Consider the following 141,273-nt stretch of genomic DNA (forward strand, 5'->3'; position numbering starts at 1 on the left):
AAATTTACACTGCAAACATTGTGCTTTGAGAAACATTTAGGTTTAACGCACCCATTGGAATCTTCAGACATTTCAATAAAGGAATGAAAATTTAAATGATGTTCAAAAAAATTAAGCGAAACAATGTAGAAAAAATTCTATAGGCTAAATGACATTTTACTGTACAAACTGGGTCTTTTACCAATTCAGGCAGATAATGGATTCTGATCCCCTTCATAATAACAATGAATAGAATAATGGTGTTTTTCAAAGGAAGGCCAATTAGACATGTCCAAACTACAGAGAAATAAAGAAAAAAAAACTATGTTCATGTGTTTGAACTGAAAGTTCAGCACTTTCCTAAGTAACTACGTGAACACAAAACAAATCCACATGGTATGAAAGCTATTCTGCCCCCTAAAAGGGGCAGCAACAAAACACATTTTAAATTTTTGTTCTGTCTTTTCTGGAGGTTTTGTAACTGCTAGTCAGGACGTCAATAATAAAAGGCACAGTACAATAAGTTGTACAAGTTTTACAGGTTTGCCAAACTTACGTAGAACTTACTAATCATGAAAGCTTTAGCATATGAATCCTCACCAGGTGAAAAGCCAGTAATGAATGAGTCTTTGGAAGAGAAACAGACTGATCCTGAGTGATAATGAATGGTGTGCTACTCATTTTTTAGAAGCATCCCCTTTCCTTACCACATTAAAAGTAGTAGTTCTCAACTGCAGTCATTCCTGAAACCTTCAGAGATCATTTTTTAATGTTCCATGGTGTTTTTAGAGTCCATCTTTCTAAAGGCTGGTCTGCAGCCCAGCAGGGAGCATAGACACTGTTTCATACATTTCCATTGGCAGCCACTCCCCATGGCATGTGGTTTGAGAAGCCGGTGAAGAATTCTACTTATTTTTTCCCATGGGTGGAGTAGTGAGTTGAGATTTAAATGAAAACTATCATCAAAAAACTTTCCTTCCTCAGGTATGATCAACAATAACACTGGTACAATTTGAGTGCTAGAAAAACATAAGTAATGGCTCCCATGATACTTAAAAATACTTGAGGACTTCCGTAAAATGTTCTCTTTATCATCAAAATAAAGATTAAGAATGTATAAATAACCCTGGCTGGTGTGGTTCAGTTGGTTGGAGCATCGTCCTGTAAACCAAAGGATTGCCGATTTAATTCCTGGTCAGGGCACATGCCGTGGTTGAGGGTTCGGTCCCCAGTCGGAGCAAAAACGGGAGGCAACTAATTGGTGTTTCTTTCTCTCACATCAATGTGTGCATCTCTCTCCCTTTTCCTCTCTCTCTTTCTCTTTCTCTCTCTCTCTAAGCAATGAAAAAACAAATGTCCTCAAGTGAAGATTTAAAAAAAAGTATGAATAAAAAGATCATGACAATAACTGCAGAGCATAGAAAATTAATATTTGACTTTGTATACTTGATTGTCATACCTTTTCACATCATATCACTTGAGATGGTGGAAAAGGCCAGGATGATGCTAGAGCCAGGAGGGATTCAGTTCCTTTGGAACTAATCAAGGTCCAGAACTTACTCTCTTCTGAGTTCAGTTTCTTAGATTGCTATACTCAGATCTTAATTTTATTTTAATTTATTATAAGATAATAAATTATTAGCATTCAAATAAACAACACTCAAATCTCTTAATAACACCAAAATATTTTTTTCACAAGCGTACTTTTGTCAAGAAAGAATCAGAAAAGAATTGCCTTTAACAAACTTTATGCCTGACATGGAGGAGGAACAGTCATTTTCTTACATTATCAGTGGGAATGCAAAGTGGTATATAGCCTTTTAGAAGACAATCTATTAAAAACTAGAACTGCATGTGCCCTTTGATCCAGCAGTTATACTTGCACAAAATAAAACATGTATTCATTTATTCACTGTGCTAAGTCCTGGGAATATACTACTAAATGAAACAGACATGATTCCTCACTGATGGAGCTCACAGGCAAATGGTGGAGAAAGGCAATATAAGCAATCTTACCAAGAAATAACAACCTACACATTACTTAGCCCCAAGAAGCAATGGCTGATTAATAATAATAATAATAATAAAGCCCTGGATGGTTGGCTCAGTGGATTGAGTGCCGGCTTGCAAACCAAAGGGTCGCTGGTTTGATTCCCAGTCACTGCACATACCTGAGTTGCAGGCCAGGTCCCCAGTGGGGGGCATGCAAGAGGCAACCACATATTGATGTTTCTCTCCCTCTCCTTTCCCCCTTCCCCCTCTTTCCCTTCTCTCTAAAAGTAAATAAATAATAGCTTTAAAAAATTTAAAAAATAATAATGGAGATGACAGTGCTCATGTGTGGGTAGCAAGAAGACCTTCCTGAGAAGGTCACATGATGAAAGAGAAGCCAGCTAGAAGGGAGGAAGAGAAACTAAGTGAAGATCTGAGGCAGAAAAAGAGTTTAGGGTTTTGGAAGAACAAAAGAAGGTGCATGTGAGAGGGAGGGATTGTGTGATGTGGTTGGAAAGGGAAACAGGGAATGGATTAGGCTAGTACCTTATAAGCCATGACTGGCAGTTTTGATTCTGTTCCAAGTACATTGGAAGCCACATCCTTTTAAAAATAGCACTCAGACTGCTGAGTGAGGGGAGGATTGAACGAGGCAAGAAAGGAATAAGAGTTCAGTCACAGATCCATTGCCGGAGGTACATGAACGATATCAGGAATTTGGCTAGTGTGGACGAAGCCCAGGGAAAGGAAACTAGATGGATTCTAAATACGTTATGTCAGTAGATTCCATTTTTTAATTTTATCTGCAACAAATCACAAGAACCAAAGAAAAGCTTTTCCTGAAGAAACACTTTATTGAATGAGGTGCATTTGAAAAATTCCTCCTTCACCCTGTTTATTACCTTACAAAAATATTCCCACAAATAAGCAATTGCTTAATTAAACCAAGTCAATGCAAAAAGACTTTGGTTCAGAGCTTCAATAAAATAATTTTTTTAAATGTTTATTCACCCATATGTATCTTTCTGAAATTTGAGCTTGATTCAATATATGATAAAAATTACACAAATTTTTAAAGAAATAATTCCAGGAATCACAGGAGGATGGTGAATCTTGTTACATACAATCATCTACTGGGAAATTGAATTACCAGCCCTATGTTCACTAAGTATTAAAGTGCAGACTGTTATCTTCAGATGCACAATTAATTATTATATTCTCTGACATTCCTGGATGTCTTCAGGTGATGATCCTAATGGAAGAGGTGTATGATTTCCATTACCTTAAATAACCAAAAGTGATGATCACAACTTCTGAGGCCATTTCAGGATATATGCATAATTTTGTTAATGCATAATTTGAAGGACCAGTATCTTAATTCATGAATGTGTAGACATTCAAAGACATTTAAATATCAAAAGTAGTAATGTCTGACATATAAAACATATTAAATATATGCTTCCAGTCAAAACAAACAAAGACGAGTGAAGGCTTGCCAATGAAAGGCAAAGTCTTATTAACATTCTCTACTTGATGAATAATAGAACTGCTGCAGATAATTAGCACTGGAAACACCATGGAAACCTCTGAAGCCACTGTGTACTTGAATAAATATTCATTCTTACCGCTTCACTCCATATGTCATGTTTCAATTTCTAGCAAATTAAAGAATGGTTTCTTTAGCTTTTTAAAACTATGATGTGTTTTATCTACTGTCCAACTCTTATGCTTTCAATATGGTTCATGAAGAGAAGCACAATACACACATACAATGAAGCTCCCTTTCAATGACTATGATTATTACTGTTATGATCCTAATTTTTATTTCAGCCTCTTGAGTAAGAGCCAGTTTCAGGTTAGGCTTAGGTTTCCAAAGCCATTGTTATCCAGAGCATAAGATAACCACTCAGCAGAAAATGCTCCATTCTTTTCTTTTCACAAAATACCAAGTGAAAACACTGCAGTGACTTCCAGATTACCTTCCTGTTACCCTGTAAATGGAATACCAGCACCAGGATCCTTTATAACCCTACCATGGTCCCCAATCCTCCATAAGAAAGGACATGTTGGCTTCAAGCCAGACAGAAGAGAGCCCTGTCAGTCTATGGAGGGCGTGAGGCAGTTCGTCGTTGCTCTCTACAGCCCCCCTTGCTGGGAAAAGAAGATGAAGCCAACCTGCATCAGACCAAGAAGAAATTTGCTCTCCTGCATGGGTGCTCCATCCTTGATACAGCACACAACCAAGAATCCTTAGATGTTATTTCAAAATACTGTAGTGAAATACCAGTTAAATCTTTAACCTATGTTCAGGTAAGGAAAGAGTAAGATGACAATCAAGATTTTTAAGCCCTGATTAATTAAAATTGTCAAAGAATTGGAGTTTTAAGGAAGATATATCAGAGCAAAGTAAGCCATGTCTAGAATTTAGTCCACAAAGCAACATGTAGATATGCTAGGAATATCATAATTCTCTGCTATTGTTTTTTTAAATCCCTTTTGTCTTTAGCACAATAAAACTTTGAAGAATTGCAAAATTTTAAATAATGAGAAAGGTAGGAACTAAAAATTCATTACATTTTTCTCCTCTTCCCTGATCCAAAGTTTACATGTTATTTATAAAGGCTTGCTATACTCATATTATTTTTTAAATAACTTTTTAATTATAAAACTCATACAGTCTCACTACCAAAAAAATCAGAAAATATATACAGGCATAGTGAAAAAAATTAATTAAGTACAACTGTTGAAAGAAAACCCCAAAAGTCTAAATTCAGGATCAATTTTGAAGAAGTGACACATAGCCTTACTCACCTTCATAAAAGCTTTAATGGGAGAAACTTACCTACATGGACAAAGCAACTGCTTTCAGTGGTGGCGGGCCAGGAAGAATCCACATCCCACCCAGAACAGGGTCTCTTTTTATAGGGGTTTAATAGTAAAACCATATGGTGGGTGGTCACATAGACCACCAGAAAGAACAATGCATTCCTAAGTTAACAGACAATATCAGGCAGTTATTACACTCTTTCCTGGGGGCATGACATTTGTATTTGGTCAACATTCTGGCTTTCTGAGTAGTCAGCCAAGCCTGAGGTTACAGAGAGTCAAACACTAACAGATAATTAACAATCACAGAGAGTTCAACATTTCCCAGATGCCTGTGCTGCTGGAACCATATTACATCTCAAAAGTGAGTTCCCCTACAATATCCATAATAATCTCATTCAAAAAAAATAAGTTCTAGTATATTGTGGTGGTACCTTCTAGCTTCTGCCTATGCATATGCATTTCCTCTCATAATGTTATAAGAAAAAAAATCCCCAATATATAAACGTATAAACCAAAAACTCTCACCACTGTTAAATTCAAATACTGAAGTCAGAAAGTAATCAACATTACTCTACATTCTGAATAATTCTGCAGAATTCTGCATTACGCAAATCACTAATACATTTAATAATGTTAATCCAGCTTCTATCCCTCATATTTGTTCATTAGTCCAGTCACAAAGAAACTACTCCCTAATTCAGAAAAGACTTTTCCTTATGCTTCAGTCCTTCCACATTGGAAAGGATTCAGTAGTTGTTTACTTTCTGATTCTAATAAAAACCTGCATAAAATACGCATCCTGGAATTTAGAGGGACATCTTAAAAAAAACAAACCTGATCTTTAGAAATCCAAGTGAAAACAGATTTAAGATATTTACTAATTATTTCTCTATTGAAGTGAACATCCTTCAGATTTGTCACAGATGTTACTATTAATATATATGGCATCAACTATGGGGTCAGCAAACATTTTCTGAATGTAATTAATAGAGCAAACACTTTCTATAAATTAGTAAATATTTTTGGCTTTGTGACCATACAGTCTCTGTCTAACTGCTCAGCTCTGCTCAACTTTCCCTTGTACCACAAAAACAACCAATCACAATATAATGCATAAACAATTGGGCATGTCTGTGTTTCAATAAAACTTTATTTACAAAGGTCTTGTTACAAACACAAGATTTTTGGAGACAGAGGATGGTAATGGTTGCATAACAATATGAATGCACTTAATGTCACTTAGCTGGACACTTTAAAATAGATGAAACAGTAAATTTTGTTATGTACATTTGACCGCAATTAAAAACACTCAAACTGTCCTCCCTCCCCAGATTTTGCCTAGTGTTCTTTTCCAGCACATAGACAACAAAATCCTTTCTGCCTAAAATATTCTGTGATTGGATGGTTTCCCTGAAACTAAAAAGCTCCCAAAACCTGATGCACAAATATTTATAAAGATAAAATTGCTCTTCCATCAAAACTTTCTTTAAATATTCTGGAGCATTTAAAAGTGCTTCTAATTCTAGTGTGATAAGCAGCCAGAAACGGTGTTCGTAGTTTTTCGTTATCCGCAGCTCAGGCTGGAGCCCAAATGTTCAGAAGTGCACAAGTGCACAGCAGTGGGCAGGTGGTCTGCTCTGGGGAAAATGTCTTGAGTAATTAAAAGGCACAAAGATAACCTACTTTACTAGGCAAACTACCTGTTTTAAAAAAAAACTTATAAATTAAATGAAATACACCAGAAAAGATGTTATGGGATTACTATCAGAGCTCTGATTTTGCAATGCATTATTTATATAGTTCAAATACCCAAGGCACCAACCATATAACTGTTTACTCCAATTCTATTTCTAATTGTTTTCATTCAGAACTATTGATGTAGATCAATAGTTGCTTGATGTGGTGATTTTCTTCTTCAGATTTGTAGTTACTTTCAATAAAATATATTATTACTTAACACCTACAGTTTGCTTAACTTCATATCTACCCACATACAGGCAGACTAAAAAGAAATGTTCCTCTACGAGTTAGATTTTGGGGGATTTTTGTATTTTGTTCTGCTTTTCAGTTTTAATTGAAACCCTGAGAAGCAGCCAAGTGGATTCTTTTTCAGTGCAGTCAGGGCTCGCTTGTGCACAGCCACACCGTGATTAACTTATTATTCATCTGGTACCATCCCATTAAATGTGGTCTTTAGTCTGTGAGCTCTTCCAGCTCCCCACAAAGGATTTCATTGCTTTAGGAATTGAGGTGTGTCTAAGTTTTTACCTGGGAGCAAAAGTGATTCAAGCGTTGCTGGTAAGACCAATCCTTGGGTTAGGGCGGGGAGGAACCACATAACAGGCCAACTGTAGACTCCTGAAGACAGCAGACACCTATGCAGAGGGGTGGAAGGACTGAGGCGGCAGCTCTCAGGGATTTGTTCAACGGGAGACAGAGACAATGACTTCGCTGCTTTTCAGAACCACAGCGGCTCTGGCCATTTTAATGGTAAGTCCTACTTTTCTTCTAATAATCACAAACTTCCCTATTTCCTTCCTGATAGAGAATATCATATTTGATTGCTGAATCCCTTTCATAAAGCCTAAGAGAGTACAGTGGAAACAAACATTTTAAAATGAAATTGTGAATCCCTATTACAAAGTCTAAAAGAGTGCAGTGGAAATAAATATTTTAAAATGCAATTGTAAAGATTACCAACCTCTTCCTTTTGTTTCTGTTTTTTTATGTATTTTACATAGAAAAGTAAGCCAGAGAGGAATTAATTTGAAAGTCACCATTTAGCATTTCTTCATTTAATCAAATAACCCTGATCTCAGATCTATTTTTCACAATGCCTTTACTTTCTTCAAAGTAATGTTTTTAGTCATCTTTTTAATACACAAGCTATAACACATAAAAGAGAACAGGTCTATTTTCCAAGGTTACATATCTGTTAAGCATATGGCTAAGAATTATACATGCCTGGTCTTGATACCTGACATGTTTTTAAAACAGTCAAGCACCACTAAATTCAAATCAAAGCAGTGTTTGACTCTAGAGAAGTTGAGAGGGTTATTAAGAAAGCGGTTTATGTTTAGTCATTATGTGCAAAACATATCCAGACTTTGGGGGGAAATACATACATTTTATAAAACACTTTTCTGAGGAAGTGATACCTTTGTGGGTAGAACTCTTTTTATCTAAAAGAGAAGTGGAATCCAGAGAGCAAAACACTAGTCTGGATGTTACAGACTACTTTCTTTTCTAATGGTATTATTTTAGTGGAGAAAAAAAAAAGTAACAATATTATCAGTTACATGAAGATATCAAAATACTGAAATATACCAATGAGAGAATATTTTTAAAAATTCCTAATACTAATTGCCCACTTTAGCAATAATAAACTGGTTTAGCCTAGGCATCAGTTTTCCTCACTTGCCTATAAAATTGAGATAGCTGGACTTCAAAAAATTACAGGGAGATAGAGCTCAAGAAATAACTTTTTAAAATTTAAAGGTGTCTAAAATTAGAATCAGCTGCCTTGTGAGCCAGAGAGATTCCTAGACTTCCCTCTCATGATATTCAAGCAGAAAATTGGTATTATACTTTCTGTTAGAGTCTATTTCTATTATGACAATATAACTACAGTTGACCTTTGAACAACATGGTAGTAGGTTAGGGGGCATTGACCCCCACATGGTCAAAAACCCATGTATAACTTTTGACTCCCCAACAATTTAACTACTTGTAACCTCACTAATAACATAAACAGTCAATTAACACATATTTTGTATGTTATATATTGTAAACTGTATTTTTATAATAAATTAAGTTAAAGAAAAGAAAATGTTATTAAGAAATCATAAGGAAGAGAAAATATACTTACAGTGTTTATTGGAAAAAATTCCCACATTGTTAAGGGTCAACTGTAATTGTTTTGGTTATCTAATATATTTATTTGACCCAAAAATATTGTAAACAGAAATGTGAAAGTTGTATGACTTCTCATATTTTCAGATGGTCATTTCTGGACCAAACCACAGGCTGCCTAATAATCCAGATATCCAAGGCAATCACCAATTTAGGAAGCTAGGAGACAAAAGGCAGTGGGCATCAGAATAGTATTATCATAAGGACATAAAATTGGACCCCGACAAGCTTAGGGGAGCTCTTTCCCTGCTTTGAGGTATATCACTCTTATTATACCTCTCGTTCTAGAGTGATTGTGAGATCCTCATACTGAAGGCTGTCTCATTCACTTTTGTATCCCCAGGGTCTACTATAATATTTATCTTACAGTGGACACTCAATTGTTTGAAGAATGGATAAATGAACAATTGAATAATGCCTCTCTAAACTGTAACTCCCTCTCCTCATGAAACAAACATGTACACAAGCATGTTACATGCAAAAGTATACACAGACGTGTATATATAACAGAGTGGGTCTGAGTGAGTGGTCTAAGTGGTCTAGACTCACTCTGCCCAGAATGGTAGCCATTAGCCTCAAGTGGCTATTAATCCCTTGAAATGAGATTGGTTTGAATTGAAGTGTGCTGTTAAGCGTAAAATGTGCATCATGTTTTGAGGACTTTGTATGGAAAATACGTCATTAATAATTTTTACACTGCTGACATATTGAAATGATAGTATTTTGGATATATTAGATAAGATATATCTTATCTAATATGTTAAAATTAACTTTACCTTTTTAAATCTTTTTTAATATGACTATTAGAAAATTTAAAATTATATATATGATTCTCATTATACTTCCATTAGACAATGCTGATCTACTACTAATGTTACTAGTGGAAGGTATCAGTCAGGAGTGATGTAGGCAGACAAGGCTCCAAGGACTAGGATTTGATGCATATGGATGGGCCAACAGGGGTATCTTCCCTTGTTGAAACAAAGTGAGCAAATGGCATTTGTTTAGGGGAATTGGACACACCGGTTTGGCTGGAATGAGAGTTTGCATTGAGGAATCTGGACATGAGTGAGAAAAGCAGATGAGGGTCATATTGAAAAGTGCATTCTGTGACGGCCAATGGAATCCTTTCAGAAGTGGAGAACCACCCAGAGTTTCGAAATAGCGCAATGATGGGAAAAAAAGCAATGTTTTTAAAAGCATTGTCTAGTGAGGATGCACATCTTTTGTTGTGGAAGGGTGGAGCCTGAAAGTTGGAAGACGTGTTTGGAGGTTTTGAACTAATCCCACCATCCTATAACCACACAAGGGTTGGCTAGAGGTGAGATATAAAACAAAGTCACAGACTTCTGTCTACACCTGTGCTACTGACTCACTCCAGGCCTTATTTCCTCAACTGTCAAGAATAATCATAGACCACTGCCTACATGAAAGTGACCGTAGTGAGGAAAAAACAGTGCACAAAAAAACGCTTTGGAAAATATAAAGTGCTTTCTAAGACTCTGAAAGCTATCATTTGTAATATTTTAGTAATTAAGATGATTCTTGATAACATCTTAATATTTTGCCTTAATATTTATTTATCAGTTTCCTGTGCTAGTTTCATCCATTTTATGCAATACAAAATATACATTAGAGGGAAAGGATTTGTGATTGAAAAATGCTTATCTTCAGAGATTTAACCTTTTGAAAACAATGTTCGTCTTCAAAGGACACATTGTTCAATGCTTATAGTCCGCAAAATATGAAACACAATTTGTCACATAGCACTCCTGTTACCATCTAGACAATAAGCTTTTTAATTTTATGTTTCTATATTATATAAAAATTTACTCATTAGAAAACTAATAGACATATCTGAAATCCACATACCTTCCAAGCACAATGTTTTAAAGTTAGTAGTGGTAGGGCTGGGAAAAAAAGAAGTGGTTTAAATGTCAAGTTCTGGCAGAATGTGCTGTAGATACTGAGAAAATATCTTCAACCACCTTCTTCTATAGAAGAAAAAAAATTTGGGAAAACATTGTAGGCTGAATGACCCAAATTTTTAACAGAAGAAAAATCTTTGAGGTATCTTTCTTCTCTTGATTGATGAAACAATCTGGTTTCTAGTGCCAGTAAATGTATGAAAATCAATTTCCTCATGATCCTCTCTCAAAGTTAAGCTCCAGAATCAGAATAACCGTGGCAAGCAATACTGGCCAACCCTGCCTGACTTGAGCAGAAGTCAGGAAAGATGTAATTACCTCTACCAAGAACCACTTCCCACTTACCTAATACCTAAAACTGATTTTCACTGGGAACCAGGACACTCTGTACTCACTAGGTTTCCCATAAACCTCTAGCCTTTGGTTCTTCATTTCCAGTTAAGAGTCAATCTGATTGCCTAAGGTGAGGGCTTGCTTTGGGAAGTTCATCATAAGAAGAGTATGTAGGCAATTGGTTACTATCTATAACAATACGCTGAATAATTGAGTCTGTCTAGTATGCACATTTTTCTTGCATGGCAACTGTGCAGTTGGCCAGGCTGCACACTGCTAGAGATGCATTCACATAAACCACAAAGCCAGCAGCTCTCCCTGGAGTTGTGCAAGGAACAAACTGCACAGTTGTACAGAGGAGAACTGGTTCTTGTCTCTTCTGATGCTCCAGAAAGAGAAAGCTCTTATGTGCCTTGATGAAAATAGTAATAATAAGAGGTCACTGCATATCAAAGTGGCTTGTGCATACCTTTTTTTAAAGTTTGATGACAGAAGTGATTAACACCTATTAAGTAAATACTGCAGGCTAGGACTCACACTTATTAATGAACTTTACACCTATTAATTCATTTAATCCTCACAAGAAAACTACAAAGAAAATAGAATTATTATTCCTATTTAACAGATGAGGAAACCGAAAGATTAAGTAATGTTTCCAAATTATGCAGATGGTCCATCGTGAGACTGGGATTTAATTCAGAGATTCAGGCTCCAGAGTCTAATTTTCTATTAGTAGACTTGACTGCAACTTATACAGCATTTAAAATAAACACTTGAGAATATCCACGGGTATCTGTTTTTATTAGCATCTCTCTCATAATACAAGGTATAAATTTCAAAATTAATTGAGTGTACTCTAAAATTCAGCTACTGAAATTGAATTGTTCTAAATTAAATAAGAATTTCCAAGGGAATAAACATACCATTTTTGTTCAAGTAAGAAATTTGCCTTGATGAATACAAAGTTTATTAGAATTTGGGGTTGGGGGGGTTGTTAACTTTTCATTTTAAAAAGGAAAGATAGATAATTGGATATTATCAAAGAAATCACTCATTTCTTCTGAATTGTACCTATATAATTTATTAAAGATGCATTGAATGACCTCTATGACCTGACACATTAATGCACACACTGCATCTAACCAATTATAAAAATGATATCACCAACCTATATAGATTGCATAACTTTTTTTCCAAAAATAATTAAATACAAAATCATGTTTAAAAATTGGTATGATATCTTTGAATTATCTCATTCATTCTTCAAATTTCCCAGAGGTGGGTGGGTGAGGTCCTCTCTTATACCCATTCCAGAGATGGGAAGAGTTGCTATGCCCTGGGCCAGCTGGGACCAGCTCCATGAATCTAATGCATGGTCCAGCTGTCTATCCCTCCCCACACTGAAGCTTGAACTCCAAACAAATTTATAGCCAAACTAAGTAAAGTAGCTCCTGTTACTATAAATGGATTTTAAAAATCTAGACACTCATATCTTTAAAAATAATTTATTGTGTATCTATAATATTCAGTACAAACCTTTATGATATAACTATATACTTTTTAATTAGCAAATAGGGCATATGGATAGCAAATAAGTTTATTTCATGTTATTTTATTAATGTAACAATCTGATTTGATTTTAATAAAATATTTCTAATTCTCATCTATACCAATGTATTTATGCCATTCAGTGCTTTAAAAACCATATAATCAAAATTATCAAAATAAGCAGGAAACAAGAGGAAGAAAGAAAATAATAGGAATTCTCAAGTTAAGGAGTGATTTCTCCACATTGGTACTTCCAATCCATGCCACCAAAAGAGACAACTTAGTTGATTTATATTGTCAGGAAACTACTGAAATAGTTATTAAATGTTGAAAATAATATATTATCAAATTAACTATAATAATTAAGTAGCCACAGATAAGTATTAACTAAAATAATTAAGGTTTTTAAAACACTATTCTAAACAATGTAAGGTTACAATTATATTTCTAAATGTCTAAAGAGCATTTCAAATTTTAGAAGTGTTTCTTCTGAACTACTCCATATTCCAAGAAGAGCAAGATAATCACATTTTCAAAACACTCTCTAAAATTAGGGAACGCTCTTGATTTTAAAACACAGGATGAGAAAAAGTAAAGGTTCAGACTAAATAACTTCTCTAAGAACTCTCAATCTGTGAAAAGATTGAACAAACAAGAAACAACTGTCCGCAGTGTTCATCCTCCATAATTTCAGGTTTGTCCTTCCTATGCCTCCCAGGAAAACAGAAATTGCACTTCAGCGTCTATTAGAAGAACCACTCTCTGTGGGGCTAGTACAAACATGACTCATATTTTCTGGGTGACTGTTCCCAGTTTTCCTGTAAAAAGAAGCATGTCTGGTCAATGATCCCTTCCCTGAGAAAGGAGTAGCGCAGTTACTACACTGCTCTGGTCTTCTTTCCCACAAAACTCATGATAGTGTTTAGTAAAGAGCAGCAAAGCTATAATCATTTTGAGACCTGTTATAACAATATGTAATGGTCCGTTTTCATGACAATTTACACATACACTCTTGGAAATAAAGATTTCAAAGAAATTTTTAGAATGGAAAAGTCTTGGTATCCTATGTCTGATATAGTTACTCTTTTGGTTCAGACTTGAACTTATCTCTTTATTATATTTTTTTCAAAACAAACAATGTAATTAATCTATATTGTTTTAGGAGTAACCCCCAGCCTTTGCCAGGAAAATCTTAATTGAACTATTATAAAACTTTCTCCCTACCACTAGTATTTTATTTATTCATTTATGCCCATTTTGGTTAGAATCCAATGTAGTGGAGAGTGAGGTTGCCAACGTTCAAATCCTGGCTTTACTAGGTCTGTCGGCTGGGACAAAGGACTCATTCTCTTTGTCCATAAAACAGGGATTATAATAATAGAACCTCCTTCTGAAGGCCACTCTAAGTATTAAGTAAAATAAGAAATATAAAGCTCTTTGTACATCAACTGACACAAAACCATAGTGAACACTAGCTACTATTATTATTACTTTAATTTTTTTTCTGATTTATTTTTCACAGTCTTTCACCTAGCAGGTTTTCTTCAGATCAGGTGATCAGTGGATCAGCAAATAATTGTGAAACATCTGCTGAGGGACAGATATTGTAAGGGTTGCAAAAAAATAATAATATTAAAACACTGACCTGGAAAGTTTACAATTCTCTTGGCTTATACTATAATGCACATAAAACAATAAGAAATAATAAATTATGGCAAGCCATTATGGGTTAAATTGCATGGATCAGAGTATGTGTTGTACACATTTAGGAAAGAAGACATCAGTAAAGACAGTTTCATGGATGTTGTTGGAACTTAAAGAACTGATCTTAAAGGATGAGTAATATTTAAGTGAGTGGAGTGGGAAGAAGAATGCATTCCAGGCAGAAAACAAGATGGAAAGTGACAAAGATGTAAGACCCATATGCTCTTGAGGAATAAAGACCTTGGCTTGCCTGCCTTCACATTGTATCCTCATATAATTTTTTCAAATGAGTAAGAAAATTAAGCTCAATATTGAAATTGAACAGAGCAAAGATGAGAAAATCTGTGTCCCACTGCAAACAGTACTCAGGACTGGAATAGCATATCCTCACCTTTTATGTTCCATTCTCTAAACTAGACTAGTTCCATTCCATATGTCCACCCTTGAACAATAAAAAAACAAAAACAAAAGGCCTTATCCTGCAGCTAACTAATACAGGATTGCCTTTGTGCAAGTCAGTTGGGTAGGTCATGGTTTTTAACAATGCCTACAGGACTTGCTGAAGTTTATCACAATGATGATTGCAGTTGTTTGCCAAAGAAATAATTTCCATATCTCCTAGGAAGTATTTATAGAACGGTCAGACTTAAAATGTTTGGTTGCTACAACTGGCTGTTAAGAATAGGTTTTCAAAATCCAATATACTCCTTATATCTGTATATGCAATATATCCTGTATATCTTTAAAATTCTGTAGTCAGATTAAAGAACTGGAAGAACTTGTTCATATTGAGAGCATTTGCTTTTTCTTGTGAGGGTTTTACTCTTTGAATATTGTTTTTCCAAATCTACTTTTTCTGAAATAGAAAATATAATATGAACAGTAGAATGTGAATATCAGGATTATTACCTTATGTAGTTAGTGCTTATTAGAAAATATCACATTAATTTGACTTTATTTAAATGTCTGCAGGTGGTTGTATTGGTTCATGGAGAACTGAGAATAGAGGTAAAGTATGAAAAGTTTTTTTGTAATTAAAATAATGGCTTTGTTAAAAAAATTAAAACTATGTTCAGGAAAATAAATATTAAATGTTTTAAATTAACAACTTAATTGTGAAAATAAATTAAAATTCTAACAATTAACCCAATAATGTTTAAATACCAGCAATGTATAAATGTTATTAATATAATTTATCTTGTGCAGTATGTTGTATTCTCTTGAATTAACAGGTTTTAATTAAACAGGCCCTATGTGCCCAGAATAGTTAGACACTGTGAAATATATAAAGAAAATATAAAATATGATTAAATGCTATACTATAAATCACAGAGCTTTCTAATTGTTTCAGTTACTTAATGTTTCTTCTTTGACAAAGTATGAGGTAGATCAGCTAAGACACCAAACAGCCTTAGATGTCTTAAAACATAGGGGGCTCTTCATCCTGAGTGTCTATAGTCAATTCTCAAAGCAAAGTTTCCAACAATGTACACAGTAAAATGGAATCCCTTTTTACATAAGACAAAAGGACAGCATGGAGAAAATGGAACAGCAATACAACAAGCCAAAAGGAGATACAAACGTGAATGGGTGAAATTTGCAAGACCCTGCAGAGAAGAAGAAGACAACTCGAAAAGAAACCCAATTGCCAAAGTAAGTCATATGCTCAGGGGCAGTGTGAGTTTTTAGAATAAATATATTAGATGTAAATTAAAATAATATGGCGATTCCAATTAGCAAAATGCAGACTTGAGAGTCCACAAAACAAATAACCTGATATCTACCAAAAAAACCTCAATAATAATAATAGAGAGAGAAGTGAAGTAACTATGGTCCTAGAGTAGTAAAAAATAATTAAAGACACATGGACCAATTTCAATGGCTAAGCCTTATTTTGAGCCAGATGTAGCAAATAGAAAAAAAAAATATATATATATATATATATATAATACGGTTAAGACAATTAGAAAAATGGTTGGGAGTCACCATTGAATTGACTGTCTATTCTTAATTGTTGGAGCTGGGTGATAAAATACAGTGGGTTTATTATACTATACTAATTTTATATATACTTGAAATTTTCCATATTAAAAAGCTTAAAAATTATAATAGTAAGAAGCAATACATTTTAATACATATTTTTAACACTTACTATATAGTCTCTTTCCCTTTTTCTCTCCAGCTCTCCCTATTTAAGCTAAAATAAATGTCTTCTTTTAAATGTTAAAAGGGAGCATTCAGAAGTACCCTTGTCAATATTGTATCTTTGACTCTCTCAACCTTTTAATAGCACCATGGTGGCCACAATCTAAGCAAATATTCTAAAGCCAAAATGATTAACACATACTGGTCCATGCTAACAGTGGGAATTTATGTCATATTTCTAGTATCTATCAAGATAAAAAGTAAATAGCACAAAGTCAGAAAGGGTGAATGAAATTACCAAATGACTTAAGACTATAGAGGTGGAGGAAAAAGGGGGAAGGAAAAGGCCTGAGTGATGATCAACTTAACATTTTGGGTATTTTTGGCTGCAGATTACTTCAGACTTCCAGGCACATCAGACAATTTACTACCAAATTTCTGGAATAGGAATTGATCAGCCCCCTTTGGGAATCTTTGTTATTAACAGAATTACTGGAGAAATTAACATAACATCCATAGTGGATCGTGAAAAAACCCCAAGCTTCAACGTAAGTAGTGTCTTCAACTCTGGGACCCTTTTTACCCCTCATGCACGACTTTAGAAGATGACACTTTTGTACTGGTTAATTTAGAGAAGAGATAGTGCATAAATCAATCCACCAACAAAGAACAATATTAGTCCCTCAACAAAGAGCCTCCACTTGCAGTAATGCCCTGAGTACACCAGGAGGTGCATGAGTGAGCGCTAAACTCAAGCCTGCAGCTCCCAGGGGCTTCGTCCTGCCTTGAGTCAGCATCTGCCTGGAGGAAGGGACAGCGGGCCCAATGGCTCTGCCCAGGGTGGGTACTTTTTCCAACTTTGTCTGCTCTTTGGGGAAATGTTTTTCTCCTTTGCCCACAGGTTCTATACATGCCAGGACAGACCCAAAGGATAAAAATTAAGTTTGTTGAGTAACAGTTAACATTTTACCTTTTCCTCTAGATCATATGTCATGCTCTAAATGTCCAAGGAAGAGAAGTAGAGAAACCACTTACATTAACAGTCAAAATTTTAGACATCAATGACAATGCTCCAGTGTTTTCACAGAGCATATTCATGGGTGAAATTGAAGAAAACAGCCCTGCAAGTAAGTCTTTTTACAGAACCTACACCTGCTAATTCTTTTCATCTTTCAAATACAAGTATCACTATAGTACAGCATTTTTACAAGCTAATTTATTCTTAGTCTCAACAGTTTTTCAGAAAAACTCATCAAGACAACCTGAATCTTCTTTCTAATATTTGTAGTTAATTTTTCACTGCCATTACATTTCTAGGCATGGTTCTGTTACGAGGTCAAAGTATCTTATTCTATACATACAAGTAACATGAGCACCCAACAGTGACAAAGCTAAAGAGCTGGTCTTAGGTAGCCTGGATGAGTCAGCAGAGCCTTTTAGATTATAAGGATCAGAGACACATGCCCATTATTTGCATAATTTGAGGAAAGGGGAGAATCATAAGGCCATCCATCAACGGAAGAAACAAACACAGAAAATACTTTCAACCCCAACAGAGCCAAGGCTTAAGGAAAACTAGAAGATTTTTAAGGAAGGTAATACAGTTCTACCTGATAAAAACAGACAGCAAGCGACATGTAATATTTGTCAAACATGCATGTAGTTATAAGATCTTAAAAAATAAAGATTAATTTGAACTTGTGTTGAATATTTAATGTGAACGTAATATTCTTTAATGAACTTCTGTATTCCTAGACTCACTGGTGATGATACTAAATGCCACAGATGCAGATGAACCAAACAATCTGAACTCGAAAATTGCCTTCAAAATCGTCTCTCAGGAACCTGCAGGCAACCCCATGTTCCTCCTCAGCAGACACACTGGGGAAGTCCGTACTTTGACCAATTCTCTTGATCGAGAGGTAAAGCAAGGCACTTGGGAGCGTTTAAGAGTAAAGGGTTTTATTTAAGAAAGCCAAAAGAGGTGACTCCTTTTTACCTGAGAATGAAAGGAGAAAGAAAGAGAGGTTCCCGGTACTCCGATGGGCCAATCTAGGGATGTTGTTTGCATTCTAATGTGATTTCAGTGGGGTGGTACACGTACCTAGCACCTGCCCAATCAGTTGTACCCTCAATGTACAAGTGTCCGTATACCAGTGGGCCTTAAAGCGGGAGAGGAAAAGAAGGCATTGGTATACATGGGCAAAGACCAACTGTGACAAATTCCTCATATGATGGAAGAAAAGGAAATTTCATAAATGAAGGGAGACATTTCTGTCTGGAAAAATGACATCTCGATTACACACTTTTCCTCCTGCCTTCTTTTCATTTTACCCCCTGCGTCTAGAAGCTAAAGAATCTCCGTCCCCTCTCTTCCCTGTCATCCTACCACCACATCTCTCTCACCAGGCACTGCCCCCATCGTACTCTATGTTACTTTTATAGAAATGACTTTCTGAACAGACGGACAGGAAAACTGTATGTGAGCTTCCCTCAGACAAGCACCCCACCGTCATCATTGCCCATGTTCGTCCTCAGTGTGCTCTCTTCCCCTAAGAAGCTCACAAGAGAAAACTTATTCTAGTCCCTTAAAAACTCCTACCTAACCACCCAGCGCCCCACATACGTCCTCTCTGATGGAGAGAAAACAGTGCGCATGATCCAATAAACTATGAACTTGACTATTTTCCACTCCTTACTCATAGGAAGCAAGTAGTTGTCATTCATACTCTTGGCACTAGAGATTAATTATCTTTCTTTCTTTCCTCCAAATTTAGCAAGTTAGCAGCTATCGTCTAATTGTGAGTGGTGCAGACCGAGATGGAGAAGGACTGTCAAGTCAGTGTGAAAGCAATATCAGAGTGAAGGATGTCAATGATAACTTCCCAATGTTCAGGGAATTGCAGGTACACCCGTCACCACTTCAAGAATATACATATTTTATTATATACTTTTCCACCTTAATTCAGCATTTGCCCTCTTGTTAGCCTCTATTTAAGTTCCCTGCACTCTTCTTTTAAAAAATAATTAAGTTCTTGTGACAAGGAGGCAATACAAAATTTGAGAATTAATGATTAATACCATTCAGAATAAATATAATTAATTCCTTTTGATAAAACCTGACATGGGGTATTTTCGACATTGACTCTGAAGTTCTGCTTCTCTCCTTTTTAGTATTCAGCACGTATTGAGGAAAATACTTTAAGTTCTGAGTTGCTTCGATTTCAAGTAATAGATTTGGATGAAGAGTTCACAGATAATTGGCTTGCGGTATATTTTTTTACCTCTGGAAATGAAGGGAATTGGTTTGAAATACAAACTGATCCCAGAACGAATGAAGGCATCCTGAAGGTGGTTAAGGTAAAGTCTGATTTCCCTTCAGTGGCAAAAATATTCTCTATTAGCCAAAACTATTATTTCTACAAGTAAACTTTATGTCCTTTTTAAAAATACCACTTCTTTATAGAAAACATCATACACACACCACAAAGTGGAATAAACCAGGATATTTTTGCCTGGAAATTGCATAGACTAGGAAAAAATAACCACTACTTGGGACAGTAGTTGGCACAGGATATTGGGCTATGTGGAAACTCCTTTCTTTAATTTCTTCAGTCCAGCAGAATAACAGGACCGCAATATTCCCTTAACAAGGAGATTTCTGGAATACGGGACTGCTGGAAGTCGTGCAAGCCGTTCTCATCACTCCGCTTTTCAGAGAGAGGGCCACAGCCAGCCTCAGTTGCACGAATGATGTCATAAATTCCCAGGACTACCTGAGAATGAGATACTCCCTGCCTCCTGCATTTTTTGCCATTCAGTTTCCCAAACTAGAAACCTGGGCCTTCTCCTTTCATTGTGGCATTTCCTCACCACTTACAGCCAGTCATCAAATTCTACCCTAGGACCTGCCCTTAGAATACGGCCCTGCTCTCCCTTCTTCTCTGCGCTGTAACACGGCCTTGCCTCCTCCCTGCTATGTGACCACAATCCCTCCTGACAGATGTCCCTACCTCCTTTAGCTACCCTCCCTTTGTTCTCCTACTGCCAAGCCAGTCCACTACCACGTTTTTCTTAAAACCAATTAGGACCAGTCGCTCTCTCCTTTAAAGCTTTGTCGAATTCTCTGCTGGCTGTAAAGGTAGCCCTCAATTCTGACTGCTCATTTGAACCACCCGCTTCTCCTAGCCAGTGGGACTGTGAGACCGGCTGGTTCCCTTAGCCTGTGGGAAGGCCCTGTGGCGGTTCTTAAAAGCTCCCCAGGAGACTGTGATAGGCACCCAGGGTTAATGACCACCAGCCGGCCTTTAAGATGAGGTTCACCCTTCCGAGGTGAGGCCTCGTATCACTGGCAGCCAGCCCGCTCCCCACCACCTTCTGTAACTCTGGCGTTGGCAAGTGCTCTCACCTCTGCCTGAATAACTCCTCCTCTTCCCTGAACGCTCAGCTCACATGAAAACCTCTCAGAAGCCTTTCCTAACTCTCTAAGGACAGGTATTCACTCACTTTCACACACAGGCTCTGTAAGTTCTGCTATCACTTGCCCTTCAACTGGAATAACAGACTTTACCAGTGTGTTATAATGATCTACTTACAGATTTTTCTCTCTCCCTCCATTAGGGAATGCTTGAGCCCATAGAGCCAGTCACTGCAAGGTTCTTTTCAGTAATACACAAATGTAACCAAAAGATCATTTCCCTTATCTCATCAACCTCAAAAACTTTACTAGTGAATAGAAATGTTTTCCTGGGATTCCTCAGGCCTCTGTTTGGACCACCTCCCTAAGAGGGTCAAACAAATAGTTCTCATGCAAGACCACCTGCAAATGAGCCTACGAAGGGCCTATGGGCCACCCACCCACTGCTTTGCAGGAGCCTCTTTGCCAACAAAGTTTACGAAGATAGTTTGCCTTTGCCATCTAAGAACTTTTAAGCCATTATTGTACATGAATCCAATGATTACTCTGTGGATGGCCAGGACCGCCATTTATAGGAATGAATAAGGGGCCTCCATTTGTTCAGTCGCACACCAATCTGACGAGGTAAGGGATTTTTTTCAGAAGTGGAAAGTTGAGGATCAAAGATATTAAATACTTTGCCCCACGTTACACAGATTGTAAGTAACAGAACCGGGGTTCAACCCATGCTGCCATCACAGCTCTGTTCCACTGCACCTCACAGCCTGCATGCGCTATAAGGCTCTTTTGCTAGTCTAAAAAGATGTGCCCTGCTTTGTATCACTACCAAACTGAGGTGTCATGGGTTAAGAATTCTAAAGATTTCTCTATCTCACCATTACAATGATTTCTGAAACTATGTTGCTATTTCTGTGTCTACTTATAGAAATAGAAGGATCTATTCATAGCATATAAGAGTTTTCTTGTCCTCTTCTGGGTTTGCCAAGCTATATTTCTGTGACATTTCTTCTAATTTTATTCCCACTCTAGCCTCTAGATTATGAACAAGTACAAAATGCGCAATTTAGTGTCGCCGTCAAAAACAAAGCTGAATTTCATCAATCAATAATCTCTCATTATCGAGTGCAGTCAACCAAAGTCACAGTTAAAGTTGTAAATGTGCAAGAAGGAATTATATTCCGTCCTGCTTCCAAGACATTTATTGTCCAGAAAGGCATAAGTAGTAAAAAGTTGGTCGGTTATATCCTGGGAAAGTATCAAGCCATTGATGGAGACACTGGCAAAGCTGCCTCAAATGTCAGGTAAGATTATTTTAGTAACATTTTATTATTCCTTGATGTAGTCTTAATCTATAAATTATTACAAAATAACACCTAAACTATTATATGGCAAGAATACAAAGATATACAAAGGTGGCCAACTCAAGGAACTGGATAACTAGAGAAGAGATATATAGCTAAATCATTAGATGATATTGTACTATAAGCAAAGATTACATTAAGAATAAGTTAAAGTGTAAACTAAAAGAAAAATGCTTTAGCCTGTCTAGAGCGCTCAGGGAAAAGATTCATAAAAACTTTCAATGGAGTCTTAAGAGTAGAGGTTCCTCAGAAGATTATAGTGCAATAAGATAGAACAATCTATACAAAGACAAAGCGGGACCCAAAAAAACTGGAATTTAGTTATAAAAAATCATGCATTTATAGTTCAGTCACCTTCAAAGCACTCTTCATTTGATGTCATACATCTATCAAGATGTTTTTTCCACTGCTCAAAACAGTTTTGAACTCATCAATTTTGATGCTTTTTAGTGCTTCTGCTATTTTTTGTTTCACCTCTTCCACATCAGCAAAACATTCCTCTTTGAGGACCTTTTTCATCAGGGGAGGAAAAAGGTCACTCAGAGCAAGATCAAATGAACAGGGAAGGTAGGACACGAGGGTCACGTCGGTTTTGGTTGAAAACTGCTGAACACTCAGCACAGTTTGGCTAAGTGTGCTTGTAAATCTTCCATCTTGAAATGGGCAAACGCACAGAAAGAGTCTTCAAAAAAAATTCACTGAAACAGAAGGCAGACTCTCACAACAACACCAGTTGGCACACTGATACAGATGGGCGCCTAGAACACTCACCTAGTGAGGGAAGCTTGTACTACAAGGCGCCTGCCCCTAGAAGATAATTCTCGTTTTTGGTGGTGCTTTCCTCATATATGCCTAAAATCTAAGAGCTCCAAAAGTAGTTAATGTAGTATAAAGAGCAAAGACACAGTTAGGTTATTATACAGAGCATAAATGTGAAAAACCAGACTAATACATACGTAAGGATTATACAGTACTGTTGGTCATTGCTGATATGTTAATTTTCTGCGACTCTTTATAAAAATATATTTCAATGTCTTTTATTCAATATAAATACATTAAACATAAAATGAGTCATTTTCATTAAATAGATAACATCCCACATTTGAAAGAAAACTATTACATTTTTAATTATAAAACAGATATATCATGGGACATAATGAAGGTGGTTTGCTAAGTATTAATAAAAAAACGGCTGAAATCGAATTTGTCAAAAACATTGATCGGGATTCTACTTTCATCGTTAACAAAACAATCACAGCTGAGATTCTGGCCATCGATGGTAAGAAAAACTATGTCAATCACATTTTTAAAAATGTTACTCCAATTGCATTTATTTATGAATAGATGATTATGCTCATTTAATAAATTACCTTTATCACTAGATAAATGATGTTAGGGCCTTGGGTCTCAAGTCTGAGGCAGCTGAATCTAGAAGACCGAGCATTACAACCTTTCAGTGGAGTTTGTTGTACCAGTGAATTCTGTGTTCCGTCCTGTGTCTGCTTGTTATGGTTGGGACAGGAATTTATAGATCCACCAGAATTTCTGGGTTTGAGAAGGATGCATAAAGATTGTTACTGAAATCCTATCAGAGAAGCGCAACTCAAATATGACGTGCCTTTGTGAGTTCCCTATAAAATGAATTATTTCTAGAGACCTCATGTGCTTATATCATTAAACAATTAAATCTTCTGGGATGTTTTAAAAATATCCATTGAGTACATGTGTTTCCCCAAGTATAAAATTAATTTATGCTCAAGGTAATAAGCACACATAAAAATGAAACAAAAGAATGAATACCAAAAATCATACCATCTGGGAAAACAGCAAACAGCGTGAAGGGAAAATACAGAAACAACTCAATCCCACCGCTGAGAGATGTCATTTTATTGTTTTTGATTGTCAACATATTTAAGTTTTTCTTCAATACACTTTTATAGCCTAGGTAATAAAAATAAATCATTTCTTATTCCAAATACTTTGGCTCAAGCTTTAGAAGCAAAAATCTTTCACCCAGTGCTGGGATCATGAAGTGGGATACATTGAAGAAAACTATTGTTTTTATGTTGATTTCATTTGTAGTCAGTCAATTTATCACCATACAGGTCTTGGACCCAAGAATATTAATTTAATAGCGAAGGCTACAAATGAGAGATGCCGGCCAAGTTTATCCATTTAAATTAGCTTTTTACAAGATGTGGAGATTGTAGGACATTTTCCCTGGTGAGAATAACAAATACAATCTCTCATGAGAAAAAAGACACACTTAACTTGCTATGTGAAAGAGAAATTTAAAAGGTTAATTTTTTGGACAACTCGTTCTATTTATCTTTTTTAACTGTAAAATGTCATTCTTACAGAAAACACAGGTAAAACATGTACAGGCACCATATATGTGGAAGTACCTGGTTTTAATGAAGATTGCCCAACAACTGTCCTCGAAAAGCAAACGATTTGCAGCTCATCACCTTCAGTGGTTGTCTCAGCTATAGTACACGATAGGAGTAAATATACTGGCCCCTACACATTTTCACTGGTGGATGAATCTATAAAAGTGCCAGCTATGTGGAGCCTCACAACTCTTAATGGTGAGTAATGAAGTCACATCCATAAACAAAACTTCCTGCCTCTTTATATTTTCAGAAGGGTAAGAGCTCATGTAGGAGCAAGTTTTTTTCAAGTGCAACTGAAAAAATTCTCTGCAGTGAAGATGTGAGCCTCGCCTCATGAATTCCTTCTCTTTTCCAAAGAGGAAAGAAATGATATTGTATAATGTTAGCACAATTTAATATTTTCTGTTTTTCACGTGGACTCCAAATTTTTTTTATTTTTATAGGTTATTTCTACCTTCAGAGCACACCAAAATAACATTAAATGCAGGCATCTATTTTATTGCAGAGCTGTTTAGATTTCTAAATACATAAACTTTTCTTACTGGGCAGGCTGTGAACAGACAAAGTATGAGAAGTGTCGGCCTGCTCAAAGCTCATAGGAAATGCTTTTTAGCGTGTCTCTAGTCAGGAGTCACTAGCACATGGGGAACAGAAATTTGTAAACCCATTAGCCAGTAGGATAGAGCTAATCCATCCTTCCTTTTCTCTTAGCCTTTATCATGTTAATTTTACATTTCCTATCTCTTCCAAGAGTCTCATAGAAACAGCAATTAGACTTAATAAGACTCTCCTCCCTTTCTAAATTCTATAGCGACCACAAGGCCACCTTAAATCCCTTGTAAATGAACACACTTTTTTCTAGCTCTTTTCCAAACCAATCTTGCTTCGTTTCGTAAGTGTACTGTGTGGTGTCCTAGCCACAGGTATCAGTCATTGCTAGTGTCACCAAAGGGAACTTGTTCTCCACGGCCTTCTGTCCTGGGGCCTTACTGATCTTGGTGTAAGATTTTAGCTCCAAATTACACATGTAGCATTTAACTCTAGATCGTTTTACCAGACACATAGCTAATGAAAAGGCTGCAAAAGAAATATCAGAGAGAGACAGGACCTGGTACTAAACACACCTGCTCAGGTGAGGCCAGGCCAAACAACTGTGGTGGGACTGGGTGGACCAGGCGCACTGGCAAAGGGCTTGGTGGAGCCTGATTCAACACTAGGCTATACACCTGAAACTAATACAAATTAATATGAAATGTAAACTAACTAAATAAGACTAATTCAAGCAACACAGCCCTGCTGCTACCAAGAGCTGCGGCTAGAGCCCACTCAGAAAGGGACAACATAGCAACAGGGAATGGAGAGCAACCAATGCCCATGAGTCACACAGCCAACAGGCCTTCATGACAGGGAATCCAATACAACCAGCATTAGGCTCGTGGGATCAGCACTGACAGGGGCAGTGGGCGGAGCACCAGCCAAAGCAGAAATTCAGTTTTACTAAGTTAGGCTCAAAAATAGAGAGTTAGGCAAAAAGGATACACTCAGAGGGCCAAACAAGAGTCAAGGGGTTTGGTACAGACATACAGGAGAGTAGGTGAGCCCCAGAAAAGAAACGTCTGGGATTTAAATACTGTCTGCCACCCTCCCATATCCCCCACCTCCCAGCTTTGTGGGGAAATTCGGGGGAGGCCTGAGTCTTCATGAGAGAGAATAATGGGCTCCTCTGGGCCAAGGAGGAAATACAGGCCAATTTACCCACCTCGGTCCCTGAAAGCCCTCATAACTGCTCAAATCTCACGCTGCTCTTAGCCTCGCTATTTGTGACAGTGATGTCTATGGCAACTCTGGTTCTGTTCACAAAAACACATAGTTTTAAGAGCAAAAGACACCTTATCCTACTGTTAATTTGAATAATTGTTTCTCTGCAGCTACCTCAGCACTCCTAATAGGCCAGCGGCAGGTGTCCCCTGGAGTGTACAGAGTCTCCCTCACAGTTTCAGACAAAGAAAACAGGCAGTGTGAGATCCCAGAGAGTCTGTCTCTGGAGGTCTGTCAGTGTAACAACAGAGACGTCTGCGCAGCCCCATACCCTGGGGCCAGGAACGAAGAAAAGAAGTCATCTTGGAGGCTGGGGCCTGCTGCCATTGGCCTGATATTCCTTGGCCTTTTGCTGTTGCTGCGTGAGTATGCCAAATCTTCCTTCCTTTTTCCATGGCGTGTCAGCATCTGCAGAGGCCTTCACACTACATGGGTGATGAGCTCTGCAATGCTGAAGAAAGGTTCCCTGATTGTTTTCTAGGCAAAGCTGGGGAGAAATGGCATTTTCAGGAAGGATCTTAAATGTTTAAAGTTAACATATCACTTGCCAACAATCTATATTCATGCACAGCAAAGCAGGTCCTGTATGTTAGTCATAGCCTACAATGATAAGTGTTAGACATCAGCATAAGAACTGAGCAAGTCATAAATGTTAGACATTTAGAAAACAGCACAAGAGAATCAATCAAGAGGAAAAAAATAAAGCATGAACACTCTCTACACACTCCAGTAATATTCATCGTCAAAATAATGATTTTATCCATGAGTGAGACACTTTCTAAAATGTCTTCACCATATTCAAGTCTCATGAGATTCTAAAATAAAAAGGGAATCCTGGACAAATGAATTCAGGAAAAATAGGTTATCATAGCCTTGGAGCTTTACAATACACATAGGCTCAAAATAGCTTAACTACCTGAATTACATACCTCATTTAAAGTTTCTATATACAATATGATTAATTTTATTGGATACATTTATGGAAATTACACACATATTATTTTTAATAAGAGTATAACATATTTATTCAATAGGAGGTTTCTAAAAAGTTGCATTTAAATCAAAATCTTGTGCATCATATTTTTAATCTAAAAGAACTTTTGGTAAATTCTTGTATAAATAAGAAAAATACTTGATAAATTCACAATCACTTCCCTAGTTTACTATAAAACCATAGACTTTTAGAGTTAAAATGATTTTTCATTACGATCAAATACACTTCAACCCATTAACTTGAATTTTAATTTATGAAATATTTTTAAACCACACAGAAGTACAGAAAGTTACATGACAAGCACAAATATAATTATAACTTAGAATTAACAGATATTAATATTTGCACATGTATAGCCTTGTAACTATAATCACCACTAAGACTTAACAGATACTAATATTTTTGTATTTTCTCAAATCTCTTTTTTTAAAAAAGAAATTGTTATATATACATCTAGTGGCCTACTACACATGCCATATATTCTTCCTCTTTCCCCAAAAGTGTTTACTATTCTGAAGTTATGGTGCAGCATTTTGTTTAATAGCTGAAACACACAGAGTTTCAGTGTTTCAATATCATATTAGTTTCAACAGATTTTTTCAAGTGCATATATGTGAGTCTTTATTCTAGCTTCCAACTAAAACAGGAACTTGATTCTGGGTTTCATGCTGTTCACAGATTTATGCATGTCTAACTATATGGAAAAAAATTATGCCATTATAAAGTTGTAATAGAAGGGAATAAAAGGAATATTAAATAAGCGTTGCAGAATCCTGAGCCTTGGGAAATGAGTAAGATACAGTACATATGAAAAGAAGGAAAGGTGCTTCCAGAGAGTAATAGCGTGAGCCAAAGTCATGTCTTAGGATCAAACAGCCTTGGGAGGCTAACACATGGGGAAACTGTGGAGTGAAGACGAAACTGGAGAATGCTTTGGGACTACCTGGAAAGGGCTTAAAAACACATGGTGTTTGTACTTTAAGATCTGAGAAAGGGGAGTTGCTGAACATATCTGAATAAAGGGCTAGCATGGTCGTATTTATATTTTAGAAAACTAATCCTGCCAACAGTGCATACTATAAATTAGAAAGAAAAGAACAGTTAGGAGGTTAATGTTATAGTTCAGGAGAGAGAGATGCCAACTTTAGAGCCTTGACATGAGACTAGAAGGAGGCATAACAGGGGTACGTGGAGGGGATTTGGAGATGAATGGATGGAGAAAGTGGGTATGAAGTCCAAGAGAACCATTTCATTCAGTCGTTGCTTCATGTGATCCTAACATTTGCAAAATGTCATGTTTTTAATTTTGTACAGAATAGAACATACGTTTTTCAGTCTGTAGAGATACACTCAACACTTTGAAAAATTTGTTGTGGACACATATAAAAACCAAACATACATTGCACATATAGTGATAAATAAACAAGTTTCCTAAAACTATAATTGTGATGCCCACCTAAAAATACTGACCATATAGGCGTACACCACCTTTCGAAACTAATTTGTCAACTCATAATGTTCAATCCTTCCCAAACATTTAATAAAGTCATATAACAGAAAATGGCAATAAATAAAGCTTTTAGAAGTATCATTTATATGAAAATTCTATTAAATTTAAAGAAAATATAGCAATTACATCCAAACTACTTCATTTTATACACTTGGCCTAATTTTACATATATATAACTAATAATTTGCATAATTGATATGGCCCATCCAAACAACACTAGCAAATCTTTATAGAGCTCACTGCTGTCCTTTATGAGTACTAACTCACATAATCCTTACAACAGTCTATGATTCATTTGTCCTGGGTTCTCTTTTTATTCTAGAATCTCATGAGACTTGAATATGGTGAAGACAATTTAGAAAATGTCTCACTCATGGATAAAGTCATTATTTTGACCATAAATATTACTGGAGTATGTAGCTAGTGTTTATTTATTCTCTCATTCTTTGGATGAGTTACTGGACGCAAGAGAAGATGACATAACATCAAGCTGGTGATTGGTGGGGACACAAATTGAAACCTTAGAAGTCTGACTACTGCAGCTGTGCTCTTAGGGAAACACCTCACTAAGCTGCCTCTGTGTGAACTGAGTTCAAACATCAGACTCAAGAGGCCTTTACAGGCCAGAGGTAGGAGTGTGGTCACTGATAGCCTGGGAACCGCTTCCTTCACTAGCATGAGAGCGATATTAATCTTTATTGCCAAGAGGTGACAAGAGACATTCAAAAATTATACTGACCCTGGCAGGAAGGCCCCTCCATGCTAGAGGCTCTTAAATCACAAGAGAGAGTGTACTGATAGTAGATCATCACTCCACGTAGATCAAAAGAGAGTTTGCTGGTTTGACTGCTATTTACCAAGAGATCATTAGAGACCAGATTATTAAAACACGATGCCCACCTAAAATCTTGACCATCCAGACATGTATTCACTTGACACCATATACATAGCCTCAACAGGTACAAATAAATGCAATAATAATAAAAAATATATCACAAAAAAGGATTGAGGAAAAATGAACAGCCACCTTGATCAATCAACAAACAGTGCGTATTTTAAGACACCAATGTACATATTACAAGAATGATCTGACCTGTCTCCTTCATTTCATAATCATATGAAATACTAGTATGCTTAATTTACCAAATTTTATTTTATAGAAACTGTGCTTTCTATTACATTTTCCATATGTATTATATGAAAAATATTGCATTTTCTTTGTAACATTTCTGACACATGTCATGTCTGGTCATTTCCAAGTGATTCAAATATTTTGATATTATGTTTTCCTTTACCCCAGTGGTCCCCCTTCTGCTGCTGACCTGTGACTGTGGGACAGGTCCTATAGGGGGGACAACAAGTGGATTCATCCCAGTTCCCGATGGTTCAGAAGGAACAATCCATCAGTGGGGAATCGAAGGAGGCCAACCTAAAGACAAGGTGAGGATCCAGTTTGTAAAACATTTATTTCAACTATATAAAGCAAAATTCTATTTATATTCAGATAGGAAAAGAGGTAATGGGGTATAAAATAAGAGACCCCTTGTGAGTCAGTGCTGAAATGAATGGAGCTTTCTAAGGTCTTAGTTCTTCAGATGTCAAATCATAAAGATGGTTATTCCTGGAAGAATTTGAGTTTCTTGTAATGTCACCCTCTGCAAAGAGCCACAAAATCTAGTTGGTTTTTTAATGTAATTATTTTTTAATATGGTTTACAGGAAATCACAAATATTTGTGTGCCATTTATAAATGCCAATGGAACTGATTTCATGGAAAATTCTGGTAAGTGGATATCAAACTTATTTTTGAAAGTAATAGTGGGTTAAATAAGAAATATTGAAAAATAATAAGCTTTCTAAATTCTTTTCTTAATTATTTGCATATATGCATATATGCTTGGAGAGGGTATCATTGAAATAGGGTTTCAATGAAATGGCTTATTATTAGTTTATTAGTCAATTTTGTCACCTAGTTCTGGCTTCAATATGTTCATTTGCCCGCTGATGCCCCCATTTTTAATATCTGAAGATTTGTTTTACTTTTTTCAAACTTTAATAAACTGAACTATATCTCTCAGTCAATTATGAATTTTTTAATTAGAAAAGATTTTACACATATAGAAAAATGTAAAGGAAAACAAAACAAGTACTACGTACCTACCACCCAACTTTGATTATTCTTAACATTAGTACTATTTGCAGTAAAGGCCTCATGTGTACACATCCTCAATCTTGTTGCTTCTTCATCCCCCAGAACTAACAGTGTCCTGATTTGGGTTCAATTACCAATTCTTATTTCAATCATAAAGAGACTAGATCGCTCAAGTTGTCATATAGGTGAAATTATTTCTTTGGTTTACCAAAAACTATTTTGTTCATAGTATCTCAATGCCACAACTAAGACCTACACTAGAGACACAATAAAACCTAACGCTTAATATTAAATTTTTCCTAATTCCATACTTAGCAATAAATTGTTTTTAAATACCCAGCTTGAAAATTTTCATGAGATGTCCCCCAAAAAGAACTACCTGTCTTCCTCAGTGACCCCAATCCTCACCTGCTCTCCCACTATAATTACATAACAAAAACTATATTCAGAATTCTCTAGGAAGAAAGAACTTTCAGTGAAAGCGTAATGTAAAGGTAACAGGCAGAATAGTCACAACTCATTAAATTGTCCTTAAGCACCAAGGCCTCAAATTAACATCTGCTAATTTGCATGCTTCCTCTTTGGTTTTCCTATTGAGCCAATATGACAACTTAATTAAAATTTTTTTCCCCTGAAAACAAACAAACACTGCATTAAAAGCTGTCCATGACTGTGTGCTGAATATTTTGTTTTTACTTTTCCATTTCAGCCTATTATCCCTGAAAATCCACTACCTTTGTATATTTTTCCATTAGCATGTTTTCAGAGCTCCTTCATCTGCTAATATCCTGTTACACTCTCACCTCCTCTGTTACTCTTACGTAACAGACTGTGGGATGTTCCTATCACCTCTAGTCATTAACGGTGTTTTCTCTCACTGATGCACTTTACTTGATATCATGAATACCAAAGGCCAATAAACAGAAGAAGCACAGCATGAGATGTTACAGAATTTTCCCCCCTTTTTTTTTTGAAGTTTGTACAAACACATGTGCCAGAAGAAGGATGGTGGAAGAAAATTTGAAGACAGAACAGACCACCAAGCTTGAAACAGCTACAGGATGTGGAGCAGATATGGGATCTGGAGATGCTGGGGGATTTAGAACAATAGGACTTGGCTTCTGTTCTACAGAACAGTCAGGAACAATGAGAACAAGACATTCCATCGGGGGAACCCAGAGGGAATGTGGTGAAGGAGAAATAAACATGAATTTCTTGGAGTCCTACTTTTCTCAGGTAATTTGGTGAAAAAGTTTGTGGCTATGATACCTTACTTACATTAGAGATCTTTTTACTTGATTATATTTCAGTTTTGCAGTTCATTGTTTTTACAGCTTGTGAAAACATAAGAAAAAATCAGTGTTCTTTGCCTAAATGATACAGATAACCTAGGCTGGCTGCCCAAATTGGCCTACTGGTCAAAAGGGATAAAGGGTAAATAGACACACAGTGATAGAACATAGCAAGTGGCACCTTATCCTTCCAACTGGTATAACAACAGACAGCAAAATCTGCATTTCACGATCGGCAGCATCCTCCTTAGGAGTACGAAGCAGCTTATTTTGTATTTCCTATACCATAAAGGAGGAGGTCAGAACACTTGTGAATATATTTATATGAGAAAGGGTTATAGTATTCTTCACATTTTCAGAGGAGTGATATCCATAAAAAGTTGAAGAACCATTGAATCCATGACCCAAAAATAAAAGGGGGAAGAAGGAATGTGATCAAAGATCAGATGAACATAGAACCAAAAAGGAACAAAGGGTGCAAGAACAGAGGGGACTGTGGGAGGCAGGTTGCTGCCTCCTGATTGGTGTGTTGCCATTAGAACAGATCTCATAAATAGTTGTGGTATCAGAACTAGTAGTAAGTGCCAGGATCTTGCCCTTTTATAAGCGGATGAAGGCTAACACTGGTCTGAGGATAGACTCGCAGGGAGCTCTTGCTTGGGATGAGGGTTCTTGGGATATTCTGAGGTAGTGTCAGCTCTAGTTATAGGATAGGCACCCGCAAGGCCTGCAAGGTCTAGGCAAAGGCTGCAGTCTGGGTGAGAGCTACATCAGACAGTGCACAGTGGGATGCCTCCTCCCTATTCCCCAAAGACACAGATTAACACAAGTCCACAAAGGGACCCTCACACTTGGCGCAAGTGAGTAACCTGCAGGCTTCATACACAATTGTTTCCTAGGCCTCAATCCATGTAAGTGCCTTCAAGATCAGGACTTAGACCATGAACCTAAGCCAGGCTCAATTTTGAGGAAATGTCAACTACACTACTCTCCAAACACCAGATGATTTCTGTAAGAAGTTTGTTGTTACAAAGAGCATGTCTTCTATGGATTACCTCAATTATACAATCATGATCAAACTTTGTGTTCTAGGAATGGTATTATATTCTTCAACTGAGTTTCTTGTAAAATTTTTTTTCTACTCTTTTGCACCTTTAGAAAGCATTTGCCTGTGCAGAGGAAGAGGATGGCCAGGAAGCAAATGACTGCTTGCTGATCTATGACAACGAAGGACTGGGTGCCCCTAGCTCTCCTGTGGGCTCCCTGGGTTGTTGCAGTTTTATTGTCGATGACCTGGATGAGAGCTTTTTGGATTCGCTAGGCCCGAAATTTAAACAGCTTGCAGAGATAAGCCTGGGGCTTGATGACAAAGCCAAACAATCTCAGCCACACAACAAAAACAGTGGCTCTGGGATTGGATGCTGTGACCATTCTGTACAAATTCAGCAGTCAGAACCTTCTAGGTGCCAGATTTCCTCAGACAGTCAAGGATCTTCTGCTTTGTCTGCTTCTTGCTCTGTCCTCCAACCAGCCATTCCCATCCCTGATCCTTTGCAGCAGCGTAGCTGTTTGGTAACAGAGACTTACTCAGCTTCTGGCTCCCTCATGCAAACTTCTACTGCAGCCTTTGATCCACTTCTCACGCAAAATGTTATAGTGACAGAAAGAGTGATTTGTCCCATTTCCAGTAGTCCTGGCAGCCTACGCGGTCCGACTGAGCTACGAGGGTCATGTAATATGATCTGTACAGAAGATCCTTGTTCCCGTCTGATATGACCAGAATGAACAGGAACATCATACTGACCACATAAGGATATTTGGACCAAATTACCCATAATAGCATAGCAAGTCTCACAGCATCGGTCTAATCTGGCACTAAAGTGATCATAATTACAGTTTTCTAGTTCATATCCCCAAAGTGAATATGTAGCCACGCTTAATTCTCAAATAGTAGTAAATTTTAATATTTAAAAAAAATCTTAGTCAGTATGAAAATTTCCCAACAATTTTTAAACTTCTACTTTTACAGTGCCAAAGAACAGTGTTTATCCCTTTAAAATGCAATGAACTTTTAGTAAATTAAGCACTTGGAGTCAAGAATCCCAGTTCTTGTCTCTGTCGTCTTTTCTTGTATCATTAATAATAATGTAAGAGTCGTTAAGATATTTGCTAAAGTATTTTGAGCTGCTTGAGAAAGAAAACAAGAACTAGTCACAGTTGAACTTTTTCCATCTTCTTGGTGCTGGGAAACCCTACATGCATCTTTTGCTCAAGCTAAGGGCTATTGGCTTATGATTAAACTTGCTACATCTATATTCTTCATTTTCTAACAATAAGACAATTTTATCATAGAACACTTAAGAAAGTTTAGTATAGTGTAAATAGTATTTGGGGTTTCTTTAATCATCTTGAAATGATCTAGCCAAAGAAAATGTTTTACACTGTACTCCTTCTACATACGTCTCAGTAACAAATTCTGTGTAAATAGTTAAAAATGCTCCTTATTTTTTAAATGTCAGCAGGTAGATGTAACTTACACATGACATGCGTGATGTTTATTATGTTAACAATGTTTACAGACTTTGTGGAAATTCAAAACATGGCTTTTCTCATAAGCAGAAGGGGCTTCTGACTAGAATAGTACAAGATGAAATTTGTATATATGTATTATAAACAGCATTTCGGGTCAAATAGGATATGAAAAAAGGATTAGCAGGAAGCTCTTCTTTTTTTTTTTTCTCAGACTCCTTTTAAATTAAACAGCTCCAGCAATTTAATGCTTAACATTGCATAACATTGTTAGGTTAGTGAAGGTTTAGGATCACATGTTACCATGAAGACAATGCAGTTCTTCAAATTGTCTCCGGTCATTCAAGATCTCCAGCCTTTACCCCGTAGAGAGCACCCTATCTGCTTACCAACATTATTGCCTTAGCTGAGTCTTTAAAAGGTCATTGTCCAGTCCTATTATCTCTAATTGTATGTAAAATTCTCCTTTCATTTTTTTGCCATATTCAAAACTGATATTTGTTTATCCAGATGGAACGCAAACTAATAAAGTGTTTGTGTTTTCACCCAGAAGGGGACAGTCTTGAGGATACCTTGGGGGAGGGAGACCCCCTAAAATTTCTTCCATGTAGTTAGTATTCTTCCCTCGCCCGGGTGCCATGACTACCAGGAAGGCACGTGCGAGGACCGCCTGAGAAGCGCAGGCGGCCAGTTCTTCCGAGATAAGGCTGCGGCCGTAATGAGGCCCGTAGCGCACTTACCTTGGGGGGAGGGGAAGCTTGCCCCTACAGAGCAGTCTGCGAGGGCCCCAGAAGTCCCCTGGCCATTACCCCTGGGCACTTCTTCTCTTTCTTTTCAAAAGAGCTTTCTCTAGGATCTGGCACACACACAGTTGATCTGTACCTCTGTTTACACATAAAAGCTAAGTCAATAGTCATAACAACACTTATTTCAAGTTCAAAAGTGTACTCAGGATCCTCAAAGCGTTTTAACTTTGCCTCTTAAAACCCAGCTTATCAGAAATGGGAATTTTGCTGCACTGTCAGGCTGCAGAAGAAACCACGCCATTGTAGCAAAGGTTGCATAATGAAATAATTGAAATTAAATGTATTTTGAAACAAAAATAGATCAATCTTGTCTAGGAGGACCTAAAATTGATTTGCCATGTAAAATTAAATTCAAAGCAAAAACAAATGTATGTGTATATTTTCAAAAATAAAAATTATTTTAAGCAAATAAAAATATTTTAACTGTCTGTTTACTTGATGTATCATCAATTTTAAACAGTATATAGTAAAACTTTCATAGTATAACGTTATAAAAAAACTGGTAACAAATTTATGAGTGCTTCCTCACTAAAAGCTGAATTAGTCTCTGTAATTAATTAAAAATTTTGATATAAGAAAGTGACTTCTACATATGCTTTTATCAGTTATTACATTGTTTTCTAGCTGATACTTATTCTGCATCCTTCCAGGCAGGAAGGAAACTCTTCTGCAGTTGGAACTAGATGGTGCTGGATGAGGTGGGGGCAACTTTTTACTACCTGGATGCTTTAACTCATTTATTATTTGTTTGGTAATTTAGCATTGTCTTTCAGGCAAAAGTTTCAACATTCGATGATGACTCAGAGAGAAAAGCTGGAATAAAGAGAAGGTCAGGCTTCTGGCCAAACATGATGGAAAACTAAATGGACCACGGCTGTGGGGGCGACCGTTAGCCACAGCGGTGGGTGTGCTCCCCTGTAAATGCTTGCTGTCATGTCTTTTTTAAAGAGATGCCACAAAGTCAGTCCCTTCAGAACTCAGCTCTTTCTTCTGACTGAACTTCCTCATTTTTAAATGCAGACTTGGAACCGGGGTATGGGAGGCAGAAACTGGATGAGAGTGGATGCTGAGTGAAGAAAAGCGGATGGCTTCACTCGCATGTTCCAACTCCATTTCAGGAAAATGAAAACCAAGTAGGTAAATTCCAAAAATATCTCCAGTTTCTTCTATTCTTAGAAAAGTCAAGGAATAAAAATCTTAACTTTTAAAAATCAAGATTGTAAAAGGAATGCATTCAACTGACTAGCTTCAATGCAACAATTTAAAAACAAGTAAAAGTTCAGGGTCTTTCCTTCTTGTCCTTGGCAATTCAGCATTTTCTCAACTCCTTTAATGGGTGTACAAAGAGTAATTCTGAATCACAGATTATGTGGTTTAACACTAGTTCAACATGGTGTAAGGCTGTTTTATGTAAGGGGAATAACTGGTCAGAAAATAAGACAAACAATCATTTAAATTCCAGGTGACAGAAAGGACACATTTTCCATGACGAGTACTGAGGCTCCTTCTCCTTTTCCTGATCCAGGCTGCACTGAGCTTCTCTCCAGGACAAGACATCCGGACATTGGCCATTGTAAGGTTGGTGTCTTTACTTTCTTTTTTGTTCATACTTTGACTTTTTTCCCAAATGTAAATCAAACTATCTAAACACAGCACTGAGGTAGTTAAAGCTCAAGAGAATGATGGTCTAAAAGAGCAAATGTAAATGAATGCATTTACCGGAGTAGGAAGAAACGAGACCTGGGTAAGGGCCACCTACCAGGTGGCCAGAGTTACATATTCTCATTTAATCCTTAAAGTAACTCCAAGATCACAGTCATGAAAACAGAGCATGGGAAAAGCAAAGTAACTTCCTCAAGGTCATATAACAATGTAACGCAAGTGTAAAGGTTTAACCTATAATTCATTCAGCGTGACTGAGTACATGAACACCTTTTGACCCCCTTCACCTGTTTTCCTACCCACACCCCTTCACCCTGGCCTCTGGCAAACACTAATTTTTTTCTCTGTAACTATGAGCTTGGTTTTTGTTCTGTTTTACAAAAAGATAACGTTAAATGGGTTCATTCATCTTAGTGTTTCCATGATTATTTATGGAAAACAACACATTTTAACAACTGCAACCATTATTTTACTCCTTAAAGCCATCTCCATTCCTCCTTTAAACTCTTGAAGTATCTGGAACCCTTTTATTTTTAATTGTATGTCTCAGAACATCTCTGATGTTTTCTGTGTGCTGAGAGTTCATTATTAAATTAGGAGGCAGTAAATCTCATGTGAAAACACAGAACATCAAATTATGATAATATAAGCAAAACATTAACACTGAAAGAATATGTATGTCCTCATTTTCTCAGAAGGTACAGGAAGTATTTATATTGTTTCATAATCAAACAAGGATTCCAAAAAGCGTTCTTAATTATAAAGCAGTACAGAATCAGGTAATCCTGTATTTATTCAAAAGGCATAATGACATGGTTTTCACTCCTGCAAGGAGGTGTTTTCACTAAGCCAAAAATAAGTATCTAATCAAAAAATGTGAGATTAACTTCGGTCATGTCTTCCCATGTCCAACTGACTAGTACTGATAATAAGATTTAGATGCTCCTAACTAGTAGGTAAAACACACACAAACACACATGCACACTATTTCCTTCAGGTAGCCACGTAGCTTGTTTTAGCTGAAGCAGTGTCTTTCCATCTTCAAATCCATGGGCCAGACACTAACACTTAGTGTGTGTTGTAGATACAATATTTTTACATGCAAGAAGCCTGCTCTCTAGATTTATATTCAAAAGAAAAGAATCACCTAGACTTTTTCCCTTTCTTTAGGTAAAGCACAATGTAGAGGTATTCTGGACCAATCTTTTACTTATTCTCATCCAGGACTGACATCCACAACTTTTGATTAGTGAAAAAAATTGTATTAGGAAATGGAGGTATTAGCCAAAGGGTACAAAGTTTCAGTTAGATGAGTAAGTCCTAGAGATCTACTGTACAGCATAGAGTCTACAGTTAACAATCTTGTATTGTATACTTAAAATTTTTCCCAGAGTATAAAACTTATATTAAGTGTTCTTGTCACAAAAAAAGAATAATAATAACAATCAATAAGATGTGGTAAGGAAACTTTTGGAGATGATGGCTAGGTTTATGGCATAAATTGTAGTGATGATTTCATGGGTATATACTTGTGTTCAAACTCATCAAGTTGTATACATTAATTACATACAACCTTTTGTATGTCAAAAAATTAATGTGTAATAAAACCTTAGTCTAATAAGTTCTGATAATATCTATCTTTCTGCATCTTCTCCCTGCCTCTCAGCTCTTATAAATCACTATGGGTTTTTGCTCAGAAGATATTTTATTGGCTGCTAATAGCTGCACTCTAAGTTGATTTTCTAACTAGACACTCTTTCTCTATACACTTTCTTGGATCGTGGAATGTCATTTTTTGTTCTGGTCTTTCAATATTCTTTTAAAGATGCAAATGAACAACAAAGGAGCATGCTGCCAAGATGACAGAAGACCTTCTCCTCTGTAAAACAAAGACTCTCTCAGGGCCTCCAGGACAAGCCAACGCATGCTATTGCTAACTTAGCCAACCAAATCTGGGTAGAATAGAATGTCTCCATGAACGAACAAGTCAGGAGATGTTGTTGAATATTTTGATAGGAAAAAAAGAGTTGTCAGGAAAAGAAAACATGTTAAAGTTTGCAGAAAATCAAAACTACTACAGGAGGACCTAAGATAAAATTTTAAAATATCATTCCATCTATTAGTCAATCAAAAATAATGGTGTTAATTCTTCCTATCCATGAACACAGTATGTGCTTTCACTTATTTGTATCTCCATCAATTTCTTTCTTCAGTGTCTCATAATTTTCTGAGTACAGGACTATTTTATCCTTGGTTAGGTTTATTCCTAGGTATTTTATCCTTTTTGTAGCAATTGTGAAGGGAGTTGTTTTCTTAATTTCCCTTTCTGTTAGTTTGTTATTGGCATATAAACATGCAGCTGATTTCTGGAAACTAATTTGGTATACTCCTATCTTGCTGAATTCACTTATCAGTATTAGTAGTTTCTTGGTGGAATCTTTAGGGTACTCTATTGTACAGTATCACGTCATCTGCAAATAATGATGGTTTTACTTCTTCCTTTCCAATTTGGATGCGTTTTATATCTTCTTCTTGTCTAATTGCTGTGACTAGGCCTTCCAGTACTATGTTGAGTAAGAGAGGTGAAAGTGGACATACCTGTCTTGTCCCCAGTCTTTAGGGAAGCACTTGTAGTTTTTGCCCATTGAGTATGATGCTGGCAGTGGGTTTGTCATATATGACCTTTATTATGTTTAGTTATGTCTCTTCTACTTCCATTCTGTTGTGAGTTTTGATCATAAATTGGTGCTGGATTTTATCAAATACTTCTTTTGCCTCTATTGACTTGGTCATGTGGTTTTTATCCTTCACTTTGTTCATGTGGTGAATCACATTTATTGATTTGTGAATGTTGTACCAACCTTGCATTCCCAGAATAAATCTCACTTGATCAAGGTGTGTGATCTTCTTTATTCATTCCTGGTTTGCTAATATTTTGTTGAGGATTTTAGCATCTATGTTCATTAGGGATGTCGGCCTATAATTTTCTTTCTTTGCAGTGTCTTTATCTGGTTTTGGAATTACGATAACACTGACCTCGTAAAATGAATTTGGGAGACTTCCTTCCCCTTGAATTTTATGAAATATTTTGAGGAGAGGTGTTAGTTCTTCTTTGAATGTTTGGGAAAACTCACCTGTGAAGCCATCCAGTCAAGGGCTTCTGTTTGGGGGGAGTTTTTTGATTACTGTTTCAATTTCACTAGGTGTAATCTGTCTATTCAGATTCTCTGGTTCTTCCTGATTTAGTTTTGGAAGACTATATGTTTCTAGGAATTGATCCATTTCATCCAGGTTGTTCAGTTTGTTGGTATATAGTTGTTCATAATATTTTCTTATAATCCTTTGTATATCTTGGGTGTCAGTTACTATTTCTTCTCTTTCATTTCTGATTTGATTTGTTTGGGTCCTCTCTCTTTTTTTCTTGATGAGTCTGGTTGAAGGTATGTCAATCTTGTTTATTTTTTCAAAGAACCAGCTCTTGGATTCATTAATCTTTTGTATCACTTTTTTAGACTCTTATATTGTGTTTATTTCTGTTCTTATCTTTGTTATTTCCTTCCTTCTACTCACTTTGGGCTTTGCTTTTTGTTCTTTTTCAAGTTCCTTTAAGTGAAAAGTTGGATTGTTTATTTGAGCTTTTTCTTGTTTTTTTTGAGATAGGCCTATAATGCAATGAATTTCACTCTTAAGATTGCTTTCCCAATGTCCCACAGATTTTGGATTGTTTTATCTTCATTTTCACTTTTTTTTCAAGGTACCATTTGATTCTTTTCTTGATCTCTTTGTTGACCTATTCAGTGTTTAATGACTTGTTATTTAGCTTCCATGTCTTTGTGTGTTATTCAGTGTTCATCTTGTGATCAATTTCTAGTTTCATTGCATTGTGGTAGAGAATATGCTTGATATGATTTCAATCTTCTTAAATTTATTGACACTTGTTTTGTGTCCTATCATGTGGTTTATCTTAGAAAACATTCCATGTGCACTTGAAAAGTATGTATATTCTGCTGTGTTCGGGTGAAATGCTCTGAAGCTATCAATTAAATCCATTTGATCAAGTGTGTCATTTAAGGACGCTGTCTTCTTGTTGATTTTCTGTCTGGAAGATCTATCTACAGAAGTCAGTGGGTTGTTAAAATCCCTGACTATAACTGTGTCTCTGTTGATTTCTCCCTTTATGTCCATCAAGGTTTGCTTCCCATATTTAGGTGCTTCTATGTTGGGTGCATAAATACTTACTAGGGTTATATCATCTTGTTGGACTGTTCCCTTTATCATTATGTAGTGTCCTTTATTGTCTCTTACTACAGCTTTGGTTTTAAAGTCCATTTTGTCACTAATAAGTACTGCTACCCTCACTTTTTTTTCCTTTCCATTTGCATGAAATATCTTTTTCCATCCCTTTACTTTTAGTTGGTTTGTATCTTTCAATCTGAGATGGGTCACTTAGAGGCAGCACATATATGGATCTTGTTTTCTTACCCACTCAGCTACCCTATGTCTTTTGGTTGGAGTATTTAAGCCATTTACATTTAAGGTGATTATTGATAGGTACATATTTAGTGCCATTTTATTATTAGACTATTTCCCTCTGGGTTTTTTTTTTTTTCCCTTTCTCTTTTTCTCTTCTTCTTCAAGCAAGACCTTTAACATTTGTTGCAATACTGGTTTGGTGTTAACAAACTCCTTTAGCCTTTTCTTGTCTGGAAAGCTCTTTATTTCTCCTTCGATTTTAAATGATAGCCTTGCTGGGTATTGCAGCCTTGTTTCCGGTCCTTGTTTTTCATCACCTTGAATATTTTTCACCACTTCCTTCTGGACTGAAATGTTTCTGTTGAGAAATCAGGTGATAGTCTAATTGGTGCTCTCTTGTAGATAACTTCTTGGTTTTCTCTTGCAGCTCTTTAATTATGATGTGTCTCAGTATAGGCCTCTTTGGGTCCAACTTGTTTGGAATTCTCTGAGCTGCCTGAACTTGTATGTTTTTTCCTTTACCAGATTAGGAAAGTTTTTGGTCACTATTCCTCCAAATAAGTTCTCAATCCCTTGCTCACTCTTTTCTCTTTCTAGTACACCATGCTGTGGATGTGATTATGCTTCATGTTGTCCAAATGTTTCTTAAGCTCTCGTCACTTTTTTTAATTCTCTCTTCTTTTAGCTGCTCTGCCTGGGTGTTCTTTTCTACTTTATCTTCCAAATCACTGATTCGGTCCTCTGTCTCATCTAAACAATTCTTTATTCCTTGCAGTGAATTAAAATGTCTATACTGCTCAAAGCAATCTCTAGATTCAATGCAATTTTTCTCAAGATTCCAATGACATATTTCACAGAACTAGAACAAATATTTCAAAAATTTATATGGAGCCACAAAAGGCCCTGCATAGCAACAGTGATCCTTAGAAAGAAGAACAGTGTTGGAGAAATCATGCTGCCTAATATCAAACCATACTATAAGCCCATTGTAATCAAAACAGCATGGTACTGGCATAAAAATAGACACATAGATTGGTGGAACAGAAAAGAGAGCCCAGAAATAAAGCCACATCTTTATAGTTAATTAATATTCAACACAGGAAGCAAGCACATACAATAGGCTAAAGATAATTTATTCAATAAATGGTTTTGGAAAAACTGGACAAATATGTGCAGAAAAATGAAACTAGACCACCTTCTTATACCACACACAAGAATAAATTCAAAATAGATCAAAGACTTAAATGTTAGACCCAAAACCATAAAAATCTTAGAAAACATAGGCAGTTAAAATCTTGGACATTACTCATAACAATATTTTTTGGATATATTGCCCCAGGCAAGGGAAATGAAAGAAAAAATAAACAAATGAGACTACATCAAGCTTAAAGATTTTGCACAGCAAAGGAAATCATCAACAAAGTAAAAAGACAACCCATGGAATGGGAGAATATATTCGTCAATATATCTGATAAGGGGTGAATAACCAAAATTTATAAAGAACTTACAAAACTCAACAGACAAAAAAGAAACAAACAACCCAATTAAAAAGTGGGCAAAGGACCTGAATAGATACTTCTCCAAAGAGGACATACAGATGGCCAACAGACATATGAAAATATGCTCAACATCACTAATCATCAGAGAAATGCAAATTAAAACCACAATGAGACATGATCTCACACCTGTCAGAATGGCCATCATCAATAAGTCAACAAACAACAAGTGCTGGTAAGGATATGGAGAAAAGGGAACCCTCTTGCACTGTTGGTGGAAATGCAGATGCGTGCAGCCACTGTGGAAAGCAGTATGGAGATACCTCAAAAAATTAAAAATGGATCTGCCTTTTGACCCAGTAATCTCACTTCTGGGAATATATCCAAAGGAACCCAGAACACTAATGCAAAAGAACATAAGCACCCCTGTGTTCACTGCAGGGTTATTTACAACCACGAAGATATGGAAGCAGCCCAGTGTCCACAGTAGATGATTGGATAAAACAACTAAAGACATTTACACAATGGAATACTACCTGGCCATGAAAAAAGAAGAAAATTTTACCATTTGTGACAGTTGGATGGACCTGGAGAACATTATGCTAAGTGAAATAAACCAGTCAGAGAATGATAAATACCATATGATTTCACTCATATGTGAAATTTAATGAACAAACTTGAATAGCAAGGAAAATGGGGACAGTCTCATAGATGGGGAGCAGGATGACAGCTGGTGGGGGGACTGAGCAAAAAGGAAAAAGGACTCATGGACATGAACAACAATGTGGTGATTGCCGGGGTGAGGGGGTTATAAGGGAACTAAATGGCAATGGAAAAAATATAATAAATATTAAATAAAAAATAATGAAAAGTGACTAAAGTAATGGTATGTTATACATATTTTAATGATTAACAAAAGATAAACTTGAAATGCTTTTTGTTTGGTTTGGTTTTTTAATCCTGCATTTTAAGTTAATGGTTAAGGTTTCAAGCTTTGGAGACAAAGTTCTTGAGTTCAAATCGCAGCTCCACCACTTACTAGCTGTGTGTCTTTAGGCAAGTTACTTAACCTCTTTGTATCTCTTTGTAATTTATAACTTAAATTTTCAAAATGAATTCATTTCAAAGTTAAGAGTGCTGATATCCAAACAACTGAAACCAGACAAACTTAAAACACCTATATTATCTGATCTAAAGCCTTGTTTTATAGAAGCTGAGAAAACAGGCTAAAAAGTAACTTGTTGATCAAAGGCAGAGTTAGGAATTGACTCTATGAATTCTCTTTCTGCAACTCCAAACTGCAACTGTGGTTTTTCTTTTTCACTAATCTTCTTCTTTAGCCATGGACTTGTTCTGTCTAGTCTATTCTGCACTGGAAATTCCTGTGACTACAGAGATAAACAGCCAAGCTCATGAGAATCTTCAATTTTCAACTGAGCTTCCTTGGAAAAGGGCAGAGTGAGAGGGGTTTTTTTCCCTACAAGTTCTAATTATGTTATTTCTACCAAGTAGAACAGAGCAGCCAGGTGGCTTTGGTGGGAGATGGGGGGAGAAATTACTTAAAAATAAGCATGAAAAGAATGATGCTATTGATCCAACCTCCAGTAGGACATAAATATTAGGTAATGCCACTAGAATAGCAATTACTGTGCGGGCGTGCGCACACGCGACCGTGCTTTATTTTCAGTTTCTATGTGATTTGTAGTGCCAGCTTTCTGGACAAGTGAAGAGTTTTATTTGCAAAAGCTAGTTAACTCCATATAAAATGAAAGGAAGCGAAGTTTGTCTTTGCCTTTGCATGTACTTTTACCTTATTTCTAGGACATGATCTGCCTAATGTTTTCATAATTACTACCTCCTTCTTCCTTTAAAAATGTGACCATAATTGGCTGATAAATTTTTTAATTAGTTGATAAATTCAATTTTAATAAAGTATAAATCACACAAAGCACTTTGTTACTCCTCTTTGGAGTAAGTATCTTTAATACTTAAAATATCTGTTGACTCAGAAAACAAAATTTTTTTATCACTAGGTCATCAGTCAGGAAGCGGAGTGTTTTGTGCATGGACATTTTCCAATATTCTTCAAATCCCATATTTGGCCTCTGTCCATGTAGGACCACGGAGCATACCAGGGACTCAAGTTTTCCATTCTGACCAAATGACCTAATGCATCTAGTTCCCAAGAAATAAAAGTAAATAAGCATATTCTATACAACTTCCATCCTCTTGTTTTTCCTAAAAGCCAAGAAGCAACAATCTTCCTGTATTTGTTTGTTTGTTTGTTTGTTTGTTTTAGATGGCTTGGTCATACATACTTCTAAAGTGAAAATCCAAAGTACCATACTCTGTGAACTTATGATTCTAATTATTGAAAATTCTGTGGCTTGGACTGATTCCCCACAGTGCCACACAATGGAAACTCACAGTGACACTTTTATGAACCATAAAGCAATTCTTCATATGAGCTTTCACATGGATTTTACTTTGTTCAACTCTGTCCTCCCAGTAATACTGCTCTGCTTAATTTGCTGAGTTGTCATCAAATTTACTGATTATTTAGGATGAATTTTCTAATCCTAACGTTAAGAAAGAAGTGCAATGAGACACTCTCTTCCTCTTTCATACCCACAGGAGAATTAGTCACAAGAAGTCATTGTTGACTGACTTACCTTTATTGTGATAACTAATTCTGTATAAAATGGGTGTGACTCTCCAAAGATACAATGTTATTCAGGTCCAGCTGGAAAAAAAAACAAAAGTTAAAGTAAATTAACAGACAATTGTATAGTAAAATAAGAGGTCTACTTTCAGGAATATAGTAATGTTCATAATGAATATTATCTTTTTTTTTAAAAAATCTTTAAACACAACTGTCCTCAGACAAGCTGGAAAGGGTCACTGTGATTGTTAGAATGACATTAACAAGAGCAATTTTTTCCCTTTGTCTTAAGGAGGAAGAAAAACAATTTCCAACTTAGAAGGGGGGGAGGAAAACTATTATATTTTTCTTACTCAATAACCCTCATTGTTACAAAGTTGTACTTAACTGGTTTGCTTAATATTTGAACATATTTCTGTCTAATAAAAATCTCTATTTTAAGTAGGAACTAGAAGAAGTAACGAAAGGTCCACTGCAAATACAAAAAGAAAAAAAAATTACGGTTCAAACAAAACAGGTTTAAAAACATTTTCCTGAAATGCTCAATCACTAGAGACATTTTGATTCTCTTCTTTATATCTGAAAACTCCTTCAGCACTCCAGTTCCCTGGGTGTGTCTAAATGAAACTGAGTTAATTAAATTACTATTTATCATCTTAAAAGATTTTCAATTCCCTTTGATACAAAAGTAGAGTTAGTACATAGAAATAATTTGCCATTCAAAATATCTAATTTGGGATTCAAAAATAACAATACTATAACTTTTGGTCAGCACGGCTCCTACAAGTTTGTCCTCCAAAGTAATGGTCCCCAGTATTTTTTGTGCAGGACGCCTGTGACAGAGAGCATGCTGGCGCACGAGGCCACACGCGGGATCTGTTCACCTTCTGGCCCAAAATCCACCCTCCATCTGCATCCAAGGGGGATAATGTCAAAAATGTGAGTGAGTAACATCATTATCAAATAACTTTAAATGTGCTCTAATCATTGTAGCAAGCAAATAATTCACACATTGATTAACAGATTACTCCATTGACTGGTATGGTACTGAAATAAAAACACCACAACCAATTTTGAAAGTAAATTAAAATGAGTAACGGAATATCTTTGAATCCTTGTTTTTACTTTAAAATGGAAATTGTTATTTATTTTTGAGATGCCACTTCTCTATGCTAAAGTCATTATTCTGAATCATTTTGAAAAGATCTAAGGATCTTTAAAGCCAGGACTTTGATTCCACATTTGCTCTCCAAAGCTATCGTATGGCTTCTATTTCACTTCTTTGTTATTCCTAAGAATGTCACTTGTCTACATGCAAAAGAACTGCCAAGAAACCAGCACTCTTTTCTGTCTTCTAAGGGGTTTTTTTTCTGTGTGTCTCCCAAGGTCAGCATTATGGTTTCTGTCTGACACTCTGAGTAAACACCCCTATGCCTGCTATAAACCTGCAAGTCCTGTCATGCAAACACCGAATTCCAGTTCAGGGCTGCTGCTGCAACCTAACAATCTTGTTAGAGAGCAACCGAACAACTCCCAGCCTCTCTGCCCCAGCCACTGCCATTGCCCTTATCTTTCCAAGAATTCCCGTAACAAACCCTAGGGTGAAACCAGGGCCAGAGATTCATTTTGAAATGGAGTTGGGTAGATAAAATTGACATTCCCAAGAGTCACACTCCCCTAATGAATGTTTACTTTGTTCAGCTCCGGAGGGAATGGGGACTTGTCATAGAGTTTATGGTTCCACACTTGTTGCCTCTGTAAAGAAAGGAGCCTTAATGAAATGGAGGAACACAGACATGTTCTCCATAGGCCTCGGAACTCCTCCCACTTTATTCTGTTCAGGCAAAGGTGAGGGAAGGGGGTGTTATCCACAGTGAACCAGGCCTCCCAGCACACCCCCACTCGGTTTGGTGACATTTACTCACATCCTTCCAGGAATATGATAGCCTCTTGCCCTCTTCTCTTTACCGTCATTTTACACACAGACACACACACAGACACACACACACACACACACACACACACAACCTATCTTCCAAAATATATTCACTTATTCATTTAAGACCTTCAATCGGTCAAGCGCTGTTTTAGGAGCTGGATACATAGCAGTCCATAGAGAAAAACCCCAGCCCTCATGAAGTTTACATTCTATCGAATGGCAACGGATAATAAATAAGTAAATGCATAGTCTTTTAGATCGTGATGTGCCACGAAGAAAAAAATGAAACAGGGAAAGAGGGTGGGGAGTTCTGGGGTAGGAGTAATTACAGTCATGAAATGGGTGGCCAGAGAAGGCAATGATAAGGCAGAATTTGGGGAGGGGCATTTGGAGGGAGGAAGTAAACTTTGTATATGCTTGGAGCAGAACTTTCTAGGGAGAAGAAACAGAGTGCAAAGGCTCTGAGGCGGAGCGTGCCTGGCGCATTAGGTGTATCACACTGTGATGTAAGTAACTGATAACAAGCCACCCTTCCAGTAATATGCATGTAACATGGGAGCCTTCAGCTACAGAATTTTAGACATTAGTCAGTAGGAGGGACATCGAGGCCTTGCTAAGATTTCCGAGATAATTGAGATAATTGCTGCTTTGCATACATGTCAATCCAGCATTACTATAGTCTTATCACCTTTTAAAACCAGTATGATTTATTTTTTAAAAATCTCTTAAGATGTGTTCAACATTATACTTAGATCCAAGAATAGACAACTCTGTTTTCTTTGCTGGGCTAAATCTTATTTTGCACCTATAGCATCTTCTTCTAATTTTCCTCTGTTCCATGAACAAAGTTAACAATCTCCTTAATGCATTTTGGTTCAGGGACTTTGCATCCCAGCATCCTGTTCTCACAGTGACTCACAAGGAACCCACGGGGAACGGCTCAGCCTGACACCTGACTCGCTGCTCAGGGCTCCCTCATGCATTCAGGGCGCTGGTCTGTGGCTGTGCTCTCATGGCTGACTATTGTTGTCCCCAAAGTGTGTGACTTCATTAAAAATATGCGGGCTTCTCTGCGATAGACCATATAGAGCTTGCAGCCTGCTCCGCTTCCATTATTACTCTGTAAGTTCTAGCTCAAAAAGGCAACAGTTTTTCCCACCCTCTTAACATAAGAGGACATCCCCCACCTCCAAGTTGGCCAAAACTCCTCTCTCACTGCCTAAGGTGGAGGCGACTTGGTTCATCTAACCGCAGAGTCCATGAGAACCTCAGCACCCTGATTCCTGTCTCTGTGGTGTCGCTCTGGCCTTGGTCTCTGTGAAAAGGGGCCACGCCCTTCCCCTCCTCCGTTTCCCTGCACCTGATGTAATACACTGTCTTCTCAGCTGGCCCTGAACTCCTCCGGCTTGGCCCTGCCCATCTCTTCCGCCACACTCAAGTCCATGCCTATCCCGGACACCTACACCTCTTAACTATCAGCCAGGCCACTCTGCAACCCTGGCTCACACCTACCAACTGTTATTCTTCTCCTGCTCCTGGCTTCCATGGGGTGGGAGAAAACACGTATACAAACCAACACAGGTACACGCGCGCGTGCGAATATGCATGTACGCACCCACACAGTCCCAGACCAACATTTTCTGACCAGATCCACTACTAGCATATTATCCACAGTGGATATTCCAAAAACCTTTCTTTGCAATACTACTTTTCATTTATGTTTAATTCCTTCCAGTACGTGGGCTTGTTTCAACAAATTTCTATTGAACATCTCATATGTGTTGGATATAAGGGGCTGGGCCCCGTCAATGCGATATGATCTCTGCTTTCAAAGTATTAACACTCCTGAGAAAGAGGGATGGGTGGAGTAGCAGACATGGATGAGGTAACCACACTCCACAGTGTGACTGCTGCTAGGCCGGTGTATGAATCATTTTGAGCAGAGCCACAAAGGGAAAGGAATGGGGGAAAGGGCAAGTGACTGGCTATGCAGAGTACAGGGAAAGAAGACTCGAAGGCGGCTTCCAGGTGCCTGGATTAGCTGGCCGAATTGACAAGGCATATGATGAAGAAGGAAAATTGAGCTGGAGGAGGGGTGGAGGGGTGGAGAAATCTTTTTTTTTTTTCCTTCAGTATGATGAGTTTGCTATCCCTATGAAATTATTATGGTTGTTTGAGGACCCTATGAAATACCCAAATGGTAATGCTCCATGTTTGAGGATTGGGAGAGAAAGCTGTGATAGATTTGCACGATGGGAGTAACTATGGATTCATGCTTGGTACCAAACAAGAAGAAAAGAAGGAAAAAACTCAAAAGCATACACATTTAACAGGTGGCAGAGAAAAATAAATGAATTGAGAAAGCACAGCCAGAAAAATAGAAAATTAGGTGACTGTTTCTGCCTCCTACATCAATCTGCAATTGTGTTTTCCTTCCCATTTCAAACCACTTACTTGACTTTTCTAACTGGATATTGTTCTAATATCTCAAATTCAACTTTCACCCCCAAAAAGCAGAAAAACAAAAAACACTTTTACTTCTGACTTCCCTTTCTGTGTCAGTAAGGTAAAAATAATGCTGCTTTTTTTTCCCCATGGATAAATCTGAAACCCCTGACTCTTCAGCAACAGTGTCCCTGCCTTGAGTTACTCTGTCCTGGCAAGTTCAATGTCTCCTTCACAATTATTCTTTTTTTAAGAGTCAGCTCACCATACCACCCTGCTCTACCCCCCAAAAAGCTTTTTCTAATCTCATGGTTCAAAGTGTGGGTCTGGGACTCCCTTCCTTATGATTAAATTATATCCCACATATATTTCTACCATTCCATTTATAAGACTTTACAGATAGTTAAAGACACATTATTTCATAATATAAGATCTAGTTCATAAAGATCTATTTTTGTTTCTTTGAAAGAAGAAACATTTATTTATCTTTGCATCCCCAACAAAATTAAAATTAAATATTTGTTGAACAGGAACAAATTAAATGTTGAATAAATGAAGGAATACATGGGTGAAGCTAAACTAAAAAACAGATTCCTCCCTTCATTGCTGTTCTCACATCGCCTAGAGATATTTCATATTTTTTTCTGTATCCACACATGTTTTATTAATCAACTCTCTAAGAGTAAACCTCCTGACCACAATAAACATTTTTTAAATATTTTAACTGGCACACATTACTATTATTTGCTTCTAGGGCATTTCATAGGGTAGCAACCAGATTTAGCTCCTAATTCTTTGATGATGTTCTAATTCTTACCCTCATGGGGATTTTCAGTGGAATCAAATATCAGCCATCTATCAAATCATTAGCCAAGAACTGTTGATTTATAAATGCTATAATGCATTGAGAATAAGGAGGTTACTATGGTAGGTAAGAGTCACATTAATTTTTGTTATTCTTTATGAAACTTTTTTTACAAACTTTTTATGTTTGAGATAATATTAAGGGATGACACTAATAAGCTAATCACTTTAAGCTTATTCTTACCCATGTGTATGTATGAATTCAGCAAATTATTCTGGGAAATGTATTTCAGGTAGTTATTTTCAATATATGTAGATGTTAAAGCCAATTATTTGCACAAAGTATATTTTGAACTCATGCATTATAAGTATGTTTCTTAAGAAAAGGACATTTACCATAATGTTTATGTAATTTAGAGGGAAAACCTGTAAGTTAAGTCTTTCACATCTTGCTAACACTTCTATTTGTTTTAAAGTGATAATTAATCCTTTGTTGGTAATGGCCACATTTGTTTCTGTGCACAGAGATTTATGAAATAAATTTACTCTCATCCCAGCAGAAGCATCGTGAGCCAGAGAACTAGCTGTGTATCATTTGACTTTCAACAAGCCTCTTCAACTGGCTGTATCATAAGTTTCAGAATTGTAAAGAGGAACTAATTCAAGAATGACACACTGTGGCACTAGATGGTGACACTTTTTCTCAAAGCCTTGAAATAAGTTTTACAGAAGGTATCCTACCCTGAAACTGATCTCGAAAGCCTCCGGCGGAAGCTGAGTAACCCAACAATAAAATTTGCATTAGCTAGTTCTCATTTTGGAACCTGCAATTATCCTCGTTAAATGGAAACCAAAGTCTTGATAATGAAGCATAAATACTTGCCTATAAGGCTCACTTATAGAACACTAATTTCAGATAGGACTTCTGCATAGTTTCCCGGAATGATTTGTGAAAGTGGTTTAGAAAAAGCTAGCCTTGTTTAATTAGTTTTCCCAGCACAATGGGGAATGAACATTCTCACCAAGGTATGCTACCATGCATGTCTAACTCAAGTGTAGGGAATAGAAACTAGAAGACATACTTCCCTCCAAATTAAACTCTGTACCCCTGGCACTCAGCACTGCTCTAGGCACTGGAAACAGAATGGTAAGCTAAGCACACACTTTCTAGATACCAGTCCTCAGCTAACTTCACCACCATCACAATCACTCAGCTGTTACACCCTAAACGGAGAATGTGGTTCTCTCAGCTCAAAGAGGGACTGGTCCTCAATGGCTGGGGAAGACCTGGGCTAGGGAGAGAAAGGTCGGAGATCCCGGGGGAGGGAGAGGAGGGCACCTTTGACCACAGAAGCAACTCTGCTATATTAGCCAAATTTTTCTAGTAACAAATGAACCCTTTATATTTTTATAGGTTTTCCATTACTCCAACACCAATAATTAACCTTCCTTAGAAGTTCCCTAATTTGGTGCTGATGCTAGTGTTTTTGTTTTTTAAGAAGAGTTCAAGTTAACATTTACATTTGCAATAATAATTATCGTTATTACCACTATCATTTATCGCACCCTTACGCGCTAGACACTGCAGAATGCTTCACATAGATTTTCTGATTTAATTTTTAGAACTATTAGTCCAATATGACACATCTGGAAAGTTAGGCAAGGAAAGGTTGTCCAGATCAACCAGCTAGTAACTATTGGAGCAAGGATTCTGAACTCTAGTTACTCTTTGTGTAAGAGATTTTGTAAATCATATTGAAGAGGGTACCTTTCCCCTTAACACCTCTAGGGTTTTGTCCTAATCGAATCTAGTTAACAAGGGGTCATAGAACTGTCCGTTTAGATCATCTGTGATTTTTCTAGTAACTGCCTCCCTCAGCCAAATAAACCGCAAACCTGTTGGAAGCAGTTAAGGGTCCTTGGGGAAGAGGTGAAAAGCCCTACGGAGAGAGCCACCTGAAACCCTGCTCCAGAACCTCTGCTCCCTAAGGTTGCGCCCCACGCACCACCTATGCAGTGAGGACTAGGGTTCCCACCTCACTCGTCTTTCATCGGAGCACCTGAGCTCTGGGCCCCACGCTATTCACAACGCCCTGGGCCTTTGGGCGGCCGCCGACCCAGCGGGCAGAAAACACTGCAGGTCTTCACCGCCGACACTGAGATTCTGCTCTAGGGCAGAGCAAGCCCTGCCTGGGGGCCCAGAGTCCCGGCCCCTCTCCTGGGAGGAGGGGTTTGGGAGGGGGGCGGGGCCTGCCTCGCGTTGTCCCCAAACCGGGACGTCACGGTCCAGGTGATCCACGGAGGGAGGAAGTCATCGCGAGCTTCCTTTCCTCCCCCAATTGCCCACCTCAGAGCCAGCAGCGCCCGCAGCCCAGACCGCGCTTGGGGCCTAGCCTGTGGGCAAGCGCGCGGGCACCGCAGGCGGGAAGAGGTGGGGCGGGGAGAGAGTTGCGGGCCTGGGAGAAGCCGAGCGCGCGCTCGCTGTGACCCAGCCCGGCCGGCGGCGCGGAACGAAACGAGCGGCCGGAGGCGAGGGCGCGGCGGGGACGTGGGCGCGATGGCGGGGAGCGCGGAGGGCGCCCTACTGCTTCTCCTGGTAAGTGTGCCAACCGGGACGCCGAGCCCGGGCAGGCCAGGGCATCGGCGGGCGCCGGGCTCGCGTCCCGACCCGCCCGCTCCCGCAGGAGCCTTCCCCGCCCGCCCGGCCTTCCCTTTCCACGCCGGGAGCTGGGAAAGGGCTGGGCAGGCGACGGCGAGCTCGAACCCTGGGGCATTGGAAAACTGCTGGGGCTGAGTTGGGTGGATTGGAACCTTCTCCCATTTCACTTCTTACCGCCATAACCAAGCCCAACGCCTTTTTCTATCAGTGATCTGCGGGATATAGAGGGCCCAGGAGCGGGGAACCCCTTCCCTGGATATCTGTGGCTTTGTTTGGAGTGTTCTCCTCCGGAAACATGGAGGCAAATAGAGGCAAAAGACGTGCTTTCTTCCAGGGTAGCTCAAGTGTTCTACGATTCCCCAGGTGCACTGGTGCACGTTACAGAACCCGAGAAACCGCAGAAATGCCTGTGTTCTTAGAGTGCAAAGAAAAAAAAGAGGGGAAAGGCTTAAATGTACTTTTTTGTTTATTAAAGCCACGTTTTTTAAATCGTCCACACAAAGATAGTTTTAACTTAAAGTTCACAAAGTTGGCGTTTTAAAATAAGCTTATTTTTTTACTTTAACAATTTAATATTCTTATTGTAATTTGACAGTAATTGCTCCTTTAAAAAATGATTATAACTAGCTGAAGCAGAGCAGAATTCTGGAGAGAATGGGTTTTGTGTATCTAAAGGGATACAATAAAAATACAGTATAAAAAAAGAATGTGTATGTGCACTTTGGGGATCAGGGGAGCGCTGGCGAGGGAGGTGATTTTTGGAAAGGAAGTGGGCATCAGGAAGTAGTCACCCTCCTTTGCGGGAGGGAGGAAGAAGGGGAAGAGGAGAGAAGGAGAGAGCAGAGATCCAAAGAGGCCCAGAGAACTACATCTGCGGTGAGGAATGATAAAAGGGATTGGGGAGGAGAGAGAAAGGAACAGGAGTGGGAGGAAAGAGGGAAAGGGAAGTGGAAGGAAGGGAAGTGAGTCTGTGCACACATGTGTGTGCGGGCCTGTGCGTGGGCACATTGCAGGAGGGCAGCATGCTGAGAGCCTCTTGTATTTAAACCACCCAGAGCTAGCAGTAAATTCAACACCCTAGTCAGCCTTTTCTTTCAAAACTGCCAACAAACTTTTTGCTTATAACCCATTATAATCTTATGAAACCACCATCATACATGTGTGGTCCATTGTTGACCAAAAACATGTGGCGCATGACTATACAGTGTTGAGTGGTAGTTACTTGCCTTTGGGATCACGTGGCTAGCCGGGGGACGCAGCTCACGGCTGCTGCCGGCACCGCAAGAGAGTATCCCGTCTTGCTAACCTTGGGAAAAGATCAAAATTCAAAATTTGAAGCATGGTTTTTACAGAATGCTTATCACATTCTCTCCATTGTTAAGCTGAACCATTGTAAGTCAGCAGCCATCTGTACAGTCAACTCATCTGACAAAAGTACTTCTTAAAGAAACGGGAACTTTATAGAAGGGAATATGAACTGTAGTCTCTATGGGTCAGAGTTCAGTTGCAGATAACAATTCATACTAGCTAGTTAAAGCAAGAAGAGATTTATCTCAGGACATTAAGTTGATTGCATAAGTGTAGGGAGGAGAGAGGAAACAGACTGCAGTTTGTGTTATCAGTAATGACCTCGAAGCCACCAAGTAGGACCCAAGCACTTAGGGAGGGGCTGCCTCTCCTGTAAACCCGAAGCACTGACACTGTCACAGTTTAGCAGCTGCCAAGATTTGGATACTATTGCTGCCAGCTCCCAGAACCATGCCACAACTGCCAGGATCCGTGCCGGCTAAATATTCCTGTACCCTGCTGCTTGGCACCCATAAATCTAGTGGTGGACACTAGCACCATAGTAAGACTGCCTCAAAAGTCCAGCTATATCCACATCCAGGCTTGCTAGTGGAAGCAGCAGACACAATGGCTTCTGCTTCACTTCCTTCATTCACACTCACATAAGTACTGATTGGTGGAACCTAGAACATGTTCAGAACCTTAGCTGCAAGAGAATCTGTGACGTGTGGGTTCAGCTTCCCTCTGCAGTTCAGAAAGACACACCAGGAGGAGATGTTGAGAGATACCCACATTTAGACCAACTCTATCTACGTGGAAAAAGATAATTTTGTGAATAAAGGCAGAGAATCTTGTCTCTTCAAGAGTTCTTTCCTTGGGATCTACCAACGTCTAAATGGTCCACAGATAAATTCAGAGCATCCTTAGACAGGGCTGCGAATAAATTAACATATCTATTTTCACTAACCTGTACCTGAAAGTTAGCATTTCTTTAAATTCTGAGTGTAGGAAAGATACTACAATAGCATTAACAGTACATGTGACTTTGTCAAAAGAGAATTCACCAATATTTTCACATCATACTGTAGTTACCTCAAAATACCATTTATTCTCATCACTAATAGACTTTTTGCTAGATCTTATTAATGTGTTGCTAATGAAGTACATGATATATCACTATAACAAATATGGTATTCTGAGAAGTATTTCAACATAATTGGATTCATTCATAATTCAGTGGCTTATGAGAAGTATTTCAACATAATTGGATTCATTCATAATCCAATGTCTTTTTAAATATTATTTTATAAATTGAAAAGCATTATTCTGAGAAGGGGTCCATAGGCTTCACTAGGCTGCCAAAGAGGGCACTCAAGGGAGAGGTTTTTCATATTGTCACCTCAATTTTGCCTTGGACAAATGAAGCTTGTCCTTTAAAATCAAACTACATTTTAAGGATTCAATGATAACAAATTGTACTGTGAAGAGTTACCTCTACTAGTGTGTTAGTTTGCTGAGGCTGCTGAATCATAGTACCAAGAATTGAAAAGCTTAAAACAACAGAAATTGGTTATTTTATAGTTCTACATGCTAGAGGTCTGAAATCAAGGTGTTGGCAGGCCATTCTCCTTCTGATACATGCAAGTTCCCTTCCTCGCTTCTTCCTCGTGTTTGGTGGTTTTCCAGTATTCTCTGGCATTCCTTGCCTTGGAGCTGCATCGCTCCAATACTCTGTCTTCACATAGCATTCTTCCTCGGTCTGTTCCTGTTGTCTTCCTTCTGTGCATGTCTGAATCTGTATCCAAGTAGCCCTTGTTTGTAAAGACACTGGTCCTACTGGGCTCACACTAATGACCTTAATTTGGCTGAATCTTCAAATACCCTGTTTCCTAATAAGGTCACATTCTGAGATACTAGGGATTAGGACTTCAACTTATATTTTTTTAGGAGGCACAGTTCAACCCATAAATTGTCAATAAAATCAGAGTTATACAGAGTTGTAGTGTTCTAATATGCAACTTGATAACAGATTTTAGAATAAATTCAAGTATAAATTAGATGATAAATATTGAAACCTATAAGAATAATCAATTATCATATCCAGGAATTTTAGAAACGCATAATTTCACAACTGTTTTTTTCCTAAAAATTAATAGGTAATTGGAAAATGGCAAGTCTTAACAGAAGTTTCTTTAATTACAAACTTAGAGAAAGTACTTTACGAGAAGACGTGAGCATTTTTGATCTGAATTCTCCTCGATCATTAGAAATACCTGGTAAGCTAAATTTAAATCCCCAAGTCTGAGATCCAGAAATATGTATTGATAGAAACTTGCCATTAATCTCATTATGAGACAGGTCTAAGAGTGATCATTACCCATCAAAATTTTGCAAAATAGTTTATTCATGGATGAAGCATACAAATACTAATATGGAAAGAAATTAGACATTAAGTAGGAATTGGTATTCTTAAAACTGCCCAATTGTAGTAAAAATCAGAAAACTTAATTGAAATTATTAATGAACTTCAAGTCAACTTGATCATTTCTTTATCACAGTTTTTTTTCCCCCTGTTTTTTAAGGTGCCACAAATTTTAAGAGCTTATAACACTTTCAAACGTTTACTTTATATGTAATGAAAGATTATTTTCTTAGCTTAGTTTATCTTCAAGTATCAGATGTATAGCACATATGACATGCTATTTTTATTTATTTCAAGTTATTTTGAACATTTATTGAGATTTTTATCATCTGTAAAGCTTGGTGATAGGGGGAAGGAAGCTGGAATGCCAGGATTCATACCGTTGTCTATGGTAAGATGAGTAATGCCCACCAAAAAAATAAATTGTATGGAAACTAACCACACATGACCGCTATTTAGTGATTCCCTGGTTGGTGCTAGGCAATGTGATAGACATTGGGAGATCACAAAAAAGTTAGACATGTTTTGTCCTCATGGTGCTTACATTCTAGTAAACAAGCAAATGGCTCACTTCCAATTGGGTGACAGAAGGAAGAGTAAAGATAAAACAACACATAGAGTCACGGAGCATAGAGAAGGAGCCCCAGCATGGAGCATCCCTGCCAAGATAAGACAATAATTATAAATTAGTGAGATGATGTGAAGAGAAGGAGGGAGAAGAACGTTCTAGGTAGAGAGAAGAGCATATGCGTAGGCCTGAAAACACAGGTGCATGGTTCCTTGGAAGAAATTGAAGAGTTCATTGTAGCTGGAACATAGAATATAAGACAGCTCTTTATCACATGCAGAGCTTGGTGATTGGGGTGAAGGAAGCTGGAATTCCAGGCTTTATACCATCATCTAATGGTAAGATGAGTAATGCCCACAAAAAATAAAGCCCAGGAGGGAGATATGCAGTACACACATCATAAGGAGACATATCAGACATGCGTGAGAAGCAGGTTGGGCAACAGCAGTGGCTGAGAAGGTGCTGCCCTTAGGACATCGGACAGGCAAGCCCCCGCCTACCTTTAAGCCACAGCTCCCTACTCTCTATTGTCTAGTAGCTTTCCTCCCTATTCAAAGGACTCCCCCAGGATCTAAGCTTAACATTTCTACAGTCCGTGCACCGAGAATTAGATCCTTCTAGCCACTCAGATTTAAAATTTTACATCCTCCCATCCCTTCTCCAATCCCCTCCACACAGGGCATTGCCAAGGACTGAATTTGGTCCCCTAAAGACTCTTCCTTCCACCCACCCCCACCCACCCTTGCACCAGTACCTTTTGCCATCCCCATTACACCTCTGGCTCCTTACTGTCTTCCGCCTTTCAGCTCACACAGTACTGCCAGGAAATCTTTATGAAGGTCCAGTATTGTGAAGGTCTCCTAGTACCAATCAGAAGCTGTCAGTGACTCCTCATCCCTTTTAAGATTGGTGAAGATCCCTAGCCCAACCTTTCGGCTTTATTTTTATTTGCCCCCGTCACATAGTCTAGATGCCAAACTGTAAGACTTGGTCGTGGCCCTCAGCCTCCAGGTGCCAGCAGGCGCTGCCTTTCCTGATGAGGCTTTTCCCTCCGCCTGCCACATGCGCTGCCGCAGATTCCGCTCTCCAGGGCCAAGCCCTTGCCGCCTCCTGCCCTAAACCTCTCCTCGTTTCCCTGGCAGGAAGAAATTTCTGCCCTTTCCGAGCTCCCCAAAACTGTTTTTGCGCTGTCATTCACACAATTACGTTTTTCTACCTCATAGGATAGTAGTATAGGTACACTTTATGCCTCTTACTAACCTAGGCTGTTTCAGAGCAGGAACTGCCTGTCATTTAGAGAAGCCAGAATCATCATCTGAATTTCACTTGTTTACAAGAAATAATTAATGCTCGGATAGGTTGAGTGATAAATGTTTGTTTGACTTTAATACACTCATCAGTTACTACTGTGCTTTTGCTGTATGCCAAACAGTCTTCTCGGTGCTCATGAACTTGTCTCGTGGTCGGGAAGCTTACAGTGAGGGAAGACAAGTATGGGCGAGAGAACTTGACTTTTTTTTTGTTTTTGTTTTTTGAGCACCCACTAAGTGCCAGTCTCAGGATTCAGTGGCTGTTATTAACGGGTCAGCCCAGATAGAACCCAGATCCCCAAACAACCTCTGTACCTTGTCAATCCACAGGTATCACTGTGACCTCCTTTTACAGCAGTTTTCTGTGCTTTGTCATCAGTAAGGCCTAAACTTCTGGGACTAGATAATTGGTTTAGTTTCATTACAAGTTAGAACGCTAGAAAGGAAAAAAGAAGAAATGTAAATTAAGATTTGTCTAGTTTCACAGACACAGTCCTGCAAAAGTATTCATACAACTTCCAAAATGCCATTGATCCACACACTGGGTTCATTGTGTTATCCACTTATCTGAGGCCAGTTGAAAATGCCTGTTTCAACTGTCAACCTGGGAGTTAACTATTGGCCAATTTCTAGTAGTTTCTGAAGTTTGCCTTCTTGATGAGCCAATGCCATCTAATGGTGAAAAATGGCAGTCCATCGCTCTGGTTTCTTAAATTGGGGCGGGGGGGGGGGCGGCATCTGTTTTTCTTCGTTCTATTTCTTTAGTGTAATTTTCAGGACTATATTGCAGCAAAAATGTGGAAACAGCCCATCACTTTTGTCTATCAAATTATATGAGATGAATTATATAGATTTACTTATATTTTTCCTTATTCCAAAAAAAAAAAAATACTAATAAAATGATATGTATTATGCTCAGGATTGGACCTGGCTGAGTAGCTCAGTTGGTTAGGGTGTTGTCCAGATATGCCAAGGTTTAGGGTTCAATCCCCAGGCAAGGCACATACAAGAAGCAACCAATGAATGCGTAAATAAGTGGAACAACCAAATTGATATCCCTCCCCCCACTTTCTGAAATCAATAAGTAAAAAAATCTTTCAATGCTCAGGATCAAGTAAAACAAGCTAGAAGAAGCAACATGAACCAAGTGAAAGCACTACTTAAAGCAGTTCTTTTGTAGTTGATTATTAATGGTAAAGTGGAAACATCTTCTAGTGATGGATGGGAATAACTCAGTTACTGGACTTCCTGATTTCAGAGTCCATTGTTTCGCACATCTCTCTAATTAAGGGTTCGTTATTCAGTTTATGAATTAGCCAGTCTCCTTTCTTTTCCTTTGCTACTCTGTGATTTTACACATCAGTTTTCAAAAGTGATCCCTAGACCAGAAGCATCAGCATTACCAGGAAATTTGTTAGAAATACAGATTCTTCACCACCCAGACCTGCTGAGTCAGAAAGTTGGGTGGGGCCAGCAACCTGTATTTTTAACAAGGTGATTCTAAAGCCATCAAGTTTGAGCATCTCTGTTAACATCCCTATTAGAAAATAATTGGGAGGAAAAAAGAAGATTTGATATTAAAAAACTTACTTTTAATAGTCCAATTAATTACGTGTCTGACTTTTTTTTTTCCAATGTTTTAGGGGCCAAAGAAATCAACACTAAATAAAGTAATGTTGACTTTTCCAGGCCTTAAGTTAATTGTCCTTGTTTCTTACACGAAAGGACAAAATAGAAGCTCTTCATGATTGCATAAAACACCCTGAAGTTAGAATGTACATGATCGAACTACTCATCTGTAGCACAGCATGGCTAAATCTGTATTGTAAAATTCATTGAGGCAATAAACGCTTCCAAAGAAAATATCTTTTTAAATCTAATTTCGCTATGACTTGCCCAAAGTTGTATCTTTTATATTAAGATTAGCCCAACCATCTGAAGAGCAGGTGAAAGACTTTGATAAATCATATAATTTATTACAGTTAGACTTACAAGTATGTAGCTTTGCTACCTAAACTTCAAGTTCAAAGTTCAAGACATGAAGTTCAAAATTCAAAAACTTAAAATGCAAGTTCAAAAAGGCTTAGCTGAGTCTTTCCTAAAGTAGCAGCTGCAAAAACAAAAATGTAATTGTGTAAATTGACTGTTGCGTGTGGCATCTATGTGAATCATGTGTGAATAATCTTGAAGTTGGATTTTTAAGTTGAGATTTTCTAGATAAGTTGTGATGTTAGGCATAAAATAAGAAATTTTACAGACTCCTTCCTCGAGAACCTATCAGCTGGGAGGAGCTGTCATCCATTGCCTCACAGGACCTCCTGGATTCCACTCATTAAACTCTGTCAAGGTGACTTCAGAACAGGAAGTAATTTCTAAAGCTGCCGACCTTGTGAACAAAGAGTGCATTGATTGATTGTATTTTTGCGGTGATGTTTGACCTTCCCTAGCGCCTCTGCCAAAACCAAATTATTTTCTTGCCAATTACCAGGAAGGCCAGTTTTTACAAGATGCATAGGTTTCAAGGGTAGAATTTTTTTTTTTTTTTAATTTTTAAAACTTTAGTAAATTGGGAATGCCTTTGAAGGACTTCTGTGGTCCATCTTCCAGTCTTTGGATGCAGAGACTAGAAGCTTACTTTGCGTCTTAAAGTAATGTTGCACATGACATTTTGTAATGTGGGGCGACAGAGTGCGTTGCTGGGAGCGCGGTGCTCCAGGATCTGAGGGTTACCGTCTGGGGCCGGCTGAGCTGGGATCGGGGACTCTCAGTCCCACAGAGACCGTCCCGGGGGTGTCACAGATGGGGAAATTAACACAAGTCATCCCAAACACTTCTCTGTTTGCCAGGAGGGGGGACTTGGCACATTCCCCTAGTGGGGAAGGCCCAGAGTCCCTTTGTTCAAAGGCCTTTATTGAAAGGGTTATCAGTGGAGCTAGGTAACAGAACCGCACAGATTATCTCATTACATCAGTATGTTAATGTTCACAGGGAATGGGTGATGCTCTGAAGAAAACAAATGGCAGGAACACACTGATTTATATGGGTCTGAGAGGAAACTAGTAAACGCAAGAGTGTCTAAGAGTATAGGGTTAGGGTCGGTGAATAATGTAAATATCCTTCCCAGCATGAGCTGGCTATAGCTTCTGAGGGAAGAACAAAGCACACTTTAAAGAATTTACTTTTAGGCCTGATTTCCCTGGGAACCCCCAGATGTGGTTTAGGACTGACTCCAGCGTTGTTTCAAGCCTGAGCCAAGCTGTGGGGAGGGAGCCGCCAAGAGACAAGGAGATTTCTTTCGCGTAGAATGAGGACTCCGGCCATATCCAAGCTGAGACGTGGGGTGCAGGCCGTTTTGCCCTTTCTCCATGTCCCCCATTTCTGGTCTGCTAACCCCATTTCTTGTCTGCCTCCCATACCGATCAATGTCTGGCTTAGGTTGTTATCTTTGCATGAGATAACTTCCCGCCTAATCAACAAGCAGCCATCACAGGGCAAAGCAGAGAGGCAGAGCTCCGCCCCTGCCAAGGAGGACAGGTTTTGTCTCCTCAGCTGGCCTGTTTCTCCAAAGCCTCCCAGATTATTTCCACCCTTGGGGCCCTCCCACCTGTCGGCGGAGTTACAGTTCCTAAAACCAGACGGGGCGTTTCCCAACAGCATTTTTCTATCCCCAAGTTCCTTGTGAGAAAAAAGAATTACAGGTTTCATACTTGGGAGAAACTATAGTGATTATCTCGTCCTTCCAGTGTTGCAGCTTCTCCACAGCAACCCTGCGGGAGGTCACTCAGACTTACAGAGCTGTGGATCCTCAAAGGGAAGGGGGAAGGGGTGGGAATGGAGGGCAGAGATGGAGGGCGGCACTTGTTTAGTTTATTTTGCCTGCAATATGCCACCAATTTGGAAATTTACATAAATCCTCAAGGCCCTGTGGAACTTGTAGTGCCTTCACAACCCTAGTTATTACAGTAATATCCAATCAGAAACATGGTGGAGATCAGGATTTCTCAGCCTTGGCACTTCGCCCTTTGGAACCAGATAATGCTTGGGGGTAGAGAAGTGGTACTGCCTTGTGCATTGTAGACCTGTAGCATCTCTGACTCTACCCCTAGATGACAGTGACTCTCACCTCCCCACCCCCAACCCCCAGCCTTCATTAGATGACAAAAAAAGTCTCTAGTCGTTAACCAGACATCCCCAGTGAGAGGGTGGGAGTATGCAAAATCTCTAGTTGAGAACCAGTTTTCTAAATTAAGGATGTGTTTTACAAGATACAGAGTCCTAAGGAAATATCCAAATTATGTACTTTAGAAAAAAAGTAGTTAAAATCTTAACTTTTTTAAATCAAATAACCAGTTCCATGAATGACAGAATGTGAGTACAATTCTCTTGGGTTTTTTGTGCAATGGATGTGGAGCAAGTATTTCAGTCCATCTTGCCTTTTTTAGTGACTATGAAAACAAACTACTGCAATAGGTGCTTTAAAAAAAAATAGCAGTACTATTACATAGATTCCAAGACACACTCAGCTTTAAGATACACACAAATTTTTGTATCTGTTTAGTAGAACATATAGAAAAGTGCACATATATCACACATGTGCTGAATTACTGGGTTTTCACAAACTGAACACCATGTAACCAGCAACCAGATTAAGAAACAAGATTACCGGCACCCCAAAAGCTGTGACATTGACTGACTTTGCTCTAGCAGCACCAGCCTTGATCACGCCTCAACCATCCCCACTCCGTGGCCTGGCTGTTCCCCTCGCAGGGCTCTCTCTGACTTGCTCCCTCCTTCCATTCACGCCTGCAGATACATCCTCTTCGAAGAGCTTCCTCACCGCCCTAAATTACCCTCTACCACTCTGCTCCTGCTTCTGTTTTCTTTACAGCTCTTACTACAACGTATTTTTTGTCTATCTCCCCAACAACTAAGAACATTCTGTTAACTTACCATATTGTTGGAGCTCAGGAAATTGAAGGCATGAATGAATAAATCCAAATTTCAGAAATTTTAAAATGAAAGCCTTGGAACTGAGGATATACCATCATAATTCTATTTACTGAGTGCCTACTATGTGCCAGACATTTGCAATAAAGACACTTCCACATTATTTTAATTTGCATAATGACCATGCCAAGTGGGCCTATCAGGTGGCTTTCAGATATAAGTAACAAAAAGTGGATTAAATAAAAAGAATATTGAATATCCTAAGAAATGGATCAGAGATGGGGTGGCTCCATATCCAACCACTTAGTTAACTTAGAGATGTTAGAGTTTCAGTTTGGCTTCTCTGGCATTTTATGAGCTTTCTCCTCTTGGTCACAGATGGCTGTAGCCATTCCAAAAGGCACATCCTTGCTCAGCAAGTTCCAGAAGCGGGTGAAGAGGGGCTTTGCATATGCTTCTCTTCTCATCGGTGAAGATAATTTTTTCCAGAGTCTCCTGACATCTCATTGGCCGAAATTCTCTTACACATTGTTGTGGACTGAATGTTTGTGTTCCCACCAAATTCATATGCAGAAGCCTTAAATCCCAATTTGATAGTATTTGAAGGTGGGGCCCTTGGGAGGTAATTTGGTTTAGATGAGGTCAGGAAGTTTGGAATAATAGGTATGATAGGCATACAAAAGAAAGACAAAGATAAGACAGTCTTGTAATTTATGGTCTGAATGAGCACACTTTTGAGAATAAAAGGGTTGCTAACAGAGGACGTAGTACCTGCACCACAGGTGTTGTCCAGATTCTCTTGAGAAAGCATTAATATATGGTCACCCTAGAAACCAACACCAGCCCTGTGTAGGGAGCCGCTATGGAAGAGCATAGATGTGTGATGAATCCAATCAGCCACTGGGGCCCTCGTGAGCAATGTTGTACAGTGACAGAATCAAAGAGAATAATAGTTAAACATACAAAGTTGGGGCGCGGGGAGTGAGGCAGGAGTACTAGAAGGTCAAGAGAATGAGGGATCTCTGAGTCGCAGACAATATCTTGGAATGACTGGCAACAATGGAATACTAGCATTGTCCAATAGAGTTAGCTGCAGTGACGAATGTCTCTTCAGTGCCTTCAAGCCACTTACCTCATGTGGCTATTGAGCAAATGAATTTTTCATTACAAATTATTTGTCTAAATAACCACTTGCAGCTATCATATCAGAAAGTGGGCTAGTTTTATCTAAGCCAAGAGATAAGTGAAGCAAAAAAAGAGCAGGATAGGAGTTTATTGTACAGATTTTAGAGTAAACATAACTGTATTTAGTTCTGTGTAATGATGAAGTTCAAAATGTGACAGTGCTTGATAAGAACCAAAGAAAAGTATTGGTGGGACCAAGGACAGTGAAGAATGAAGTCTGAATATGGGTAGTCGCAAGGGACGACCCGCAAGGGACGATGGGAGATGGGGTGGGGGAGGGGTGTCTCACACTAAAGCCCTTGAGGAAAGGTAAGTGGGTTCCCCAAGAACATGAGATGAAAACCACAAGGTAAAGAAAAAAGCATCAGGGAATGGCTGAGATTTCAACAAGAGAGTTTTTTGGTGGTTGTTTTCAGATACTACTTGTGTTCCGAGTTTCCTGCAAAAGGCATTATGGATCAAAAAAGTGTAGATTCCTCTTATTAGGGCTGATCATGGCAGGGAGGCAAAGGGGAAAATTAAAGTTTGTTTCCTTTTGACAAAGGAGAATAGTAGTGGTTAAGCCTTTTGTTGTTGTTTTTAATGTTTGTAATATCTTTGGTTATTCATTGACAAAAAAATTTAAACTGAAGTGAGTGATAAATTGTATTTAACAATAAATAATTTTATTTTTCAGATCTGCTTTCACTTAGGAAATGCACTCCATTTAGAGGTAAGGAACCAAGGGGATCATTTCTGTCTTTTGGACTCAGCCGTAATTTCATGGAAGACAATTAGGCTGTGCCTCAGCCAGATTAAAAATGCACACTCCCTTAGACCCAGATCTTCCCACAGGAACATATATCAAGGGATCTTAATGCACCATTTTGGGGGCAGTCTGTTCATCAATAAAAGAATGATATAACAATTTATGGTACATGCAAGAATGTCTGTGATAAGGTACCAATTGAAAAATCAAGGGGCAGAATGAGAAGTGTAGTATATTCTGTTTTATAGGAAAAAAGACCTTTATACATGTACAACTGTATGGTCTTAAGAAAAGATCATAAAAGATATTCATTTGTCAAGTTGTTAACAGTAACTATGAAGTATGAAAATGTAAGTGGAAGTTTTACATTATAAACTTTAATATTATTTAATATTTTGTTACACAGTTTAATTTTTTAAGTTGTAGAATAATTGTTCAACTAAAAACAAAAAAATTCAATGATCTAATGATGACCAGTGTAAATATTTCTAAATAAAATACATGGTCTATAGAACTATAAAATGAGTAAAATGATAAACCTAGTAGAGTAATCATTTCTGATCTGAAGATACTAGACCAGTTGTTTTGAAACTTTCTTGGATAAAATATATATTACTTATTAAAACACAACTGAAACTTTATAAGATCATTTTCCACATAAAGTTTCTAAAAACTGAAGATGGACAATTTAATCCTTTGCCCCATCATTAAAACAATAAATTCATTAACTGAGACTTCACTAGTTCTAGTCAAATTGATGTCACTAAGGCACTAAGATTCAATCTTAAAACATTTAATAATTCATTTTAAAAATATGAGCCACCACAGAAATATTGAACTTCATTTTCAGTTAGTGGGGGGGGAAATTCTTATCTTAATTTTAATTTGCTCATTTGTATGGTCTCTAAATTATTCTTTAACTTTTAAACTCTTCACTCTGAGAAATCTTTTCTTACTAATAAAAATGGAACCCTACTGCTAGGCTGGTTTGGAAACAATCTGTTGAACGTCTATAGAATTTGCTAGAGTGTATACATTGCCTCTTTGAAAATGAAGCCTATTAAGAAATGTGAAATTAATACCTTGAAATTTGCACAGCTATCTTTAGAGTTTTAGTAAATCACAGGATACCATACTAATGTCTTAGGGTACGTAATAATTTTTATGGCAATATTTGTTGTAGGCCTTAAACTCAAGACACGAAAATAAGCTGCTTTCTAAACATACTCACTTAGTGCGGCAAAAGCGCGCCTGGATCACCGCCCCTGTGGCTCTTCGGGAAGGAGAGGATCTGTCCAAAAAGAATCCGATTGCCAAGGTACCTTCTAAACAGGAACAGAAAATACATGCGTATTGCTAAAATGCAGTGGTAGAAGACTTTTATGTTCTCTTTTAAATTTAAAGAAAATTTAAAAATAAATTTTTAAAAATATATATACACACGCACGCACGCACACAGGGTCTGGCATAAAGAAGGCCCCTTTTTAATTAGAAAATCATAAGCATGTAATTCTGTAACATAACAATATCACACTCAAGCACATCATACAACATTTTAGGTGAAAAGCTCAAGTTGCTGTCCATCTCATGTGAGAAATTCACATACCCTACCGACCACACTCAAGCAAGCTTACTTCTGCCAGACCCTGTGTATTGCAGATGTATTTGAAAACTAGCAAAGCTTACTTTTTAGCAGAAACTTCCAACTATAAGATCCTCTCTCTCTCATTTTGGAAAATGCAACATCATTGGCGAAGATACATATAATCCAGGGCTTTGATTCAGCTAAGAGTTAAGGGATCTAGCACCAATTGAATCTTTGTGTAACAAAGTATTACAATAACCAAAAGAAGATGATACCTATGTAGGGGACAGAAAATTCTTTTTCCTACTACCTTCCTATGTTCTCTGACGGGGGCCCTGTTGAACTGACAAAAGTAAGATTAACAAGAGAAGAAAAAGGTTTAGTAACGCATATATTGCACGTAACCCGTGGGAGTATCCAGAGATAAGTAACTCAAAGGTTTGGTTAGAATTAGGGGTCATATAGCATCTTAGGAAAGGAACAATAAATTTTTAGAGAAGTGACATGCAAAGAAAAAGGACCTTGAGTTTGTAGAGGCAGCAAACTGTGGAAAGGCAATGATATGGCAAACTAATGGTAGAAAAAGGTTAATTAGAAAAGTTTGTTACGTGGATTTCTTGTACCATCTCCAAACTGATAAGGGTCTGAAGTTGTTGGTGATGATTAACCTTTTTGACTTTGGTGGAGAGGGGAGAAAGATCGCCTTTACAGATTTATGTGCTGCTTTTAGGCAAATAGGAGGAAGGCAGAGGGCCTTTTTTTAATATCTGCTGCTTCTCAGTTGCCTTCGCCTCAAAATAAGCCTACACCAAAGTGGCATATTTTGATGTGGCGTATTCTGCCACCCTACACACAAAAAGTAATTTTCAAAATGAAAAGAACTGATACATAATAGATAAGGTGACCAGATATCCTACTTGACATTGTATTGATTTATGCCCATTGTCCTGGCCTAATAACTAATAGTTGTTTCTTCACTCTCAAAGGGTCCTATTTTTGATCAATTATATGGCAGTATCTCGTGTGCAAACCTGAAGCCTTGATTTTTCCGATGAAGGCGTTCTGTGTAAATTCTACCCATTTCAGTAAATGCACTACAGTTCCATCCCATTTTTCAAATATATAGCAAGCATCAGTTTTACCCCCAAAATATGTTACAGATCTGCCAGTTTCCCTCCACTGCCGCCCGCTAATCAAGTCAGTGTCATCTCTGACCTGTGTTAGCAAGAGTCCTGACCTTGTGTCCCTGCTCTCACTCTTGCCACCCCCACCCTGCCATAGATCACTCTCCCAAAAGCAGCCAGAGTGGTCATTTGAAAAGATAAATGAAAGCATGTTCACCCCCTTAAGTGAGGCCCTTGAAACAGCTTCCTGCTGCAGTGGAAGGAGTAAGCTCTTTCTCCCAGCCCACAGAGCACGTGGGCTTTATTGGCCTTGACCTCTGCCCCATCAGCCCTCATCTGCCGCTCTGCCACATCCCTTACTGATGTAAGCTCATTCCAGCCCTCCCGCTTTGCCCTGACGGCTCCCTCCGCTTCGAATCCGCTCCCCGCAGATATGTGCCGGGTCTCTGTGCACCTAGCCTCTGTCCCAGTGTCACCTCCTAAGAGTTCCCTTCCCGACCTCACCCCATCTCTCTGTCCCATCACTGTGTCAGCTTGGTTTGTGGCACAGTCAGCCATAGCCAAGTTTTACTTCATCTTTTCAATGTTATGAATGTCATACATGAGGAGTTCCCTCAAAGAAAGAGCAGCAACATAGCCAAAAGACAACCATTTCCATTTTCCAGCAGCATATTGTTTTCATAAAAGCCTTCTGAAATCCAGATTTTTAATTATGGCTTTACATAATAGTATGTATATAAGCAGTGAAGTTTTTGTTTTGGTTTGGTTTCCTGAGATATCTGAGTCATTTGCACATTCTGTCACTAGGTTTTGCTAAAATACAATGATTCTTTGAGGTTTAATATGCAATAACTCTTCTTACTAATTTTAGTTACACAAATTATTGAGTAAAATTTACATAAAAAGGAAAAATCCTGTTAAATTTCCCTAAATTTCTAAATTCTCTATGTAAAGGTAATATTGTCAACAGTTTAGTATCTTCTAGATCTTAGGAAATTCATAGGAATATGATTACTTACATACACTTGCATGCATATGTATATACAAACCAACAGTTATGCTTACGTAGTTTTATTTTTTAACATGAGTGGAATTATACAGTACATATAATCAGTACATAAAGATCTAGAATATTTATAAATAATTTGTGTGTGTGTGTGTGTGTGTGTGCGCTTGGCAAAAAAAAGAGAAACAGAAGCACAAAGATAGAGAAAGACAACCAGATTATGGACAGAAAACAGAAGCTCAGTGAAAAGCACCCTTGCAACTGTTCCAGTTCACCTTTTCACTCTGGGAGCAGAGCTGGTGTAGGTTATAAACTCCATCTGCCACTCCCTTGGTTATTCTCAGCAGCGACCTCCCAGCCCCAGTGCATGCTGGGAAACCTATGGGCAGAAAGTGTAATTCCAAAGTTGCGGGATGAAGAATTGACAAGGCAGGTCGGTGGTGATGGGTTCAGTGATGTCTGAAGGAGGAAAAGAAGGAACCAACTTCCTCCTATGGAAGTATGGCTTCTTACTTTTCAGAGGATCAAGTGGATTTATGAAGGGTTTTTTTTCACCTTCTTCAATTTTTACTTCTGTGCTAAATTTAAAATCTACCCCCCCCCCAGGTGTACGCCTAAGAATATCTTAACTTTACAACAACCTACGAAGTAGGCAGTAGGACCTCCACTTCACAGATAAGAACACTGAGGCACAGAGAGCTTGAGGAACTGCCTTGTGTCATCTAACTAGTGAGTGGCTGAGATGGGATTAGAACCAAGGTTTTCCGATACCAGCACATCCGCTCTTAAGCGCTTGTGTTCTCCCACCTCCCTCCTATCAACATGACAACTTCGGAAAGAAATTCTGTTTTTAAAATATCAACATGTTAGTTATAGACAGTTTAACTTGAGCTGTTCCTGTTATTTCTATGTTAGATACATTCTGATATTGCAGAAGAGAAAGGAATAAAAATTACATACAAATACACTGGAAAAGGGATCACAGAGCCACCTTTTGGTATATTTGCCTTTAATAAAGACACCGGAGAATTGAATGTCACCAGCATTCTTGACCGAGAAGAAACACCATTTTTTCTGGTAAGAAGAATTTTATATTTATTTAGTGTATAGTTTTTCTTTGGGTAACGGTCATGATTGTCTAGCTAGTTTTTGATATTATGGTCGTTTAATTACCATAGCTTAAATCTAATCTCTTCTATTATTTATGCCATGATTTCAGCTAACTGGTTATGCTTTGGATGAAAAAGGAAACAATCTAGAGAAACCATTAGAACTCCGCATTAAAGTTCTTGATATCAATGACAACGAGCCAGTGTTCACGCAGGATGTCTTCGTTGGGTCCATTGAGGAACTGAGTGCAGCAAGTAAGAGTCTACTGTTTTTATAAATGAGTAACCAAAGTCATTTAACCTCATTGTGTAACTGAACACGAAATCCTGCATCTTAGTGGAGGCTAAGTGTTAACCACAGGACATAAAAACCTATTGCTCCAGGTTTGGAATTTTTTGTGTGTACCATAAGTGCAAAAGAATTTACTTGACTTTTTTTTTTTTTTTTTTTTAACCCTCAGAACAGTTATGGTGACCAGCTGGCTTTGGCCCACCGACAGTAGTTGGCTGACCTTTGACTTATATTATTTCCCCTGTCAGGTTCAGTGACAATGTTGAATGCAGTGTTCTTCATGAACGCTAGCAGGAGAGATTTCTCTTTGATCATAGTGTAAAGAATAGCTGTGCTTCTGCTAAATTGTTGGAATTTTAATAAGCATCTTGTTGTAGCTGTTCCTTCTTCTTTCTCTGTATTCATTATTTTAATCATTATAAATAAGTCTGTGGCCTTCCTGTAGCAAATGTTCAGGGCTTCACCCTGACGTTGTATTAACCTTGGCCCTGGCCTCATCTTGTTTTTCCTACCCCTATAATCCACTCGCACTCATTTCCTTGTCCAATTCAATTTTTTAAATCTTGGTAATAAACTGATTTCGATAAGCACCTGAAATCCTTTTTGGCACAAGCTGGAATAATACGTAAAATAACATAAGAGTTTCATTTGGATACCTTTGTTTCTAATGCCAGATAAACTAGTGATGAAAATCACCGCGACAGATGCAGATGATCCCAGTTCTCTGAATTCTAAAATTTCCTACAGAATCGTATCTCAGGAGCCTGCTTATTCTCCCGTGTTCTACCTAAATAAAGATACAGGAGAGATTTATACAACCAGTATTGCCTTGGACAGAGAGGTAAATAATATTTTATGTTGCTCATCTTTTAAACTCTCCTTTCGTCTTTCAGGTTGTCCTCTATATTTCTTTTGCAGGTTTCCTACTTTGTTATGTATTTCTCATTCGTAAGCTAACTCTTGGAATTATCCCCTTACAGGGATGGACTGTCCGCTATGGTAGCCACTAGTCGTATGTGGCCATCGAACACTTAAAATGTGACTAGTCCAAACTGAGATGTGCTATAAGTGTAAAATCTAGCAGATTTGGAAGGCTTAGTATGAAAAAAAAGAACATAAAGTACCATCTTAATAATTTTTTTGTTGATTATATGTTGAAATAATAATATTTGGGATACCGTGGGTTAAAATATTTTTAAAATTAACATCACTGATTGTTTTGTACTTTTTTAAATGTGGCTGCTAGAGAACTTAAAATTCTTTGAGGACAGCACTGTGGTAGGGCCTCTCTGGTCGGGACTTAGTCCACTAGAGTGCTCCAGATCCATGCTCCTTAATTTGTGGTTCTGTAGTGAAACACCAGGAGCCTCTTCTACAAGTAATAGACATACAGAGTAATAGATATACAAAACGACAGAGGAAGGCAGAAAGGTACAAATAGCGGCCCTATTTGGGTAATAGGACTCTTTGTAAAGGGAAGAATTATTGTGAATCCCAAATTAGAGGAAAATTTGAGCAGGTTTCCTAGCCGGGCTGTCCAACCTTTTGGCATCTCTGGGCCTCACTGGAAGAAGAGTTTTCTTGGGTCACACGTTAAATACATTATGACACATAATCACAGAAAAAGAAAAATCTCATAATGCTTTATATAAATTTACAATTTTGTGTTGGGCCACAGTCACAGCCATCCTGGGCCACAGGTTGGACACTGGTGCTTAAAGGCAATTCTGTCAAACATTTCACATTTTTATTTCTAACTCAAAGGGAAAATTTTAGAAGTAAAAGGAAGATAGAAGATTTTAGAAATGCTACATACATGATTCTAACAAATGTGCCTGAGTAAAATGTTGATGGTGGCGAGAACACTGTGTTGTCATCAAACATAAATCATCATCCAAGTACAGTCAGTATATTTTGTATTACTTGGAAAAATGATTTCACTCTGCCCAGAGCGAGGGAGAGAGTGTGCCCAACTTTACTGTCAAGCTCTTTGTAAAATTAAAGAATTTTATTGCTCTTAAAATTCTACTCTACCTTTTCACATGAAATTGAATGGAAAAAGTATTATTTTGAAGTCATGTGATTTTTTTTTCTCCATAGGCTGCTGTTTCTGAAATATGGAAAGTAGTAATGGCTGTCACTTATTGGGCATTTCCATAGATTAACCCATTTCATCCACCAAGAAACCCTGTGAGGCAGGTCCATATATTATTCTTATTTTATGCAGAAGGAAGCCAAGGGTCAAAGGGATTAAGTGTATCCAACACAGCTAGTAGGTGACAGAGCCAGAACTGGAGCCTGGGCAGCTGACCCCAGAGCCTCTGCCGTCCTGCCTTTCCCTGAGTAGCTCCGCCCCACACAGCAGCCCCATCTCTGGCTTGGCAGGTCTGCTCTTCCTTAAACTCCACCCCGCCACATGGAATGAGGACCCATAAGGGGACCACGTGGAAGAGAAGGGTTCCCTTTGTCCTAGCATCTGAGATGTCGTTCTCTACGGCATCTTCTTTAAGAATCATTTCTCTCCGGAGGTCTGGACGAAGGTCCCAAGTTTTGCCTTTACTGGCCAAGTTTCCTTGGGGACAAGGCTTTCTTGGCTTACGTATGAGCTGAAAATGAAGTATAAGGCAAAAAGAACCAATTCCTGTGGCCCTACCATCACTTCCAAGGTGGAGCAAACTACAGTTTGAACAGCACTCTTGTGCACAGACTGTTCTAAGGAGAGGCTCATCTCCTGATGACATCACTAATGACTATTTAAGAATTGGACTAATATCACCAATGACATATTCAAGAATTTGACTATCAGCAACTTTTCCAGGCTTTTCTGCCCTTCTAGAAAGCTCTGAGAGCAAATAAACATCTTTGCACAAATAATAGCAGATCATGAAACTTATTTATGAATAAAGTATACTGTGGTTTATTTCCTTAATGATAAAGTGAACTAAAGTGAACAGAAAGACAGATTTGGGAGTGATTCATTTTCACCCCAGTTGGATATTTTTCATTGCTCTGCAGAAACACAGCAGCTATACTTTGACAGTGGAAGCAAGAGATGGCAATGGACAGATAACAGCTAAACCGGCAAAACAGGCTCAAGTTCAGATTCATATTTTGGATGTCAATGACAATTTACCTGAAGTGAGAAGTGAAATGGTAACTATTATTTTTATGACCAGTTTATCTACTTCCTCATATTTTAGTTCTACCTAAATATATATCACTTATATTTGTGTTACATTAAAATAAATATCCTGTGTTCATGTTTTGCAGCATGAAGTGATGGTTGAAGAAAATCGAGCCAATGTAGAAGTTATGCGCATAAAAGTGTTTGATGCAGATGAAATAGGCTCTGATAACTGGTTAGCAAATTTTACATTTGCATCAGGGAATGAAATGGGTTATTTGCGCATAGAAACTGATACTCTAACTAATGAAGGAATTGTGACCCTTATTAAGGTAAGTACTTGGTGTTCAAGAATGGGAGAAGTTGTGCAGAGAAGGATACTGCCATATTTTGGGCCCCAAACACTTGTAAATGTTTTATATACTCAATTAACTGGCACAATTTTTTGAGATGGGCTATTAGCCCAAGTCTATAATGAGTATGTGGTCACAATACAGTTTAAATTCAAATCATGTGGGACGCTAACCCTAATCAGATAGCATGATGCCAGCATCATTCCTGCTCAGCGCACTTCCAGTCTTGCTTGCAGCCTGTGCCTCACTGTAATATTCCTATGCCATGACCTTTTGCCTCGACTCAGTGTCTCCTAACCTACTATTTCTTACTTGATTGACTTAACAATAAAGCCAAGTCTTACTAATAATGTCTAAACACAAAAGCTATATTGACTTGATAAAGCTCTAAACCAGTTGTCCTAATACTTAAGAGTGCCTAGGAATTGCTTAGTAAAGCTACATGCCCAAAGTGCAGATTCCTAGGTCCCATCATCAATACAGTGATTGGGTGGGGCTCAGGAACTTGCCCTTGTAACAAAAATCTACTTGTGATTCTAATATAAGTAGTATGAGGGTCACATTTTGAAACATAATGTTCTAACCTCATGTGCTTAATTGAATCAGTGAACGAAAAATTAAATAGTCTATTAAGCATACAGGTCTTCTACATTTGAAACTCATTACCCACACAGAATGTTTTTAAACAAATTACAGGGTATATTTTTATCTAACAGTGAGTAAGGAAGAATATCGATGTATTTTTAAATGGTTTATGACAGAATTGCTTTATCAGATTTTGGAATAAAATGCTAAGCTACAGCTTTCAAAATACTAATATTTCATGAATCACACACTGACAAAAGTTGATTAAAGAAATTTCCAAATTGTTACAAAAACTTAATAAATGGCATAGTAGAAAAAGATCTAACAGTGGGAAAAGGAATAAGAGTAATATAAGTATATGAGAGAATAGAGAAAAATTAACCTGAAGTTTCTTGGTAATAATTATGGGCACCATTTATCAATAGGCTACTATATGCATATAGAGCATTTAGAGCAGAGGGAAATAGAATTAGAGTACCTCATGTTTAAAGGGAACACACCCGTTATAATTATTAAAGAAATGGATAGTGGCATCAGAGATGAAATCTATCTGCTTGTATAGAAGTAAGCATACTTTCAGTCATCAGTCATAGGTGCAACCATGTTAGGTGCCTGAGATAAAAAGCCTGTAACACACAAAGAAAAACAGTCACTTCGTGAAAAGATAGAAGTGTTGACGTATTATCAGTGTACCGTGGCAGCACAAAAAAGGACATATTTTTTTCTACCTAAGGGGACATGGACCAGAAAAAAAAAAAGAACAGTAAAATTAGGTCTTTGGCTAGTGTGGTTCAGTTGGCTGGGCATTGTCCCACAAACCGAAAGGTCACACAGGCTTGATCCCAGTCAGGGCACATGCCTGCATTGCAGGTTTGGTCCCCAGTTGAGATGCATACAGAAAGCAGCCATTCAACATTTCTCTCTCACACCAATATTCCTCTCCTTTTCTTTCTCATTCCCTCCCCCTGTCTCTAAAATCAAAAATAAAAATTAAAAAGAAAGTAAAATTAGCATAAAACAGCAGCCACAGATTGAGAACATTTCAGATTTACTGTCTCAGTTGTATAAAGAACTTCTTCCAAATTATAAGGGCAATAATCAGATCCCATCAAAAAGTTAGACAAAGAAGATATACACATAGCTAATATAGATATAAAAAGATACTCAACATGATTAGTCATTTTAAAAAAAAATTGAAAATTAGCCCTAACTGGTGTGGCTCAGTGGACTGAGCACCAGCCTGCAAACCAAAGGGCCGCCAGTTCGATTCCCAGTGTAGGGCACATACCTAGGTTACAGGCCAGGTCCCCAGTAGGGGACTTGCAAGAGGCCACCACACATTAATGTTTCTCCCTCTCTTCCTCCCTTCCTCTCTCTGTGAAAATAAATAAATAAAATACTTTTTAGAAAAAGAATGGCTCTAATCAAAAAGATTGACAACACCAAGTATCAGCAAGACTATGGAGAATCTAGAATTCTTATATATTGCTCATGGAAACAAAATGGTATAGTTAGAGTGGCAGTTTTTAAAATATTAAACGTAGAGTAGATAGGGACCAAACGATTTAGTACTAGGTACCCACCCAAGAAAACAAAAACTCATATGCAGATGTTCATAGTAGCTCTAATTTTTAATAGTCAAAAACTGGTAACAATCCAATGTCCATCAACTGATGACTTATAGAAATAAAATGTTGTATATCCATACAATGGAATACTGTTGAACAATAAAAAGGAATGAAGTATTGATACATACTACAACATGGATGAACTGCAGAAACATTTTGTGTAAAAAGCCCGACCAAAATGCTGCATATAGTATGATTTTGTTTATGCCAAATTTCTAGAAAAGGCGAAACAGTAGATAGGGCTGGGGTTGTTAGTGGTGATCGATTGCAAACAGGCACAAAGGAACTTTTGGCGGTGAGGGAAGTATTCTAAAACTGGAAAATAGTGATGTTTGCAAAACCATATAGGTTTACTAAAAATCATCATGCCGTACAATTTACATGGAGAAATTTCATTGTAGGCAAATTATACTTCAATGAAATTGTCCAAAAAAAAGATAAAGGAGAATAGATACTTTGAGCTGTGGAAATAGAGATAGTAAATCATCACATGAAAAATAACCTCAGCTGTGTTAACAAATGAGTTTAAAATCTTTACTACTACTAACAATGGCAAAATGGAAATTATAAATGACATTGGCAGTTATAAAAAATAGCAATATATGCCCTTATACATTGTTCTTGATGCTGAAAATTCTCCCACTCTTTTTGGTTCATTATGGCTGTGTATAGGAAACACTGTGAAACAGTTTTCGTTGCCCCTGTACCTAGCTCATTTATTTTTAAGGTTGTCATGGCCTTCCATGGTCTTTGAATACTAATGACATTTGTCTGGAAGATTTAATTTCTCATTCAGCATACATGATGCCATCAAAAACCAAGTATGCTAAGAAAAAGAGCAACCTAAAAAAAACAAAAAAAAAATCTTTCACAAGGACTACAATCACATAGAGTGTGTTCTTTGGTCATTTTCTGTTGTGTTCTTGTCCCAACACCGTAGTGATCCATATGATAAAGGGAGTGGGGGAAGTTATTACCCATCTAGAACACTACTGAGAGGAAAACAAATTTCATAATAAATCCTCCAAAAACAAAAGTGAACAACTTTACTGCAATCCATGTAAACACATGAATTTAATGTACTGGAGAAAAAAGCGGTAAGTCAGAGCATCTAAATGGTCAGGGCTACTACCAGTAAGAAGTAACAGGACTGAATAAACTTACCTTTTTAGTAGGAAGGTACAGCTCAACAGAAGAAAAACAATTTGTATAAAAATGTTCAGAGCACTATAAATTAAATTACATATAGCCTAAATGCCTAACAATAGAATGACTAAGTATATCTAAGTAATAGAAAACTGTAGAAATAGTTTTAAAAAGAAAATAAACAAATTGGAGCATAAAACCCGTATGCAGTGCCCAACTGATTATACAAAATATACTTTATACCACAACTCACAAAGAGCAGTGTTCGGAGGAAGGTCCATCCTTCATTGGCCTAATAGCAAAGCAGATATCAATAGACGTTATGCTAAAAAGGAGGAGGGTAGGTTCTTTGTTAAAACACATGTGGAAACCTGTGGGTTTGACCGTTAGAAAGTGTCCTTCCTCCAGAAGGCTTCGGATTTTCGATACGCTGGCGTGCAGTGAATGGCGGGGGGGCGGGGTGAGAGTGCCACCGCTGTTTATGTAGCCCTTTCCCCAGAACAAACCCACACATCTTAAGGAATATTAACTTCCATTAAATACCCATTAACTTGTTTTCATTAAGAAATCTCTTGAAGTTAAAAAATGTTTTTTCAATGATTTTGACCGTTAAAAAATAATTTGGGGTGTTTATAATCACCTTTAACAGTTATGAATATCAAATTGACAGACTTTTTAATTGCATGTTACTGTTACCAATGAGTTGGAATGCTCGGTGCTGCTCTATTCCCCATCTGTTCAATTGTTACATCTAACATTAAAGACGTGTGTATGCATGTGTGTATGTTCTATGTGTGTTCTAGTTGATTTCTCTTTTAAAAGAGTTGCCTTTCACTTTTCCTTCCAGGAATTAGATTATGAAGAAATGAAGCACCTTGACTTCAGTGTTATTGTCACTAATAAAGCACCTTTTCACAAATCAGTTAAGAATAAATATAAGCCAACGCCCATTCCCATCAAAGTCAAGGTGAAGGATGTGAAAGAAGGCATTCTTTTTAAAAGCAGCACCATCACAGTTCGTGCTAGCGAGAGCATGGATAGATCAAGCCAAGGCACCATAATCGGAAAATTTCAAGTTTTTGACGAAGACACTGGACAATCAGCCCATGTAAAGTAAGAGACAATGACCATATTTCCTCATTGTAAATTATTTTTAAATGCCTGTTTTCAAAAATTCCGCATGAAATGTGAACATTTCACTTCTTTTCTCCCAGCATTGTGCTCCCCTCAAGGTCTGTAGAGTACATCTCTACAGACCCCGTTCCCTCCACCTCGGAGGCGTGAGGCTGGCTTCCTCACCTCAAAAAGCCCTGGCTGGCCACGGCTGAAAAATCTTCTCAGATCTGTTTTATTTCTTGAAAGAGTATTGATGGTAAGAAAGGAGCAAATTTTATTGCAAGTTCCACCTGATACCAGTTTGGTTGAAAGAAATAGTTGCCTAATGTATTTCAGTATGGAGAAACCAGTTTCATTTGCACGTACTTCTTGGAAATAACTCCCCATTTAAACCATGCTATTTAGTTCAGGGACTGATGAACCTTTTATGTTTGTCTTGGTTGTGGTGACCTTTACGCAGACACAGGTATTGAGGACCTACTAGACGCCACCCCTGTGCTGAAAGGGACTGGGCTGTGACACCTCAGTTTAAATTTTCTAAGTAAATTCACATCTTAGATTACAGAGCCATGCCATGGAAAGACAACTCCACAGATGTATTACTTCTGGAACTCAGTTACAGTTATTCCAGCTGAATTTAAAGAAGCTCTGCCTGCCACCCAGATGCACAGAATTGTTTGGTTGCTTAACTGTCCTTGCGCCTGTGTAAGGACACTTACTATAGTGTCCCCGAGTGCCAACACTTTACATGTGCGGTCCACCATAGCAAGAATAGGAATGGGAACGTGAAGAAGCTTTTCAGCAATCTCTTGCCTTTCAGTGACTCTTCTTTTAATGGAATTCATCATCCAATAGTAGCAAATAGGCTTTTTCCAAAACAATATTAACAAACAGTCTCTACTGTGTTTTCTGCCATGTTTTGGTGACCTTTTTTGGCCACCACCCCTGCAGGAACCAACCCCACTTCTTTTGAGTTTTGTGTCCAGTTTTTATTTCCGCGGCTCTAACCCTAGCAAAGCAGCCCCTCACTGAATCCGCAGCACTGAGGGTGGATCTCCAGATGGTTCTTTCTCACCGCTGTCCACTGCAAGGCTTATCTGTTCTCATTACTTATCCTACAGTAATACTGTGGCTGTTTATTGAATGAATTTCTATTTCCTGCCTCACTATTTAATTTTGGGTGCTATTTTTATTACGAGTCATAAATATACCAAAAGTTATGTTCTGCCTGGAAAAATAATGAACCACGTTTCTCTATCTCTTTTATTCTTTAGCATGCCATTACAGAACCTTAGAGTGAGAAAGACCTTAAAGAGCAAGTCCAACCTACTGTTGTACAGATAAGGAATGGGATGCCCAGCCAAGTTAAATAATTTTCTGATGTTGGTTGCTATTTAGAAATGCTGGCAACGAGAGCAGAAGAATTATTTCCTTTGTCATAATTTGCTGTTTTAGCGACATTCCTATGCATCCGTTGTTTATTGATATTTGGCATAGCACGTGAGCTGCCATCTTACTTTGAATGGCATCTAATTTTTATCATAAAGAAAAGCAGAAACTTCCTTGAATGAGGCCACATGTGAAATGCGATCCCTATTACTGAGACTCTGCCTTTATTGTTACAAGTACGAATGTGGGAACCCCTGACAGCAACAAAGTCCAGGCTTCCCAATACCAAACGTGAAATTCAGAAATACTCCTGGAAATCCAAAAGTATTATCATTTACTGGTAGAATGTTAAAAGGCAGAAAATTTAGTTAAAGTGTACAATTGGAATTTTTTAAATAGTACTATAAACAAATACTGCTATAAACCAGCCACTCATTCTTATGTGCCTGAACAGCCACTTAACAAAAAAAAAATTAGCTGGTGAAATGAACCAAATAGTCATATGTTTGGTTTATGTTTGGATTTGGTTATATTTAAACTCGGTGGTATTAAATTACATACATTTCGGAAGACATAATGTGAATATTCTTCTTGCCTTTACCGAACATAACTCCTTCCACACCAACCCTCCTTGCTTTAAGGCAAGAAACCCAGAAATCACTTCTTCAGCATTGTTTTTACTTTTAACCATCTCTAACTGAATGAAGCCTATTGCTCTTAATAATCAACATTATTCCAAAATGTTATAGTCCTTCCATTTTAAGGCAGTCATTGATTTTTAAAATTGATATTTTAAAATATCAATAACATGCCAGTAAACAATAGAATGCAAGACTACTTTCATCCACCAATTCTTGAAGGGTAACCAAGCTATTCTCCAAAGGCTTACCCCTACTTTAAGGGGTAGTGACAGACTGCAGAGCAACTTGCAACACCCCCGGTATAGCAGGCAAGGGATGGTCTCCCTTGTGCGTATGCTTGAGTATGTTACAGGATTAAGAGGGTTCCCAGAGATAAATGTGATATGCAGTAAAGGGAAGGGGTTTTAGTCTAGTTTCAAGAAATTAAAAACATTCCACACTAACACTTGAAACAGGAACATATATAAAGAAGCAAAAGTTAAATTTGAAAAACTTGTAGGTGTTAAGAGATTCATTTATCCAGAATTCAAAATTAATTTTACGTTTGTTTTGTAACAGATATGTCAAAGTGGAAGATAAAGACAATTGGGTCTCTGTGGATCCTATCACATCTGAAATCAAACTTGTAAAAATTCCTGATTTTGAATCCACATATGTCCAGAATGGTACATACACTGTAAAGGTTTTAGCTATTTCAGAAGGTAAGTTATTAAATAGATATTTTTCTTGACTATATATATTTTGATGTTATTGTCCAACATCAAAGATCTTCCTTTTGATCTTACAGAAAAACCAAATCTGTCCAATGGATAAACCCTCACATTGCTATTTATTTAATGCATTGCAAGACATTACTTGATCTGAATATGAAAACATCTAGGATAGGATGTGTCCTAATTTGTTAGTGCCCTTCTCCACACTCCAATGGCAAGAGAATTCAAACTGTTTGCTCTCAGCAATATAACCAGAATATAAATAGTTTTCCTTTCTTGTCTTTAAGATTCTTCTAGAAAAACCATCACTGGCACTGTTGTTATCAGCGTTGAAGATATCAATGACAATTGTCCCACACTGGTAAACCCAGTGCAGAATATCTGCGAGGACCAGGAGTATGTGAATGTGACTGCAAAGGACCTGGATGGATACCCATACAGCGACCCTTTGACTTTCATTGTCGTTGACAGTCCCCCTGGAATGGCAGAAAAATGGAAAATAGTACGCAGAGAAAGTAAGCAAAGTCATTGGACTACATATTTAAATATTAAACATGACACATCTAAAAGCTTTATAATACAGACTCTTTCTTATATTTTCAATACAATTTTTCAAAGGGGTTTATAAAATGAGGTTTTGAACCTTGGGCATAGCGTCTTTTATCTGGCTATAATAAGTACCCCATTTGGAGCAACAAAAGAGAGAGAGAAGAAAACTTATTATCTTAAAGATAGCTGGGTGTTCTCTAAATTGCTCTTGAAGTTGTTTTTGTCTCATAAGCTGGGGAGTACCTTGCCTGTCCAGGAAAACAATCACAGTAGGTGCCTTCTAAAAAAATTTTGAAGTATGGTGACAATTTCATTGAAAATGACATTTACTGCCGTGGCTGGTGTGGTTCAGTGGATTGAGTGACTGCCTATGAACCAAAAGGTCACCAGTTCAATTCCCAGTCCGGGCACATGCCTGAGTTGTGGGCCAGGTCCCTGGTTGGGGACATGTGAGAGGCAGCCAGTCAAGAGGAACTGATGGTTCTATCTCTCCCTCTCTTTCCCCCTCCCTTCCCCTCTGTCTAAAAGTAAATAAATAAAATCTTAAAAAGTAAATTTTTTTAATCACATTTATTGATCACTTATCATGTACCAGGCACTCTGCTGGCCCTTCATATGCATTATCTCGTTTAATCCTTAACTCATAACATTATTCCCTCATTATTGCTGAGGAAACCTTGACTTAACTAGAGCTAAGTAGCTTATTCAAGGTCATAAGCTGGTGAGTGATAGATACGACATTAAGAAGGGTCTCTCTGGTCCTGGCTGGTGTGGCTCAGTGGATTGAGGGCCAGCCTGCGAACCAAAAGGTCACTGGTTCGATTCCCAGTCAGGGCACATGCCTGGGTTGCAGGCCAGGTCGCCACGTGAGAGGCAACCACACACTGATGTTCCTATCCCTCTCCTTATCCCTCCCTTCCCCTCTCTCCAAAAATAAATACATACAAAATTTAAAAAAAAAAAAAGAAGAAGAAGAAGAAGAAGGGTCTGTCTGAGCCCTCTATGCCAGATGTCCATGTGCATATATCCATATTGTGGACGTATCTACCATCTTAATGTGAACTTTTGGGTGCCCTTTCAGGTAGTTTTGAATGTACAACACCTATCCAGAAGGCTGTTTTTTAAATAAACAATTAGTGTTCATCTCTGAAAAGTTTCAAATATAATACCCCACTTTTTTTTTAATTTATGGGTTTATTGTTATTTTAGGTCTAATGAATTTTTACCATCACTATAAATGGCTTTCAATAATGTTAAAGCTGTGATGAGTACCATGGGGATTAATTATTCTCTTCTCTCTATTTTTGTCTGTTTAAGTCTCTTGAACAAATTTTTTTAAGAAATGATAAAATGAAAGTCATTCAGTGGAAATGTCATTTAACTTGCTACTTGTTTGTCACTATATTCCCAGTACATAAAACAGTTCCTAGATTTTGGCAAACCACACACATTTGTTAAGATTAATCACCGTAAAAGTAAGACATGTCCAAATCCTATCCTGTGCTATTGACCCGCACAATTGGAACGTCTAGATTAATTTTATCCAGCACATGGGATGCATTCAGTGGAGCAGTTAAGCAGCGTTCAACCGGCGCCGGTGGACTGGGCGCCACGAGCATCCTGTTCAGGTGCCCCGTGGTGCGGGGGCTGTTGCGAGGCCCCGCAGGTCTCAGTTCCCTCCCTGCTCATGCACCCTGGCTCTGAAGGGCCCTCCTGGACCCCGAAGTGGACCCTGGGGGCTGTGAAGCCAGATCGGGTGCAGAGGCAGCTTGCTGGGGATGTGATCTGGCATTTTGGGGGGAGGGGCTTCAAACTGGAGGGAGTGACGATGCTTCAGGTCTGGGAAGGTCCCAATATGGTTGGCACGTCAAGCACCATGTAGGACACACGGAATTAGCTGAGGCTGCCCTGGGCACCATTCAAGGAGACTTCAGCCCCCACATCAGTAGGAACATCATCCCTGCCTGCAACTCCGTGTAGGGAGCCCACAGGGCGACCTCGCTGTGCTTCCAGAGCAGTGAACTGGCGGACTGGGCAGGCAAAGCGACCACAGCAGCCTCTACCCAGCCTGAGCCTCAGGCTGCCCTCGCTGCCCCAGCCTCCACCCAGGACCAACCACCTCTGTCCACAAGAACTTTAGGCCCCCCTCCTCCCCCATTGCTTTGCCCGTGTGTCCCAAACCACCTCCCTGTTCACCTTCTGGCCCAGAGCAGTTGAACCAACTTTATGTGCCTTTTGGTATCCTAAGCCAGCAAAAGAACAGACCAAACCTTTTCCATACCAAAATGCCAGGCCACCTTTGGGGTGTCTCCAAAAGTGGGTAGTTTACCTCCCTTCCCCCAAAGGGGAGACATTAAAATTCCTTGTGCCATGCAGAGAGAGAGAGAGTGAGAGTGAGAGCGAGCGCGAGCAGTTAAGGAAGAATAAAGTTTGTAACTGGAGCTAATTATTATGAGCCATTAAAGAACATTTCTGTGATTTAATTTTGCCTCTCTTGGTGATCGCTCATTTTTCTTTGCCTCTTACCATTATAGGTACCAGTGTGCTACTACAGCGAAGTGAACAAAAGCTTGGGAGAAGTGAAATTCAGCTCCTCATTTCTGATAATCAGGGCCTCCATTGCCCTGAAAAGCAGACCCTTAAACTCACAGTTTGCAAGTGCCTGCACGGCAGTGCCTGTGTGGAAGGGCTGAGCGAGGGCTACATTGGCCTGGGGCCCGCAGCAATCGCCCTGATAATTTTGGCTCTTTTGCTCTTGTTACGTAAGTATTTTTAAAGCCACTCTTTGGCTCTTCTAGTAATTAAGGGGAGTGATTGATTTCTTTACAGTTGTTCCTCCCCCCACTAGAGTACTTGAGGGTGAAAAGGAAACAAGAATTGATCATAGATAAATTCATCAACGTTGATTATAGCACTCCTCCGAACTTTGTTATAAAGGTGTATTACTTCCTGATTTAGATAACCAAGGTTATCATGCGTGATCTTCAGCTGCCTTTTAACATAGACCTTGTTGGAGTCCCCCTTTTTTTTCTTTTTTTTAATTGATTGCTTTTAGAGAAAGAGAAAAAAGGGAGAAGTCAAGAGAGAGGGAAAGAGAAACATCAGTTTGCTTTTTACTTATTTATTTATGCATTCATTGATTGCTTCTTGTATGTGCTTTGACCAGAGATCAAACCTACAACCTTGGCATATCAGGACAATGCTCTAACCAGCTGAGCTACCTGGCCAGGGATTAATTTTTTTTTTATTTAAGAAAAAATTTTGACCCTGGTTAGTGTGGCTTAGTAGACTGAGCACCAGCCTGTGGACCAAAGGGTTGCTGGTTTGATTCTTAGTTGGAGCACATGCCTGGGTTGTGGGCCAGGTCCCCGGTTGGGAGTGCACAAGAGGCAACTGCACATCGATGTTTCTCTCTCTTTCTTTCTCCCTTTCTTTAAAAATAAAACAAAATCATTTTAAAAAATTAAAAAATAAATTTTTAAGTTACAGTCTACATTTGGTAATATTTTGTATTGGTTTCAAGTGGACAGCATAGTGGTTATATAATTGCACACTTTACAAAGTGTTCCTCCCTGGCATTTCCAGCACCCAGCTGGCACACGCATAGTTATTACAATATTATTGAATCTGTTTCCTATGCTATACTTTACATCGCCATGATTATTTTGTCACTCCCATTCTGTACTTCTCGGTCCCTTCCCCTTTTTGACCCAGTCCCCCACCCCTCCTCCCCTCTGGCAACCATCAGTCTGTTCTCCGTGTCTACGAGTCTGTTTCTGTTTTGTTCACTCATTTATATTCTTTAGATTCCACATATAAGTGACATCATGTGGTATTTGTCTTCCTCTGACTGACTGATTTCATTTGATCTGTGTCCGCATTTTGATAACCTCTGTGAGGGAGGGATGTTGTCTCTTCACTGCCCAGTGCCTAGAACAAGCCTTGCCCACAAGAGGCTCTCAGACCAGATTTGCTGCATGAATTTGGATTATGGATACAACGTTCTTTTATAAACTCATCCTATGTTTATTGATCTTTGCTTTGCACTTTCAACTTGTCAGAGCCCCACCCCTTCCATACACCATGTTTGGCTTGCCCTTCACCTGAGCCAGCAGTAGTGAGACCTCGGAGCACGTCTGTGCTCCCTGACAGTGACAGCCAGTCCTGCCTGCCCTGCACATCCTCCAAAGACGAGTTTCTTTTCATGAAAGAACAAAAGATTGCAGCCTGGGGTCATGTGGCCAACACTCCACTTGACCACTGAACACGGGCAGAGGACCATCTTCGAGGCAGCCCTGGCTATTTCAGTGACAGAGGAGGAGCTGCCCAGTGCCATCGGCAGACGTGCAATTGAATGCACGGCACTCAACAGTTTACAGAGTACTTTTATACCATTGTCTCTCTGTTACGATACAGACACAGCACAGTAAATGACTTGTCTCAGCTTCCAAGCTCGTGGAGAGGTCCTGGAGCTGAGACTGCATCTTCAGTGTGGGGATTCCTTGCACCACCTTCTCATCTCACATTCCCCAGGGTCTTTTGGATGCTTGTCGCATGGTACACACTTGATAAATATTTGTTGAATTTGTACAAATGTTGAATTGCCACTGGCTGATTTCAGTCTTTTTATTACTCACAGTAGCTATGTCTATATCATCAACTATTTTATATAAAAAGAGTCTAGGGAGTAGTCACTTCATCATTGGAAGCTGCCAAATGGCAGTGGCAATACCACCTATTGTAATTTGGGGTGGACTGCTTGCAAGGTGTAGCTAATTCTTTACTACCCTGATCAAGAGGCCAACAGTGGCCTTCACTTCCTCCTGGAGGTAGAATAAAATTTAAGGGGGGAGCTCTGAAATTAGATTGAATTCTAGGTCTATTCTAAGGGTTTTAATGTAGAATCATTTTTATAAAATAGTTAGCTTGAACCTCAGTGAGCCTGCCCTTTGCCAAAATCTACTCTAGGATGAACTGGTGAAGAATAGAAGTTCCAATGTATTTGAACATGTGAAAATGTTTCTACCCGTAGGAGTTTTTGATTATTTTTAACACGTAGGTATTTTTTTAGATAGTGAATATTCTCATATTGAAAATTAAAGTGGTTTAAAAGAACAAAAAATTCAAGTCTTTCAGTTGGTTTTGATGATTTAGGTACTATTGAATTCAGTCTTGGTGTTCCACTCAGTAACCACACTCAGCCTCTTTACAAGGGACAAGGCCTCTGAATCGGTACAACTCCCTCATCCTGCCTGTAGACTTTGGTATGACCCTCCAGACAAGCTTGGTGAGGTTGGATCTTGGATCAGGGTGAAGAAAAGAAAAACAAAAATAGGCTGTAAGTAAGTGAAGGCTGAACTCCAGGGAGTGATATACAAATTCCAAAATTATATAACATGAATTTTAAAATAAGTTGGGACCCACCTTTTATTTGTTTTTAATTTTGTTTCTGTCCAGTTGTACCACTTCTGCTGCTGACGTGCCATCATGGACAGGGCGCCAAAGGCTTTGCCCCCATTCCTGCCACCATAGAGATGCTGCATCCTTGGAATAATGAAGGGGCACCCCCTGAAGACAAGGTCAGATAATCAGATTACGTTGGAACTTGTCTCCTCTTCTGATTTTAAAGGGGCCTTGGGAAGCGTTTCTGACGTTCTACGTCATGAGAGAGTAGAGTGGGCCTTACAGATTTCATTCACATGCCTTTGAATGAAGCATATTCTGTGCTCATTGTCAGGGCAGAGTTGAGGTGGTTTTGCTGTAGTGTGACAGGTCTGGTGTTACAGAGAATTCAGAACAAAGGTTAGAGAGAGCAAGAGTATGTAGAGACTTAGGATGAAAATATTTATTATTAACAATATTAAATGGGCAGTATTTCATGAGATGTTTCTGCATTTCCATTTCCCTTAATACTAGGGTTGGCAGAGGTAAGCCCACCACCCCGTAGCAGTTGAGGAAGATTGCAAAATCCCCTCTTGTACCTACTTAACCACCACCTCCCATTGCCTCTTTATTGCATCTTCACCCCGGGTCACTCATCACCCTCTGTGGTGAACATCATATCTAATAGGATAGGATTCAGCATCAAGTGTCAGAGAACTCAGAATAACAGTGGCTTAAATATAAATGTGGGCGGTCCAAGACCAGCGTGATGATTTCATATGGCCTTTTTGTTCCTCCATGGATGAGTTCCATTCTCTTTTGTCTTCATGCTCCTGTCACTTGCTGCTGTCCCCACCTTCCAAAAAGCAGATAGAAGAAAAGTAAAGAACCACTCTTAAAGAATGCTATCCCGATGGAGTGCATGCATACTCCATTTCTGCTCTGCTTGAACTCACATTAACCAGAAATTAGTTGAGTGGCAATTTCTAGTCACATTGGAGGCTTAAAAGTATAGTTTATGTTTGGGATGACCACGTGTCCAATTAGGCAAAAAATAATGCTTCTGTAATCATAAAGAAAATACTAAACTTCAGGAGAAAGTTGAAATACAGTTGGTGCCAATAGAATAAATGAGCAGAGTCCGTATTTAAATAACTTGTCTTGTATGAAAATCTAACAACACAAGCAGGTAGAATGGCTCTTGAAGACTCAGACAGAAGCTAGTCCACCCAAAATAGTTTTCCTAATTTATTCTGTGGAAACGGCTTATTCCCCTCATACGCCCACTTAGCTCAGATCCTACCAACGGTGCTGACCCTTCCTCCTTCTGGCTCAGTTCTCAACTGTCCTTGCCTTCACAGGTGGTGCCACCACTTCTGACAGTGGATCACAGAGAGAATTTAGGAGTGGGCAGTGGAGCAGGAGGTGGAGTAGGAGGTGGTGCAGGAGGTGGCATAGGAAGTTTAACAGTCAAGGAAACCACCACGAAAGGAAGTAGCTCAGCGTCCTTTACCAGAGTGCAGCATGACATGTCCGAGGTGGACGGAAGGTGGGAAGAACACAGAAGCCACCTTGCTGGGGGTGCCACCCACGTTACAGGGGCAGCAGGAGCCATCATAGGCAGTGAAACCTTAAGGACCACGAGAACCACGGGGACTTTCAGAGACATGGCTGGAGCTCGAGCAGCTGCTTCTGCAGTGAATGAGGAATTCTTAAGAAGTTATTTCATTGAGGTAAGGGTTGGTTTCTAGGTACAAGGGGAAAAAACATATGGGAATGTGGTAATATTAGGGTGATCATTTCCTTGGATCTAGGTGGGACTTTGGGTTTTGTCTGTTTTGTTTTGTTTTTAAGAGAATGCTTACAGGTAATGAGGGAAGAGAGACAGGACTCAATGAACCTGTCAGCTAAATTATGTGATGATGACAAATGACCCCACAGCCTTACTTCTCACAAAAGCTTTTTCTCACATTTATGTTTTTGCCACTTAATGCGTCTCTGCTCTTCATTCCAAGACGCCAAGAGAGCAGATTGTACCTGGGAATCTGCCATCCTTGGAGCACAGGGAACATAGCAACACAGAACCTTGCAAGGGCTCCTAAAGGCGCTGCCTTTTTTGCACTCAGATTTCATTGGCCAGAACAAGTCACATGACCAAGCCAGATAGCAGTGGGGCAGAAAGTACAGTCCCTCCGCAGGAGCAGACTTTGCATATGTGACCTGAAAAACACAATCTGTCTTGTCTATTTACATGTCGTCTTCTGAATGAGAGCACTTGGCTTCACTATTGAGGTGGTTCACAAAAAAATTAGGAGGAAAGTTGCAGGAAAGATGATCATACAGTCAGGAAGCTCACGTCCGTAATTAGGAATTAGAAGCAGAACTGGGTGCCTTTCTTGAGAACGAAGCCCAGCTGTCCCATGGGCAGAGTCGGAGTGTCAGGCGGCTGAAGGGCACTTGCGAGAAGTAAGGCGACGGGCTTTCGTGGAGGCCAACTTATTTCTGTCCTCTTCCTTCTACATAGTTACAAATTACTGGAGTGCTTTTCCACTGTCTTTTTCCTTCCACAACCCTCTCTTTCATGCCATCTGCCCACCCCGAAGTATTAACTCGAAGGTGAGAAAGGGATATGCAGTGCCAAGGAAAACCGTTTATTATTGTCCCTTTTCTGCTTCACTGCCAAGCTCCAGTTTGGTGCCCTCTTTTATTTTGATCTGTTCTTCCTCTCTGCTCTAATCCTGCTCTAGTCGGCCTTGGTTATGTATGTGTGTGCAGCTTTCAATTCAGAAATCATTTCAAACTGATCAGAAAATTTGCAAGAAGAAGAGAAATTTTGAACTCCTGCATACTCTTTGCCCAGACTACCCAATTATTAACACTTAGCCACATTTGTCCCATTCTCTCTTTCTCTGTCTCATGCATGCACTAGCACATGCTCTTACATTATCACAGGACATTAGGCAAACTTAGAGACTTAACAGGGACACATTCCAAATTGCCATTTGCTCAGTTATCCACCGTGATGTCTTTTATAGCGATTGTTTTTCCTGTCCAGGGTCCAATCCAGAGTCCTGCATCCCATTCAGTTGTCATGACATTCTAATCTCCTTTAATCTGTATCAGTCCCCTCTGCTTTTCTTATCTCTCACGATATTAATATTTTTAAGGGTACTGGCCAGTTGTGTTGTGGAATGTCCTTCAGTTTGGGTTTCTCTGATGCCTCCTTGCATTTAGACTCAGGCTATGCATTTTGGGCAGGAAGATAGTCTTGTTCTTAAATGAAGTGGTGTCACCAATTATATAACTCTGTTTTCATTTCCATTTTAGAAAGCTGCCCGTTGCACTGAGGAAGATGACAATCACACCTCCAAAGATTGCCTTCTGGTTTATTCTCAGGAAGAAACTGAATCTCTACACGGTTCCATTGGTTGTTGCAGTTTTATTGAAGGAGAGCTAGATGACCACTTCTTGAATGACTTAGGCTTTAAATTCAAGACGCTAGCTGAAGTTTGCTTGGGTCAAAAAATAGATATGGATATGGAAATTGAGCAGAGGTCGCAACCTGTGAGAGAGACAGCTTCCCATTCACTCTCCAAGCAAACGAGAGTTAACTCAGAGAATACCTACTCCTCTGGTAGTAGCTTTCAAGTTCCAGAATATTTGCATGAATCAAATGCAGAGCAAATGACTCAGGAAGTAGTCACTGAAAGGTCTGTGTCTTCTAAGCAGAATCAAAAGGTAGCTACACCACTCCCTAATCCATTGGCGTCTGGTAATGTCATAGTGACAGAAACCTTTGCCACAGGCTCCACTGTGCCACCACCAAGCACTGTGATCCTGGGCCCCAGACAGCCACAGGGCCTTATTGTGACTGAGCGGGTCTATGCCCCAGCTGCTACCTTGATAGATCAGCATTATGCTAATGAAGGTAATGTCACGGTTACCAAGAGAGTTATAGAGCCTAATGGGGGCCTGTCTGGTCCTCGGGAAGGCACCCCACACCTGCCAGATGGGCATTATGTTATGGTGAGGGAAAGAGAGAGCTTCCTTACCTCCAGCTCAGGTGCGCAGCCCAATCTGGCCACGCCCAGTGCAGCAGCAGGTCAGAATGTGACAGTGACCGAAAGAGTGCTAACACCTGCTTCCACCCTGCAGTCCAGTTACCCAGCTGCTGCGGAAACCTCCGTGGAGGCCAGAAAGACTGTGGTTTCTGGAGCTGGAGTCCCTGGCCCTCTGTCAAATTTGGGTTTCAGGGAGTCTGGTCACTCTAGCTCTACTGTAACCACATCGTCCACCAGAGTCTCCAAGCATAGCACAGTGCAGCATTCTTACTCCTAAACGGTCAGCCACAGTCTGACCCGGAGTTTAACGAGCAGTGAGTGAGTTCATGTTTTCAATGGATCTGCCTTTTGTTGAGGCTTACAGACATGAAAGGTACATACACAGAAGTAAAACTTTCTCAGTCACCAATAGACAATGGGCCTTGCTATCTCAGCATCCGGAAGCGTGCTTCAGAAATGCGCTCAGACTTCCCGAGGGCATAACCATAATGCTCTCAAGTGCCTTTTAGTGAGTTGCGGCCAAACAATATTCACGAAACAAGTTAAATAGAGAGTAAACCTGGCTTCTGAGAATTTACCAAATTAATACAGCATCCAGTTCATCAGCTGTACAGTAGAGCCATCCATGAAACCAGCCGGGCCTGTGCATACCATGTTGACATTTACCATTGCTGTTCTATAGCCCATACTTGACTACCCCTAGCATATTGTCAACACTCATTTATCCAAAGATAAATATACAGCGTGGGTGACCAGTTTTGCTTGTTTTCCTTAAGACCAGAGAGGCCTTTCAATCTGTTAGGGTGATGTAATTTTGGAACACTGACGTGGTAAAAACATATGGTTCTGTGCACATAACTGTGTGTCTGTGTGTGTGTGTGTGTGTGTGTGTGTGTGGTTTATCCTTAAAAATGACATTGTATTGTCTCTTTGTCTCTCAATAATGAAAATATTAAATACTTCCAATTCAGTTGAATCCAGGGAAAAATTCATAAATATAAAATCACTTTACTTTTTGTAATAATAATATACTATTTATAAAACCTCAGGATATATTGTATTTTAATTTTGTACAGCTAAATTAACCAGCAGACTATGTACACTGTGAGAAGAACCATGCTTGCTTCAGTCCTCCTCAGTGCCTGACATGGGTGTGAAATCAATATTTGTGTAAACTAGATTTTAGAAGCCTCTCTATTTACAATTTCAAAATATTAAAAGACCTTATCATTTCTATAATGATGAGTTTGAAATTATGATTTTATTCTATGCCTCAAAGTCATTGACTGGCTGGTCATGACTTAAATATATAATTGGCATGAATTTATATAACATCCTTGCCCCTTTTTCAAAAGTGGTTTGAGTGTTTTGACCAAATAAATAGATCGTATTTCTGATGCTCCTTGAAAAAATAATTTATTTCAAGTTGCAAAGTATATGTGCCTCTGAGTAACAATTTATATAAATATTCACAACAAAATAATTTTCATAAATTTTAAATACTATGTAATTTTGTGATTTTTCAAAATATTTTGCTTAGGGAATTGAATCTTTAAAAATTTATTTTTGTAACATTTATGGAAGTATTGTAGACTTGAATTGTGTAATGCAAATATTGATACTTTTTTGCTCCCACTGATTGTGTATGAATAAAAGGCAAATATTTTTAGATGCCGTAAGTCCGTGGCCAAAATAAAAGTCCTTCCAGGATCTAAATTTTTTTACTTTCTACTTATGTAAATGTTGGGTTTATTTTTCAGTATAGACTTAGTAGTTACATTTTGCCAAGTATGCAACAGGAAAACCACTACTGTGTGAAATGTGAAAATGACCTAAGTACTTCAAACAAACAAAACTTGATCTTAAACTTCCTGGAGCAATCTTGAAAGCTGAAGCCTGTCACATGTGTATAGTGTAATCACATTTCCTAAATGGTTTTCTTTGTTCCCAAAAGGATGATTTGTATTAGTTTTTACATTTGTTCCTTGGAAAAATATATTTGTATGTGTGTCATCAAAATATTTAAATTAAAAAAATGACCTTTAGAGCAACTCATTGCCCATATCTTTTTATTGCCCCGTGCTATTTCACAAGGAATGCCGCTGATGGGTACAGGTGAGGTAGCGCCCTGCAGGCAGGCGCCGGTTGGATGTGGGTGTTTCAGTTAGAACTGCACGTCCAGCTCAACCAGCCCCTACGGAGAAGCGCATTTCCCTTCCTAAGATAGAACACAAAAAAGCCCAGTTAAATTTGAGTTTCAGATCAATATTGAGTAGGGTTTTTTAGTGTAAGTACTTCCCTTAGTGAAGAATTATCTGTTATCTGAAATTCACATTTAACTGGGTGCTCTATTTCTATTTGCTAAGCCTGCCAACTTCAGTCCCTGAGGGACTGAAGTTGGCTTTCAGTCCGGAAAGTAAGACAGGAGGTACCTGTAGGATTGGCTGAAGCTTGCACATCTGAGCCAAAGAGATGAAATCATGAAATTCAACCAGTGTTTGAAGGGCCATTTTAGCTGCTTGTAGTTTACAAGGGAAAGGACCAACGTTTCCGCCTATACTAGAATGTCATTTAATAAATATTTTACAACACAGGCACAACGAGACACATCCTAAAATGTGAAGACAATGTTATATTTCTGTGACCTCAGGGCTCCCTCCACAAGTGGCACACAGGAGCAACCTTTGGTTGATTTCATGAATCTGCAGACCATATTTCAATCGTCACTACATCGAAATTTATACAAGAAAGCATTGTTTATCCAGTATCACCTAGAAATCAGGTATTTCAGATAACTTTCAGATCATTAACTCTTTAACATATCAAAATTCCTTGGTTTCACCATTTTAGTGTAGTTCAAATTCTATCATTACTGATTGTCTTATCTACTTTTTTTTTATTAAAGAGGGATGTTAAAATCTCCAACTGATTGTGGCTTTGCCCATTTTTCCATTAATCTTTTTCAACTGTTCTCTGTGTTTTGAAACATACCTGTGTGACTAGGTACAAACACATTTAGGATTATTGTGCATCCCCCCAGAATTGACCTTTTCATCATTACGTAATGACTCCATCTCTGGTTCTACTCTTTGTGTTGAAATCAGTATCACCACACTGGCTTTCTCAGGCTTAGTGTTTGAATATCTGATCCTTTTGCTCTCAGCCTGTCTATGCCTTTAGAATGTGTTCCTTGTAAATACCTAGAGAGGTCTTGTTTTCTCATCCATTTGAACAGTCTCTCATGTTTAATGGAAGGTTTTAATCTACTTACAGCAGCTATTCCATGGGTGAGTCTAAACCTACCTTCTTGGTCTTTGTTTTCTCTTGGTTCCATCTGTTTCTTCATTTCTCTGCTCCTTTGCTGCCTTCCTTTGTGTGCTGCGTGTTCCAGGATTCCACCCTAACTCCTCCACTGACCTTTTAACTCTACCTCCTCGTGTTTATCTTTTAACTGGTTGTTCTTCTTATGGAAATGTGATCAAGAACAAAATCTCCTGCCCACCTAGAAAGACTACACAAAGAACAGAAAGAAAACAATTTTACTATTGAATAAACATTAAGCCAGAATGATATGTGCTTCACAGACAGCTCATAAAGAAATGGCGAAAACGAACATCTCACCTTTTTATATAGTTAGGCAGATACAACCATTGCATACCTGCTCATGAGATCGTGAGAACTTGTCCTCAAGCAAAACTTGCCAGCACCACACCTTAGCTCATCTTCAGTGCACCTGGTCACTGAGGCAGTCATTGTGTTTGCTGACGGCCTCTAGCCAATGATGAAACTTCTACTATCTCTATGGCAGGAGGCTGGTTACAATTTGGACCCAGGCACCCATGAAGAAGAGACGGGGTGCTAGCTTGATGTTCAAAGAGATGAGCCCCAGGTCCTTGAGAAAGATGTTCTGTCTTGTAAAGCTGGCAGTTTTAAAAAGATGTATGTGCCATCTGAAAGGGGCAGAGAAAGAATTGATAGCGTTCTTGTTTTGTTTTTAAGAAAATGTTCGAAGGAGGGGGAGGGAAATTCTCCCTTTTTCACCAGGAAAAAAAATCAATTTTTTCTATTTTAGATTTGTTCTTATATTCAAAGGTAGTGATTTTCTATTTTTTTCATCTCATGGCATACATAAACTAATTATTAAAATTCTGTAGCACAGAAAAAAATATATATATTTGCCATTCTGACAAAAAAATAGGTATAATTTTTATTTGTTCACACTGATGGCTATTGTGTTGGCTGTTGTCATTTTTTTTATTTGACAATCTAAGGGAAAAGAGGTCAGTGTCCCTAACTAAATAGGTATTGCAGGCTTTCAAAAGTCTTGTAGCACACTGGTTGAAAATCGCTGTTCTACAGCTACGTTTTTTTCTATGTGGTAATCTATGATATGTGATATCATAGTCTACCTTTACATACTCTACTACTTCATCAAAAATGTGCATAAATCTTGAACTTCTGCTTTGTGGAACTTGCAGTATCATTAGATCCCTGACCTGCACACCCATATTCTCAGCGAGCAGCCCTCAAATGCCGCCTCCTGTCCCCTACACCTTCCATCACACTCCCCACCCCAATGACTTTAGTGCATTATTGACACGAATATTCTGAAACCTGTATCAAGTCCAGTTGTGAGAAGAAATGGACTCTTACTGTTCCACAGGTAACAGACCCCCACCAACCCAGGAGCCAAGTTGGGAAAACGAGAAGAGGAATGTGGACCTCTGCTAAAAATCCAGATAGGCCCTGGGCTCCAGGTGGCCCCTGTGCCTCTTCGTGTCCACTCCCCACGTTTTTTCACCCCGCTCCCAGACTCAGGAGCTAGTCCTTTACTGGGTGTTTCAACAGGCATCCGCACCCTCGGGCCTCTAGCTGGGCTTGGCCAGTGGGAGGCCTTGGCTGGAGACTGGCAAGAAAGAGAAAATTAAGGTCGGGGCATTTCTTCTCTTGTGTCTCTCTCCACGGGCATCTCCGTGAACAGCAGCTCCCCGCTGAGTTCCAGGTCCTCCTGGCCCTCCACCTGGAGGCCTGTCGGTGGTGACTGCCCCCTCCCCCCGTCCCGACGGCTGCCAGCCTCGGAGTCCAGGACCACCCCTTGGGCTCAGCTTTGGTAAATGATCCACTAAACTCTCCTCACTTCCACCTGCCTCCCCTGCACCGTCACTGACACCAGCGTTCAGCTTCTAAATAATGAATCATTTTTACAAAGCGTAAGAACTCCCCTCTTAAAAATCCCACTGTAGTAGACCCTGGCCAGTGTGGCTTAGCTGATTGGGCATCATCCCACAAACCAAAAGGTGCCCCGTTCAATCCCTGGTCAGGGCACATGCTGGGGTTACAGGTTCGGTGCTTGGTCCAGGAGTGTACTGAAGGCAACCCATCGATGTTTCTTACATCAATGTTTCTCTCCCTCCCTCCCTTCTCCTTTCTCTAAAATCAAAAATAAAATTAAAATTTTTTAAAAACCCTACTGTGTTAATTTGCTCTGGCTGCCATACAAAGTATCACAGACTGGAAGGCTCAAACAAGACATTTACTTTCTTATCTTTCTAGAGACTAGAATTTGAAGTTTAAGTGTTGACAGAGTTGGTTTCTTCTGAGGCTTCTCTCCTTGGCTTGTAGATAGCCATTTTCCCCAGTATCTTCACACAGCCTTCCTTCTGTAGTAATTTATATCTAATTTCCTCTTCCATCCTGACAACCTCATTTTAACTTAATTACCTCTGTAAAGAACTTATCTCCAAATATAGTCAGATTCTGACATACGTGGTGGTTACAATTTCAACTCATAACTTTGAGGAAACACAGCTCAGCCCATCACAAATACCTAGTAAACAAACAGACTTAGCTTGAAAAGCTGTACTACATTTTTCCCTGCAAAAGTCATGAATTTCTTTATCCAACTCTTTGGTTAATTAATAACACAAATTACTTTTCACAGTAATCAAATTTAAGCCTGGGTTGAAAGTAGCCTGAATGAAGAGACTGTAGCTCCAATGAGCCCTTAGAGGAATCACAAAGGTAATCAAAGCAAAAGCATACCGGGTTGCGTGGTTTCTAAATGGCAGACCCGAGGACTGTTGGCAGCAGCTAAGGTTCCCAGCTCAGTGGCAAGGGCCACATGCTTCATGTTGCTTCTACATTTCCTGAGAGACTTTGTGGCACATGCACAACAAAGCCTCTTCAAATACGCTGGGGGGAACCTAATGATTCTCTCCTTTGCAAGCCTTTCTAAGGATTACTTTTTTTTCCCCCTCTTACTTGTTTCTGAGGCTTCTATTCATACCACAGTGGTGCTTCCTGGCTTTCTTTTGTACTATACATTTAAGTCAGTATAAATTATTCTTGCTCTATCTTCCCTTCTAGTTAAAAAAAAAAAAAGTTGATTCAAAGATCTTAAAATAAAATATATCGATCTGCTTCTTCATTATGACTTCTGTTGTAATGTCTGTAATTCACTCCAAAATCACTTCACTAGAATGTGTGTGATAAACACTTACACAAGTCAATTCTAATTTATTCTCTACAAGTAGTTAGTGTTTGAAGAATTCTAATCAGAAATCAACACCGCAGGGATGTTTACTTAGCCTTTCAAATATCATTATCCAAATCCATATCTGAAGGTTTGCTAATTAGCATCAGGGATAGAAATAATTCTTCATGGATGAGTTAGTGGTTTTGAGACGAGTGATCGCTTAGGCATCGGGTACGGCCCCCACTGCACTTCCACGCACGAGGAGTGAGAACGTGGCAGGCCCACTAGTCGAAGTGCTCCTGTGAGGCGCTCAGCATCAGGGGCTCATCAGCCCTGTGTCCCTCTGGAGCCTCCTGCCATCTGACCGACCACCGCACTGGCTCCTCCTGTCACCTGAGCTTGACTCCATCTGCCTCAGAAAGGACCCCTCATCGGCTGCTGGTCAGAAGGGACCCGTGCAAGATGAAAATGCCCTGAGGTACAAAATCAGGCTGTAGGGCTGCTTTGGTGCCTGTCTGCTAATAAATGTACATTTTGTGAAATTGATTTATTATTTGCTTGTTTTGGAGTAAACCACGGGTACAAACCCATTTAGAACCAGCAGAAATCATTAATATTAAAAAATTTTTTAAGTTGTTATTTTCTTAATGGTCTAATGGCTTAAGAAAATTGGCAACAATATCTAATTAATTTAATTATTTTTCTTGGAAGATGTACTGCCTGGGTTCAACCCCTTTTGTTTCACTCCAATTTCCTCACTTTTAAAATGTCATTTTACCAAAGTATTTTATTACATGTACTTTATTGGAAAAGGCAAAATAAAGATTAAAGAAGAAAAAAGAAACTTTTTTCTCTATTTCTCTAAATGCCTCATGTATATTATTTTTTTCTTATCCCCGCCTTTACCATGAATTGAGATTATTAAACACAAGGATGAGCTTTTTAAAAAGTATTTTTATTTTAAATTACAGCTGACATACAATATTATATTAATCTCAGGCATACAACACCATATTAGACATTTGTATAACTTACAAAGTGATCACCCCAATAAATCCAGCCCCAGAGATGGGCTTTTTTGATCTGTCTTCTAATGATACACTCAAACGAGACAATTGCAAATTTTAAAAATCCAACAAAATTTTCAGAGTGGATTTGTTACCCCTGTGTGTGATCAATGACATCAGGGTCCCACCTGTCCAACCTTCATTTAATTTGCAACCTCTATATAGCGGCGCCCCAAACCCGGGTGTTTTCTCATTGTAAGACTTAATCAGTGAAGACTCAGATAAAAGTCCGGGCCGTTCTGACTTGAAGAGAACTGCTGAGGTGTCCGCACATGATGGCAAAGATCTTCAGTGGCTCCAGGTCTCTCCTGTGCAGCTCAGGGTTTTGATATTCAGGTTGCTTGAATGGTCAGGGATTTTACTTGCTATATTAAAGATTTGTTTTATTACCCTGTCCTTTTACCCAAGGCTGACCTTAGGATGGAACCCAGATGCCCAGCCTGCCCTCATTTACTGCTTCCAGCTTCTTCTAGCAGGAAGTTTGGTATTAGAATCCTCTTGAGTTGGACTCTGCAGTAGTGATCTTGAGGTTTGTCATTTCCCTCCAAGGACCATTCTTACTGTCACCCCAGTTTTACCTGGATTTTCTTTTCAGAGAAAAAAACACCATACCCAATGCAAGATTCAAATTTATACTATGTTCAGTACAATACTATTGAGTGAGGGAAGTTGTAGGTAGCACTTGGAGGTAGCTCTATGAAAAAAATGGGGACATGCACAAAATACAATCATAAACTCTTCTAAATATACTCCTGCTAGATGAAGCCCAAGTTGAGTTGGCTTAGCAGTAAACTATGTGAATCTTCACCTAGTTATAGGTGATGTTTCTCCACGTGCAGATCTTCTGAACAACTGAAAGAGATGGAAGAGCAGCACACCTGTGACCGCCCAAAACCAATCAACTTTGGAGCATTGGAGTGTTATATGCTCTCTGGCCACTAGATGACACTGTGTAACCAGCAAAAGATGCAAAATCCACCAGTATCAAAGCTAGGAAAGGAAAAATTGAGCAATTTAAATAAGTTCATAAGCAAGGGAAACTCACAAAAGCCAGTACCTGCCTTTGCTTACTGTGTGTCACCCAGATGAAGTGTGATTTGCTTCAAGACTGCCTGTAAAATGATGCCCAAATTATGGAAGTCTAAAAAAACCCTGCTCCTCACCTGGTAAAATACAAACATCTTTCTGAAGGTCAGTCATCAGCCTTTGGTTCTATTAAAAATGTTGCACTTTGGAGGAAATGACCCTGGCCTACGCATTCACAAATAACACACTGAGCCTGGTGTGGGCTAATTTGAAGAATAGATGTTGACTTTTTCTTCCAAACTAGATTCAATTAAGCAAACATTTATGCAGAGCAGTTTAGTGGCTTCAAGTTTCTTTCAAGATGAATGAACTTGCCCTCGAGGGGCCTGCGTGATCACAGAGGTAGTAACTACAGGTGCTGTGCTCTAAAAACCAATACAGCCTATACTAAACAAAGCACCAAAGATAGAAAATGCCAAGGCTGATTGAAAGATTAATTCCTGTGTGAGGTCTGGGATGGGGAATACCTAAGTGTTAGAGAGCTTTTCATGAAGAGTGAAGACTACGTCAACATGGATCAGCTTGATAGAGACCTCACACAGGTGAGGGTACCAGTATTTGGGAAATGACACGCCCTGGCTGCAGTAACGATAGGCTAATGCTGTGGGAGTAGCATCTAGTCAATGGAGTGCCACTGAAAATTTCCATGCAGGACCATTGATGATCAGGCTTTCAGAAAGAACCCTCAGGCTGTGCTGGAGGTCTATGTTGGAGATCTTGCCTGTGATCCATGATGGATAGTCCCAGAATATTCTGAAGGAAGAAAGTGGGAGAAAGTGGGAGAAAGGAGACGATAACTCCAGCCCCTGTGCCTGTTAAATATTAACCTCTTGAGCTTTTTTTCCTCTGGCTTTTAATTGATTTCTCTATGCACCAGTGCCTTTTTCCTTGCTGTCAAGTAAATTTTAAATGTTATGTCAATAAGGACACCAAACCAACAGAAAAGTAGATGTAATTATGGCAAAAAATGTTTCCCTAAACAAAATTGGAACACAGCATTTGGCAAAAGATTCTTTTTTCCTGACTTGTGAATTTATTTATATAAAAAGTGTTACTAAGTTAAGCAATCAAAATAGTATTGAGTCATTAATTTAATGAAGACCTCACACTTAAAAATAAGTACTTGAAATTAGACCACTTCAGAAAACCATTGACACATGTTTGTCCCCATGAAACTTTGATTTTACTTTGGTCTCCTTTATGAAATTGCGAGCTTTCTGAACCAAGAACATTGTCTTTATTCATCTTGTATTCTCAGTACATAAAATTATGCTTTATATGTGGCAGACACTCAATTACTTTTATTGTTGTTGAATTGCCCTTAAATTAAGCAGCATTATTGAAATTAATTGAATGGCATACCTCGTATCATTGGACATTTTCCCCAATATTGGGAAACTTCATACACAAACAAATCTGCATGAATTTTCAGTGAACATCCATAGTTCCATCACCTACCTTCAACCATTATCATTTTACCATTATTGCTTTATCACATATCTACCTACCCACCCATTTCTCTATCCATCCATCAATTCATCTTAATTTTTATGAATTTCAAATTAAATTATAGCCTTAAGCATACCCCTCCCTTAAATATGTCAGTGTACATATCTTTAGAGTTCAGGATTTATTTGCATTTTTCTTCTCTGAGATATAATTATATGTAATTAAATGATACACTGGAAAGAGTCACTTAGTTAGAAGTGGATACAGAAGGAAAGAAACATACAAAACATTCTTCATATTTCTTTGAGGGCAACTAAATCCATGGTTAAGAGATAGATGGGGATTCATGTTTTTCCAAGGAATGGGCTTTTTCATCCAGGAGTTTCCCCGGCAAATGAAGAGAAATAAAAAACCCATGTAATCTGGAACGTTCTCAGAAAGGGCAGTATCATCCACATTACTCTTACTATAGCAGGAGATAAAGTCTTAATAAATTAGTTTAGAGATCCACAGACAAAATGGGGGATGAAATAGAAATAAAGACAAACAGGATTTCCCCCTCTCTCATAGTCCAGTAATATTTGGCCTTAAGTAAAATTCAAGGGGTTTGGAAAGAGAAGCAGGGTGAACTGAGAAAAACTGTAAAAGAAGTAGAAGGAACATAAAGAGAAACAAATTCTCCGGTTCTTATCCCCCCAACCCTGCCAGGGTCCCGCTGACGGGGAATGAAGAACCCCTGCTACCACATGCAGCCTAAAATAATTCTAATGACTCATCACAACATAACGAGATTCTGCAGCTCAGCTTCTAAGATTTCACCTCAAGAGATAATAACTACAATTTTGACAAGATGGATGTTAACCACAGAATTGCTTGTCACGTGATAATTGTAAGCGGTGGGTTTCTGGTAGAGTTCATTAAAAATCAGCTCTGTGCAATGCTACAGGGGAATTAAAGAGGCACTTGAAAGTTACAAGACAGACAGACTCCTAAATTGTTTTTAGTAATTGTGTGGACACATGTGGGAACATGGACTAGAGCATCTGACCTTTCTGACTGCATCAGCCACAGCTGGCTCAATGGCCCACTTTTCAGATGAGCAAAGGGAGAGCCCCCAGGCGCGGTACCAGTGCATACACCGCTAGGTGCAGATTCAGATGCAGTGGCCCTTCTTCCTCAGTGGTTCTCACCCTGGTCAAAAACTGTTGTGAATGTTACCAGTCTTGAAGAGAGGAAAATAAGTGTGGAAAAATACTCTGGAATGACAGAGAAACACTGACACGTGATCATGGTGGTGATAACGCTAGCACGCGGTGTTTCCTGGGTACTTTCGATGGGCAGGCACTATGCTAACTAAGCACTTCTCATCCTATTATCTGTTTTTATCCTCACCACAGTCCTAGAAATACATCCTATTATTTTCTCCCATTTTTATGGGTGAGTAAGCTGTGGCTTATAGCAATTATGCAATACGTGCAGCTGGGTGATCTGTCTCCTGCCTCCTACATTAGCAGACATTCAGCCCCGGAGAAAGGATGACAGGAAGAAGAGCAAAGCCCAGAGTGAGGGGTACTTCTGGACAGCAAAGAAACCATTTATTGTCCCCTTGAGTCTTTAGGTTTGTTAGGACCAGGACAAGCTCTTTAAAAACAAATCAAGAGCCAAAGAGGCGGAAAAGGATTGTTCCCCCACCCCCTCAAATACCCTAAATTATTTTTCATCACCGCAAACAAAAGCATAGGGCAGAAATTTCCATTCGCCTGTGATCTATGATGGGCTAATCTTCCTTAGCGATCCCTTAGCTTTGGGCAACAGAGGTTGGCAAAGCCCAGCTGATGAGCATTCTTTTTTAGTCAAAAGATCAGAGTTATTACATAGCACAGCCAACAGCCCTGAGGCTTACAGGGTTTCAAAGGTTAAGTAAAGTTGTTGGTTTCATTTGGTTTGTTTTTTTCCCTTCAGTATAAAACAAGTGTTCTTTGTTTTGGGCATTTATAAAACTCAGCTGGTCTTTGAAACAGATGGGATTGTGGAGAGTGGGGAGCATCCCCAGCCCGCTCAGTCTCCGAACCCTGGGGAGACCGCAGCCTCCGCAGCCTCCCAGCTCTCTGTGTACGCAAAGGTTCAGCCCCACCCCTGATGCTGAAGATCAGTTGTGACATGCTTTTGAAGTCAATGAGGCTAACTTTCACCAGTGGGGAAAAGAGCAAGGATGTGCAATAGGGAAAATACATTCACTCTCAAAGAGAATTAAAAGAAACTTGGAACTTCAGCTACCCCAACCTGGCCTTCAGAGGTACCTCCCCCACCAATGAAAGCAGGGAAAGGGACCACCATCATTCCTTTTATCCACTCCTGTTCACAACGTTTATATCAGGAAGTTCTTCCTTAAGTCTCACTGGAATCCTTTGTGCTATTGTTCCATGCTAATCCCTTCTTGTACTCTCCATAATGGAGGCATCTATCTTTCCTAAGATTTTTCTTAGTCTTTTATTTACTTGACATACATCATGAATTCAGCGGATATTTCCCTTCTCCAAGTTCAATCTTTAATTCCCTCATTAGAAAGACATCTACTGGTGCCTTGACCAGTGTGGCTGTTTGTTGGGCATCATCCCACAAAGCAGATATTCACTGATTCAATTCCCCGTCAGGGCACACGCCTGGGATGTGGGTTCAGTCTCCACTAGGAACACGTATGAGAGGCAAACAATCAACGTTTCTCTCTCACATGGATGTTTCTCTCTGTCTCTTCCTCCGTCCCTTGCCCTCTCTCTCTAAAAATAAATAAAATCTTTAAAAAAAAAAATACGTCTACTGGACCTGGCACCAGGCTACTTCCTACACAGAGGATGCATTATTACTACATGGTCCTAGCCTGCAAGAAGCTTATGGTTTCATGGGGTGAAGTATTTAAAGAGATTTTTATGATTGTCCATTAAAAAGTACCTTAATTTTTTCATTTCAAAGTTTCAGCTATAATTCTGTTACTAAAGTTCAATTATTTCTTAATTTCCGCTGGAAGAAGGTGGGGAGGGCAGCAATAAGAGAATGGACACGCCATCTAGAGGCAAAATAAGATAAAAAGGAACACCAGAACGTATCTTGTAGACTTTTGTCTACGTGAAGTGGAAATAAATAATGCATTTCCTGGATTCAAGGTACCATAAAGCATCATTGGTTTAATAAGAGAACAAAAAAAGCCCAAAGTGGGAATGAGTATAGTAAGTATATGCATCCTCTGGATCTGAAGTAAAGTGCGGGGGCATCTTAAGGAAATACAGTGGAATGTTTTTAACTATTTTCCTTTCTAACAGTTGACAGCTAATGATGAGAGATGAGCGCAGCTAATAATGGACTTCACTGTACCAAGTGCCTGCTGTATACTGAATACCTCAGACTGTCCTGCAGAAGGGATGGCATTGTCCCCATGTAACACCTGGGGAAAGTGAGACTCAAAGGAAGGACCTAACTTTGACCTTAGACCCAGGATTTAAACTCAGGAGGTTGACTTATAAAGTCCACGACTGTGCCACTCTCCTAAGCTTCCTTCTCTGTCTTCCCTAGCTGCTCTCCCGGCTGCTCTCCCTGAACTGCCCCCCGACAAGCACACCTGACAGATAGGATTTCTCTCATTAGTAGGCGCTCCCTGTACCCCATTTACATTCCTGACTCCCCGGGGAATGTCCTTGTGTCTGTCCACTCCTGGAACTGTTCCACCTCAGACACTTCATCTCAGATCTCGGCTTTCCCAGGGCATGTCTGCATTTCCACTACATCTACTCATCAACCTTTTGGAGACTTCTAGAAGCCTTTTCCTCCCTGCTTATGGATTCCCCCAGAACCTTGTAGGAGCCCCCTAAATGGTTCTGAGATAGCACCCTGATTGCCCCACAGCCTTGGCGTGGAATTCAGGAAAGCAAGAGTGCCCTGGTGGGGGGCCGTGGGGGGCTGAGAGGAAGGTGGGCTGTCAGGAAATGAGGCCATACATGGTGGCCACCTCATCAGTGGAGGCAAATGTCAGAGGCCTTGGCATTCGGCAAGAGGTTCCAGCACATCACCCCAAGGGACCATGTGGACTTAGCCACATTGCAAGGGAGAGCGGTGCAGGGCGCCCAGGGACAGTCTGGGTGAGCCACGGCAGAGTCAGCATGTGGGAGGGGACTGTCCCGCCAGGAGCATGGGCACCTTTCCCCTGGAGCCCAGGGACGTTGTGCCAGGAAAAAATAAAGATAGAGAGAACGCAAAACAGTTTAAGTTAACCCAGAAATTACTGTTTTAAACTATGAGACAGAATTTTCTTTCTTTGGCAATTTACATAGCATCCCACCCTGCTCTGGTCATTGGCAGGAATGGGGGCTCCAAACATGGGTTATAGAAAATAAAAGAAGACCAACTTTATGTGTGTTTCAGTAAAAATATGTCTCAGGCAGGCTGTGTTCAGAAAAGTAGAGCCCATGTGAGCGTCAGATTAAGTGTAAGTGATAGACCTGACACAGTTATGGGAGAAGCTTGGAAAACACAAGGGGGGAGTGAGAGTGTCAGAGAAGCTCGCTGCCCAGTCCTCCTGAACCGTGGGCCAGGTGGGCTGACCAGAGCTGGGGAACAGGAAAGCCGACCATCGTTTGGTTACCAAGGTGGACACAATAGTATCTGTGTGTGCGTGCACGCGCGTGCGTGTGTATAGCTGTTGAGAAATTGTTCTTTCCTAAGCCAACTTTAGAAGCAGGTACAGTGGGATTGAAAGTCACTGAGGATCTTGCTTGTGCCCAAAATACCACGATGTCCTGCAATTCCAGAATCCCTCATGTGAGATCTTCCTTTGAATCAAGTTTCCATGGTGGATAATTGGTCCTGGGGACCATGAGCTCCCCTAAGTCTAATCAAGTCTGAGGGTCCAAGGGGACACTGTGTAAACTTAGGCCCCGACAGGTTCCCAGGCTCCAGAGTTCTGCCAGTTCTGCCACATGGATTGTTCCTCCTTAAATAGGCGAGTGTGTGCTTGGGGGACTGAGGAATCCCTAAATGTATTAAGTGGAGCAAACTACATTTTAACAAATGAGCATAACCAGAGAAGTTGAGGTTATTCTTAGAGTTGGGTAAGTCATTTTAGCTGCTAATCGAAAGTTATCTCTACCACACACAAATTTGCATGCAAATGTTTAAAATACCTTTTATTCATAATTGCTTGGAAGCAACTGAGATATCCTTCAATAAATAAATAAATAAACTGCTCTAAAAAAGAAACTCCTCTCATTTTCTTAAAAAGACACTTTTAAACATTCTGTGTGTTCTTTTCTAGATGATGCTCTCATGAATTGAATAAAGGACCTTTCTGGATCTCAAAGAATGATAATAACTTTGAGGTAGACTGTTCCATGCGGAGTGTTGGAAAGGCATCCTTGAATAGAAAAAAAGGTCAAACTTGGAGAGTGTTTCAGTCACAACTCCAGTTTCCAAGCTGAAGATATGTGTGGCCTTGAGTGGTATAGTATAAGTTAACTGTCCAAATCTTTCTTTATGTCTCAGCTATAAAAAGTCAGGATGACCACTTAGTAAGGTATATAATGTCTAATTGCTGGCATGTAGACACGCCTGAAACTAATATAATATTATATGCGAACTGTAATTGATAAATAAACAAATGCTTTTAAAGAAAAGAGTAACACAGGCTGTTTTAGGTATTAAATATGCCATGCCTAGCACACAGCAAGCCCCCAGTCGATGCCTGCTGGATATTACTCTGTGCAAGCAAGCTGCTGGACCACGCTGAGCCTCATCATTTTCGTCTGTAGAGCGGGAAGCTTGTACTTGGGGACGGCTAAGGAGCCTTCCGGGCCAGGCATCCTAGGTTCCTATAATTCTGCAGCTGGAGAACAAGCCCTGGCTGAAAGAAGTCAGTCGACATTGAAACTGGGTCCTAGGAAAAGCCATTCAAGGGAAAAAAAGGAAAGGATGGACATTTCCTGAGAGCTGGTTCCTCGTTGAACCGGCGTTTCCCATACCTTGTTTCCTCCGATCTCCAGGACACATGTGCTGTCATCTGTCTTATACCACAGAGGGACCGAAACTCCTCCTCTCACCCCAAGGGTGGCAAGGGGAGGGTTTGAACGCAGGTCTGTCTGACTCGCGGCCCCTGTTCTTTCCCCTGCTTCATGCTGCCCTTACCCGCTTCTGAGCGCCCCGCTTGTCTTCCACTTGGGACGGGGGAGGCATGGAAATAGTTAGAAGAACTTAACAATAAGATGGACTGCCAAGGGGGATTTTCCCTGCCAGAACAGAGCATAATAAATCCGGCTAATGAATGAGGGAGATCCCAGAGGTAAATAGAGATTACAAACATCCGAAAAGGTTCACAGCCACAACGACGCACCAGCAAGACAGCAAGCGCTGAATGAGCCTGTTGTGTCCTTTTTTTTTTTTTTTTGAGAAAAACAGTTTTCTAAGAGCCTCTCACCCACAGTTCCCTGCTGAACCAGCAGCTCCAGCCCTAGAGCTAAGAGGAAGCCAGTTTTCCTGAGCTCTAATGGTGAGACACCTCTCCTTTTGTGTATACTTCATTTCCCTTGTATTCGCTGGCTTTCACTCACCCAGTGTGGCCTCTGCAACCTGTTTAAGACTTAAAATTGCAACCCTCATGCACTTAAGTGCCAGGTTATCCTTCTTAAAGGGAATCATCCAATGTTAAAATCCCCAGATAATCCCCCAACCTCATTTGCACCATTTTTTTTTTCAGAAATACTGCCTTCCCAGAAAGACCAAGCTCTAAATTGAAAGAACAGGCCAGCTGAGGATTTAAATGTTAAATCTCAGACAAGAATCCAACCAAACATGGTACCTAGGCCCCAAGGATGCCGCCCTCCTCCTCCTTCATTCCCCACCAGCTCCCAACTCCCATTACCATTTCTCTTCAGATAGCCGTGGGCCTGTGCATATGCCCCCAGAAGGAGCAAGAAGGCCACCTCTGGGTAGAGGAAGTCCAGACAAGGGCTGCAGGCACAGTGCAGCCCCCTCCGATGAGCCCAGATCAGAGCCCAGGCTCGTTGCCTCAGAGGTTGGGATTCAGCCTCTGATTTGTCTCTAAAAGCTGCTCAGGGAATAGCATCCAGTACAATAACGGCAGGGTACAACCAGGAAGTGGCTGCAGGGAAGAGCCAGAGTTGGTTTCCAGAGCAAATGTGCCTTAGGATCCTAAACACCGAGGAGCGAGCCTGGGAACTCGAGGCGTTGGATGGTCCACAGGGACCCTTGTCCCAGGATCCCACCTTCATCTGGTCACCCAGAGAAAGCCAGAGCACATAGTGGCTGACCCAGTACACCTGTTGTGAGAGAGTCACCTGCTCCATGCTTCTCTTCATTTTCTGCTAAGCTCTCCATTACATGCCTCTGGTTTCAAACATATAATCCTAACACACTTTCCCTGCAAGAGGTTTTAGTTAAGTACAAATTTATGCTTAAAATTTCCCTTGCAGCTAAGACCCATTAAAGCGCCTCTCTGAGCTGTGCACTGACTTGTTGATCAAACTGCCTCCTGCCAACATGCTGTCGTGGATACAGGCCCTGGCCGAAGAACCCTCAAGAGCTCCCCCTCCAGGACCACCTGCTGTGGGAGATACGGCAAAGGGCGTGCCAATCCTTGGACCAGCCGCTGAACATGATTGAAATGGATATTTTATCCAGAAATCAATTCATCCATTTTTGTCCAGTAACCATTGATTGATCCAGTTAGTATTTTTCAAACATTCACACACACATTTGATTTATAAAATACAGAATCATTTCAAAGCATTGCTGACTTCTTAGGAACTTTCTGTCATAGATATTTTTTCTAAATAGGTAAATATTTGAAGTCCCAGTCCAAGACTTTTTTTAACATGAAAAAAAAATTTCTCCCTGGCTGGTGTGGCTCAGTGGATTGAGTGCCGGCCTGCGAACCAAAAAGTCTCTGGTTCAGAAACGCAGATCAAAACCACCATGAGGCACCACCTCACACCGGTCAGAATGGCCATCATAAACAGATCCACAAACAACAGGTGTTGGTGAGGCCGTGGAGAAAAGGGAACCCTAGTCCACTGTTGGTGGGAATGCAGACTGGTGCAGCCACTGTGGAAAGCAGTGTGGAATTTCCTCAAAAAGCTGAAAATGGAACTGCCTTTTGATCCAGTGATTCCCCTGCTGGGACTATACCCTAAGAATCCCAAAACGCCAATTCAAAAGAACCTATGCATCCCAATATTCATAGCAGCACAATTTACAATAGCCAAGTGTTGGAATCAACCTAAATGCCCATCAATAGATGATTGGATCAAAAAATTATGGTACATTTACACAATGGAATACTACGCAGCAGAAAGAAAAAAAGAACTACTAAACTTCATGACAGCATGGATGGAACTGGAGAGCATTATGCTAAGCGAAATAAGCCAGGGGGCGAAAGACAAATACCATATGATCTCACCTATAAGCGGAACCTAACCAACAATACAAAGATGCAAGGAAAATAAGACCAGCAACACTGAAAGGAAAAGAAACCAACAGAGACAAGAGGGAAGGAAGGGGGTGGGGCGGGGGAAAAGGAAGGGAAGGGGAAAGTCAAGGAACATATAGCAAAGACTCATGGACAAAACTAAAGGGGAAGAGTTGAGGGAGGGAGAGAGGGAAGGAGGGGGCAAGGGAAAGTGGTGGGGGGTAGGCAGAGATAAATGTATTTGAAAAAATAAATTAATTAATAAAAACAAAACAAACAAACAAAAAAAGTCTCTGGTTCAATTCTGCATCAGGGCACATGCCTGGGTTGCAGTCCAGGTGTCCAGTAGGGGGTATGAGAGAGGCAACCATATATTGATGTTTCTCTCCTTTTTTTCTCTCTCTCTTCCCCTCTCTCTAAAAATAAATACATAAAATTTTTTTTATAAAAAAGAATTTCCACATCATATTAGAAAAGGTTGGAACCAGTGAGCAGCGCAACAAACGCTGAAGTCTCCCCTCTTTCTCCCAGGCAGCACACTGCTAACTGGAACCCAGGGCCTAGAGGCTCCGTTTATGGACCGGGCCAGCTGCAGGATGAGTGCCTTTGGGCGGGTATTTTCTGAGCCTGCCTAGAAGCTCAAAGCCTAGGGCAGAGTTTAAATGCCACTGATGCAACTATCACCTTGACCTACTTACTGGGAGCTGCAACCATATGCAATCTAGAAATGTGATTTAAATACTTAGTCCCATTTAGCTTACAACAAACAAGGCCCAGTTCCAGTCTTCCCCATTCCAATGCAGATTTTTGAAAGTCCCATTGCTCCATGACCAGGAGACCACCAAGCTCCATGATATTTCCCAGCATTAATGGAAGCAATAGGATTCCTCTCCTTCCTTGACCTAATTCACTAACTACCTTTATTTCCATGAACAGTCTGGCATGCGATGGTCATTTGGTATAGCGGGTCCCACTTAAATAAATGGACATTGTTTGAATGCCCTGGTAATTACTTACGTTTCTACATGCTTCATAATCCAAGTGGCAGCTACCAGGTTAACTAATAAATATCCAAATTCTTATAAAACTTCCATGTTTTATGATGACAATGTTTGTATTCAGGGCAACAAGGAAATCAAATAGATAATGATTCCTATCCAAAAAGCTGAGATTCCTATCCTAAAAGCTGGAACGTGGAAAGAGACAGCCATGGGTTTGCATATTTATTTTTAGAGTATCCACAACAAACAGAGCCATATATTAAATTGCTTCAACAAAAATTAAGACAGGCCTGTCAACCTCCCCATCCACCTCTACCGATTAGACCAACATTTATGAATTACTATGTGCTAATAACAGTGCTGTGCTTCTATCCATTATTCCATTCAATACTCCCTAACAGGCAGGCGCTATTCTTGTTGCTGTTTAGCAGATAAGGACATTAAGCTTCCCAGATTATATAAGAAAACTCAGGTCAAACAGCTAGTGTGTGGCAAAGTCAGAATCAAACCGAGATTTTCTGACTCCAAGTCCATGCCGCTTCCACTATGCTACCTTGTCTCTCAAGATAAACATCATTTCTTGGTGCAGGGCCCTCACAGTTAGGATGGCTGCAGGCAGACTTGGTGAGGCACCTCATGTTGGAGAGTGGGAGATGCTTGGAAGGCTTAAAAAAGTAGTGGCACCAAAAATTCAAATTCTCACACAAGAGACCCAGCCTAAGGTTTGAAATCAATATTCCCTCATCTGGCCCTGCTACCAAAGAGATTTCAAAGACCCAATATGAGCAGACACACCCACTGATTGATACTTGTAACATTCTTTAGAAAATTGGCAGTGAGTCGCCAATATGGAGCTCTCAGCTCAGATGCCGTTTCCATAGCTCTTGAGGTCTCTGGATGAAGGCTAGATCAGCGAAGAGGGCGGAGGGGTGGGCACGCTGCAAGACGAAGCCGTTCTCCGGTATGGGAAGCTGGCTTCAGCCCCACAGCACCCACAAGGATGGGCATTAGAAATTGCCGGTGCTGTGGGCCGACTGCAGCTGTGCTGTTAGGAAAGCTGCTAAGCAAACCAGCAGCAACATCACCTGTCTTCATGGTGACTTCAGAGCAGTTTCAGGACTAAGGAGTGGGAAGAAGGCTGAGCAGGGTTATCCATGACTCAAATCAAGCTATGGATAAATTTATTTTGTTTTTGATGCAAACATTGGTCCCAACCGAGGAAATTATAGTGTTGGTATGAACACGCATTAAAAGAATAGAAGCTGAGTTGTGTTTCGAGGGAATTGTATTGTGTATACAGGCAGCTAATGACATGGTTTACTGCTCTAGAAGAATCAGCACTCATTTTCAGAGTGACCTTGTAGTTTAAACTCTTTAAATTGAGAACACAATGAACAAGCTCCTCCACTGAATTCGTAAGTAACTAAAACACACCAGCACTAAGCCACTATTTGGGCTGAACTCTGGGTTGATCATCATGTGTTATCAGTCTTCCTAAACTCCTGGTATCTTCAAATAGTTCTTTCTATAGAGGTTCAAGAGATCCTGATTCAAGAGAACCCAGAGGTCACAGATCATTTGCTTAGTGTCTCTCAACACAGAACTTTGGGGCAAGGGAGTTAGGAGGTTCTTATATGCCTCAAAGACGACTGGCCAAAAGGATTGTTTCTGAGCAAGGTTCAACCTAAAGTTCGCCGTCACCTGGTCACCAGCCAGCCTGAAGCTCTGCCCTGTGAACTGAAACCAGAGATATTTGTGTTGTTGTCTTTGCGGGTGTTTACGGAGCCACAGAACACTATGACTCCAGTTTGTGATCGACTGATTCAAGATGTTTATCTTATGGAGAAAAATGGTAAGGTCCAGGGAGGTTAAGTAACTTGTCTGAAGCTACTCAGCTAGGAAGCGGCAGAGCTGTTAAGCCAGACTCTGGACTCCATGGCGCAGCGTGAGCTGCATCTAGGATGATGGTTTTCAGATATGAAAGCTCATAGGAATCCTCCGGGGGGCTTGTCAAAATGCAGATTGTGGGGGCCACCACAAGAATCACAGATTTAGTATGTCTGGGGAGGGGCCCTAGAATCTAGGTTCCTAACAAATTCCTAGGGAATGTGATTTCTCTTAGTCTGGGCCCCACACCAATGATCTAGGATATGTGGGAAGGAAGAAGAAATTGTTCTTCTGACCCTGAAGACACCACAGATTCATCTATAAATTCCAAATAAATCAGGTTGTTTTAACTTCCAAATCTGTCCTGGGCCAAGTAAATTAGATGAAATTGTCTTCTGGAATGCACGTTTTAGAGGCAATTCAAGGTCAGAGGAAAAGGTTGCTCTGCCCATCCTGCTGAATCACAGTTAAGGAGTTTGGGTTTTAGTCTCCAGTCAAAGATGAAGAAATAACCCCTCAAGCAAATATAGAAGCCAGATAGAGGCCCATGGAAAATAACCAGGGTGAAGATGGACAGTAAGCCCAGACCTGTGGGCAGAAAAACAAAGGTCCTGGTCAGGAGATGAACAAGGAGCATTGGTGCACAGACTCAGTCTAGCTCAGTCTGACACATACATGCAATCAAGAACATAGGGAAATGATAGTCACAGCTGAGCTGTGATCAGAAATACCAAGTCATGGGTAGAGAAAAATGCAAGAGTGGTTTCACTGAGAAAAAGCAAACCTCAGCTGCAGCTGGATGTGACTCTTCAGTCATTTATTGAATCATTCAGTAAATATTTATTTATTAGGGCATTCCTCTGTCCCAGGCCCTGTTCTAGGGACTGGGGATGCGAAAATAAGATGGCATTGCCTCTGTTCTCAGGCACTATAAATTATGCCCCAGGAAAGACACGTTGTGAGTACAGGCAACTCTGATGAACAGCATAGATGTTTATGAGAGGTACAAAGCACTTCAGAGGAGAGAGGGTCACTTTTGCCTGGGAAGCTACGTCTTGCTTTTATCACTGAGCAAATGTTAGTTTCCCCCAGAGTTCTATCTTCAGATTTGTTGTTAATGTCTGTTGGTGACCTCCAAATGCTCAAATCCAGCCATGCATGCTCGGGACCAGGAGTCTCCATCTCCAGCCTGATTTCTCCCGAACTCCATCTCCCTGGCTATTATTTCCAACTGCGATTGTTATGGTGGAATGAGTGGCCAGAGGGGAAATAAAGTCAGGGGCCCTCACCATTACAATCCAGCAAAAAAAAATTAACACAGGAGGCTAAAAGCAAAAGCTCACACATTGATCCAGTAAGCCTGAGCCTGGTCTGATAAGGCTGCCAGGCGTCCCAAACAAGTAGAAACTATGATAGTGTAGGAGGTGGGGGAGCCCTTGAAAGTTTGTGTGTATCATCTCCACTAGCTGCGAAAAGGAAAACCTTGAGACTGTGTATTTATTCCAAGGCCTGGAAGGAAGAAGGGGAGAGGTCTTCAGTGTTCAGAGAAAAAGCCCATGAAACAGCTTTGGTTAATTGCCTGCCCCCATGATGTATGCAAAATGAACAAATGGAGTCTGGAGCAAGATACGGATTTGGGCTAACAGACTCCATACCTACGTTTGGGTAGTCACTTCTCCCTGGGAAAGCTGGCACCACCTTCACCCATCAATCAATACATAATTTCTTCACCCCCGCCCCGCCAATTATATAAGTCCCCAGAACAAAGTACTCTCTCTCTCTGCTGGCTACCCGGCTTCTAGCCACCTGGCCTCTGGCCATCTGGGTACTGGTCACCTGGACTCTGTCCACCCTTGCTCTAGCCACCCTTGCTTTTGCTTTCCTATTAGAACTTATCATTAATAAACATTGCTTGCATTCTCGTAGGCTCGCTGGCCTGTAATTCTTTACTGCATCGGCAAAGAAGAACAGAGTTTCTAGGTATCTCATAACACTATCTGGACATAGACATCTGGACACTAGACATGGACATCTGGACACTAGATTCACTTTTGCTCATTTTTCTAACTGTATAAGTGAATTCTTTTATCATTCAGCAGCCTTCCAACTTGAAATATTTGACTTGTCCTTGGTTCTTCCCTCTCCCTCGCCTCCATTCCCGATGTCACCACAGTCTCTTATTTCAGCCTTTCAAACTGTCTCTCATCTGGCCATTTCTCTCTGTGATTGCTGCTTTTCTCTTTACTTTGCTAGGTTACTGACACATCCTACTCTCTGAAACCTCTGCCTAAGTCTCACCTCTCCATGGGATGTTGCCTTTCATACCCTAAAAGGCCTCTGGTGAGTTTTGTCAGCAGAATGAGGGAGAATGGGTGAGGAAGGGGTAATGGCCCAAGGATGGCAAATCACAGGGCTAGTCCAAAGCTCAGCCTGTGTTTTAAGGACCATAGCAATAAATAAAGATGGTGTGGAACCAAGTCTTGGCCATGTCTGAATGTCAGGTGAAGGACATTTGACTTTACTTGACTGGCCATGGGGAATGAGGGAAAGCTTTTGAAGAGAGATGTGATATAATCGGAGGTATGCATTAAGAAGATTAATTTGGCAGTAGCTTATAAAAAATGTTATATGGAAAATAGATTAACAAAAAAGACCCCAGCTAAGACATACTTGCAAAAGGTTACATAATTAGCAATAAGGTTTGAATTCAGTTTGTAGCTGTGGAAACAGAAAGTAAGAAAATGGGGGAAATGTTTTAGAAATAGAATTTGTATAACTTTTCTTTTAAAAAAGTAACAAAATTATCTTAATCATGCCTCAAAAAGTTTATGTAATTCTTGTATAACCCTCTTTATCATTTGAATTTTTTATATTCAGATTCATACCTTATTGACTCCTTGTTTCATTTTCTGCTTTATTCTTAAAGACTTAAGTTTAATATTTAACTTTCATTTCTTCTGTGAGCTATTTAATTCTAACCTTCCTTGTGCTCTCCTCTCCCTATTCAGAAGAGTTCATTGTTTCTTCTGGATTACCCTCTACTTTTCATCATCCTAGACCAATGTTTCTACTTCGACCTCGAGAGTAATTTATGCCTTTCTCCAAGATTACTTACTAGATATTCTTTATTGTACTTTCATTGGCTTTCCCCCCACCTTTTTCCTCCCTCTGTGCCTGAAAATTAGTTCATGTCCCCCTAGTGGACACCTGCCTCCCAGCTGTGACTATGATTCCACCTCTCTGGTTCCTATCACTGCTAAAGAGTGGTTGACCTTGCCACCTCTTTTTCATCAGGCTTGACAGTGAAGACAATCCCTCTGGCATCCACCTGCTTCACATTGTCTGTGCATCCGTTTCTCACTTCTAAACCAACACCCACCACACCAGCCCAGTGCTGTTGCTGACCTTGTATGAGAGGCTTTTGCTGAGGTCAGTGTCTCCAGGTGGAGCCCAGCTGGCCCTCACCCCAAGGTGTGTTACTTAGATGAATTTGCTAATTCATGTATGCCAACCAATGTTCAAAGTCAACTGTGGAGGCTCTGATATCTCAGATGGGCCATTAGGAACCAAGCTCACAAACACTGGAGTATAAATAAGAACTTCAGTGTAGTAATGAATTCCATAAGAAATCCAGCAGTAGCTCAGGTCAGAATGACTCATATGTCGTCTGTCTTCACAGGAAGTCTTTGCAGCACTCTTTTTCCTACTCCAGGGAAAGTCCTGTCCATAGAACTATAAATCTTCAACCCAAACAGCCAAGACTACAACTTCCCTTTTAATTTCTTCCACTGCTAAGCAATCTCAGGGATGGCTGCTATTTTCTTTCTTTATGTATGCTAGTAGCTGTCATTAGATTGCAGCCAAACCATGCTGGCCTGGGGTCTATTCTGTCTCTTTGCCCAGGTTCTTAACTTCATTGTGCACAAAATTAAATATAGAGGATTATAGAGAAAATAAATTACATTGAAATAACAACTATTAAAATATTTTTCAAATTGTGGTATAGTAATATGTGTGCATCCTTATTAATTACAAAATCTCACTCTGAATCTAAAAAATACCATAATTTCAAAGTAGTGATGAGCCTAAAGGATATTTATGGAGGGATCAAGGAAAAAAGAAAAAGAACTCATGGACATAGACAACAGTGTGGTGATTGTGAGGCGGAGGAGTGAGTGGAGTTGGGAGATGGTATAAGGGGGATAAATGGAAATGGAAAAAAATACCATTGAAATAAACTATTAAAAAATAAATGAAACTATATCCACTTACTGTATGCATATGTAAATATCTGTGATTTCTATTGGTAACAAAGTCATAGAAACTGGTAATAATTACTCTAGTATGTTGTCTACATTCATGACTTAAGGAAATGCTAAATTTCAGTCAGAGATTTATATGAATAAAGGTGTAATTTTTCTCCAACCAATGTCATAGGTTTTCTGAAAATTTTACTCATAGACACCATCAGTTAGTTCATGGGCCCCGGCTTAAGAAATACATGCATGCATGTAGACTCAAGGATCTGCAATAACTCCAGAAAGAATGAGATGCAGATAACCTTGACCCTACTGAATAGACATCTATATTAGCTTCCTAAGTAGACTCTCAGCCTGTAGATTTTCCTCCTCCAGTGTACAACTTTCTCCTGGTTCTATCTTTCTAGTTTTCACCCTGTCACTATCACTCAGAATTCTCAATAACTCCTTTATGTAGATTTGTTATCGGAAGGGTCTTTGAAGGTCATGAATTCCCACCTAAAACCCACTGTGAAGCCCCCTCCCCCACACCCTTGACTGATGGTTAGTGAGCTTTCACATGGACACTCTAGCGACAATGGGCTCACCCACTGCATGAGGCAGAGTGCTCCATGAGTAATAGCTATAAGTTATCAGAAAGATTTATGTTCTTGCTTATGGGGAAAACTCAGCCTTCTCAGAAGAGCATGTAAGAACCTGCGCAACCTAGCTCCGGACTCTGTTTTGGGTCATCTCCTTAGGCTTATGTAATCTATGCACTAGACACTGCTCCGCACCTGTCCTCAGGCCATGCTTGCTACTCTTCCATCTTTGCTCACTCTGGTTTTCACATCTTGTTAGGACAGATTATCCTGTCCTAATGGCTTAATGCCCAGAGTAGATCTTTTATCCTTCACTGAAGAGGTTCCAAAGACCCAATAAAATCAACAATAGCAACAACTATCATAACCAGTTTTAACTAGGCCTCAGAGTGATATGGCTGCAATTCCCAATCCATACTTACATAGCAAGTGGGATATATGAGATAATATAGGGATGGTTTCCTCTGCCCTTGGACTTGTCATGTGGGGCGTGGGAAGGCTGGATTCCCTGGGCTCATCACCTCCAAATTGAACAACCTGTTCTATTTCCCCTAAGTACTATTATACATCTCATTTTCTTATATGTGTGGGAAAAATTTGGGAAGCAAAGCATCTGGAACCCTCTAGGGTCCAGTTTCCACCAGACTTCAGGCTCTAGAATTCTTCTTACCTCCACTAATCTGCTTGCTTTAGTGTCTCAGTTACTCTCTCATTGACTATTGCCTGGTCTTAACCTCTCTTCTTAGCCTTTTAAAACATACGTCTATGGATTCTATGTTTGGTTCTAATCCTGAGTTTTGGATTTTCCTCTATTTTATATACCCTAGTAAGCATGCTACTAACTTCTCCTTCCACCCCATCCAAATGAAACTCTCCAATGCTTCCTCACTTGTATGGGAAAGGAATTACACACACCGTCCCTTTTCTCCTATCATTCTACATTATATTTATCTTTGGTAATCAAGCTTAAATCTCACTTCTTTACAGATTTCCCTGAGTCCAAAAGTGACATCCTCCTTCTCTGAATTAATATCCATCTCATGAACTGTTTCCCATTGAGTGAGCAAATATATTTTAATAATTGAATTGTAAGAAACATTAAGATATATGCTTCTTAATGTCACCAGTGGTGAATCTACTAACACATTGGCTTACATTTGAAAGATGCCCAATAGTTGCTTGTTTTTTATTCATTTGATGAATTTAAAATATCTTTGTATGAGTCATATTTATAGACATCCCCAAAATATGGGTCCTAGATGATGGTTCCAAGCTGACTCTAAGGGAGATATGGACACAGAGATAAAAATCAACCAGATCAATTGTCTTTAATACTAGCTGGTACAGTTGACCTAAACCCCAGTGCACTCTCCTGGTGAATGGAACTACACAATAAAGTAATCATAAGGATGTGTTTAGAGAGGAACAGAGTCTGTTCCACAACACCTTTTCATCAGTCCGTGCCCTGGTTCCTGTTTGTCCTTCACAGGGCGTGGCCACATAGGCCCATCCAAGCGACATGCAACCTAAGTCCTGTTTTGCCACATAACTTGCATGAGAACTGCAGGGGAAATCAGAGAGAAGCCCAAAGAATATCTGCCAACTAGACAAAAGATCTTTGAAACTCTTCTGCCTGCATTTCTCTCCCTCATACATGGAGGTGGGTGAGCTTTGTGTAACATTAGAAACCCAAACTTTATCTAATGGCTAATTCTAGATTAAAATCCTTAACACGTTTGTGATGGCTGAGGCAGATATAAATTCGGACCAAAGCATGGATGTCTTGACTTTGAATCATCTGAGCTACTGACATAAAGCAAACTGAAGTCCCCCAGGGAGAGACAGCGTGGGTTGTTAAGCTGGGGTGGGGTTGAGGTGGCTGCTTCTGATTATAAAGTCCCCAAATGTGGCAGCATGCAGGAAAAAGGTTGTGAGAGATACTTATAAGGGGCAGATTCCAGCTGTTGCTCCCAACTAGGTTGATCACTAAGATTCAACCATGAGACTAAAATTACAATTAATAAAAAATAAAATGCAATCTAATTAACATATTCTACAAAATGTTTGCCTTTACTTGGATGGTTGTATATATAGAAAATGAAAGAAGGAGAGACAAAGAAAATGGCTTTTTTTTTCGTTTTTCATTTTTAAAATTTTATTTTTAAATCATGTTTATTCTATTACAGTTGTCTCAATTTTCCCCCTTTGCCCTCCTCCACCCATCCCCCTCCACTCCCTCTCCCACAGTAAATTCCCACTCTCTTATCCATGTCCATGGGTCATTCATACCTGTTCTTTTGCTAGTCCCTTCTCCTTCTTTCCACCATTGTCCTCCTTCCCCATCCCCTCTGGTCTCTTTCATTCTGCTCCATGTTTCCATGCCTGTGATTTATTTTGTTCATTAGTTTATTTTGTTGAATAGATTTTACTTATAGGTGAGATCATATGGTATTTGTATTTCACCGACTGGCTTATTTCACTTGGCATAATATTCTCCAGTTCCATCCATGTTGTCACAAAAGGTAGGAGTTCCTTCTTTCTTTCTTTTTTTAAATGCAGGTTGATTTTATTTTTTAATTTTTTTAAATGTCAAAGTCCATTATAAAATATTAAAAAATTTAAATCCATTATAAAATCTCAGCAATTAGAACAACATGACACCAGCACAGAAATAATTAAGTAGATCAATGAAACATAATGAACATTCTAGGAACAAACATATATATCTGTCTAATAATGTAATATATGATTTAATTGATATTTCAAATCAATGGGTAAAATAAGGCTTATTCAACAAATAAGGTGCATAGACCACTATTATTTGAAATAAAACAAATATAGAGCCCTATTTCACACATTATACAAAAAATATCCAGGTGATTTAAAAATCAATATGTGAAACCTAAGGAGTTTTAGGAGAAAATACACAATAACATTTTTCTTACCCTGAAGTAAAATATTCAAACCAGAAGCTATAAAGTAAAATATTGGCAATATGACTATATTAAACATTTAAAACTATATAGTAATATACACATAAAAAAGTTAAAGGACAAGTAATAGAATAGGAAAGTATTTGCAGCACATCTAAAAAAGGGTTAATAGTTTTGTTTTGCTTTTTTAAGGGAAAAAATTCTACAAACACTTAATCAAAAAATGGATAAAAAATACCAAAAAGTCATTTAAAGCTTTTTAAAAATAATAGAAATAGACAAGAAATATACAAAAACAGGTTTAGTTTAAACAAATAATAAAGGAACAGTTAAAATAATGCACCATTGTCACAATTAGATTAGTAAGTATTAAAAATATTGGTAATATTAAGTATTGGTGAGTGTGAAAGGAACTGGGTATTCATGTGCTCTTTTTCTTCATCTTCTTAAAGCAGTCCTTTTAGCATATTTTGCCATGCTGGTTTGATGGAAGTGTATTCTTTTAGCCTTCTTTTGTCTGGGAAACTCCTTATTTCATCTTCCATTTTCATTGAGAGTCTTGCTGGGTAGAGCAGTCTTGGTTGCAGGCCTTTGCTTTTCAGGACTTGGAATATTTCTTGCCACTCATTTCTGGCTTGCAGTGTTTCTGTTGAGAAGTCAGCTGCTAGCCATATCGGGGCTCCCTTGTATGTTACTACCTCTTTCTCCCTTGCTTCCTTTAGGATTCTCTGTTTGTTTCTTGATATTTGCTGTTTTAATGATGATGTGTCTGGAGTAGGCCTCATTGGGTTCCTCTTGAATGGGACCCTCTGTGCTTCCTGGACTTGTGGGACTTTTTCTCTCCTCAAACGAGGGAGGTTTTCCATCATTACTTTTTCAAACAGGTTTTCTATCCCTTCCTCCTCTTCTTCTCCTTCTGGTATCCTATCCCTATTATACGGATATTATTACATTTCAGGTTGTCTTGCATTTCCCTAAATGCCTTTTTATTCTTTCTGAGTCTCTTTTTCATTTTCTTGCTCTTTCTGGAAGCTCTTTTCTACTTTATCCTCCAGCTCGCTGATTTGTTCCTCTGCTTCATCTAGCCTCCTTTTGATTCCTTCTACTGTGTTCTGCGATTCAGAAATTGCATTCTTCATTTCCAATAAGCTCTTGTGTCTTATTGATAGTTTCTATGTCTTTTTTCATGCTAATATAGTTTGCAGTACGTTCCTCGTAGGTTCCCTGTAGCTTTTTGTAATTGTCTCTGAGCTCACTGAGCTTCCTTAGAACCATTGTTTTGAACTCAATATCTGATAGTTTACTTGCCTCTATTTCATTTAGTTCTCTTTCTAGGGATTCCTCCTCTCCCTTCGACTAGGGGGTGTCTTCCCATTATTTGTGAAACTCTTCTTTTTTGCTTCTGCTTCTTAAATTGATGTTTCTTGATTTCCTGATGTGGTGGTATGAACCAGGATATGGCTTTTTAGTGTTTATTCACCAATCCCTGGAGGAAAGACATGCTGGATAAGGCACACACAGGCATTCCAAGCACAAGGCAAGCATACTCAATGCTCACAGAGGTGTCCAACCTGTGGCCCACAGGCCTCATGCAGCCCAGAATGGCTGTAAATGCGGCCCCACACAAAATTGTAATTTACTTAAAACCTTTGTTTTGCTTATCAGTTTTCATTAGTGTTTGTGTACTTAATATGTGGCCCAAGACGACTCTTCTTCTTCCAGTGTGGCCTAAAGATGTCAAAGGATTAGACACCTCTACAGCCAAGTAAAATCTCAAAAAATTAGCCAAGTTCTTTTGCTCTAATTTCTTGCTTACTCAACAACCATCTGACTCTTAATTAAATAGGTATTATGGTTTTAAAATGAGTCTTTTATGATTTGCTTACCATTAATCAACTCTCCAGGGCTTTTTAACTCTGAGGGGGAGCTAACAAAATTAAATTCTTTAACCTAGAAAGGTCTAAGGTGCCAACCCCCAGGAGACCCTGGTCCAGTACTTGATCAGCCAACTCTGCACTCTGGCTAATCAGCTTACTCAAAATAATTTTGGTGGACATTTCAAGGTAAACATGTCACTGGCTAACAGTTGGTACACACCTTCAGAAAATAAATGAAAAATACTTTATCTATGATATTTTACAAATTAATAAATAAGCCTATCCATTATAAGGGAGAGGGTAGGACCTTAAACTAAGAACAGGCCTGAGTCACTCATTAATCCCTGCATATTCTGTAGTAGGAGGAGGAGGAACGTCGTTATCAAATTAGTCTTTTTTCCTTTAATTAAACACCTAGGCTATAGTTTCAAGGGTCAAAATATAAAGAAAGTATGTGGCTAAGAAAAGGTGTAAATTTATTGCGTAAATGTTTCACCGGTGCCACTTTTGTTTTCTGGCACTGGGTCCGCACTGCTGCTGATATTCACTCTAGAACAGTCCCTATAGCAACCACTTAGGTCTCCAGGAATGCAGTGACCCTTAACCTTCATTGGCAGATCCCAAACAGCCATCTATCTAAAAGAGTTTTCACATACGCAAATAAACACAAGAAGGTGAACCCCTTATCTTTGGGAGTCTATGTTTATCCACATAACCTTCTCTTATCACAAATTGCCTCTCAGGCAGGATACACCAGACTTTTCTTGTATTTGCAATTGCCACTTGTTCCATTCACACATTCCTTCGACCAAGAATTCTTGTTTCTGCTTTGTCCTTTCTCCATGAGCCCTCCTCTTCTCTCTCCTAAAACACTGTCAGCTTCTTCTCCTAGAACTCTCCTCCCTTTACTCTGCCAAAATTTTCTCTAGGTGAAAAAGCATCTCTACCTCCGTAAATTTGTAAGTGATTCAACAATCGGCTTCAGTATTCCCCCCATACTCCGAATTGCCTCACTGTCACCTTCACCTTCCTGTCTTGTTCAAATTCAAATTTTATTCATGATTTCCAGATCGATGACAGATCCAAAGGCAAACAAGTCAAGGCAGCCAACGCATGAGGCTTGGAAGGCGTGCTAATGAAGTCAATTACAGAATTAACTATTAACTGATGTCAATAGGAGTGAGTGGTGAGGTGGAACTAACAGGCTGAGAGCATCAGGCATAAACAAAGTTTCCTGTATTTAGACAAAAGTTCATCAATGTGGAATAAACAGTGAGATATCACCTCATACTTGTTCAAATGGCTATTGTTAAAAAGAGAAGAAATAAGCATTGGAGAGGATGTGGAGAGAACGGAACCTTCCTGCATTGTTGGAGGGAATGTCCATTGGTGCAGATTATCATGGAAAACAGTATGAAGATTTTTCAAAAAATTAAAACCAGAACTACCATGTGATACAGCAATCCCTCTTCTTCTGGGTATTTGCCCATAGGAAATTAAAGCAGGATATTGAGGAGATAGCTGCACTCCCATGTTCATTGCAGCATTATTTACAGTATCCAAGATACGGGGGGGAAATCTGTGTATCCAACAACAAATGAATGGATGACTAAGACATTATATATATATTTATATATGTGTATGTGTGTGTGTGTGTGTGTGTAATATTATATAGAGTGGAATGTTACTGAGCCATAAGAAAGAAATCCTGTTAGTTGTGACAACATGGATGGACCTTGAGGGCATTATGCCAAGACAAAAATAAATATTATATGGTATCACTTATATATGGAATCTTTAAAAGAAAATACAAGAAAAACTCATAGAAACAGAAAGTTGAAAAGTGGTTGCCAGGAACTGGGGAGTAGGAGAAATAGGAAGACATTGATAAATGGGCACAAACTTTCAGCTATAAGATGAATAAAGTCTCAAGATCTAATGTAAAACGTGACTATAGTTGATAAAACTACATTATATAATTGAAATTTGCTAAGAGAGTAGAGCTTAAATATTCTCAAGCACACAGAGATAAATATGTGAGGTGCTGGATGTGTCTATTAACTAGATGTTGGCAATCCTTTCACACTGTATGCACATATCAAATCTTACATTCTTATTTGTCAACTGTACCCCAATCAAGCTGAAAAATAAAGTAATATTTAAAATGATAAAACCACAGGATGATTGATAATATGGTGATTTTACAGCATTGCGACCAAGGTCACAGAAGGCAGAGTTATGATCGAGCAGGGGGTAGTGCCTCACTGGCAGTAGTGTCCCTGTGCCAAGGGATGTCTCAATGCCCTGTGTGCTGGCCTGATCCCATCTGGAGAACGTGTCCCACGCAGAACATCCCATTTGAAGAGAAATATTGACCAGTGGGTATATATGAGGAGAAAGTTCTGGGTGGTAAGGATTTCAGGAACTATATCTGAAGAGGAATCATTTAAAGGCTGCATGATTTGATTTATTTGTGGAATTAAAAAAAACCAAAAGAATAAACAAAACAAAATAGAAACGAACACATAGATACAGGGAATAAGCTAACGGTTGCTAGAGGGAATGGATGTGGGGGAATAGGAATATTTTTTAATTACATTTTTAAAGGATAAATAAATGAATAAATGATTGCTCTCTGGAATTCACAACCCAGCAAATTTTAGGACTGGGAATGATGGTGAGTGGATAAATTTAAAAAAAAAAAGAAGAAGAAGAAGAAGAAGAATTGTTCAAAGAAGTGAGAATGTTTATTTGGCAAGAAAAACAAATGATCATAAGCTGTCATTCACTGCTTAAATGACTGTAAGAAGAAGAGCAATTGCAAACTCAAATTTCCAAGAAGCCAGGCATAACAGTGATGAGAGAAACAGGACATTAAGGTTAAAAAAAAAAACCCAAAAACCTCAAACCTGATGGTGCCAGTGGACATGTTCTCCGGCCTCAGAGCTGGAGGCAAGGCTGAGATGTCATGCCTGAGAGTGAGAGTCCACTGATCATCGTCATGTGTGAGTGGGGGCCTCGCTCTGCCATCTCTTCTGATTTCTCAAGGGAAGCCAAAATCCAAAATTGTATGCAATGTGTCTCAATTTTTAATTGTAATAACTATTTCAAACATTTTAAAGAAACATTTCACAGACCGAACGTAACATATCTGTGGACAGGTGGCAGCCCAGGGTTGCCCGTTCATAATGTCTACATTTCTAGGTGTCAGCAGAATGTAACAGTATGATGCATGCATGGAAGATTTGCTTGAGATATGAGAGAATTTGCAAATGTTTGGAATTCATACAGAAAATAGGGTTTCCATCCAAGTCCTGAGCAATGGGAAACAGACAAGGGACTATTAGAAGACAATATATGAGGGATGTTAGAGAAAGGACTTCCTCCTCCGCAGAGATGTTGAACCAAATTGTGATTACCGTATACCATACACCAGAAAAGTAGTTTATACTTTACAAAGAGTTTTTCTGTCAAATCATACTAAAAGCTATTAGAACAGTTCTTTACATAGAAACGTTAGGTGTTTCTATTTTACAAGTGAATAAGCTGAGTATCTGATTATTAAATAACTCAGACAAGGTCGTCTGGGAAACTGGGCAGCAGAGCTAGGAACTGGATGACTCGGGTCATCTAACTCCAAATTCTGAACGCTTTCCAGTGTTACTTCATGCTCTAAGGCTGTGAGACTGCAGGCCCGGCTACGTTCAAAACTGCCCTTGCCGATTGCTGCTTTCCTGCAGTCAACCGGCGCGCCCCAAGCCTTCCCCTGCACATCTCCACATTCCTGAGCGCCCTTCTGGCCCTTCCCCACTCTCTTCCCTTCATGATCTCTGGGTGAGTTTATTTAACTTGACTCTATTGGCTATAGAAATGGTCCTCTCACTCCCCGTGCTCCAAATTGGACTCACCCTTAACATGTACTTGTCCAAAATTTTGGTCTGCCTTCTTTATGTCTTCTGCATATTTGTCTCTGTAAGGTCAAAACCTGCCAAAATGACTCCATGAGCAAAGCCACATATGTGTGTGCATATACACACATACACAAATGCATCATATAATCATTATACTTCCGGACTTTTAAGTTGGCCAGGAGGAAGAGAATCTGTTGTCAACTGTGGCTTCTACTTCTCACTGTCATCTCTACTTCCTGCCAGAAATTTTGATTTTGACAGAAGCCAACTGGGTGACCTTGCTTCTGCACGTTCAGTGCAGGAGAAGCTATAAAGAATATTTGGTTCTCCATATGTCAGGCTCGTCAATGCCAGTTGGAATTGTGTCATTATTCTGTGGGTTGACATGAACCTTGTCTGGGAAGAACAACAGAATTGTGGAGAAATTGCTGACTGAAAAAGCTTCCAAACAACTTACTCTGGCTCATCCATAGACTTTTTAAAATGTAAGCAATGACAAGAGCTTTTTCTTGCTGACTTGTGGATATATACCAAGTGCAAGGATGTATTCTAATGCACTGTATTTAAATCTGTGCAGCCAAATATTATTCAATGTGAAATAAATTATTACAACTTGTACCCATCATCTAAAATGAAAGATGAAATGTATAGAAAATGGAAAACCTGCATAGAAATAGGCAAAGGAGAAAAATAATCCCAAGAACGTCACAGTATTCAGCCAAGGAGGGTGCAGAATATTTTTGCTTTCTTTTGATTATTTTGTGTTTGGTCATCCAGCTGGTCAAATGACCTGTTAAGAATATTTCATAGTGCTAATGTTCCTATGCTCTAATCTCTCTAGGCAAGGTTCATATTTGAGTGGGTTACTTATTCTCCTTTTGTTGACTAAGTCAATAATCAGAATCAGCAGGTTTCAAGTCAGGTTGGCAGGGATCAGCAGCCTGGCTCGGGAGAAGTGAGTATAAAAGCCCCAAGTTTGGAGTGTCCGTCATAGACGTCCACTGGTTCTTGGCAGGATGGCCTCTCATCACCTGCTGCTCCTCTGCCTCGCTGGACTGGTATTTGTGTCTGAGGCCGGCCCCGCGGTGAGTGTTTGAGTCTGTGAAGTCCCTTTCACCCACTTCCTATGGACACTAAATGAAGTAGAAGTGACTTCTTCCAGTTTGGCCAGTCAGTTTCTGTTACTAGGGCAAGGGTACCCAGCATCTATTTTTAAGCATTATTGATTCAAACTTCAAAAAGGGTGAAGTTCTGCAGAGCTCACGAAGCAGGAGCTTGGATTCTGGGTGTTCTCCTGTATTGCTCTGGTTCTTCTGGGTTGCAATGCCTCGTGCCTCAATTTCCCCAGGTAGATGGTAGACATAAAGACAGAGTATTTGTGAAGCTGTTAATATTGAATTTTTAGAAACACATCCTCTTATAAAGTTTATTTCCCTTTTGTTAGTCAAAATGTATTTATTGATTAATCTTTGAAAGACTTGGCAGACAACATTCTAGGCAGTTATATAATTCTTAAGTGCTCTAGAAGAATTACCTAATGTTATAAAATGGGTCCTGAAGTAACCAGCATTAATTTACAACTAGTAAGAGGGATTTACTAGAGCAACAACTGACTAAAATACTCTCAGGAAAAACTACTTGGTTTGATGGCACATTACATCTTTTCAGTAATTCCACTCAAATGGTGAGGATTAACAAAGCAACTGTTCTCAGAAGACCTATTTTCTCCCCCTTACATTTATTATTCATGCCCCAAGTTGATTGCAGTGTGCCTGGAGGCAGAAACCATTCTTGCTTTGGAAACAATCCTGTCTGTGTTATACTGAGTAAGGGAAGCTCATTAACTGCCAACACTTACGCTGCTGGTAATGGGATTAGCATGTACTCCCTGCCGAGCTCCAGATTTCTAACACCATGAAGAATGAATCCTTTCATTCTGACCAGATTTGTTGACTTCTAACTTGTCCTCTCCATGCCCAGGGCACTGGTGAATCCAAATGTCCTCTGATGGTCAAGGTCCTAGATGCCGTCCGAGGCAGCCCTGCTGTCAACGTGGCCGTGAAAGTGTTCAGAAAGACTGCTGACGAGACCTGGGAGCTGTTCGCCTCTGGGTAAGCTGCCCAGCAAACCCAGACGTGGGTCTTTGTTTTATCTTCTCATTTGCCTGCCACATGTTGAAGAGGGGGCTCACGTCATTCACTTAAGAATCTACAAATAGATTGAGAATTTGGCCAAAGGTCAAGTGAGCCCTGAGAAGGATGCCCTCCTCTTGTTTGCATAGCTGAGAGTGACCTGAACAGCTTTTACGCAGGCAGACGGCGGGGAAAGAAGCCAGCACATCCTCTACTCTAGCAGTGGGTCACCACCTTCTTGGGTCACAGACCACCTTAAGAAGGTGATGAAAACTAAGGACTTCATGCCCAGAAAAATACACATATACTCACACATATAAAAATGCAAATGGAATTTCAGAAGGTTTTTTTTTTTTTTTTGGTGCCCTGGCATAACACTCAAGCTGAGTCCTTGTCTTCCAATTTTAGGGAAGACATACAATTTGTGGTCGTTTGTTAATAAAGAGTTGAGAGGCAGCATTGACCAGGCATCTGTGTATAGTTTATCTGGATCATCCAGCATCCAGGGCCTTCTTCTGGCAAACCCTTGTGGAACACCTACTCTGCAAGGCTGGGGGCTGTCCCGCTGAATAAGAAAGGACACAGAAGAGAAAGACACGTAACACACAGCACAACCATAGACCAGTCTTGGGATCACCAACTGTCAGGGGTAAAAATGACTTCTCACCTTCAGCAACAACTTTAGGGAGTGTTTACACCTCCACTGGCACAAATTTCAAAGAAAATGCCAATTAGTTAGTGATCCTAAACCAACTAATTGAAAGAAAGGAACCCTCAGCAGAAAGTAATACTGCTAAGTCTTTCTGCCTCCTGGGAGGAGTGTTTCTGTGGGTTTTAATTAAACCCCAAGGACAACATTATGCTTCTTCACCCATCATTGGGAAGACAATTTTGTTTGGTGTGGTTCCAACTGAGTTTTTGTTTCTTAATTCATTTACATTGATAAAAATGCCAAGCACAATGTGGAAAGTAGTTAAGAGACTATTCTAAGTAAGAGATGGAATGGACACCAAAAATATTCAGATGTCTGTGTGGGTCTTTTTTTTTATGAGAAGACAAAAAAAGGAAATTCAGTATTTATGTCTTGGGAAAAAAGAAAGGTCAAAGGTCAGAGTCAATAAAGACAATTCCCATTTTTAATCTTAGTTTTTGCAATCTGATGGAGAGCCATTTCAGACAACACCTTTTGAGCTTGTACTTATTTAGAAATAGAAATTGCCTAATTTAAAAAAAGAAAACTTAAAAAGGGGTTGCCTAATATTTGTTATTGGCAAAGAGTTACCAGAGAAATTAGATATATAAAAAATGGAAGAGTCGGATACGGGTTTCTCATTGAACTTTGGCGTTCCCCAATGGCGTCCTCCATTGAACAGAGGCTGTGATACCACCTCTGAAAGGTGCCTTCACATCACCAGTGAGACACTGGTGTTATGGGGAATGGGAGTTTGAGTGACTTAGGGACGCTTTCCGGGGGTGTTACAAAGCTTCACCCACACACCAACCCTGAATCGTGGTGACTCTTTTTTGAAGTGCAACATTATACCTCTATCTTGTTCTCCTGAGAGAAAAATACCTTCAATAGCTTTTTGAAACATTCCTGACAAATTCCCTGTCAGTTAATTTCAGACATTTAGTAGAATTTTCTCTCTCCTGACCTGGTTAAGAAAATATATATTCACATACACAAATGGCTCGTGTGTGTGTGTGTGTGTGTGTGTGTGTGAACTTACCCTTAATGCCTAACTTAACCTGTACTTGTGCATCTTTTAGGAAAACCAGTGAATTTGGAGAACTCCACGGGCTCACGACCAGTGAAAAGTTTGTAGAAGGGATATACAAAGTGGAATTAGACACCAAATCCTACTGGAAGGCACTTGGCATTTCCCCGTTCCACGAATCTGCAGAGGTGAGTACATAGACCTTGAAGCTGGTTTTTATTTTAATTTTTTGATTGTTGTTTTTAATCTCGGGAAAAGCACATTTTGCACTTTGCACACCATGGAAATGCATACCGTAAAAAATGTCATTGAACTAGCACAGTTCTAGCACAATTCTCTTTCTCATTTCTATAATCAGAAATCCACAAAACTCTGAAAAGCAAACTTTCTCACTAAGTTTGGTGAAAACTCATTTAGTTACATGACCTCAACCTACACGATGCCTCTACAGTCTTCATTCATTCTACTGTTCTTTTGCTGAAGAACTATGAATGTGTTGAATTATTAGGCAGGCATCCAGGCCCACTTAGGATGTTACGTAAGAAAAGATAGATGTATTATTTTACTTCTCTAAAATCTGAAAAATTCTTTGTTCCAAATACATCTGGAACCCAGAGGTTTGGATAAGTGTTTTGGAGCAATGCGAATAGAGACAGTGGGTTCATAGTAACAATGGCAACACAATAGATAACATTCATCAAGCATATATCATATGCTTGGCACTGCTGTATTTTCTATATTTAACCTATTTAATCTTTGTAAACAACTCATTGGAGTTGGTCTTATTTTTATGCCCTTTGTACAGATGAAGAAAATGAGGCTCAGGAAAGTTAATTAACTTGTCAAAGTGCAGGGCTTGTAATATTTACCCTAGGAGAATAGACAGCAATATTTACCAACAGGGCCCACTCTGGATATAGTCTCATGTATGCCTTGGCTTTCTTCCTATACGAAGCCAACCAAATAATAATAATAATAATAATAATAATAATAATAATACTGTATTTCTAACCCTTTGTGCACACTCTCTTCCTTTATTTATGAGTTACTAAGAACCTCAAAGTTATACATGGGCCCAATCTCCCTGCTTCCTCCTTGTCTGCAATTTCTTAAGTCATTTAAAACAGATGGCTGTCATGGAAATAGAATACAGACATGTTGTTCAGAGTTAAAGATCAACTAATTGCATCAAAAATAGCTCAATATAAAAGAGAACCATTCTCTCTGGCTTAGTCATGGATCAGACCTTCAAAAGCATAAAACGGTTCTTAGTAGAGAGTGTAGTCGGGGAAACTGCAGGGGCCACAAGTCACCAAGGTAGCCCCATCTACCAAGCAGCATGTCTCTGGCTCCTTGTCAGCCAGGCAGCAAGTCGCAGGGCCTGCCCATGGTCGGGCACAGGGTTTAGATGGCACCCACCACAAGACACGTGCCCCTCGAGGCTGAGCCCCTGATCAGACAGCCTACAACCTTTGTCTGCCCTGGAGCTCAGCCTGATGAGACAATCTGAGAAGACTCCATACTGCCCAGACATTGCTCCTATTCATTAAACTGCTCTTCGCTCTTTCAGTGTTCATTCAACAAATGTTTAAAAATAAAAAGCTATCTGTTGAGCGTTCTGCTAGATATTCAAAAGTGAGAACACATCTCTGCCTTTAGGGCATATCAGGCAGGACCATGAGCCACCTTGGGTTCTGAATGATTGTGGGGAGTGAGAGAGGTCAAGTAGGCAAGCATGAGCCCCGCCGCCGCACTTCCGTGGCTGGCGGGTGCACGCTGGGTTCAGCCATGAGTTCCTGTTCTGACCGCTTCTTCCGATAAGGACCTCCCAGAACATTGCAGTCCTTCAGCCTCATGAAGGACCTCCTCCTAGACCCATGACCCAGCTGGCCATATTAGACTTATGAAGGAGGTTAGGAATTGCCTTTGGAGCTATTAGTCCTCTTCATTTCATGGAATTCGGAGCACGCATTATGCCATTTACAATTTTTAGAAAGAATTAGATGGGAATGGAAGCCAATGTCACTCTAAGGGATAAGTTTTCCCCATTTGATTCCAGAAACTTGGCCTTTAAGGAATTCCCTTTCTCCTTCAGAGAGATTCTTACGTGACTCTCACCTCCTCCTGCCCTGATGCCATTTTTGTTTTTGGTATGGTTCAATCATATCTTTTTTTCTCCTGTCCCTAAGTAATCAAGGTTTTCTTTTCCATATTTGGAACAAAATGTACTTATCCAGGGTGTGTCCAAACCTCAGTCCAGGGCCTGTACCAAAGTAAATAAAATCAAACACCTCCTCACTGTCCTCTATCTCCTGAACAAACATTTTTCCTATTCGCCTCAGTCCAGGCACCTACCTCTCCCAGCACCTGAGTCTCAGAAGCTCTATTAAGCTTGCCTGAAGCACATGACTCACCGGAACAAACTTTGATCAACAATTTGCCCAGTTAGAAAGCTTAAAGGAGCTCTAACATGTGTGTATACTTCAGAATTCCAACAGGACCTTCCACACTCTGCTTATATTGTAAATAAAATCTTATAATGCTTTTACTCCATATTTCACTGCTCGTTATAAATGTAAAATACACTTGATATTTGTGGTGGAAAGTGCAAAGGAATAATGGGAGAAAAATCTCTGGGTCTGGACACAGGAGCCATATCTTCTAGTCTAGGTCTGTCACCCGGTGGACTTGGAGCAATTCAGTGTTCTGGTTCGCTTATCTGTAACACGGGAAGAATGCTCCCTTTCAGCCCTAACATTCTGTGTCTCTTAAGCCTGCAGCGGGATTGGCAGACACCATTCTCAAGCCTTCAGGTCATTGAATGCCAGTTTTTACATTCTCTTCTCCTTTTTCTAAAAGCAAGAAAATGGGCAAGAGCGTGCAGGCCCTCTGTGTCTCTCCCTCAGGCGGGCGAGGGCCACCCGATTTCCAGCATGAACGAGAAAAACAAAAAACCTGCTTTTACAAGCAGTAGAGAGCTTCGTTCTAAGGACTGCACGAAGCGCCAATGGTTAGCTCGACAGCTTTGGATTTTTGCCTTTTGTTCTGTCTCCAAAACTGAAATAATAAAATAAGAATAATTCCTTTGGCACAGGGTTTCCAGTGTCTCCCTGTCTGTGACTCACGCTGCCGGGCTCTGTTGGAAACGGATCCTGTCTGTGTTCTCTCGTAGGTGGTGTTCACAGCGAATGACTCCGGCCCGCGCCACTACACCATTGCTGCTCTGCTCAGCCCCTACTCTTACTCCACCACGGCCCTCGTCAGCAACCCCAGAGAATGAGGGACCCCTCCTCCAGTCGGCTGGAAAGAGGAGAGACAGGATTTCATGTGACCAATAGTATTCCATTTGTATTAAAGCAGTGTTTTCACTTTATAAGCTATGTTAGAAACTCAGGCAGGGACAATAAAGCATTCCTATTAAAGCACTTCCCATTTCATTTGGACTTGCTTTTTTCATTCCCGTATTGTCCTCTCAAAAACAAAATTTTTTTTTTTAATTTTACGGAGAAACGAAGGAACTCAGAAGAGTCTCTGGGGAACTCTGAGTGATATCTAGGTTTCCATCGTCTTTCAAGCTAAGCGCATACTCAACATGGTCTGCAACCATTGAAAATACACATTCTGAAAATGAGAAAGCTTTATTTTCCTATAACCTTCAGTAAGTAGCAAAAGACAAATTCTAAGGGCCTACTTCTTTACTCTGTGCATTTAAGTGCTTTCCCGATTTCAAGAGTGGCACAGCTTCAGCCAGGCAGACCTACGGCGACACAGGCCTTCTGATCCTGTTCAGACCAACTATACCCCTCCTCCCAGTCAGCTGACTAAGGGATGTAATCAGAGAACCCCCTCAACCCCCATTCACTTAAACGAAGCCAATATTCATGTACTGAGAGATGACTATATACAGAGCACTATTTTAGGTGCTCTGAATATAAAGAATAAGATTAAGTGCTTGTGTTTAAAAAACTCACATTTTGGGGGGAAGATAACTATGTCAGCGGGATTGGACAGAGTCTTTGGCACAAGACACAGCAGGAGTAAGAAAGGGAGTAGCAAACAGCTTGGAAAAAGAGTAGGACTCAGAATAAACATCACGTAATCTGAATCTTAGCGGTTTCTCATGTAGAAAAGCAAGAAGATGTTCTAGGCCAAGAGCAGAAATTGCACGGCCAGGCCAAGTGGAACCACTTGATAAGCTGAGGCAACAGATGGGGATTCAGCATGCTGAAGTGGCCCTGACTGGTGTGGCTCAGTTGGCTGGGCATCGTCCCCCAAAGCAAAAGGTTACTAGTTTGATTCCTGGTCAGGGCACATGCGTGGATTGCAGGTTCCGTCCCAAGTGAGGCTGTGCAGGAGAAGAGACTGATGGATGTTTCTCTCTCACATCTGTGTTCCCTCCCTCTCTTTCTCCCTCCCTTCCCCTCTCTCTAAAAATAAATAAATAAAATCTTCAAAAAAACCAAAACAAAACCCCAGAATGTGGCAGTATAAGGGGGATTAGGATGGGTGAGGTTGTGCCACTGTAACAAACAACCCCACATCACGGTGACTCAACAAAAACAAAGCTGAGTTCTCATTCATGCCAAGCCCAGGGCAGAATTTCTCAGTCAGGTGACTCTCAGAGTGACTTTCCTCCAAACGGAGACTCAGGGCCTCAGTGTGGTTTACTATGCAGCTTCAAGGGACACATCTAATCAGTAAATTAGAGGAAAAGAGAAAGCACATGGTATCAGGTCCCTGTGGCTGAGATGTCACCTGTGATTCCCAGTGACAGTTCACTGGCCAGAAATAGTTACACGCGCTCATTTTAGATGCACTGAACAATGTGGTTCCTGGCTGGGAATCACTTCTCAGAACAACGCTACGTTCTGGGAAACAAACACTAATCTGTGTTGGTCAGCAACCATCTCTGCCACAGCAGGGATGGGGAATGAGCCTGGGGTAAAGGGGGCTTTACAAGCTGCCTGTTAGAGCTGAGAATTTATTTGATAGCAATGAGGATCCAAGGACGGGAACCTCGGCATCCGTCATTCCCCGTTGCTTCCTGCGTGTAAGCCCCAAGCAGGAAGCTGCAGGAAAAGCTGGGTCAGACCCGAGGCTTAGGCCCGAGCATGAACAAAACAACCCTTCCATTTTCCTCCAAGTTCAAATCTAAAGTCCTGTCGTGCTCTAGTTAGCCAGGTAGAGAGAGTAAGACCTTTCCAAAGAATGGAATGCAGGTTTAGACTTTTTTAGCATGTACTGACCTTTCCCACAAATACATGCAGTAAAATCAATGCCTCTGTTTCTGTTGAAGGAGGTTAGCAAGTTCTCCTTCCATGTATATTGGGTTAATACGTATTAAGTTGTCATTTTTCTTAATTAAATGGTCAAATAGTGGCAATTACATAAGATTTGATTTAATACCTACGGTGACTGTACTGGTCTCTGATCTGCCTGTTTATAAAGGCTACATTTCCATTAGGCTCCTATTAAATAACTATGGATTTTCTTACCCAAGCAGTTTGAAAATATTTATCTCCCATTTATACATATACACATTTGAATTGAATTTAACTTTCCAGCCCCCACTTCATGTTGCTGTCAGCAAGCTTAACCTTGTCCACTGAAATCAGCTCAGTTTGGTTTCAAGTCTGATGTTCGGCCTTTTCCTTCCTTTCTGAATTTCACCTTCTCTCTGGAAACTATGTAGTAGCATCTTGTCATAAAGTACATGTGTTGCCTGGTCCCTACAGTTCTCTGTCCATGTTGCTACCACTGAAATGATCCTTTTCTCCTGTCCTTTGTTGTTATGTGTTAGTATCTTGACTTATGCCCTTTTATGGCCATTAGTACAGGATGAATTATGTCCCCTAAAACGTTATGTTGATGATTCCCAGTCAGGGCACATGCTTGGGTTGCGGGCCAAGTTTCCAGTAGGGTGCACGCGAAAGACAACCACATATTGATGTTTCTCTCCCTCTCTTTCTCCCTCTCTTCTCCTCTCTCTAAAAAATAACTAAATAAAATCTTAAAAAAAAAAAAAAGTTAGTTGAAGTCCTAACACCCAGTACCTGTGATTGTGAAATGATTTGTAAATAGCCTTTGCAGATGTAACTAGTAAACATGAGGTCATTAGGGTGGACTCTACTCCAATATGACTGATGCCCTTATAAGCAGAAAATTCAGACGCAGACACACTGGTCAAACATCATGCGATGACGGAGGCAGAGGAAGAAGCGATGCAGCTACAAGCCAAGAACATCAAGGACTGACAGAAGGATTTCCCCCTCCAGGTTCTAGGGGCAGTGCAGCCCTGCTGATTCCTTGATCTTGGACTCGGAATCTCCAGAATGGTGAGACAACACACATCTGTGACTTTAAGCCACCTGACTTGTGGCGCTTGGTTCCTGCAGCCCTGGGAAACTAATATAACCTCCTATGGGAGGCTTCCAAATTTTACCCTGAGTTTGTATTCGTTGCAATCTTTGCCACTCTGAAAGTCAAATTTACATTTAATATTTATTTCTTTTTTGACTTAGTGATGCTGAACATACTGCCTTATGTTTATAGGCCATTTGTACCTCTTTTGTGAATTCCATGTCTGCATCATTTAGCCATATTATACAAAAGGTTCATTAGTTCACTATTGATTTATAAAAGCTTTGTGTATATTAAAGATAGTACAGGTTGTATTTGAAAGGTGTGTATGACAGACGGAGAAATAAAGTTGTAGAAACCCTCATCAGCCAAGATACCTTGGTGGAAGTTAGTGTGATAATTGCCAAGAAGAGGGTGGAAACCAGGTTGTAAGAAGCAGAGAGCTGAAAAATTGTGAGGAGAAATTTTGGGTCAGTATCTTAGGTTCATGCTGGGTTTGGGAAGCTTCAGGGTGGGTGTGGGGGCTAAAAAACCTGAGATACAGCAAGTTTAGTAATTGGCTCAAAGCCCTGCAGACAGCTTTGGAAAGCCCTGAAAGGCGGAGAAGAAACAGATTTGTCACAGTCATCCATGGGTTCCCAATTAATTTAGACAGTGAGGTACTGCTCACTGAAAGCCTTGAAATAGTGATGAATGCTAATAAGAAATTCCTGCCAATAAACCAACCTCAACCTTGGTGGCCTCCACTCAGCCCAAATCTCTTCACCCAGAAGATAAACATGTTCATTAATCCCATTCATGGTCTTCCACACTAATCAGAAACAGAGGCATCACTTAGTTCCCTAAAGCAAGAGGGATCTTCCGCACGTTTTATCTATTTCCCAGTGATCTCAGGGGAAAAAAGGTGCAGCTAAAAATTTCACCCTGTAATGAATAAATGTGGGGAGGAGAACTGTGATGAATCATTTTATGTGTCAACTTGGCTGCGCTATGGAGCCCATGGTCCAACATCAGTTTTGATGTTGTCGTGAAGGTATTTTTAGACATGATTAACATTTTTTCCCCCAACTTGAATGAAATATAATTGACATAGAAGATTGTGTAAAGTCGAGGTATAAAACATGATGATTTGATTACAAAGACATTGTGAATAGATTACTATATAATGTTGATTAACATAATATTCATCATATCACGTGGTTACCTTTTCGTCTCATAGTTTCAGATGCAAATATTGAATAGGAATGGAGTGATCACTTTGTACGTACCTCTAAATGTATTCATATGTCTAACCTTCTTCTCCTCTTCCTCCTCAGAGCCCTGTGCTGTGCTTTGGGAGCCAGAAGGGAGTGGCTGGGGATTGATCCTGCCAGAGAACAAGCGGGAAAGTATCAGAGAAGAGATAATGAATGGATGGGGCCATTTAAATTCCCAGGGCGGAAACGAAGGCCTGGAAATGAGCACGTATGGTCAATGTTGCTGGAAGACACTGGTTGGAGCAGGGATGGACAGCAGACAGTTCATGAGGCAATCTCTGGCAGTAAGAAAGAAATCAGAGAGGAAGAACCCTAGAACCTGGAAAGCCACAGAGTGTTGTGATAAAAGATAGGATTCAACCAGTCATCAAGAGATAAGAATGGAGTCAGTATTCTCCAGCCAAAATCCACCAAAAACACATCCATGCGGTTGAACAGGTTGGATTTATTACTCGTTCCCACCGGGGAGAACACATAATGTCCTCACTAACAGAATGTTAGAAAGAATCTACTACACGATTTGAGCTTTGGTCAGGTAATTGAGGGAGAGTCTAAAGAAGTAAGGCTTCCCTCTAGATTGGATGCTATCAGGAAGTGGGGACAATTCTATGACTGAGCGTCTCAAAGGTTTCTCTGTAGAGAGGGCAAACCAGAGCAAAGGTAAAACTGTAATTGCTAACCTAGAGGCAGTTCCTCCTTTTAGTGAGAGGGGAGGTTTGGTATTTTGTGGGTTTCACAGTGATTTCACTTTTGTTTTACTTTGCTGTGGTCTAGAGGGACCTGTTTGATATTGATGTTCTGTGAGGTTGTTGTATCCAATTGAACATGTCCCAGATGGGCTTATATAACATTGAGACCAATTCCTGGACATCAAGAACTGTTTTTCAACCCACTCCCTCAATGCCTACAGAGGAATTTAGAGTAGAAATCAGCAGATAGCATTGAGAGCATTGCTATGGGTGGGGAGACTTGGAGGAGGCTGTGAAGTCTCAGGCTTCCATCCTGGCTAGCAGACTGGATGGACGAGGCAGCAACTGAGCTCAGGAACATGGGCAGGAGAGCAGATCTGTAGTCAGAGCTGGTGAGTTTAACTTTAGCCATGCTGAGCTGGAAGTAATCAAACCAGTTTTCAACTTTATACCTTGGCAGTTGGCATTGTGTGTACGTACGTGGGCAGACAACAAAACTCACCCATGCTAAAATGCTTCCTGGTGTTTGGATACCCCTGTCAAACAATGACATTCGGGTCATTTATGCCTTAAACTGTATTCTGTCCATGGAGACCGTCCTTCCTAGGAATTTTTATGTCTCACACAAACCCTCAGTTTTACAGCCTATTCCTTCCTTTCACTTCACAGTTCGTAGAACACGTCCTCCCTTAGCACCATTACTTCTTACTGCCTTTCAAAATGGAAATAAGCTTAGAGTCGATTCCATTTTCTCAGCTCTCCATTCTCTGTGGGTTAGAACTGCCCCAGTTAATTTAAAGCCAAGGCAGATGGTAATTCATCTTTGGCAATCAATGCACCTGCTGGAGGTCGGTTCCGGAACCACCGTCAGCCAGCAAGGAGGGAGGGGTGACAGGCAGCCTGTCCAAATAAATGCTTGAGATGGGGGGCTTCCCTCCTGGCTCAGCAGCCACCCACCTGCTGTCGCTGCCGCTAATGTCACTCCCCAGGAGGCCAAAGGTTATGAGACGGGGTCGAGGACGTGAGGTGGAAGTGCACTGGTGGGCTCAGGAGAGACCCCTGAGGCTGGCAGGGCGGCCCCGGGCAGCTGCCTGGATGAAGACTCATGCTGAGCTGAGTGAACGCTCCTCGGCCGCCTTCCCTGAGAACGGCGCCCCCGGAAAGTGTATTGGAATAGATTTCCAAGTATCTGGAAGACAGTGTCTAGCACACAGCGGAGCTCAATAAATATTTTCTTAACGGATGGATGAAAGGCTTGGCTCTGGGGAGGCAAACGGCTCTCATCGGAGCCCTCACAATCCTCTTGGGATTCACCAGGGCAGTGCTTCCCCTCATACAGACATCTGAGAAATGGCACATGACCCACCAGCATACAAGAGATGGGCCAGTTTGTTGGGAAACTGAAAGACGACCAGCGCCCGGGAAATAAGCGAGTTCAAATATCGAGTGCCAGCTTCTGCACCCTTGGATTGATTTCAAGAACTTTGTCACTGAGGATGTTCAAAAATAGAAAGTCTATTTAAAATGTCCTTCTGCCTCAGGCCAGGGCCAAAAGAACAAAAGGGTCATTCAAAATGACAACTAAAGTCTACTGAGTGGGTTTTGCTTCAGCTCTTGAAAGGCAGAGACCCTCTGCTATTCCAGGCGTGGCCACAGAGAAGCAGTGTGGGGTGGGAACCCTGCCTGGGGCCAGCACTCTGTGGGGTCAGGTCCTTCACAGGGAGTAAGGGGCCCCATGGGAAGCTGGGGCCTTGCCAGGAGTCAAGGCCCTTCCTTCCTGGCGTTTCTAGAGGCGTCCACGCAGTAAAATCCATGAAAGCTCTATGACAAATATTCTAGCTACATGGCCAGCATCCTTTCCATTTGTTCCTCTTACACTGAGTAACGATGGAAAATGCTCTCACCCTGACCTCCAGGAAAAGGGGAGTGAGGAAGAGCCTGTTGGTCTAAATCAGTCAGTGAAAGCTCACCGTCTTTTGCCACGGTGTTTAGGTTAGGGATGCTCAGGGGATCTAACATGGCCCAATCAGAGGGAAACCCAGCACTATTCTTGGTGAGATGAAAATGTAGGGCC

General features: G+C 39.6%; 3 protein-coding genes across 3 annotated transcripts; all 3 read left to right on the forward strand.

Annotated features, from left to right (window-relative positions):
* Window positions 1–7,242: 7,242 nt before the first annotated feature.
* DSG3 (desmoglein 3) lies at window positions 7,243–34,082 on the forward strand. Its single transcript, XM_054583498.1, has 17 exons — window positions 7,243–7,290; window positions 15,198–15,233; window positions 15,747–15,878; window positions 16,763–16,918; window positions 17,353–17,497; window positions 18,126–18,292; window positions 19,148–19,276; window positions 19,545–19,730; window positions 21,817–22,088; window positions 23,288–23,427; window positions 24,509–24,736; window positions 26,470–26,721; window positions 30,164–30,303; window positions 30,582–30,645; window positions 30,766–30,768; window positions 31,991–32,250; window positions 33,465–34,082. Exons 1-17 carry the CDS (start codon window positions 7,243–7,245, stop codon window positions 34,080–34,082), a joined length of 2,976 nt encoding a protein of 991 aa, XP_054439473.1.
* A 19,559-nt stretch (window positions 34,083–53,641) lies between these two features.
* Window positions 53,642–94,091, forward strand: DSG2 (desmoglein 2). The gene is made up of 15 exons (XM_054583497.1): window positions 53,642–53,718; window positions 66,177–66,212; window positions 67,432–67,566; window positions 70,879–71,040; window positions 71,183–71,327; window positions 72,039–72,205; window positions 74,380–74,517; window positions 74,635–74,820; window positions 79,048–79,313; window positions 81,905–82,047; window positions 82,347–82,574; window positions 85,143–85,370; window positions 88,066–88,187; window positions 89,352–89,723; window positions 91,318–94,091. Exons 1-15 carry the CDS (start codon window positions 53,680–53,682, stop codon window positions 92,326–92,328), a joined length of 3,378 nt encoding a protein of 1,125 aa, XP_054439472.1. The 5' UTR covers window positions 53,642–53,679; the 3' UTR covers window positions 92,329–94,091.
* Window positions 94,092–128,014: 33,923 nt separating this feature from the next.
* Window positions 128,015–134,319, forward strand: TTR (transthyretin). Its single transcript, XM_054583848.1, has 4 exons — window positions 128,015–128,129; window positions 129,025–129,155; window positions 130,947–131,082; window positions 134,067–134,319. The coding sequence occupies exons 1-4, from the start codon at window positions 128,061–128,063 to the stop codon at window positions 134,172–134,174; spliced, it is 444 nt and encodes a 147-aa protein (XP_054439823.1). The 5' UTR covers window positions 128,015–128,060; the 3' UTR covers window positions 134,175–134,319.
* Window positions 134,320–141,273: the final 6,954 nt, after the last annotated feature.

This window comes from Pteronotus mesoamericanus, unplaced genomic scaffold (assembly GCF_021234165.1).
Source record: "Pteronotus mesoamericanus isolate MK-2021 breed Mesoamerican mustached bat unplaced genomic scaffold, CSHL_Meso_final contig_74, whole genome shotgun sequence".
In the NCBI taxonomy this organism is placed as follows: domain Eukaryota; kingdom Metazoa; phylum Chordata; class Mammalia; order Chiroptera; family Mormoopidae; genus Pteronotus; species Pteronotus mesoamericanus.

Excerpts from the sequence above, each read along its gene's own strand:
- DSG3 (XM_054583498.1), top strand. The coding sequence starts at position 7,243 with ATGACTTCGCTGCTTTTCAGAACCACAGCGGCTCTGGCCATTTTAATG. Across the intron at positions 16,919-17,352 it reads AAAAAACCCCAAGCTTCAAC|ATCATATGTCATGCTCTAAA; the intron begins GTAAGTAGTGTC and ends CTTTTCCTCTAG. Across the intron at positions 19,731-21,816 it reads GCATCCTGAAGGTGGTTAAG|CCTCTAGATTATGAACAAGT; the intron begins GTAAAGTCTGAT and ends TTCCCACTCTAG.
- DSG2 (XM_054583497.1), top strand. The coding sequence starts at position 53,680 with ATGGCGGGGAGCGCGGAGGGCGCCCTACTGCTTCTCCTG. Across the intron at positions 66,213-67,431 it reads GAAATGCACTCCATTTAGAG|GCCTTAAACTCAAGACACGA; the intron begins GTAAGGAACCAA and ends TATTTGTTGTAG. Across the intron at positions 74,821-79,047 it reads GAATTGTGACCCTTATTAAG|GAATTAGATTATGAAGAAAT; the intron begins GTAAGTACTTGG and ends TTTTCCTTCCAG.
- TTR (XM_054583848.1), top strand. The coding sequence starts at position 128,061 with ATGGCCTCTCATCACCTGCTGCTCCTCTGCCTCGCTGGACTGGTATTT. Across the intron at positions 129,156-130,946 it reads TGGGAGCTGTTCGCCTCTGG|GAAAACCAGTGAATTTGGAG; the intron begins GTAAGCTGCCCA and ends TGCATCTTTTAG. Across the intron at positions 131,083-134,066 it reads CGTTCCACGAATCTGCAGAG|GTGGTGTTCACAGCGAATGA; the intron begins GTGAGTACATAG and ends GTTCTCTCGTAG.